This window comes from Mya arenaria, chromosome 14 (assembly GCF_026914265.1).
Source record: "Mya arenaria isolate MELC-2E11 chromosome 14, ASM2691426v1".
NCBI classification, from domain to species: Eukaryota; Metazoa; Mollusca; class Bivalvia; order Myida; family Myidae; genus Mya; species Mya arenaria.
Genome location: NC_069135.1, coordinates 62404120 through 62526015, shown reverse-complemented (window position 1 = coordinate 62526015; position 121896 = coordinate 62404120). Strand labels below are relative to the sequence as shown.

At 36.6% G+C, this 121896-nt stretch overlaps 7 protein-coding genes and 1 long non-coding RNA gene across 8 annotated transcripts; 4 read left to right on the top strand and 4 right to left on the bottom strand.

Moving 5' to 3' along the window:
* The first annotated feature begins 843 nt into the window (after positions 1–843).
* On the top strand, positions 844–3128 carry LOC128217806 (uncharacterized). Its single transcript, XM_052925201.1, has 4 exons — positions 844–1320; positions 1652–1879; positions 2067–2517; positions 2793–3128. The coding sequence occupies exons 1-4, from the start codon at positions 1029–1031 to the stop codon at positions 2794–2796; spliced, it is 975 nt and encodes a 324-aa protein (XP_052781161.1). The 5' UTR covers positions 844–1028; the 3' UTR covers positions 2797–3128.
* Positions 3129–14362: 11234 nt separating this feature from the next.
* On the bottom strand, positions 14363–43361 carry LOC128218168 (kinesin-related protein 4-like). Its single transcript, XM_052925741.1, has 10 exons — positions 43081–43361; positions 38126–38220; positions 29736–29904; positions 26196–26307; positions 25529–25671; positions 24148–24286; positions 21898–22039; positions 21262–21367; positions 17784–17885; positions 14363–17302 (listed from the first exon to the last, which is right to left on the bottom strand). Exons 1-10 carry the CDS (start codon positions 43262–43264, stop codon positions 14733–14735), a joined length of 3762 nt encoding a protein of 1253 aa, XP_052781701.1. The 5' UTR covers positions 43265–43361; the 3' UTR covers positions 14363–14732.
* Positions 43362–43756: 395 nt separating this feature from the next.
* LOC128218169 (heat shock protein 70 B2-like) lies at positions 43757–46137 on the top strand. Its single transcript, XM_052925742.1, has one exon. It carries the CDS (start codon positions 43887–43889, stop codon positions 45816–45818), a length of 1932 nt encoding a protein of 643 aa, XP_052781702.1. The 5' UTR covers positions 43757–43886; the 3' UTR covers positions 45819–46137.
* A 3017-nt stretch (positions 46138–49154) lies between these two features.
* LOC128218340 (uncharacterized) lies at positions 49155–58399 on the bottom strand. The gene is made up of 2 exons (XR_008258356.1): positions 58131–58399; positions 49155–52378 (listed from the first exon to the last, which is right to left on the bottom strand). It is a non-coding gene; the product is annotated as an uncharacterized LOC128218340 (long non-coding RNA).
* Positions 58400–58752: 353 nt separating this feature from the next.
* On the top strand, positions 58753–61167 carry LOC128217039 (heat shock protein 70 B2-like). The gene has a single exon (XM_052923857.1). It carries the CDS (start codon positions 58895–58897, stop codon positions 60824–60826), a length of 1932 nt encoding a protein of 643 aa, XP_052779817.1. The 5' UTR covers positions 58753–58894; the 3' UTR covers positions 60827–61167.
* Positions 61168–63949: 2782 nt separating this feature from the next.
* On the bottom strand, positions 63950–94903 carry LOC128217911 (F-box DNA helicase 1-like). Its single transcript, XM_052925367.1, has 19 exons — positions 93445–94903; positions 92934–93061; positions 91820–91943; positions 91016–91209; positions 89630–89752; positions 89113–89210; positions 87783–87861; positions 87457–87546; positions 86003–86222; positions 83680–83845; positions 82667–82803; positions 80518–80617; positions 74288–74412; positions 73818–73893; positions 72793–72981; positions 69680–69880; positions 69250–69359; positions 68123–68248; positions 63950–66761 (listed from the first exon to the last, which is right to left on the bottom strand). The coding sequence occupies exons 1-19, from the start codon at positions 94720–94722 to the stop codon at positions 66627–66629; spliced, it is 3699 nt and encodes a 1232-aa protein (XP_052781327.1). The 5' UTR covers positions 94723–94903; the 3' UTR covers positions 63950–66626.
* Positions 94904–95097: 194 nt separating this feature from the next.
* LOC128217927 (zinc finger protein 771-like) lies at positions 95098–105156 on the top strand. The gene is made up of 7 exons (XM_052925389.1): positions 95098–95226; positions 97006–97335; positions 98013–98301; positions 99441–99648; positions 100534–100646; positions 101808–101897; positions 102588–105156. The coding sequence occupies exons 1-7, from the start codon at positions 95140–95142 to the stop codon at positions 103076–103078; spliced, it is 1608 nt and encodes a 535-aa protein (XP_052781349.1). The 5' UTR covers positions 95098–95139; the 3' UTR covers positions 103079–105156.
* Positions 105157–112808: 7652 nt separating this feature from the next.
* LOC128216369 (uncharacterized) lies at positions 112809–114413 on the bottom strand. The gene has a single exon (XM_052922929.1). The coding sequence runs from the start codon at positions 114411–114413 to the stop codon at positions 112809–112811; it is 1605 nt and encodes a 534-aa protein (XP_052778889.1).
* Positions 114414–121896: the final 7483 nt, after the last annotated feature.

The window sequence follows — 121896 nt, the reverse complement described above, 5'->3', positions numbered from 1 at the left end:
TTCAATGTTCATCCCCCAGTGCACGGTGTTCCCGTTCACAATGCCTGGTGTGTGTTACTGTATTATGTTTTAATGTTCATCCCCCAGTGTACGGTGTTCCCGTTCACAATGCCTGATGTGTGTTACTGTATTAGGTATTAATGTTCGTTCCCCAGTGTACGGTGTTCCCGTTCACAATGCCTGTTACTGTATTATGTTTTAATGTTCGCCCCCCAGTGTATGGTGTTCCCGTTCACAATGCCTGGTGTGTGTTACTGTATTATGTTTTAATGTTCGTCCCCGAGTGTACGTTGTTCCCGCTCACGCCGCCAATGCGGAATAATTACTTAACATTGCTGATTATAAAGCATCACAAAGAAATGAAACAAATTCAGCAGGGGAATTTTGAAATATGATAGCTCGAATATTTTTGGAACAATCAGTAAGATTGATGTTTGTTTTAATCAGAAAAAAAATTGGTTACTCATTGTATATAACAGTATATACACTATGCGGGATAAAGGTTGACATTACAGCAGATTCAATTAGTATCAAATTATCACCAAGCTTCCTTAAAAGGCATAATGTAGAAAATACAAAACCATCTTACAACGTTTCGTATTTTATAACAGATAATACGAGTAAAGTGGTTAAATTTAAATTTAATTATCCTTATATGCACCTAAACATATCCGGAAAACGTCTTAATTAAGAAACTTTATTAAAATATGCATTACTTAAACATATGCCATTAACATGGGTTAATGCATTTTCATTTTTAAAACCAAGAGCAAATATTAATAATTGCTACAAAGACCCGCCTACATGCGGTTTACGCACAACTATATATATTCGCATCCTACAACTTGAAACTATTCTCAGATTGAAGATTGAGAAGTATCATAGCAAAGCTAGGCTTACTTTATCGAGGACTGTATTTTTCGGAAAAGCATTAAATTACATGCTTTACAATATTAAAAGCATTTATATTTTCCGGTATAATTCATAAACTGTAATATACTAAACAAAACGTTATTGATAGCGAAACAATGATTGGATGCATCACAGCGTTGTATGCTTTGGCCGCCGCAACATTAATCGCTGCTGGCCAAAACGAACTCGTGCAATGCACTCCGGGTGAATATAAGATCATCGGAAAGGCCGACTGTACCGGCTACTACTTGTGTGTGTTCGGGAATCCCGTGGAGATGCCACCTTGTGCTCCAGGTTCTGTGTTCAGCTCCAGCTCGAACGTTTGTGTTCCTAAAGGTTCTATTTACGATGACTGCAAGAAAACAACAGATGGAAGCGGCAGCCACATAACCGAATCGCCAGATCAAGGTGAGCTCTAACGATGTTGTTATCCTCAATTTTGTTTTTTCTTGTTTTCTGTTGATCCCTTATTAGAGAATTTAATTCGAACATAAGTCAACAGAGTCATCAAATTAGGAGATTGTTATCAGAGTCATAAAACTCATTTACACATAAGTCATTATTTGTTTCGAATATTTTACATCAATATAAAGTAATTAATTCACACATGGAAAATCCAATTCCATTGTAATACATATTCATTTTGCTGTGGCTGCAACCCACAGAAGGCATTAAAGGCATAAAATATATAGTAGACAAAGGTATGAGTCAGTTGAGACAAATTATATTTGCTTTTTAGGGCCTCTTAGCCCAGAGGAACGATGTAACTTATATGGTGGCGTGTTCCCCCACCCCACGGAATGTCAAGCCTTTTACAATTGTAGTGTTCGTTACACATGGATACCCCGATTCTTTGAACAGCACCTTGTTGAATGCCGTTACCCCCAGCTGTTTAACACAGAGACCAAACAGTGTGACAATTTTGAGAATGTCAAATGTGGAACCAGGACGGAATTCAAGGATGGCTGTAAGTTGGCATCTGTTTATGTATTCGTGGTAAGAAATAAAACAATAGTATATTTAACATTCTAGTTCGAATAAAGGCTCTACTTGGTATATCTTTAAATTACTTGGATTATTTTGTTTATAATTACGAACTTATTTCATTGGGTTTATAACTGAAACAAATGATAATATGATTCTGTCTTCCTCAGGTCAATACAAAAGCTATTTGTGCGGCAGTTCCCATTGTATCCCTTGTTACGTCCGATTACCAAGCTGTGTAGGTAAACGTGATGGAATGAACGTTCACCCAGGCAAACTATGGACCCCGTTCTACGCCGTTTGTTACAAGGAGCGCACAGTCAAGCAGGACCAATGCAAACCTGACGTAGACGGCACACAGTTCTTCCATCCGGAAAAGAACGAATGCGTTTCATTGGATATGATTCCTCGAGAACACGGGGGAATGATGCCCGAGTGCGGTACGAAAGTAGACGGGTTTTATCTGGACGATTTCGGACGATGTGATCGTTACGTTCATTGCCAGGGAGGAAACTACATTGGCACGATCAAATGTGCTGTTGGAGAAGTGTTCGATAATACGAAAGGCGGATGCGTTCCGGAAGAAAAAGCGTGTGGACCCTGTGGGAAACTCGACCATTGGTAAATATGCTTATATAGTGTTTCCCTTTAGTAGAACATACAACAGTATGCGTTTCATAACTATATAAAGGTACAAGCTTATTTTATGGTTAATTGGACAAGGTGATAACTGACATTACACTAAAAAGCAGATAAAACATCCATGTTCTTACCCATCTATAGTGGTTTTCAAATGTAGTTTTTAAAGCAATAGTGCTATTCAGATCAATTATTGCAATATACTTATAAACTATGCCATAACGTAATGATGATTAAATCTGTTTGACGCATTCCAGCTAAACAAGTTGCTTGCATGATGGTCGTGGTGAAAAGAAGGACGAAGTCAGGAATCGACAAGACCATCATAAGCTGTGATTTTCATAAAGGACGTAATCACATCACGTAAGGTCTCGTGATAACATTTGCTAAATTGAACGTGATATTATAAACAGATTGTTCCAATGAGCCTTGTAAAATTCTGTATGTTTTGATACGATGCATAATAAAATCATGAAATATGAAACATTATTTGAAAATAGATTGTGTAAAATTGTTATACTATCAATGAGTTTTGCCATGTGCAGTGGATATGAAATCCATGTATTTTATTTTTAATAAAACTGCGATACTCGTTTCATTTTATTATCTTTCTTCGTGCAGTCATTTAATCCATCGCCACTATTTCACGCTGTGGTTTATTTACCGACCGGATTTGCTGTAACGCAAACGGACATACAAAATTGAAAATTTAGATTTACAACCATGTTTATGAAACATAAATAATAGCATATCTTATAGTGCTTGTTATCACTTTACAAGTTTGTTTCATCATCCTACTCTCGCTTCAACTGTTTCCATTTAAAACATATATATTTTACTCAGGGCTTTGATCTATGGAAACACTCCATTCAGCACTCATCAATGATTTGTCTCTTCTATTTAAATCTACTTCATCAGTAAATTGAAAAAGAGTGTTGAATAAATGAGTAATGTTAACATTTTTTAGATTGATTAAGACTTTCATTGACATAAATATTAGGCTCACTGCTCACGCCCCCATGAGTAACAGCTAACAGGAAGAGTTTCATGCACATACATGTTTACTATTATTTAGGATAATCGAGTGTGAAAAGCATTGCATAAAAGTTAGAACACGGAAGTACACATTTTCATTCCTTTTATAGAATTCCATTCACTTTCAGCTATACAAAATATTTAGTGCAGAAATAAATAAAACCATTAGTATTTGTTCAGGTACTCGGAACAAATAAATTCATATAATATTATCCATAACAAAGATCTAAAAATTTATCAACAAAACCATGTACGTACAATAGCTCTCCTTTTTGCGAATATGTTATTTTAATCATTAAGCTTCAACAACGTCCGTACAGGGTTACCGACGCCAAGCAAATAGGCGATGACCATGTCTTTTATAATTCGCGACGACTGGAAGAACTTTGACAAAGGTTAAAAAATAGAGCATTGCTGTGAAATGTTTCGAATTCGGCCATCCGTTTTTACAGTATAAATATCAACAATTCCTTATGTCTTTCTGCCGGTCATTTCTTTCATAACATGTTGACGGCCTGAACAACAAGAAATATTTTTGTGAATGAATTTTAAAATCAGGACATCAGTTTTAGCTATTCAGTTCAGACTTTTAAGAATCTTTGCGACTTGAAAAATTGGGATTTTTTAATATAAACCACGCCGTTTCTTACGAGATAGTTTTGTATTTTTTTATTGTTGCTTCAAAAAGGGGGTATGTACAGAAACAACTATTTTTTGAACAACTTTAAAAGATCATTTCCTTGCGGGCTGATTAACCACAAGCGGTTTATGGAATGTCATTTGAACGATGAATGGTCATAAAAGTGAATCCATTGCTTCGTACAAATAAATGAACACTATTTATTTAGAACAAGTGTTATGATATATATGTACTTGATCAAATTGTTAATAACCAGGATGTACATCGATTAAGCGAATTGATTATTTATATCCACTTCAAACAAAAGTTTAAGCAAACATAATATTATCACGTTGTCTACGAAAATGAGTTCTGCAGAGGTGACTTTCTTCATGGAATGTTCATTTTTGCCAAGTATTGTACTTAATAAGATGGCAATCAGTGCTAATTTGATTATTGTTTAATCATTTTTTATAAGTATCTCTTATTCAAACTTAAAGGGGCTGTACTCCGTATGATGAAATAGCGAAAAATAAATTGTCGAAAACTGACATAAACTTGGTATCGATGTGTACACTGCATTGAAACTTACTAACTGAAGTACCACATACTTTACAATTTATTTATTTTTTGCAGTTTTTTCGTATTTTTACATTAAAAAAGATTACTAGGTATTTCTACCTAGTAGAATTCATTCCTTATGCGTGATTGGCTAGTCGATGTTATCACGTGAAATTACCAAGCTTAAAGCTTAAATATTCCAACCGTGTAGTTATTAATAAGCCTTCGTAGCACAGTGGATACAATACCTGATTGCAATTTTGGCGACACCGGTTCGAACCCCGTCTCCGACTCGATTTTTTTTTACATTTTGGTATATTTTTTAACAATTAGTATATAAAAGAGTAAAAAAAAAAATTAAATAATTTCATGAGATTCGTTACAGAAAAAAAACTGTTTTAGGTGCCAATCTGGTGTACAGTCCCTTTAAAACATTGTTTAAAGTTTTATTCTATTGTCAAATGACTTGTTTAAATTTGATTTTTGGCAACAACGTCGTAAACATATCAAAGTTCTGAACAATTGTTTACACCTGTAACGTCTACGGAAAGCTAAGCGTCTCCTAACACGGTTTTAAACTAAATTTAATAAGCGCCTCGTGATTGCGTCCATGCGCTAAAAAAGCAAGAAATCTATTTTTAGACTGAACGCTAGGGTAGTACTAAAATTATTACGTGATATATTACAGAATAACTAATGATGACTATAGGTAATTTTATAAAGGCAAAGTCACGTGAGTTATGATTATTACAGTTCATACATGATTTTTGATTGGCTCAGTATTGGATATATATTGACCAATCAATTTAAAGAAACATATTGGCAAATGCTATCCTTACAATCGACTTAAACAGTTGAATATTCGTATAACTCATCTCTCAGGTGCATAATATTTGCAAATTGCTTTGCCCAATAACATTCCTTCTTTCAACTTCAACAATCCCAAATGCAATCCAAGCTTAAATGAATTAGCCATTTTCAATAATGTAATTGTTTTTATAACAAAGGCATCGTTTTCATACGAGTTTCTAATATAGTTTAATTTAACAGACCATTTGATAACAATAAAATTATTGACCACTGAAAAATACATTTCGCGTTTTATTAAATACTGTGTATGAATGTGATTTACGCAATGAACACCGCAACATGTTCATTAATTCAAACTTTACGAAAGGAAACTTATACCTTTACGTGTGAAATATATTTTTTAGGTTTACATAATCCAGGTATGTGTACTTCGGCAGCCAATTGTATAAACCTGGTTATCTGTTGGGTTTGGTCAAGTTTACCCAAACTTGTTAATGAATGGTCAATATTTATGAAAGAATTAGTATTAACCAATAAAATCATTTAAATGTAAGTGCTTGAAAGAATAACTTGCGGATAACATACCAAATTTTATACAATAGGCTGCGGAACTATAAAGCGTGTCCAGGTCACGTGTAGAAATGTTATCTACGTCATACATGAAGGAGAAGGCTTGTGCAATGTAATCGGTAATGACACCTTAAAGCTGCACTCTCACAGCTTTTTTACAAAAAAAAATATTTTTTGTCTTGGGAAGAGCAAATTTATGCGTAAATATCTGCAAACCAATGATATATGATTGCTGACAAAAAATCAGATCGTAGATTTTCATATTTCCGTTCGAAAGTTAGTGTTCGATGGCTTAAACCGTTACTAACGGTTTAAGAAAAATGCATAAAACATCATTTTTGAACTGAAATATAAAAATCTGCGATCTAATTTTTTGTCAGCAATCTTATATAACTGGTTTTTATGGATTTTCGTTAAAATTGGCTCGTTCCAAGACAAAAAATAAAATAGTTGTCAAAACGTTCAATCTGTGAGAGTGCAGCTTCAATAATCACAAATTAACCATTTTTTGCGAGAGGAGTATCCTAAAGGTACAAGTTCTTCGAAACAATATGATTATGCTGATGTCTTTAAGCATATCAGTATTGTAGGGGAGTGTTTTCATGGACTGTTTTAAACGTATTCATGATCATTCGGAACTCCTCGGCCATTTTTGTCAAAAACAACCTCGGATGTATGCAGGTACATCAGTTGAAGAAGTTCGTAAAAATTTGAATTATATCATTAATTAAATGTAGTGTTTTAGAGTTGTATTTATTGATCTAAGTTTAAATTGATTGCCATTGAATTGTATTATTGCAAACTTATTTAAGAATCCAAGAGTAATGTCACAAAGTTTAACTGCTAAATAAAATTACTACGCGATCTACTTGCAGCTGACTTAAACGTACCACTTTTTGAGTATGTAAACCGTCCAAATACATCCGAGGTTGTTTTCGATAAAATGGCCGAGGAGCTCCGAAAGATTCATGATTACGAGATTTTCCTCGCCAAATCGCCCACAGTATACAGCGAAGCATAGCGCAGTAGAGTATCGGGGGTTTCCGACAACGGTTTTTTAAGTGAATGTATTAAAGAAAGTAAATTTCTCAAAAAGTCTCTGAATAAGTTAAAAGTACGTACTTATGACAGGGAGTCCAATCAGTTCATGTTTTACAGATAGCCTGGAAACATGCATGCATATGTATATTTTGATAAAAGGTAGAATATTTCTCTTTCAAGAGTCTCGGCATTGGAACAATTATTGTAACAGCTACAAATGATTGGCGTTCATTAATAACATTTAACCTGTACGAACAAAATGCCCTGGGTGTAGGTCTAGAACCATCGTTCGCCGGATTATTAGCAAGAAGCGCTACCAACTGAACTATTGCTTCGACTTATTAATCTCATCGAAAACTACAAACCTTAAACTTTACCTTGCCATTTCAATCATTAGGATTAAAAGAAGTATGATGCTTCTAGATGCATCTAGAAGCATGCGATTTTATAAACGATGATCAATTTCTGAGTATCAAGTTACCTCAAAAGGAGGATGCAACACACATGCGTGACTGTTGGTTCATAGACACAATGTCATTGCTCTGTTTGTGGAGTGTTTGGACTGGCATTGTCCATGTATATTTAAATGTATTATAATCTTAAAAATCAAAGTGGTATTAAACAATTAACCAACTGAGTATGTACCTTGTTCTTCATAAGTACAACAAAATAGAGTCAATGATCATAAATTTGTTTTCGCGGATGCCGTTTTCAATGTTTATGATAATTTTATTCAGGAAGTCATAACATCAGTTATTAACTTCTTGGTTTCATTTAAATCATAGTTTATTTTTCTCAGACACTCCATAACAATTGTCGCTTGCTTAACATAACCTCAAAATTTTTTAATACATTTGAGATTTTATTTCATTTAATATTCTCCTGCCTTCAATAACGATTGAATGAAAATATGCAAATGTTCAAATACCATATCTCCATATCCTATATATCTAGCCTTTCGCGTCTGAAATTACATCTTAGCAAAAGATAAAGATCTTATCTTAAATCATTTTTGAGAAATATACCATGTACCTTCTTCATACGTTCAAACTAAAAAATGAATGATATCGCTTCCTGCTTTGTAACTTATGCTGAGTGTGTTCACGGCACATTTACTTTTCTACCTTTGAACTTGTTGATATAAATCTATGGATTTACACATGCTATAAACCATGCAGTCGCCTACCCACCAGTAAGCAAGTAAGCTGATAGATATATTGTCAATCAAGTAAAATGTTGATGCCTAGTATACGTTTGGTATCATTTGACAGGGTGTTGCTTGCCGAGTCATAACATGTAAAACAAATGAGGAAAAGTATCATTATTATTATTATTATTAAGTTCATCGACCGTCACGCATGATTTTAATAGCCATGTTGGTATCGGATCCAGTTCACAAGATTTATTTGAAGATGTATTGATTATTACATTATAAATACTAATATTGGGTTAATTTAAGCTAAATTCGGTCAAGGAATAACCTATTTTGGTTATTTTTTTGTTTCGTTTTCATACATTTATATTACATTTTATATTCCGGAACATTATTTAACCTTTAACATGAATAATGCAGCAATTTTCAACATTTGCTTGCGAATCAGGGAGTCACCTCCGTGCGATATAGTGAGTAGTTTTCCGTAGTTTTTTTTTACATAGATATTAATATGCAAAACAAAAGACAAAAATTACATTATACATACAATTTTTAGGTTGAATTTAAACTAAAATTAGTCGGGGAAAAACCTATGTTGATTTCTTTCGAGATTTTAAAAGCTATTTTTTGTTTCATTTTCTTACATATTTTAAACTCCATAACATTATATAACTTATATCAGGATGCAGCAATTTTCAACATTTCCTCGTGAATCGCGTAGTCACCTCCATGCGATCTTCAATTGTTCAGTATTAAAATATAACCACATTTATATGTTATAAATATTTGAGTACATTTGAACTTAAACTGTGCATAAACGTACTTCATAGGCAACGAAAATAGCTTAAAACAGTATGCCAATTAATTTAAAAAACAAACATCCGAAGAAAAGAATATTGCTCATAACATTTGTAAATTTCTCCACAACCTAGATACACAAGAGTTTATATTAAAATTACACTCAGTGTTAAACCTTTCTTTAATTACTCAAATGTGCACAAAACAAATAAAGTGTTCATGTCCACTTTTGTTGCCATTTCAACATTATTTCAACATGCTTTTTTCTATAAGATATACAACACAGCGCCCTATGATGTATTATTTAAAAGTTTGCAAGGAACAGCTAGAAATGCGTAGCTACTGTGTCAAAACACAGCATTCTAGTTATTATGTTATAGAAAACGAGAGCTATCACAGATGTGATAAGTACCCCCAGACGCCGATTGAATAATTGTCACAGCGAGTGAAATGTCGCACAAATTGCAAATGTACATTTTCCTAATGCTGACCAACACTAAAACGAGCTATTAACGAAGTGATAAATATCCCCAGACGCGACTTGAGCACTTGTTGAGCAAGTGAAATGTCACATAAAAATGCAGATGTACAGTTTCCTATGCTGACCAACATTACATTGAGCTATCAAAGATGTGATAAATACCTTAAGGTGTCACTTGAAAACTTGTTGAGCGAGTGAAATGTCACATTAATTGAGGATGTACCATTTTCTATGCTAACAACATTACATTGAGATATTAAAGATGTGATAAATATCCACTGACGCCCATTGAATACTTGTTAAAGCGAGTGAAATGTCACATAAATTGCAGACGAACGTTTTGTATTGCTGATCAACATTCCTATGAAGTTACATGAACAGAACAGAACAGAAGTTTATTTCGACTTATGCAACAAAGCATCTCATCAAACAAATATATACAATTATACAAAATATTCATATGTGTGATCATCGTTACAAGGTAGCCAATAACAATAACAATTCAAGAATAGCTCAAGAAATATGGAGAATGTTCACGTATAACAATATTGTGAATAATAATAGATATATATAGATATACATGAGAATGGGTGCAATATTCATGCTTACCACATGGATATGTTTCAGGAGTTGGACGCGACAAAGTGACACGACGTGACGGACGCAACACTCTATACAGATAGCGTACTCTATGTATATTTATATAACCGTCTTAGTTTACAACAACAACAAATAAAAAGTCAATTTAAACAATGCCCTTTCTCTTTGTCAATTAAAGCACATTTGAAAGGTAGCTATGACAATGAAGGGTGTGCACTATAACGCACCGTTTCTTATTTATTACTCAGTCACCTATAAGAATGCAACAACGCCACTTGATCTCATTAAGGCTCACCTGGCAGCATGACAGGCTTCTTTGATGCATTAGACTGAGTTCTGACAGGTTTCTTTGATGATCAAAATTGAATAAAAGCGCATGTGTTGTAATTACCATATGAACCACAGCGAAATAAATGATTGATTGTTGGTTCCTCAAAAACAAAATATGAGTCAGACGTTCGATAATGAATCCTGCAGCAATATATCATACAACAATCAAAGCGCTTAAAGCGTTGAATGACTTTCGGCCTGCAACGTTATGTGAGTGTAGTCATGATATTGTAAAACATAATTATTAACATAAACATCTATAAAGATAGTATATACTCGCCCATAACTTCTTTCGCGAAAACTTTTAGAGTTTAATGTTGATTCTCAATGAGATCATAAAGAGGAATAAGTCACTTAAAATGTGGAATACGCCAAATGGTTACTTATAAGGTATGGGGTAATTCTCAATATCATATAAAACTATCTGGAGCTTCGGTGTCATAAACAATGCTCTGCCACGGATAAAGCATTAAGGATTTTTTAGTAAAATCTACTTTACACTTCAAACTTGACGTAGGCGTATTTAATTTACTACCAGGGTATGCCAGCTAAACCAAATGCATCCCAACAAAATGCATTAAACATATTAATTAGGTTTATGTTATGTCAATCTGCCGATGTGATTTCCGAGATACGGTTATAAAAATATGCAGGCCTAGCGGCCTACAGCCTAAAAACAATGCACGACTAATTAAACGAATTTGATACGATTTTTTTATCAATTGCTCGGCCGTCTATGTCCAACCACAAAAAGGGTTTTACGCCAGATTGAAACGCTTAAGTCGGTTAAATAATTAATGTGAACATTATTCAATGAAGCTACTTTTACACGAATAAGAATCAACAAATTCGATTGCTTATTGCTTAACTGGGTTGCAAACTAGCAACAACTTTTCAACAACGATGTCACTGTTGTTTATGGGTGAAATACATTCTTCATGATACATATATACGGTGAAGAAGTGGCAGTGCCCAAATACGTGTGGTGCGCAAATATTTTCCTTGATGTTATGTCATATATATGTAGTGTGTTTCAAATTATACACGGTTGGCTTCGGAACGTTTGAGTGAACAGATCAAAATTCATAAAATAATTTTATAAATAATAAAATTATAGTAATTCGAAATTGGTAGATGGTTTGGGTCGGCATTTAGCATTATTTAAGATGCTGGTTTTGTAAATAAGTGCTATTTAGTGTAAGCAAATTTTATTTGCTTCCTAAATTGATAATATCAATGAATACGATTTCTGGAAGAACACTAGACTAGTATTAACTCAAATAATTATTTGATATGAATTTTGAATGTTATATATGATCAAAAGTATTGTATATTCACATGTATGTATAAGTCAACATCAGAGTGCTATTAGGTACTCAAGTCAACGAATGGATTACAAGTGTGTTTGTCAATAAAGAGACATCGAGTCCTTAACGGACATTATTTTCAAACACGTAATAGATGATATATGCGATGAATGTAAATTCCACGCCATAATGTCAAAACAATCATTTCATGGAACATGTTCAAATCAATTTAACATTTTCCTGATCACTTAATTCTTCGAACAAAGAAAAAACATTCTTGAAATGCTGGCGACGTTAGAGACGTCTTTATTATGGGTTTATGAAAGTAAAAACAAAAAAGGAAACGTTTGTAAGCATCAAAATAATGATTTAACCACATCGATATCATACAATACCTAATCAATCTAATTAACTTCACTTTAATTGACTTATAATTATCTGTCAATTAAACTGATTCTCAGCAAAGACATTTGTCAAATTTAACATGCATTAAATTGAACACTAAAACAGAAATAAACTGTCAGTTAACTGTCTTCTAAATTACAAGCGGTGTGCGAATGTCGCACACGATAAAATATTTATCATATTACTCATTTTAGTTGTCACGTTGCATTTGAAAGGCTTGTACATTTAATCAATGTGTGGCTGACTTTATTAGTCAAGTCCTTCAGTTATTGGGGCCTAATTACTTCATTTTGATATTTAAATATCAGCAGGCAGAATTGAGCACAGCCTTGTCATTTTCTTGAATGGTTTGTTTCATAAGTAGCAGGCTAGATAGGGTTCTTTGCGTGAGATGTCTCATTGTGACGGATGTCTCACGGTTTAAGCCATGATTTCTTTGGTTTAAACACATTTTATTGAGCAAAAATAAACAACATTTCACTATAAATACGAATTCAAAACTCAGGATAAGAACGGTGAAAATACTCATCAAGTTCCTTTCCCTGCTATGATACATTATAAATGGCATTTAAGACAGGTTTAACTAATGAACTTACTATCATGTTAAACTATGTTTTAAACACAGACACTTGAATGTGATTGTAAATTACCTATAACTTAGAATCAAATGTTTATTTAGGAATTGCTTAAAGATGCACTCTTACTCCCAAATAAGATTAACCACAATTAATGCAATTGTTTTAATATACCAAAATGGACGAATAAATGTCGGAAACAATGGTTCTTATGAAGGATACCGAGTTTAATTTGAAAGAAAAATGCAGAAAACACGGTATTTCTACCTTATGAGACGATGGTCGATCGCACTAATTCTTTGAGCACTCACCAACCATTTAACATTTGTGCGTTTTCAGCTATTAATATTTTACATAAATGCATTATTTAGTAAGTAGTTACAGGTTTATCACTCAAAATTTGTGTTTGTTTGCTATGTGTATGTATAGATATTGAATAGGAGTGTCAATTTAATCGTATTAAATTTTAATACGATTAAAGTGACATCCCTATTCAAAATCGCATCGTTTATGTCTTTAATCTTGTTCTTCCTGTTTTCTCATACTGTATTATATTTTAAAAATATAATACAGTATGAGAAAACAGGAAGAATAAGATGTGTTGTGAATGTGGGTGGGTCTAGTCGATCACTGGCTTCCAATATCTTTTGACATGTAAATAAAACGATGACTTCACCTTATAAAACATGAACGGAGGGTTACCTCAGTCAGAGAATGAACAGTTATGCGCATATGATGCCTTTGCTCAGCAGAGAGAGGACAAAAGAGGAAAAAGTGGTGCATAGTCTCCCGATTTCCACACCTACTCAGATCTACCTAAAAGTGACGGGAAAATATTTCTTTAATCAGATGATGATCATGGGAACTACAATCGTTGCGGAGGCGGTTTAGGAGTTTTGGGCTTATCCGAATAGTGGTTCTAATCTTGGAGGCAAGTCAATGCTGGTATTGTAGAAGGAAGGAATTCATTAAAATACATGGATGGCCGGGTTCGGAAACTGGATATGGTGGATTTCTAAGAGATCCTGTTGAAGCTTGTCCTACTGTCTGGGTAACCTAACCCGACAGATAATCTGGCGTATAACCATTTTTCATTTTAAAGAAGAGAAGAAGCTTGAGTTTTTCTCGTCTAGTATTTAAACTTTCCCTTGAAGCAATCGTAGAGAAATCAGACGACTACAACCAGGAAGTATACGGGCACAATATTTTTTGTCCAGGTCGACTTTTTAATATTGTGTAAATTATCACAGATAGCATCTTCATACACCTAAGATTGGCCTAATAATTGAGAAAAACTACCAGGGTCCGCCTATCAAGACGGTAACAAATACGTTTCATTATATTAACTATGGGCCATGCCTTATCTTTGATGTAGTTAATAACACAACGCCAACTGCAATCATCAGAGAAAAAATACCTAATGTTTGTGAGATTCAACAGAAGGTATAGCTGTGTTGAACATGTACACTGGTGGTTGAATGAGTTTATTTCTGAACTGGATTTGTTTTGTAATAACAATGGCATTGAAAGACGAAAACGTGATTCGATTTCAACCTCATTTTATTGATATCATAAAATATAAAACATTGCATGACAAAAGCAAAATTTAGGTATATGATATCAGACATTTTTTAGGGTTAATGGAATTCATTTACATTAAATTAACGTTGCATCCCATTCATTGCTATTTGATATTCCTGCCACCCATAAAATTGCTAAAATATAATGATGTTATCTATGAATAGCAGCAACAGTTTTCATTTAAATGTAACGAAGATGTTTAGCAAAAAATCAAAACATTTCTGGGACAAATACCCCAATAAGAACCCACTTTGTAAAATGTCCATTCTTGTTTCTCTTCAAATTACATGTGCATATCAGTATTCTCATAGAAATCTTCTTAATAATATTTTCACATTTCTTTCTTTTTCTTGACCACAGGCTTGGGTTGTCTACACATTTGCTTTATATACTGATTCTGATCATTGAAACTTGCACCTTTCCAGTTATCTGACTGATGGTGAAATGCACCTCCACCACGACCACTCTGATATGGGCTATAAAACTGCATCTGGGGATTATAGAATTGATGGTGATGATGTTGATAATAGTATGGATTTTGTCTGTAATCAAAATGAGAATGACTTCTGGCTGTGATGTTCGGGTCAGGTGTTTGATACAACTTTTGCCACTCTTGAAATTGCGTATACCAAGTTTCCATTTTCTCCTGATAAGAATCCCTTGTTGTTTCTCTTTTTGCCCTGCATAAATAATTACCACCATTTGTGAGATGGTTTCCAATTTGACTTTCCTTAGGCTGAGTTTTCTTGTTTTCTTTTGTTAGTACAAATGACTTACCATTAACAGATACTTTTGAATAACACTTGTCATCATGCTGGCTGTTGTCCGTGTATGATTGAGACTTTCTTGAGGTGCTGTTTTGTCTCTTGGACATTAATGATTTGATTTCATTTCTGTATTCCCTTTCAGAATCAGATTCATCACTTGAAGACATTGAATCGTCACTTGAATCATCACTTGAATCATCAGAGCTAGTACATAAATCATCATCGTTGAGCTTGAAAACATCATTTGTTTCGTCATTAGGCTCTTTAGAGCTAGTTAACAAATCATCATCTTTTTGGTGAAAGCAACCCTTTGTTTCAGCAACTAGCTCAGTACTCTTCAAGTCTTGGATACCTTTAACTTCATCCAGACTTTGTTTAAAGCTTGACAGAGTTTCTGCAAATTCATTTCTTTTTAATGGACAAATTTCTTTCTCAGGTGATAAATCTGGTGTTATATCTTCAACTATTCTAGTATGCTTATCTATTAAATTTGCTGCTGACCCTGTACTACCTGAGCCTTTAGAACCACCTTCTATATTTTCTTCAGAATCTTTAAGTGTCTCATCAGCACTTACTTCATCTTCAACATCGTCCTTCTCTTCCATTGTTTGCTGTTGAAGCAGATAACCGATGGCAAATTTGTTATGGTAGCCTTGCTTTTGTCTCCTTGGCTTCTGTTCTTTTTTCTGCATTCCATTAGAACGCAGTCTGTTTTCCTTTGACATAAAATTCTTTGTTGAAGATATTTCAGGACCTATTTCTTGTTTGGTTTCTAGCAAATGTACTTTTTTCTTGTAACATTCTTCTACTGTCAATTCCCGAAATTTACCAGTGCTAACAATATTATATATCATCACATTTTCTTTACTAGCTTTTTCCAAACTTTGCTGTGTTTTTTCAACATGTCTCTCATTCTGGGTTTGGTTCGAATCATTCTCTTCAATGCCTATCCTAGATTTTTGACAACTGTTCTTTGTTATCTCTATTTGCTCCTCCACTGCAACCTTCATTTGGTTGGGTCCATCAAAGTGAGTAGCGCCTGAGTCTTCACCCTCTTTTATATCATTGTTCTTAGCAAGGAGTCTCACAGTTTCTGACCTGCTACCTGAAAATCCATCATTTAATGTATCTTGTATTTCAGTAATGTTTTCTTTCAGCTTTGCCAACTCTGGGTGGGTTTCTTTACATCTCGGAATGATACAGGAATCCGCTTTTGCAACAGCTGAACTCACTCCAGACACGTCATTTCTAAATGCTAACAAAGATTCTATTGCAGATGAATAAGTATGCGACTTTCTAAGTGATTTAAAACCTATATTTGACTTATATATATCTGTCAATCTAACCTTTTCCATAGAAGAACATGTGTTGTTCAGTCTCTCTCTAACCACAGATGTTAATGAATGGTTCTGAAAGGAGACTGTTTTGTTTTCAACAGAGACTGTTTGTTCTTTTGTTCCAGTAGAACTACTAGCCCCATCATTTTTTTGTCTATTAACACCACTTAGCACTGGCGTTTCTATAAGACATTCAGTTTCTTTGATGTCAGAGATCAATTCTCTTTCTGGGTCATTTGCCATTCCCTTTGTATCATTAGTTTCATTCTTTCCTGCATCTTCTTTATGTCTTAAAGTTGAGCTTTTATCTGATCTATCACCCGCAATCTCAAAATGTAACTTAATGTCAGTTTCAGCATTTAAAATCTCGTCATTTTCATCTTCAACATAAGGTTCACATATGTCTCCATTAGTTGTAATAAAACCATTTTCATAAGTTCCATCTTTTTCAAACTCATTCACATCATTTTTATCATCATCATCATCATCATCATCATCATCATCATCATCACCATCCAATTCTTCTTCAGTTTCCCCCTCATTTCCATTTTGGCTTTGCTTATCAGGTCTACCACTCACATGTTTCTCAGGGCTAGCTAGAACCATGCTAAGTTCAGTAACATTTAGCTTCCTAGGGCTGGCCGATTTCATGCTATGTGTTGTATCAGTAACATTAAATTTCCCAGAAGAGGTCTGAATCTTGTAATTTGTAAGGTCAGTGTTGATGATTTCAGCAGAGACAACGTCATCCAGATACACAGGGCCATCAGGGTGAGCAAGATCACTTGGCAAGGGATCTGTAATTAACAAAATAGTGATATTAAGTTCAAAATTCAAGAACTTCTTTCAGCCAATTTACTGTTGACTAATGACCCATTCAATAGTTTTAATTAGTGAACAATTTAATAGTGAACATCTTACCATATAAATATTTATGGGGAAACAATGACTGTGAATTCAATGCATTGAAAATGTATGAGCAGAGCAGAGCAAACCCCAACATTGATATTTTGTTTTTCATTATAATAGATTATTCAGCAATAACTACAGTCAAAGTTATGGGCCTTGTTTTGCATGTGCATATTGTATCTGGCAACAGGTGTATCAAGTTTCCTTTAAATATCTCGAAAGTTATGGCCAAGGTTCATGTTTTTCAACATCAAGGCAATAAACAATATTGATGACAACAACACCAAGGCTATGACAATACCTTAACATTGTCATGAGATAAAGGGAGTTAAATCATCAATGCAATTTACAGTAAATCTGATGGCATACCTGGTAAGGTGTTAATCTGGGTGTTACAGCGTTTCTGTATGGAGTCCAAGTTCAGTTTTTCCTGGCCGTCACTGATAAGGCTGACAGCAATACCAAACGAACCTACGAGATGAACATTTTACTATTTAGTTTTTATTGAAACAAAGGATAGATACTCTTAAAAAATGTTGCAGTATATTTGTGTGGAGTCTAATGTCAAACTTGCCTGACCTTCATTGACAAAACTAAAAACAATGTCAAATTATCCTATAAAATAATCAGAACTTGTTTTCATTATTTCATTGCTTATAATAATAAAGGGGCCCTATTTACAAAGCATCTTAAGGAAATTTTAAAATATTACTCAACATCAGTGTAAATATTTGAAAATTTCTTTAAAACGGTGTCTTTATTTTTAAAAACTCATGTTTCATAATAAATATTCACATATTTTAATTGTAGAATATATTTTAAGATTTAAACACTCTTCCTTTTGGTATAAAACAGTTAAGGAAGTGGTTCTATTTAAGGAAATTGTATGTAATTTAAAGTTATAATATGACACTTCTTTTATACAGCCCCAAGAGTTTTATCATCATTTTCAGTTGTCTTACAACATAAACCAAATGAACAATGATATGTAAAAATTTACACTTAAAAACATATATAAATTATACATGTTCTATGACAAAACCTTGCTCAAAATAAAAGAAGACTGCACATCAGGAAAAATTTGATAAAAGAAACATGAAAAGATGGAAGAACAATATGTAAACAAAAAACATATAGAGGATAATAGTTTGTTTCAGCATAAGATTGTAATATATTTTAACAAGTGAGCACCAAAATATACATGAAATATTCACTTTTGGTGTTCACGAAGTGAAGTATTTTGCAATGTTACCCTGAAACAAACAATTTTTCTTTTCATTATATTCCTATAATTCGAGTTAAAAGTCATTTAAATACACTTTATTAGAAAATCTTGCTAATTTGTATGCACACTACCTTCATTTTGGAAATGACGTCGTTGAATTTTGTCCCAGCCCTGTGCACATGTTTGATTTTAATTTGAGATTGGGCCAAGATTTCAAAACAATGAAAAATATCAATTTAATATTTTCACTCTTTCAAACAGTGAAACATTGATTTCATTTCATTGACAAAACACTTTAAACCACTGGAAAGCATATGATAACTAGAAGCGCCGCAATGCGACGAAACCAGGTTTTTGTTATGGGCAATCAGAAATTATAGCCAATTAATTTGTTGTATGAGCAAGTTCAATCTGCAGCTTCATATAAGCTATATTCACACTAATATTCATCACTATCCATCAATTCTAACTAAGTTGTTGGGCAGAAAAACATTTTTCTATTTTAAGGAAAAGTGACCTTGACCCCACCTCCCAAGCTAGCTCTTCACATAAGCTACCTTCGCTCTAAGTTTCATCAATATCTATCAATGCTAACTAAAGTTATTGGGCAGAAACCATTTTTCTATTTTTAGTAACAGTGACCTTGACCCCACCCCCCCTCAAAAGAAATTCCAAGCTTGCTCTTCACATAAGCTACTAGTACCTACACACAAAATTTCGTCAATATATATCAATCCTAACTAAAGTTATTGGGCAGAAACCATTTTTCTATTTTAAGTAACAGTGACCTTGACCTTAGCACCACCCCCCTCAAAAGGAATCCCAAGCTAGCTCTGTACATAAGCTACCTACACACCAAGTTTTATCAATATCTATCAATGCTAACTAAAGTTATTGGGCGGACACCATTTTTAAATTTTTAGTAACAGTGGCCTTGACCTTAGCCCCACCTCCCTCAAAAGCAATCCCAAGTTAGCTCTTTACATAAGCTACCCACACACCAAGTTTAATCAGTATCTATCAATGCTATCAAAAGTTATTTGGCAAAAAACATTTTTCTATTTCAAGTAACAGTGACATTGACCGTAGCCCCTCCCCACTCAAAAGCAATCCTAAGCTAGCTCTTCATATGATACCTACACACCAAGTTTCATCAATATCTGTCAAACCTAACTAAAGCTATTGGGCGGAAACTATTTTTCTATTTTAAGTAATAGTGACCTTGACCTTAGTCCCTCCCCACTCAAAAGCAATTCCAAGCTAGCTCTTCACATAAGCTACCTACACACCAATTTTCATCAATATCTATCAATGCTAACCTATGTTATTGGGCAGAAACCATTTTTCTATTTTTAGTAACAGGCGACCTTGACCTTAGCCTCACCCCCCTCAAAAGCACTCCCAAGCTAGCTCTGTACATAAGCTACATACACACCAAGTTTCATCAATATCAGTCAGTGCTAACTAAAGTAATTGGGCAGAAACCATTTTACTATTTTAAGTAACAGTGACCTTGACCATTTTTCTATTTTAAGTAATAGTGACCTTGACCTTAGCCCCTCCCCACTCAAAAGCAATCCAAAGCTAGCTCTTCACATAAGCAACTTACACACCAAGTTTCATCAATATCGGTCAATGCTAACTAAAGTTATTGGGCAGAAACCATTTTTCTATTTTTAGTAACAGTGACCTTGACCTTAGCCCCACCCCCCTCAATAGCAATCCAAAGCTAGCTCTTCACATAAGCTACCTACACACCAACTTTTGTCAATATCTATCAATGCTAACTAAAGTTATTGGGCAGAAACCATTTTTCTATTTTAAGTAACAGTGACCTTGACCATTTTTCTATTTTAAGTAATAGTGACCTTGACCTTAGCCCCTCCCCACTCAAATGCAATCCCAAGCTAGCTCTTCACATAAGCAACTTACACACCAAGTTTCATCAATATCGGTCAATGCTAACTAAAGTTATTGGGCAGAAACCATTTTTCTATTTTTAGTAACAGTGACCTTGACCTTAGCCCCTCCCCCCTCAATAGCAATCCAAAGCTAGCTCTTCACATAAGCTACCTACACACCAACTTTTGTCAATATCTATCAATGCTAACTAAAGTTATTGGGCAGAAACCATTTTTCTATTTTAAGTAACAGTGACCTTGACCATTTTTCTATTTTAAGTAATAGTGACCTTGACCTTAGCCCCTCCCCACTCAAAAGCAATCCCAAGCTAGCTCTTCACATAAGCAACTTACACATCAAGTTTCGTCAATATCTATCAATGCTTACTAAGTTATTGGGCAGAAACCATTTTTCTATTTTTAGTAACAGTGACCTTGACCTTAGCCCCACCCCCCTCAAAAGCAATCCCAAGCTAGCTCTTCCCATAAGCTACCTACACACCAAGTTTCATCAATATCTATCAATGCTAATAAAAGTTATTGAACAGAAACCAATGTTTGACGCCCGCCCGCCCGCCCGCCCGCCCCGCCCGACGACAACCTCATTCTAATAACCCGGTTTTCGTTGAAAACCTGGTTAAAAAACTTATACACATGTACAATGACAAAACGTTGCTCAAAATAAAAGACTGCACAAAAGGAAAACTTCAGAGTTTGGTACCAAATCGCCCCGCTCGTCCAATCCTGTGAAGGTAGGTCTCATGGTCCTTAGGGACGTCTAGGTTGATCACCATGTTCACTTTGTCTGCGTCTATACCCCGAGATGTCTGTAACAAACACGATAACAATGGTTAAGATCTTAGCGGCATTATACAGACGCAAGTAAGAGTCAGTTGGTACATTAAAATGATGGCACTTAAAAATATTATAGTAAAATCGTGATGAATTTATTAGTGTCAATTAAATGACTGTACTGATTGATATTATATGTTTGCAATCTATATTTTTTCTTACAATTACATTGTTACACAAAATTACAGCGACCTTCAAGTTTGGCCTTTAAATTTACCCGTATTCAGTGAAGACATTCTGAATAAGAGCAGTGATCCTATGAATATTAAGAATTAATGTGATAGATGGATGTAAGATACCATTTCGTTTTACTTACCTCAAAATCAATAGGGGTCATCTACTAGTTATGACCAACTGGCATACCAAGTATGAAGTTCCTAAGTCCCAGGGTTCTTTAGATATTGAGCGCAAATAAACTGTGACATATTGACTGATGGACAGGGCAAAATAAAATATGTCTACCCATGAATGAAGGAGAGACATAATTATGGTAAAACCAAATTACAAGATCAGTTGAGATGAGGATCCTACACTTGTATGTCTTGAGTCTGGCCATTGCCTCGTTCCGGTCCTTCTGATCCAAGCAGCCAGCTATACACGCTGTGGGCCAACCCTTACTGTTTAACACATCAGCTAACGTCTGCGCCCTTGTAAAGGAAATAAAACAATTCTATAACATTAATAACATTTGAGCTACAGTATGTTATAAGCCACGGCCTGATTTCGATCAACCAGCTATACACGCTGTGGGTCAGCCATTACTGTTTAACACATCAGCTAACGTCTGCGCTCTAAAATTGGAATTAAACAAGAGATGTTTGTCAAACATTATGCCCCCCTGAGCGCCATGTTGTCAGGATCATATGGACAATTGAATGAAATATGCATGGACCGAAATGACAGCTGGTTTGTTGAGGCAGTTTTAAGATTATGACCATTCAAAGTGTGAGGAAAGAGTGTGTTATGACCATGACCTTTGACCTCAAAATCCATAGGAGTCATCAGTTGGTCACAAAAAATCTAAATGTCAAGTTTGAGGGCCATGAATACAGGCATTGATAAGTTATCACACAGACAATATTTTTTCATTCAAGGTCACTGTGATCTTGATATTTGACCACATCATCCCTAAAATCATAAGGGGTCATCTACAGATCAGACGCAACATCAAATCAAGTTTGAGAGCCATGGGTGCAGGCATTGTCGAGTTATCACTCGAAACATTTTCGCATTCAAGGTCACTGTAAACTTGACCTTTGACACGATGATTCCTAAAATCAAAAAGGGTCATCTTATGGTCAGGCCCATGTCAAGTTTGATGATCATAGGTCTAGGCATTGTTGAGATATCACAGGGAGAAGATTTGTTCACTTTTTTGCGTTAAATATAACTGTGACCTTAACCTTGGCCTGATGACCCCCAAAATCAAGAGGGGTCATCTACTGGTCAGACCAATCCTTCATGTCAAGTTTGATGACCATAGGTCCAGGAATTGTTGACTTTGCTTTCAAGGTCACTGTGACCTTGACCTTTGACCCCTAAAATCAATAGGGTCTTCTACTGGTCAGGCTCAACTTCCAAGTCAAGTTTGAGGGCCATGGGCAGGTTTCTCAATAGGAACCGGCCGACGGCTTAAAAGGCCGCTTCAAAATCGGCAAATTCTTAAAAATGATATCGAAGAAATTTTGTAAACATCCTGCCGGAAACCGGAAATCTAAATTATGTGACATTGACCTTAAGCCCGATGACCCCCCCAAAAAAATAAAGGTCATCTACTGGTCAGGCCCAACTTCCATATCAAGTTTGATGACCATAGGTCTAGGCATTGCTGAGTTATCACTCGGACCAGCTTTAAAATTATTTACCATTAAAGGTCACTGTGACCTTGACCTTTGACCTGATGAGCCCTTAAATCAATAGGGGTCATCTACTGGTCAGGCCCAACCTTCATGTCAAGTTTGATGACCATACGTCCAGGAATTGTTGAGTTATCACTCGGACAAGCTTTGGTCTACCGACGGACGGACCGACCGACCGACATACCGACATGCCTGTGCAAAGCAATATACCCCTCTTCTTCGAAGGGGGGCATAATTATGATATTCTGTGGGTGGTGGTGGGGTTCTGTTCAAAATAGCCTCAGAGACACTGTTGGCAAGCTGCTATTGTTTAATGAGATCTGTTCAGTATTTAAGTTATTACAAGTATATCAGAACATTCATTATTTTTTTTTACTTCCCTCATTTTTTCACCAATGCAATATCAAATTGTAACCCAAAGCATTTGACTGCGAGCATCTATTGATATAAGTGAAACTATGAATTAACAATACAACACAAATCAGGGCTTCCGTTAAAAGAAGTTTGGAAGTATATTACTCCCTAGAAATGGGTTAAAACTTCCAAAATTGATTCCTTGAAAGTACAAAAACTTCAATAGTTTTGAAGAAAACTTTCAAAGTTGAAAGCTTGGAAGTTCAAAATATCAAAACCTGGTGTCAATATTACTTGAATGGTCCCAATTTCAATCAGTCTTTGAGTTAATTGAATTATCATAAGTCTGTGAATTTGGCAAGTTTAAGGTGCCAATTCAATTTTAACATACAATTCAAAATACAGTTCAAAATAAGTGGAAAAACATTGTATTCGGGAGACTTAGCCTTCCACATTTCAGTGAAAAACTTCCATAATTGATGGACAGGAAGTTCAAACTTCCAGTTTCAAATTCTTAATGGTAGCCCTCCACTAATCATTACCTGGTCTGAAGGTTAGAGAAGACTAAACACTGTTGGAAGCTCACTGATGACAGAAGATGGATGAGAACTTTGGTTTTCTCCTCAAACACGGCATGAGGCACGGGGTGGTAGGGCACGGTGGTATAGAACTGGCGTATTCCTGGAAATTGATTAATAAGAAGTTCGGTCTTTTCTCTGATTGAGGGAAAAATTAGTTCAGAACATTGTTAAAGTACTGGATCGTTGTAAACTTTTAAATCTTTAAAGTTTCATGAACATACACGTAATCTGCAATATTTTTAAATATATATAAACCACTGATTGAGCTGTGTTTGTTTATCTTAATATTTATCAGCACATAACGAAAATATTTCACCTTAAAATGTTAACAATGATGCAGTGAACAAGGTTGTTAACTTTAATAAAGTTCTGAACAATCGACCCATGGTGTATAACTGACAGATATAGATCTGTCAAGAAGGCGATGTTATGAAACTAAAGGGGCACCAGAGCTGAAGTCGGTAGAGTAGCCGTAAAAACACACACAATCCCATCTGTTTCAGTAAAATTTCTGGCTACAATTTACATGGACATGAACATAGTTTACAACCTTAAATTTAACTTATTAACATCAATTTTTATATGCTTGGATAAAATTAATGTCTTAATACCCTGAGTTTGAAAGGCACTTTTTACAAGAGAAAAAGCTTATAATAAAATGAAGTGTGGCAAATCATAAGGAGTGTTCAAACTACATGAAAGACACTGTTGCCTGGAACCCTTCAACAAATGTTGATATATGCTCAAATATATCCTTTGAAGTCAACAAGAGTTAGCAATGCAATTTAGAAAAAGGCTGTAGCATGATTGGTTGATTGACATTATCATGTGATGCAACTTATGTATTACATAAAGGTTAAAATATCAGTCAGCTTCAGATGCATAACCCTGAAAATTCATTTTTGGTGCCAAAAAAAACATGAGTGAGACTCTTTAAATATTAGTTTAATAATAAAAATGTTAAGAGATATCTGCTATTCTCACAGTCAAATGAGTGTTTATAATGTTTATACTAGCAACCCATCTGAAGACGATATTCATTTGGAACATATTAAGCATAAATATCAGTAGATGTGTCAAGCAGATACTGGGTAAATTGTAAATATGATGAAGCAGCAGATATGATATCATAGTTTCCTTTGACTGAAGACAGAATGACTGTGTCTTTTGCTTGAAATATTGAATAAACCATGGATACTAAAATATATTTCACAAGACAAAAACTGCCAATTTCGAAATTTAAGAAGGGTAACTTTTTCAGCATGTTTTGGTTCAAAGACTCTGATGGTTCTAAAAAAGTAGCTATTCTAAAGTAAATCAGGTGTTCTGCAGAAAAAAGTACCGAGTAAGGCAGGGTCAGTGATGTTCAGCCGAAGAAATGTGGGGTTTCTCATGTATGCTGTCAGATGATTGGCCAGATATTCCGGATAGGTGGCAGACAGGGCTAGCATCTGCTTGTTCTCTGGTAGGGTGGAATAGATCCAACTGAAATGGTGATTTTTTTTATTAAATTTGATGTGCTGCTAACATATTTTAGAGCAAAAACAAAACATGTCGGCATCGTTTTATAATGAGTTGAGTTTCGCGAAAATCAGACTCCATTATAACAGAGTTGCAACTTAGAGCAGAAAAGTCATTAAAACAAAACCATTACCAGATACAAATAAAAGTTGTGGTTGCTATCTTGGGCCATATCCATTAAGATATAAGTTGAGTCAGATTAGAAAATACCAGGGTTAATTTAAATCTTATTTTAAAGAAACCTAACCTAACAGTCAAAAATTCAGAAAGCACACACAAGTCCACAAGCCCTCTACTGGTATAATGCTTTCCAGTATTGCTCAAATTCTTGATTTTAAATAGCAGGGCTTGTTCAAATTAGTCAATGGCAAGCAAGAGTATCAGGCTTTAGACTTGTTCATCCAAAAGTCTAATTTCAATAACTGAGTAAGCACTACGCAACATAACATGATTGTACTTGAATGCAGTTGTGCATTTCAGGACCTTACTTGATTTGTTCCTGGAAGCTCTCTTCCAGCAGTTTGTCAGCCTCATCAAGAACAAACAGACGAATACTGTCTGTCCGTAGTACTCCCCCTTCAATCAACTGCTTTACACGACCTGGATACAAATAAAATCAGTTTAATCATTTTATTACAATATTTCCTTATAAAAAACAGAACACAGCCAAATACTGTATATTATTTTTTAAAGGGGCTAGACACTGCATGGTCCCAAAATTGACAAATACAGTAGTTCCTCAAAATAAGCCTAGAATTATCGATATACAGTTTTATATACAGTTTTATTTCATAATACAATAGACAATATGTCCATGAGTATACATATTATAAAACGTACATTAATTGCAAAATAAGTCATAGGTCGTAAGACATGATGTATTAACAGCGAAGAGGATATGTTTTTTACTTATAATACATATGAAACGTCTTTCGTAATTCAAACGCTTTATACAAATACATCGCTAAATTTCTATTCACAAATTTCATATATGAGCTCATATGAGGCCAATAATACATCATTTTACATGATTAAGAGAAAATTTTGTTGCTGTCTCAGCTGAGTTAACCTATTTAAAAATAGCGCATATAATGTTTTCCCAGTTTATAGTGTGTATATTAAGCAGGTGAAAGTCACATCATTAGTACAGATACATATATATCAATGCTATTTTTAAATTTACTTGGATTGATGTGGTAGAAAAACCCAGTGAATTTCCAAATTGGAATAATATAAAAAAAATGCAGAGGATACATGTGTCGTAAGCGATGTGATACATCAATAAGTATGATTTAATGTGTTTCACCCAACATTATCAATTTATTTAAAATTTGAACAATTTTCTCTTTTTCTTGCAATGGTATCATCTGGTGTCTAGTCCCTTTAACAAAACCCTGGCAACTTCTTAACAGTACTGGAACTTATTTGTTGAGAACTAATTATAAATCACAAGTCACTTTAAATTTCAATTACACCAACCTAAAGTAAGAATATATCAATTGCTATTTTGCACAATAAATAATCAGTTCCAGTACATTGGGCCTCCGTTTACACAAATTGTATGTTTGCACATTTTATGTAAAAGAAAATTCACAAAGCAGTATATATTTATGCCAAACTGACACTTTTAGTATACATTATCAGGTGATGTTTAAAGAGATCTCTGATCTTAGGAGGGTGGTATGCAGCACATGGAAACTCAAAATTTGGCATCATTCTGTATAATTAATATATAAACAAGAGCTGTCACAGAGACAGCGCGCTCGACTATTCCGCCGCTTTTCAGTGTAAGGATTGAAAAGTTTTGGCGATTCATGCATGGATCACTGTTAGATTAGATTTCAATGCAAAATATGATGTGCTGAGATATTAACATAAATGTGGTTACATGCAAAATTTTAACCAGAATTTTTAAGTCTAATAATAAAGGGCCATTATTTGCAAAATACAGTTATCTAACTTGGTCATTCAATAAGGTTAGGTGGCTGAATACCATTGTACAGTCTCAATGCAATACATTAAGTAATTGCTGAGATATTATCCTATGTGTGCTAACATGCAAGACCGTAACCAGAATTTCTAAGTCGCATAATAAAGGGGCAAAAATTATATAATATGAAAGACAGAGTTATCTTACTTGATTAAATAAGAAGTTTAAATGGTTGGGAGCCTGTGTGTAAAGTTTCAATGCAAAACATGATGTATTCGCTGAGGTATTGACTTAAAAGTGGTTACATGCAAAACCTTAACCAGAATTTCTATGTTGAATAAAAAATGGGCCATTATTTGAATTTAATGCAAACTAGAGTTATCTTACTTGGTTATTTAAGTAGATTGGATGGTTGAATACCATTGTATAAAGTCGCAATGCAATACATCAAGTAGTTGCTGAGATATTATCCTATGTGTGTTTACATGCAAAACCTTAACCATAATTAAGTCAATTCATAAAGGCCCATAATTTGCACTATATTCAAAAGAGTGTTATCTTACTTCATTAATTTAGTAGGTTAGATAGTTGGGAATACATATCTAAAGTTTCAATGCAATACATGATATATTTGCTGAGATATTGACTTAAATGTGGTTACATGCAAAACCTTAACCAGAATTTCTAAGTCGAAAAATAAAGGGCAATTATTTCGCATTAAATGCAAACTAGAGTTATCTAACTTAATAAAGTTTAATAAAGTAGGTTGGATGGTTGAGTACGATTGTATCAAGTTTCAATGCAATACCTCAAGTAGTTACTGAGATATTAATCTATGTGTGCTTGCACGCAAAACCAGAATTTCTAAGTCAAATAATAAAGGCCTATTATTCGCATTATAAATGCAAACTAGAGTTATCTCACTTGGTTAATTAAGTAGGTTGGATGGTTGAGTACTATTGTATAAAGTCTCAATGCAATACTTCAAGAAGTTGCTGAGATATTAACCAACATGCAAAACCTTAACCAAAATTTCTAAGTCAGATAATAAAGGCCTATTATTTGCATTAAATGCAAACTAGAGTTATCTCACTTGATTAATTAAATAGGTTGGATGGTTGAGTACCATTGTATAAAGTCTCAATGCAATACCTCAAGTAGCTGCTGAGGTATTAACCTATGTGTGCTTGCACGCAAAACCTTAACCAAGGTGTGACGCCAACGCCGACACCGACGCTTGGGTGAGTAGTATAGCTCTCCTTATTCTTCGAGTAGTCGAGCTAAAAATCACACAAACAAGTAATGCTTTAAAAAAGAACTTTATATCTTGTTTTTATGTATATCGATTTATTGATATTATTGATATTTTATTGCATTATTCTGTACAAAGACTCTCAAAATAGTTCTATATGATCTGTTACACAGGATTTGGGTAGAAAATAAACAAGTATTCGCACACAAGGTGGGAAGGGGTTAGTTTATACCAATTTATTTTAGCTTGATTGAAAGGTAACAGATATTTTTAAGACTCTCTTGAGTCCGCTTTCTAGGTCAAACTAACCAGTACTCAAGACACATTAGGCTGAGTAATAGTTCTTGCATCAAACTGAATACCGGTATTAGACGTTCAGTTGATATATTGTATTTAACAGTCGCGTATCGGTCGAAATATTGATCAAATAAAAGCTTGAACAACATTTGTTTTCTCAATTTTTTTGATATTCTTATTCATCCATGCATGCCGCCATATTGTTTTTTTCAAAATATTGTGCCCTACCGATGCAGTCTAGTATGGTAGTGCTGGCGGTTTCGTCACACAACAGGTTTGTGTATATAATTGAAAGTGTATAATGTGCGTCAATTTCTGAACTTTATACAAAACATTCTTGAAACTACAACACTATTGCATTTGAAACTCATTTCATTTGATACTCAACCCTAACGTCCATGTGAGAGGCCACAATCAAGTTCCCAGACTGGGCATCGAACCCTGGACCTCTTGGTCGGGAGGCAGACACTCTCCCTCTGAGCCATTCCAACCTAAGGAAGGGGAAGGAGGTTACACCCTCACATAACACATAAACAAAAAGTCACGTACCAGGTGTACCCACAGCTATGTGGCATTTCTTCAGCTTGATCCTGTCTTCTTGCAGAGGCAGCCCACCGATGAATGTATGGCACAACAGACCTGAAGTTGCACTCCCAATGCTGTTGATAACCTCCCAAATCTGAACGGCTATCTCTCGAGTTGGGGCTAGCACCAGTACCTGGGTGTAGATGTTTCAATGACATACATAAACTATGATCTGCATCCAACTGTATAAAACTGGTTATCCATAGGTTATTTATAGGCTAGTTTGAACCAATTTCATTGAACAATAGTAATTATTGGGTAAATATTGACCAATAACTAAATGCTTGGCCTTACTCAGTGTGTGTTTACCACGTGATAAATTGGGTCATAAATTCTATGTCAGAAGGCAATTTGATTTGCTTTGAATGAAGACTTTAAACAAAGATTACTTCACTTTTTCTTCACCATTTTAAATGAAACAAAGTGCAGTCTACGCCGCTTATCAAGCCCCACATTGGGTATTTTACCAGAGTTTGATTGAGCGTTTAGTTTCTTAAAACACTTGGACAAACCATTTCACAATTCGGCTGTCTGACGGAGGACTGTCAAAACATTATTTTGGAAACAGCTTTGATGAAATTAATCACCTTATCAAACTTAGGTAATAAAATTAAGGCGGGGCTCTTTAAGCAGCATAGACTGCCCTTTGTTTTATTTTAATTGGTGTATTAAAAGAAAAGGTATGTTTGATTTAAATCTACATTTTAAGCAAAATGTTGCCTTCCGACGTAGTATATATGATGTACTATATCATCTGGTATACACACACTGTTACTTAACCTTAACAAATAATATTTCTTTAACCATTTTATACAACTGGCTGCGAATGAATTGTAGGACTTATTAATATATATATATATGGGTCCTTCTGAGCTATTGAGTAATATTTTATTTTTTTTATAAAAATGCTTGTAAAATTGCAATTATACTTGGAATATAAATAAATAACATTTGTATTTTCAAAACTTATATCAAGGATATAGAAAACGATAACTAAAATGTCCTGTTTATTAGGAATAATTTTTAAACTTTAAATATTTGTTAAAAAACGACGATTTTGGGGACGTTATTTGTGACATTTTCGAGTGCTATCATGCAAACTGTAAAAAAAAAGTAAATATTGCTTCATAATTACGGCAATTAGAAACAAACAATACAACAATAAAGTATGTATATAAATACGCAAATAGTTTGATTAAATCAGTTTGTTTTCTTGTATTTCTGTCCCGATAAACAAGTGCATTAGGACGTTACTATGTCGGTCCATTTTTTTGCATGAAAACATTGGAATCTCGATACGTCCATGCATATAATGTTGTGTGATGTGAGCGGTCTTTTACAAGAAGAAACACTGGTTTCGCGATATTTATGCGTTGCACCTGAATCTGATGATCAGAAACGCCACTATAAACTTTTATTCACAAAGTTTAATGTGTCGGTCCAACCTATAACGTCCGGTTATTTATCATTAAATACAAAACTACGTAATTTTATAAACATGTTATACTTCGGAAACGCAGTGTTGTGTACTACGTCATCAATTGTGGGCCCCGGTGTACACAACGAAAATTAGGGGTCACGGACACTACGGACCATGGACATTACGGACCAGACATTACGGACCAGATTTAGGGACATTACGGACCATCTTCAGAAACATACGGACCATCATTTATAATGTTTTTAAACATGTGTTTTTTTCAATTTATTCACTCATTGGTCTTAAATGTGTTAATAAATACTTGAATATTAGTGCTCAGTATGACAATTATCTTTAATGTAACTGAAAAATCCCATGAAATTCCAATGTTAAACATCAAAGTATTTTTAATAAAGTATTATAATAATTTGAATAATAATGAACAAAATATGTGTTTATCTTATAATTGTAAACGTGAATATTAATGTTTTCATATGTGATCAATTGCTTTCTGAAATAAACTTGGCCAGTCGCTTCGTGGTCCGTCTTCGGCCACTCTATCCATACCAACAACGATGTCGAGGGTTGGCACGCGAGGCTCAATCGACGGGCAAAAAAGGAAACTTGCCTTTCTACCTGCTGGTTGAACTCTTGTACAGAGAGGCGCATGAAATACCATCATGTGCAAGTTGGTTAAGGAAAGGAAACTGTGCCGCTACCAACGAAAGGCTTCAACATTGACACAAGGCCGGCTCATGAAGCTTTGGGCGGAGTATTCTGCCAACGAGTTGACTACAAGCAGTCTGCTCAAAGCATGTGCGAGACTTTATGGGCCTGTTAAAATATGAATGGTGGCTTAACACTGATATGTTCTTATATGTGCTCGATTTATTTTGATAAATAAACTGTTTTGGAACATATATCTTCTGTTGCTTTTAATTGATTTAACTGCCGATCTTTCAAATTTCGTTCATTATTTTCACATAACTGTTATAAATGCATAGGTCTTTAACACCTTTTGGAATTTCACAAGATTTTATATTGAACCATTGATCTATTCGAACTTCACGGGATTTTTCAGTTTTATGGAAGATATAACGTCATACTGAGCACTCATATTCAAGTATTTATTAACAAATTAAAAACTAATAAGTGAATAATTAAAAAAAATATGTTTAAATCATGGTCCGTAAGTCTCCGAAGATGGTCCGTAATGTCCCTAAATCTGGTCCGTAATGTCCCTAAATCTGGTCCGTTATGTCTGGTCCGTAATGTCCATGGTCCGTAGTGTCCGTAATTCAAAATTAGCATGGATGCAAATGAGGTAAGTTGGTGTCGGTCCATCATGTTCTTAAGCGCATAACGGGCATAGTACAAACCGAAAATGATTGTCATATTGTGTTTCTACTGTATTCATGTATTGGGGTGATTTATTAACCTCCTTATACATGACAAATGACAATGTGTTGGATTTTCGATGTTTTCACTCGGCATACTGGGGGCCTCCCGATAGTTATCATCTGTATTGAGCATGCTCGTTACGTTTGGACCATTATTTTGGTTTTCCCGTTACACGTGGACAACGCTATGCATTGAGTCTACACTGCCAACGTAACGTCCACATACTATATTATCATTCTTGCATTGTATTATAGTTTACAATCACCATCTTATTGGTAAAAAACACTTCATGTTTCACATAATGTATCTGTACAGACAGTGTATTGAGAGAATGTCGTTGAAGTACATGAAACACTTGAATATCACAGACGTTATTTTGGACAATGACTTTTTGTTTTTTTGTTACGTCAACCCATAACATCTGTACATACAGATCTACATTCCAAATGTATCTGATAGAATATTGTTTCATTACTTGCAAGATGTGTTACATTTGATTTGATGATCAAGTAAATGAGACAAACCAGATCCGAAGTAATATTATAGAGGAATAAAACTGTTTTCATGTATGGACGTTACTTCTACACCTAAACTGTATGTCAATGTGTTCTACATAACGTCCAAATAGATTTTGATTATATCTATAAACAATCTTGTGCTAAAACTTGTATGAATGAATAATACGTATGTTTATTTAAGAAATATGATTGCACATGAAATATTTAAGTTGAATAAAACAGAATTCATATCAATAACAACATTTGTGTACGGACGTTAAATTTGACATGATATTAGTGTCGTAAGCTTATTGACGACTGATCCGTGTTGACATGACGTCGAAAAACGCTGTCTCATATTGTCTCATTCAATTGTCTCAGTCTGTCCATATTATAAATAATTATATATATATACAGGTTGAATTTCAACTTGGGTGGATTCGTGGAAGTTGCCTTGCCATGCAGTAAAAACAGAAAACTGTTTGTAGCAGAGGTATACACTTAAAACAAAGTTGTCTCTTGCTTTGAACGAATTCTTTATTTTGTTCTTGTTATTAGTTATTGTTCACATTATATGTTTGTGTTTGAAACATTGTTATGTTACAGAACTTTCCATTTATTCTTGGATTCACAAACATTGATAGGAAGCGGTAGGTCCCGTGTTCGATCCGGCAGGAGGGCGGGCTCTATTAGTTTCCGAACACCGCTTCATTGGACAGGATGTAATTCATGTTGATTTTCATGATAATCATACTCATCGGCCCTATATGACCTACAATGTCCAGTGTTTTTCCTGCCTATCAACTCCATTCTGAAGTAAATTTTGTTTTAACCCACCAAAACTCTTTTCCAATCATAAGATGAATTTATTGTATAAGATGAATTTATTGTATAAAACACCTAAATCCAGACATAGTCGTATGATGTACATGTAACATACCTTTTATAGTAAATAAAGGGATATATGTAGTTATACTTAGCTCTAACAATCCATGATGATGATGATGATGATGATCTACCTACTCATGGTGATGATGATATCATGGTGACTGCCTTTTTCATTCAGCAATAGTATGATGATGTCAACAAACAAACCAGAATGCTACAAATGCTGTTACAATACTAACAGACAGGTGCATCACCCTTAGTTGAATACCATTTGTTGCTTTTCTGATGCTGATGATGATGATGATGATGATGATGATGATGATGATGATGATGATGATTGGTATAATGTCCAATAAAGGCATGCAGGTGCAACACTCATATCATGAGTGTTGCTTTACAATTGATGATGATGATGAAATCAGAAGCTGATGATGAATGACTGCCTTCTTCCATTCAGCTATTTTATATTGTTGTCAACAAACACCAGAATGCTACAACTGCTGTAACAGTACTAAAAGACATGTGCAGGAGCTGTATTCACACAAAATCTTAAACTTAAGTCAAAATTTCAAATGCAGACTTCTCTATTACTAACTATACGACTTCAATGAAACTTTTTATGACAAGTTTCATTGAAGTATATCTGAAAATGAATTAGAAATCTGCATTTGAAATTTTCACTTATGTCCAATGTCTTTCCTAAATAGCTTTGTGAATACAGCCCCTGCACTCTAGTGCCTTTTATTACTTTTACATCTATAGATAATGATGATGATGATAAAAATGAGCATCAAGTACACTATATTACTGATTTGTAATGATTGAATGTGTCAATCTGACTAATTATTCATCCAATGTCTTCATCTGACTTCAGGTTATTGATGTCCAGGAGGATGAAGTGTTGTTTCGTTACATGGAAGCTGCCAGAGGTGGATTTAAATGGCCAACAGTTGAAGATGTCAGCTGGGAGCATCATTCATCAGTTACTCGCCACCTTGATAACCCTGTTCTTGACATTTAGAAGAGTTCAAACCATGTTCAGATTTTTAAGTTAAATTAGACTTTGACTTTATCACAGGGGAGAACCCTGTTCTTGACATCCAGAAGAGTTCAAACCGTGTTCAGATTTTTAAGTTAAATTAGACTTTGACTTTATCACAGGGGAGTACCCTGTTCTTGACATCCAGAAGAGTTCAAACCGTGTTCAGATTTTTAAGTTAAATTAGACTTTGACTTTATCACATGTATGGGAGAAACCTGTTCTTGACATCCAGAAGAGTTCAAACCGTGTTCAGATTTTTAAGTTAAATTAGACTTTGACTTTATCACAGGGGAGAACCAATCATTTGTTGTGGTATTTTTTCTATTATAATTTAGGCGATTTCAGTTAAACAAATAAAGTTATGGGAATACTTCAGTATCGTTTATAACGTTGGGGCCAGGTCCGTGTGCAGGGTCCATCCTAGAGGGTAATAGTCGATTTGCCAGATAGAGATCACTGAGCAACTTGTCCGGGGTGAGCAATGATGTGTAACAATGAAAATGATGTCATCACAGATAAAGTTGCACAATAATCTCTATCTGGCAAATCGACTATTAGGGAGAAATACTTGTTAGCCTAGAGCTATAGATTACCAAACTTCTCCAATGCCGAACTCAAGAAGTGTTTTTATATATATAACGTTGCGGCACACCAATTCGCCCACCAAAAGAATATATTTAAACGGTGAGGGAAAAATAATAAAGTTATGAAGCTTTTATTTTGTGTCCACCCCAGAGAACATGTGACCTTGATAATTGTCATAACATGTTTCCAACCGGGTTCATATAAAGGTCAGTAGTACCGTCGTCAGGTGTCTCTCTCTCTCTCTCTCTCTCTCTCTCTCTCTCCTCTCTCTCTCTCTCTCTCTCTCATGCATTTTAGGTACATCTTACCCATAGGGCATGTAATTTGTTGGTTTTTAATATAATATGGTGCTTTAATCCAATGCCCTATGTCAATAGTAACGTCCAAACAGAATTTTGGTCAAACTGTCAACAGTAACATCCGAACATTATTTTGTCCAGAATTGTTTCCTACCTTCAAATAAACATTTACAAAGTACATACATTATAGTCTACGTTGTAATGAAGAGATTACAAAGCTAATATAAGTTTAGAAGTCAAATCTGATATGTAGAAACAAATGTAAAGTCCAAAAATTTGGGTAACGTCCGTAACACTTACAATTTAATGTTTTATTCTTTTTTACATTACAATGTTTGAGAAATGATCACTATGGGCATGTACACTGTGCATCCAACTTGTTGTAAATTAACATTCATCTCCAATTTAGCACTTTATTTTTATGTCAAACCAATGTCAAAGCATGTTGAGTAACGTCCGTAACTTTCAATGTAGCTCATAAAAAAACTTAATTTGTATATATTATGCATTCTGAACTATCTTCTAACGTACCATTTATAAATGGTGAATAAATCTGCCATAACTAGAACCTATGCATTACAGGATAGACTCAATTCTATTTATTCAGGTGTTGTCAAAAAAATATTACCCAATAGCTCAGAAGGACCCATATAACATAATACCATTTCACCACACATGACATATATCTAGAAGGCTTGCAACAGCGACACGTTATATTTCCAGAATATTGAGCCACACATGTAGCCACTAACCTGTGTAGATGATGTATCAACCCTGACACTCTCCAGGGCTATAACCGAGAACACACACGTAGCCACTAACCTGTGTAGATGATGTATCAACCCTGACACTCTCCAGGGCTATAACCGAGAACACACATGTAGCCACTAACCTGTGTAGATGATGTATCAACCCTGACACTCTCCAGGGCTATAACCGAGAACACACATGTAGCCACTTACCTGTGTAGACGATGTATCAACCCTGACACTCTCCAGGGCTATAACCGAGAACACACAGGTAGCCACTAACCTGTGTAGACGACGTATCAACCCTGACACTCTCCAGGGCTATAACCGAGAACACACACGTAGCCACTAACCTGTGTAGATGATGTATCAACCCTGACACTCTCCAGGGCTATAACAGAGAACACACACGTAGCCACTTACCTGTGTAGATGATGTATCAACCCTGACACTCTCCAGGGCTATAACCGAGAACACACACGTAGCCACTAACCTGTGTAGATGATGTATCAACCCTGACACTCTCCAGGGCTATAACCGAGAACACACACGTAGCCACTAACCTGTGTAGACGACGTATCAACCCTGACACTCTCCAGGGCTATAACCGAGAACACACACGTAGCCACTAACCTGTGTAGATGCTGTATCAACCCTGACACTCTGCAGGGCTATAACCGAGAACACACAGGTAGCCACTAACCTGTGTAGATGATGTATCAACCCTGACACTCTCCAGGGCTATAACCGAGAACACACACGTAGCCACTAACCTGTGTAGATGATGTATCAACCCTGACACTCTCCAGGGCTATAACCGAGAACACACACGTAGCCACTTACCTGTGTAGATGATGTATCAACCCTGGCACTCTCCAGGTCTATAACCGAGAACACACACGTAGCCACTTACCTGTGTAGATGATGTATCAACCCTGACACTCTCCAGGGCTATAACCGAGAACACACATGTAGCCACTTACCTGTGTAGATGATGTATCAACCCTGACACTCTCCAGGGCTATAACCGAGAACACACACGTAGCCACTAACCTGTGTAGATGATGTATCAACCCTGACACTCTCAAGGTCTATAACCGAGAACACACATGTAGCCACTTACCTGTGTAGATGATGTATCAACCCTGACACTCTCAAGGTCTATAACAGAGAACACACACGTAGCCACTTACCTATGTAGACGATGTATTAACCCTGACACTCTCAAGGTCTATAACAGAGAACACACACGTAGCCACTTACCTGTGTAGATGACGTATCAACCCTGACACTCTCAAGGTCTATAACAGAGAACACACACGTAGCCACTAACCTGTGTAGATGACGTATCAACCCTGACACTCTCAAGGTCTATAACAGAGAACACACACGTAGCCACTTACCTGTGTAGATGATGTATCAACCCTGACACTCTCAAGGTCTATAACAGAGAACACACACGTAGCCACTTACCTGTGTAGATGATGTATCAACCCTGACACTCTCCAGGGCTATAACCGAGAACACACACGTCTTCCCAGTCCCTGATTTGGCTTGAACAATCAGGTCTGAAATTACAAGTTAATGTTATAAATGCTTTAGAATACTGTAATAATGTTTTTGCAACAAATTGTCAACACAGAATGCAGGTGTTTTTCTACTCATTTTGGGAAAAAGGCCCTACTCGTTTTGGGAAAAAGACCCTAGACATTTTGGGAAAATATGTATCAGGAATTATGCGCTTATAAAGACCTGAAATGGCTGAAATATCAATCCTTGGGGTGTAAATATCTATTGCAATAAATCATGACAGTCAATATTGCATACTGATCTCTGAAGGTGATGAAAAACTTAACATCACACAATTCATAAAGGATGTTGAATGAGCCATTAGAAAAATAACGGCAAAATAAACACTACATTAGTGAGGTCAAATGTAGGTCACAGGGATAATTCTATGTCAGATTTTTAATGAGAGAATTGCTCCCATTTGTCCAAAATTTGTGAGAGAATTTTAATTCCAGTGAGATTTTTATAATACATGGATAACGCATTGATAAAACAATGCATAACAGTAACTTGTTTCATGAATGTCAATTTATATTAACAAATTTACAACATATAGATATATAGGTATAGTATATACACTTGTTTGACTAGAAGAAAACACTTGTTAACAGTTCAGATAGCATGAACATTCATACTCATTATACTTGAGTTGAGCAAAAACTAGGATTTAGCCATTTTTGCTGAAAGGTGCATTGACTTTTTTGGGGAGATGAAGGCTTTCCATTGTTGTTTTTCATCTGAACCTGGTTTTTTATTATGGTCCAGAGGCTTTTTTCAAGAAATGCATTTTCTGATTAGACATTTTGACGCTTCTGATATTGTAGACGCATTTAAAATGCAGTGCAACCCGCGTAAACAAAATTATTCGGAGTCACAAAAACGCTTGAAAACAAGACTTAGTGCGTGGACGATATCGATTAAAACATTCGATAAGACAAATTAATTCAATGTAGGGGAGGCAATTCGTGAGTAATTCAATAAATATAAACAAGAAGCTATCTGTGACTACGATGCTTTATTATGTAAAACAACAAAAGGGAAAAGGCACAAAATACACAAACTGCGATCAAGCGCGAGAATATCTCGCATTTATGTGATTTGGATGCGCTTTGAGCGATCTTTATGCGAGAAATCGTGGAAATCGCTTACTAGAATTATCCCTTATTATTTTCTTAAAATCTTGTTATCACGTGATTAAATTTGAACACAACTATTTCCTAGTTAAGGAATGTTTATAATAGAATTTCTTATTATAAGGATAAAACAACTATCTATAAAGGAATGTTTATAATAGAATTTATTATTTTAAGGATAAAACAACTATCTATAAAGCGTTTTTTCGTTATGAAAATGTGTTTGTGAACTACATTTAACTTCATTTACCTGAGTAAATAGTTTTATGTCTGTACAATGTATACAAGTGAAATAACAGCGTGACATAAAAATGTCACAAATTCTTGTACGGTTTGAATACAGCATTCCTTTACAGTGAACACGTCCCAAAAGGTAATATATAACGTGTTCGCTGAAGTTCTTTAGCTACTCCAAATACAATTTCTATATTTTACAAAATCCCCCGGTTTTTGCACCAACCTATTTAGACATTAGGGATTTGAAGAATCCTGTATCACACATGAATTATTTTAGACTACCTATACATCAGGGATGATAACAGGGCCAAGTTGCCAATCCTGAAAATGTCTGCGTGGGGTTCAGGGGGCCGCTAAAGGCCCCCGATGGGTCCAGGGCAAAGCCCTGGTGGGGGGACAAGGGGGGCGAAGCCCCCCGAAGCGTTCAGTATTTCAGGGTTTCTAATACCCTTTTTTGCCTTAGAATAGTGTTCAAGGAGTACACCTTTCGGTTTGGTAGATATAATTATATCCAACAGGAGACTTCCGCAATCAGAACAATTATCAGGAATCTGAGCAGTAAAGTTTAACATTTTTGTCTTTGAACAAAGTTAAATTTACTTTTTTACCTGAAGTCACAGGCATAAGACATTTTGGTTCAGTTGTCCACTTCCCATAAAACTCAACTGGCTATGATCAAATGCATGTGTATGAATAGTGTACACTGTGGGATATTTGATAAATAATAATGAACAACATATCAATTATCAAGCTTGCAAATGTTTATTGTAAAAGTGTTATGTATTCAATTTTTATATATCATAAGAGTATTTATTCCATTATCTGCACATTTGATGAAAATAAAATATTATAATTAATTATTATATATACTATTCCAAGTAATATCCAAATGGGACTGTAAATGCTTTGGCAGGGTAACCGTTGTGGACATGGTGGGCTGTGTCACCATCAAAGTCTATGAGGTGAGGGACAAGTTGACGTATTCTGGTCTCCAAGCCAGATTTTTCCCCTCATGTTGTTACAGGTGTCCAGTAGCACACAAACTAGTTTGTTCCACAGCATTTTAAGTCTCTCAAACAGGCTTTCAAATTCCTTGAAAATTGATTCAGAATCAGCCCTTGTGATTTTTAAGGAGGACAAATGTCTCAACACTATTTCTTTCTCTATAGCACAAAAATAGCTGCAGCAGTTTTCTCATTGTTTGTGTTTGTTGACTCGTCTAAGTTCAAACAAAACTGAGTTTCACATAACTCCTCCACAAGTTCATCATTGAAATGGCTTGCCACTCCGTAAGTCATCTTATATAAAGCTGTACACCTTTGAAGTTTTAATTCGCTGAGAGCTTTTGTATAGATCTTTGGCAAGTGTCTTAAGTAAGACTCACTACATGTGGTGCCAGCGAGTATGGGAGGTCATGTTTAGCCATAAATCCAAGAATCATGGCTTCTGCATTGAATTGTCGGTCGTTGACAGGAACAACCGGATGCACTGGCTGAGGTGTCTGTTCATCCCTGACTTTTGGAACCATCAGCATACCTGGAAATACAAATTACAACTATAGAAATTAAATCTCACTCAAACTGGGTCCTCTTACTTTTACTTGGTCTTACTTGGTCTGTAAGGGCAATTTTATAGCCCCGAAGGCTAAATAGATACCCTTGCATCTTCTTTAGTAAACTGTCTCCACTTCCGGGTTTGTATCTCAGTAACTTTGTCTTAGTATATTGATGATATGTCAAAGCGGTTGGGTCGCCAAAGCTTATCGAGATTTGTTTTAAATGTAAGCAATGTTGTGCTGTTAACCAGTTCTCCTGGTAAATTATTCCAAGTAGAAACTGTTCTTATTCCAAATGCATTCATTCTTCTTCCTTTCTTGGCTTGTCTCTGATTCAGTTCCTCAAGAAGATTTGTTGAACTGTCTCAAATAGAAAATAAACTGACTGCTCCTACTTAATATATATTACTACTACAAAATATTAATTCATATTTTCTTTAAATTTTAACCAACCCAATTTTAATGTGTACCTTCCATTATGGTCAACAGTCACTTCTTATTGGAACAATGCTTTAAACATTATGAGAACTATAAAGAAATGGTTTAAATCGTAAACTTCAATCGGCCAAATAAAATTTGTTAAATAAAAATCGTTTATTTTAACAAAATCCGAATCGGGATGTCCGAAATATTGCTACTTGCGCAAACGACATTTTCAGTTTTAACACATTCTATTAACTTTAAAAGAAACGTTTCGGGAATTTCTCTTAAAAATAAATAGCAAATATACCTTTAAATCGACGAATCGATGTTTTTAGAAATTGGTGGTGGTCGTGTTTTTCCAATACTGGTTTATTCGTCTTCGTCGTCTGTCATATCCGGATACGTACCATCCGGATACTGTCTTCTAGTCCGATCAGTAATTTCCGTAATCACCCGATGCTATCTTAACCAATCATATAGCTCGATTGGCAAGACGTAAATAGGTTCGCTAATTTCCGGCTTTACACTTCCGGAAAACTCACCTTTCGTACCCATATTGTTCGAACTGAGCTCGAATCGCTCCCTGTACCCCTCCCTCCCTAGAAAAAAACTCAACGGATTTACATATATCTCAAAATCGATCCGTGAGGCCTTAAATCCGGAATTCCGGATTAATCCGGAATTTTATCATCCCTGATACATTCAGTTCAACATTAGAAAGTCCAAATAATTGTACGTTGACGGATTTTTTTTAGATTTTTGATATGGCAAATCCTTCACGTACAAACTGTTTAGTATCAAAAGTGGGTAGTTGTTCCGATCAGGATTCCGGGTTAAAGCATATAGCGTCTATAAAATATCATAAAAACAAGAAATATTACCAGATAATGTTATTTTATATTAGTTTCGTACACAAAAAATAAATATCCAACTTATAATAATGAGTTTGACGGCTTTTTTTCATTTCATTCTGTCAAAACATAACGATATATACATGAAGGGCACCTGCAAGGCTTTAGGGCACAGTTTTAAATCGCTCGAAACATTTCGGCCATGGCCGAGTTGTTACGATTGTATAACGAGGTCTATCTCGAAGCTTTGTCGGAGGAGGCCGAGCTATTACGATTGTATCGAGTTGTTCCCCTTCGCATAATTGTTGTCTGTGTCAGTCAACTTTCGTTTCATTGGAAAGGTAAACAACTTGTTTTAATGCACTAAATGCTTGTTTAGTGCAAAATAACATTTCACTTACATGGTAAAATATGAATATAACTCTTTATGATCAATTTCAACCATAAAATACTTCACTTAAAACAATTTCAATATTTTTAAAACACCCCCGGTTTTTTGCACATTCCCGTTTAGACGTTAGGGATTGGAAGAATCCCGTATAACACGTCTATTATTTTAGACTATAGAAAGGCTATACAATCATTTAATCATCACCAACTTGTCTCAATAGCAACAAAGGATTTCTTACAAAATTAACTGGTCAGATTATTAAATCTTACCTAGGCCACATCTTCCAAGAGGAATTGCTTTCAACTGGATTGGTGAGGGACGTTCAAAACCAGAATTTTTCAATCCATTCAGCACTTGTTTAGACAATAATAAACCATCAAATGTTACTGCTTCTGACAATATAACATCACCAGTTCTAGCCTTTTCCTGGAATTTGTGAGCAACACTTGCCATTTTTGCTTATTATTGTGACTGCCACCTAAAGTCGCGAGAACAATTTAGCTACAAAGACATTTTCACATGGGGAAACTCTGTTTGTCCTCCATTTTGATTCGTCTGCCAAACGTATACTTGTAACAACGAGTTTGATTGGCTTTTATAAAAGAAGCTACCGTAATGATTTAATAAGGTTTTGCTGAATTATATTGATATATCGATGTATATTTGTCTTTATGGTATGTGTTTTGTAATAAATAGCTGATGAACTAGAAAGTATTTTAATTTTGTATTAATTATTTCCAGAATCATTCCTTTGATGGGTCAGCTCAATTGATCTCCCTTTAATTCATAGGAACAAATGCTGTCACAGTTACCTCCCTTTGATCTAGAATATTCTTAAATGTGCGAGACGATGTACTATTTTTAGAACGAATTTTCCTGAAAGGCGCAGAAACTTCTTATTCGACTATATAAGCCCGCGCGAATCCGAGGCTCGGCATAAATACAAATTCAAGAGAATAAGAAAGACGAAATAGAAGTATACAAGGAAACTTATGAACATTACTTATATACTTATACAAAAGTTACTGACTATTTTATCGAATATACATCGACAAAAAAACAAACAAGAGGAAAAATGAGTGCAAGTGGTCAAGCTATCGGAATTGACTTGGGCACGACTTACTCGTGCGTTGGTGTGTTCCAGCACGGGAAAGTGGAAATCATCGCGAACGATCAGGGTAATCGGACGACGCCCAGCTATGTTGCATTCACGGACTCCGAGCGGCTGATCGGGGACGCCGCCCAAAATCAGGCGGCCATGAACCCGCAGAACACGATCTTCGATGCAAAGCGCTTGATTGGCCGGGATTTCACCGACTCTAGTGTTCAAAGTGACATGAAGCACTGGCCATTCAAAGTCATCAACGCTGGAGGCAAACCAAAAATACAGGCGGAGTTTAAAGGGGAGACGAAAACGTTCGCGCCGGAAGAAATTAGCTCGATGGTGCTTACTAAGATGAGGGAGACTGCGGAAGCGTACCTTGGTAAAAAGGTGACGAACGCCGTCGTCACAGTTCCAGCGTATTTCAACGATGCACAAAGACGAGCCACCAAAGACGCAGGCGCAATTGCGGGACTTAACGTAATGAGAATTATCAATGAGCCTACAGCCGCAGCTCTTGCGTACGGACTTGATAAAAACTTGGGCGGCGAAAAGAACGTGCTAATCTTTGACCTCGGTGGTGGCACGTTTGACGTCTCCATTCTTACCATCGACGAGGGTTCATTGTTCGAGGTTCGATCAACGGCCGGCGACACACATCTGGGAGGCGAGGACTTCGATAACAGGATGGTGAACCACTTCATACAAGAGTTCAAGCGGAAAAACGGCAAAGACATCAGCAAGAATAACAGAAGCATCCGCCGTCTGAGAACCGCCTGTGAACGCGCTAAGAGGACACTTTCCAGCAGTACAGAAGCCAGTATCGAGATTGACTCCCTGTTTGACGGGGCTGACTTCTACACCAAAATTTCACGCGCGCGGTTTGAGGAGCTGTGTGCCGACCTGTTCCGTTCAACAATGGAACCGGTGGAGAAGGCGCTCCGAGACGCCAAGCTCGACAAATCCAAAATTCACGAGGTGGTGCTCGTCGGCGGGTCTACGCGCATCCCCAGGATACAGAAGCTGCTGCAAGACTTCATGAACGGCAAGGAGTTGAACAAATCCATTAACCCAGACGAAGCAGTCGCGTATGGTGCCGCCGTCCAAGCTGCAATCTTGTCCGGGGACAAGTCAGACGCTATCAAGGACGTGCTTCTTGTGGACGTGACACCACTCTCCCTTGGTATCGAAACGGCCGGCGGCGTCATGACAAAAATAATCGAGCGGAACACCAAGATTCCGACTAAAGCAACACAAACGTTCACAACGTACTCCGACAACCAGCCAGCGGTAACCATCCAGGTTTACGAAGGCGAGCGGGCCATGACGAAAGACAACAACCTCCTCGGACGCTTTGACCTTACTGGTATCCCGCCCGCGCCAAGGGGCGTCCCACAAATTGAAGTGACATTCGACATCGACGCTAACGGCATTATGAACGTTTCAGCTGAAGACAAAAGCACCAAAAAACGTAACAACATTACAATCACCAACGACAGCGGTCGCCTCTCCAAAGCTGATATCGAAAGAATGGTAAATGACGCTGAAAAATACAGAGAAGAAGATGAAAAGCAGCGTCAGAGAATTGAGACTCGCAATAAACTGGAAAACTACATGTTCAGTGTGAAACAGGCAGTATCAGAAGCGGACGAGAGTAAGGTGTCAGCTGAGGACAAGGCCAAGGTCACCGGGCTGTGTGACGAGTGTATGAAATGGATGGACAGTAACTCACTCGCGGACAAGGAAGAGTTTGAACACAGATTGGACGAGTTACAGAAACAGTGCTCCCCTGTAATGGTAAAACTCCATGGCGGCCAACAGCCAGGACCGTCCGGAAGTGGCCCTACCCCCGGAAGTCAACCAGCTGGCGGATACCAGGGACCTACTGTGGAAGAGATGGACTAGATATAAAAATGAACTGAAAGACTGCGAGCTACATGCATGTTGATAACTTAAATTAAGCTACAACACATTACACTAGTTTTGTGAGAATGTTCATATAAGTTTGTTAGTCGATTAAAAAACAATTTTATTTGTTGAACATTGTCATATCAGTATAACTTGCTTAAATGTAAATTGATTTGTAAACATTGCTTTGCTAATTTAATTGTAAATGGTTGTGTTAAAATTGTACATAGTGTATCATATCTTGTTATTTTTATAGAAATCCAATGTGTTCATATTAATAATTGTTAAAATAGTTGGAAATAAATCGTGAACATTATATATTTTGCTTGTGTGAATCTTCTAAATGAGTTATTGAAACGTGTTATTGGTACACGCCCAGGGTCTCGATTCAATAAGATATCTTAGTCGTAAGCCAGACACACTCATTAACGGTTTGCCCATGTTTTGGTAAAATGCACTTTTCGATGACGAAGTAAAGTGTGGCAATTCATTTTGTAGTGTTAAAACATAAACTGGAAACCTTCAGCAAATGTTCATTTTGCTCAAGTAGCGTTTGTGAAGACCACAACTTGCATTGGCGTTGACAACGCAATTGGTCACTTAATTACGGCTTCTTCGTACCGTAATTGGCATTATCACGGGATGTTAACAATGCATTTTTAGTTTTATTCGGTATACTTTATTTCTCTACACATTAAATACACCCTTAGATACAACATATTAGCGATATTTTGGCGCTTTCTGAACCTGGGCGTTTGTGACTACGTTGCTATTAATCGGAAAACCCCATTTATAAAGGCTTATATTTTTAAAGCATTATAGTTCATTAATAAATAAATGCATCTATCTATTGATTACCTATAATGTGCCCCTTTTAAAGGCAAAACATGTCGCGAATAGATGTTACAGTATATTTGGAAGGTACCTTCGTAAAAGGTAGAAACTGCTAATACGTATTTAGCAAGAATCGCCTTTACAAGTCACGTGCTTCATTGTGCGAAAACAATAAATACCATAAGGAATACGAACTTGACCAGCCCTACGGTAAGACGACATGGGTAAGTTTGTTTTTACTTATAAACTTAATTAAACACACGAGGAAATCATTCTTAAAATCAAAATAAGCGAAAAAACATATTAAATACGCTTTGATTTTTAAAAAGGCAAAATACAGGTTATTTGTTATTACAGACTCGGATATACCAGGGAATACCAGTAACATACGCTCAACAAGCAATGATAAAGACGTTATTCCGACTCAGAGGCCATCGACGCTGACGTCCTATTTCCCATGAGCGGACGCCATCAGATGGCGTTACTGATAATATGCACACTGCTACTGGTCGTGCTCGTCATGGCGTTATGCGCGTTACGATTCTCCAGCAAACTTCCGGAACCGTTTAAGATACTCGCCTGGGTGCTCTTAGGGATTGATGTCGCGGTCGTGGCTGGAAGCGGGTTCGAGCCGTGGCTGCTGGCTACGGAAAACGGCTACTTCAGGGATGTCGGCGATCTTGAGCTACTTCTCATCAACACAGTCACATTACTGATGGCCTTCGAGCGCCTGATCGCTCTCAAGCTTCCGCTCAAGTACATTGCCTGTAGCAACAAGGGGAATATCACCGCTGGTGCGACTATGGGAATTCTTATAACAGAAGTGATGATATTCGTCATGTTCCGGTTCGTAGTTTGCCTGAAGACAGGTATTTATGACGCATGATTCATAAATAAAACCCTGCTGATTCTCGGCGCTCAGATCGCAATTTGCTCATCTGCAACTGCGTGCTTTGTACAGGTCGTGTATGAACTGATTAACAACAAATGCAAACATATTCGTAGAATAACTCGTATGGGACTTCCCCAGACATACGCGAATGACGTCATGGATACGCGCGTATCGGCGACCCTGTTTTTGTTCTACCCCGCGCTGCTCATGGGAGCCCTATTTTCTGTCCTCTCCACGCACTAGGGACTGTTCAGTGACGCGGCGTTTCTCGCAACGTGCGCTTTGTGCTCTCGTCTACTAGTCGTTGCCGGTGTTCGCCTTCTGGTTTGAGGAAACCGTCAATCGTGGCGCCATGCAGCCCCATGCTCCGCTCGCGCGCTGATGAGATGCGGATTGAAGTGCACAACATCGTGTTGTCTCAGGCAAGTAAAGGTCGCGCACGCCAGTCACGTACTTCCGATTTATCGAGGACATCGAGGGGAAGCAAGCGTCTGAGCAGCCTGGCGCTTTCCTCTCGCGCGATCTCGACCACGATACTTCCGACCTTCAGCATTCAACTTTATTATTGTCAATTCTACATACATGCATGTACATGGATGTTATGTTGAGTCCATGTTACTTTGGGGGCAAAATTGTACTAAGCAAAAGATGTTTGTCAAACATTATTCCCCGCCCCTTTCGTGCCATGTTATCAGGATTATTTGGACAACTAAATGAAATTTGCATGGAACGAAATGACAGCTGATTTGTAATTGACATTAGATGCCTTTGAGGCAGTTTTAAGATTATGACCATTCAAAGTGTCAGGATATTAGGTACATTTTTTTTTATCATGTGCAGATGGAGACTGATATTTGCAGATAAAAATGTACCCTCTGTTCAGCAGGTAAAAAGTAAATATGACGTAAATTTTGATGAAGAATTTGAGTTTTGACCTTGACTTGTGACTCTATGACCTCAAAATCCATATGGGTCATCAACCGGTCATCCCAACCTAAATGTCAAGGTTGAGGGCCATTGGTTCAGGCATTGTCGAGTTATCACACAGACAACATTTTTTGAGATCGAGGTCACTGTGACCATGACCTTTGACCCGATGACCCCTAAAATCAAAAGGGGTCATCTACTGGTCAGGCCCAATCCCCAAGTCAAGTTTTAGGGCCATGGGTGCAGGCATTGTCGAGTTATCACTCGGACAACCCTTAGCATTCAAGGTCACTATGACCTTATCCTTTGACCCTTAAAATCAAAAGGAGTCATCTACTGGTCAGGTCCAGCCTCCATTTCAAGTTTGATGACCATAGGTTTAGGTACTGTTGAGTTATCACTTGGACAAGCTTTGACAACCTTTTACCATTTAAGGTCAATGTGACCTTGACCTTGACTTGATGAGCCCCAAAATCAATAGGGGTCATCTACTGGTCAGGTCAACCCTTCATGTCAAGTTTGATGCCCATGCGTCCAGGAATTGACGAGTTATCACTCGGACAAGCTTTGGTATACCGACGGACCGACCGACCAACATGTGCAAAGCAATATTTCACCCCTTTTTTCGAATGGGGGCATAATTAAAATTTCACTACAATGTTCAATAAATCATATCGAAATGTTTGTTTTCCTTTATTTACTTTTTTATGGGCATTAAGAATATTTACATAACAAAACAGCGTGGCATGTAAAGAAATTAAAAAAGCTTGAAATGGAAGCATTATTTACTGTTATGATAGTATTTTAAGTTTTTAACATATAACTTCGCATTGTTATACATGCTATCACCGACAACTTACACTTGTACATGTATCTGTGACAATGGGTATACCTGCCAACAGTAAAACATCTTATGCCAATTTCTAAATATTTATTTCTTAAGTTGTGTATTTCACCGCTCTGTTTCTAGTCTCGATGGCCTTGAAAAGTAACTTATTTTCTGTCAGTGACATATGATCCGCATACGAAGTTTGAAGGCTCAACGCCAAGTAGTTTAAAAGCTGTTGACCGGAAACGAAAACGCTCGTTACTTCATGTCACAATGGCCTTGATCTTTGACCCCAAAATCAATAAAGGTCATTCACTGACCATGTCTAATGTGCATACCAAGTTTGAGAACCACAAGTCATTCAACAGTATCAACAGTAATTAATCTAGCACGAAAGAGTGACCACGCAGAGACCGATGCAATGAACCCTGACCACACCGAACAAGTCACCCCTCTAGGTCTGCCATGCTTCGCAGTTGACACAAAAAAAAACGAAAACTAAAGTATTGGCAAAACAAAATAAGACCAAGGCTTAAGAGTTACAAGACATACTAGTAAGTGAACAAGAAATGTTTGTCAAACATTATGCCCCCCTCCCTGAGCACCATGTTGTCAGGATTATACGGACAATTGAATGAAATATGCATGGACCGAAATGACAGCTGATTTGTCAGTGACATTGGATGCCGTTGAGGCAGTTTTAAGATTATGACCATTCAAAGTTTGAGGATAGAGTGTGTTATGACCAAGACCTTTGACTCTATGACCTCAAAATCCATAGGAGTCATCAGCTGGTCACCAAAAATCTAAATGTCAAGTTTGAGGGCCTCGAGTGCAGGCATTTACAAGTTATCACACAGACAAGCTTTTTTCGTTCAAGGTCACTGTAACCTTGACCTTTGACCCCTAAAATCATAAGGGTCATCTACAGGTCAGACACAACTCCAAGTCAAGTTTGAAGGCCATGGGTGCAGGCATTGTCGAATTATCACTTGAAACATTTTCGCATTCAAGGTCACTGTTAACTTGAACAATTGACCCAATGACTCCTTAAATTAATAAGGGTCATCTCCTGGTCAGGCCCAACTTCCATGTCAAGTTTGATGATCATAGGTTCAGGCATTGTTGAGATATCACTGGGAGAAGATTTGTTAACTTTTTTGCGTTAAAGGTTACTGTGACCTTGACCTTGGCCCGATGACCCCCAAAGTCAAGAGAGTTCATCTACTGGTCAGGCCCAACCTTCATGTCAAGTTTGATGACCATAGATCCAGGAATTGTCGAGTTTGCTTTCAAGTTCACTGTGACCTTAAACTTTGACCCCTAAAATCAATAGGGGTCATCTACTGGTCAGGCCCAACCTCCAAGTCAAGTTTGCGGGCCATGGGTGCAGGCATTGTCGAGTTATCACTCAGACAACCTATTACCATTCAAGGTCACTGTGAACTTGACCTTTGGCCCAATGACCCCCAAAAACAATAGGGGTCATCTACTGGTCAGGCACAATCTCGATGTCAAGTGTGAGGGCCATGGGTGCAGGCAATGTCGCGTTATCACATGGTCAACCTTTTACCATTCAAGGTCACTTTGACCTTGACCTTTTGCCCGATGACTCCCCAAAACATTAGGGGTCATCTACTTGTCAGGCCCAACTTCCATCAAGTTTGATGACAATAGGTCTAGGCATTGTTGAGTTATCACTCGGACAAGCTTTAAAATTAGTTTACCATTAAAGGTAACTGTGACTTTGACCTTTGACCCGATGAGCCCTCAAATCAATAGGGGTCATCTACTGGTCAGGCCCAACCTTCATGTCAAGTTTGATTACCATACGTCCAGGAATTGTTGAGTTATCACTCGGACAAGCTTTGGTCTACCTACGGACCGACCGACATGTGCAAAGCAATATACCCCTCTTCTTCGAAGGGGGGCATAAAAACTGATTATACTAACACTGCAAAACATGGTGATAATGAAAAAGCTCTGATTTGCACAAACAATCTTTTATAGGTGAACAACATATAGTCTACACGAAGTCTGGGAGTTTGATTATCGGTCCATGTGATTATTGGTCCAATATGTAGTTTACATACAGAAACTTATTATGAGTTATTCCCATTCAGAGCTTATTGACATGTATTTTAACCATTACACTATCAAAATTATAACCTGCATTTCCGGCCTATGAAATCACCTATAAGTCTATAGCCGTTGGCTCGAACTGGCTTGGCTCGAACTGAGTGTAAAGAACCGATTTCTTTATGAGAAGGTAAGCATTTTCGCTTTGCAAGAATTTTCTGAGGTTCGAGGCATTTTCGCCAGTCAATGGGAATTCGAGCAAACGGGGTTCGACTGTACAAGTTCCACGCTAAATCGTTAGGATAAAAACTTAAAAGCCATGAGGTTTGATTTTAAATCAGTTGAACATACCAGTCGGTCTTTAAACATTAAAATTTTCAAATGATCCACCATGCCGCTTGGCATATAAATAACACCAAACCACAGAGAATGACAGATAATAGTTACACATGTACATGCACTGAATTAGGAACTCTCGTTAGGAACGAACTTTCATATTATAAATGACAGTGAACATGTACCAGCACAGTCTTTGATGTCAACTACACTAATAACACTTAGAAAGTCATTAACCAGTCCCACTCCATCTTTGTTTTGATTTCAGCTGAACAGCCATGTTGATGATTATCATTTCTCTTCCAGTTTTTGCTTATCCTTTATCTTCTGGCGAAAGACCCAACAATTCTGCCATGTAATGATGTTGGTCTTGGTCCAAAACGAAATTATCTTCTTTGTTATATGTAAAATTACTCCATTTAACAACTCTATTATGAACTTGCAGAAAAGATTTCAGCTCTGATACTATTTATCCACAAATTATGAACACTTTGACAAGTTTGTCTGTTGATTTAACACCAGAAAACCATATCAAGATTTGTTTGTCTTTCTGTTATCATCATTTCTTTACAGTCATTATCTAAAACGTCCATGTGACAGTCATGGCCCCATCTCTGAGTATGGGGTCATCTCTGAATCCATCCATCCAGGAAAGAGGTTCTGCAAAATATCATTCAATACCACATTAGTCGTCAAATTTAATATAAATCATGTGTAAACTTGAAAGTACATTCAATGTACACATCATCAAACGCTATGCAAGTTGAGAGTTCTAAACATTTTTTAAGAACTACAACGGAGGGATACAACGCCACGGAAGCATTTCGTTGTTGGCTGACTACTGTCTGTGACTAACTTTATTCAGCAGGATGGGGCTATAAACCGCACCATCTCTGATCATCACATCTGTATGAAAAAAAAAACAGATTAAAAGCTTAAACATCACAATTTCGAATCAATTGATGGTTATGCCTTAATCACTCGGGGAGAGAGATCAATACATTTGACTGTGCCCCGTCTCTCTTCTGTGAGCATGGTGGGGCAATAAAACCTTCCTTTATCACAATCCCATCTGCCTGAAAAACAATGTAAAAAGGTTAAACAGCACTAGTTCACATCATATTTTGGTATATTTTTTTCTTCGCTAAAGTAGGATGGACCCATAATGATGACTATGCTGTATCTGTCTTCTGTCAGTAATAAAACTCTTCTTCCTCACCATTCCATCTTCCTGAACAACATTGTAAAAAGGTTAAACATCACTATTTCTCATCATATTTGGGTCGAAATTTTTTCACTTTAAGTAGAATGACCCATTATGATGACTATGCTGTATCTGTCTTCTGTAAGTATTAAAATTCTTTCTCACCATCCCATCTACCTGAAAAACATTGTGAAAAGGTTAAAAATCACTATTTCTCATCATTTTTGTGCAATTTTTAACACTGAATAGAAAGAACTTTTATTATGACTATGCTATATGGCTGTCATCTATGAGCAGGTTGGGGCAACAAACCCCTCAATCTAGAATGCAAAAGAATGTAGAAAGGTTAATCATCACTATTTCTCATCTGTGTGTGAATTTTTTTACACTCAAGTACAGCCAAACCCAGGTAAAATCCTGGCACTGCTTCAACAAACTGCTGGTAAAATGCCAGCCAAAGGCATGTGCATCCGGGGGTCATCCTGTTATTTGAAACTGACTTTTTCGAACTGGGAGAAAATCAGGATGAGGCGCCAACTTTTTCAAATATCTCGAGAGACCTCAACTTCTGAAAAAGCTTGGCTAAAACTCGAACAAATGCTGTTAGTAGAACGGACATTTCCCAGCACAAAAACACGGCCAATTCCCCGCTATTTTTGGCATGAAAACAAAGTACCTCTTTTGCACAGAACTTCAGGCGCCATCTGGAAGGTAAAACACGTTTAATTTTCCCCACCATCCCCCCGGACCTTGGGGTGGGGGAGAGGGGGGGAGGGAGGGTTGTGCATTATTGGTGGATAAATTTGATTTGAAACAATGATAATTTTTGAAACAATTATAATATGTTGTATTAAGTGTAGAAAAGTCATGTTATTTTATGGCAACCAAGTAAAAACTAAAATAAAAATAAACAGTTTGCAGTTTCTGTAAATATTTCGAATTTCTGGGTTCATACAACAGAGAACATTACAAACAAGAGCTGTCAAAGTGACAGCGCGCTCGACTGTTCTGCCGCTTTTTAGTGTAAGGATTGAAAAGTTTTGGCAAAACATGCATGGATCACTGTTAGATAAGATTTCAATGCAACACATGATGTGCTGAGATATTAACCTATGTGTGCTTGCACGCAAAACCTTAACCAGAATTTCTAAGTCGAATAATATAAAGTGCAATTATTTTGCATTAAATGCAAACTAGATTTATCTAACTTGGTTAATTTAATTAGGTTGGATGGTTGAGTACCATTGTATGAAGTCTCAATGCAATACATCAAGTAGTTGCTGAGATATTAACCTACATGCATGTGTGCTTGCACGCAAAACCTTAACCAGAATTTCTAAGTCAAATAAAAAAGGCCTATAATTTGCATTAAATGCAAACTAGAGTTATCTCACTTGGTTAATTAAGTAGGTTAGATGGTTGAGTACCATTGTTTAAAGTATCAATGCAATACCTCAAGTAGTTGCTGAGATATTTACCTATGTGTGTTTGCACACAAAACCTTAACCAAGGTGGGACGCCAACGCGGACGCTTGGGTGAGTAGTATAGCTCTCCGTATTCTTCGAATAGTCGAGCTAAAAATCAATATTTTCTCATTTGACATTGGGTTTAAAGCACCTCATTCACGTTTTAGAGGGCTGGACAATAAATAATTGTGAACAAAATTCTTGTATTAATAATAAAACATCATCAAAAGTTTTAATTAGAGCTCCATTGTAAATTAGTTCTTAAACTTGTGAAAGACAATTTTGCCAAATAGCGTTTAAAACTCAATTGAAATTTGATTTTAAGCTTATAAGATCATACAAAATTCTGACAAAATAAGTATCAGCATATTAGTGTCTGTTTATATGCAAGTTAAGTACATCAGAGTTACAGACAAGGTGCGTATTTGCATAAATAAGTGAGTGATTAAAATCATAGAAACGCAATTGTTTTAAAAATCGATGAGTAACAAAATGCCTTTCCAATAAAACGAAAGTTGACTGACACAGACAACAACTATGCCAAGCGGAACAACTCGACCTAGTCTAAAACAAGAGATGTTTGTCAAACATTATGCCCCCCCTGAGCGCCATGTTGTCAGGATTAAATGGACAATTGAATGAAATATGCATGGACCGAAATGACAGCTGATTTGTTGCTGTTTATAGATTATGACCATTAAAGTGTGAGGATAAAGTGTGTTATGACCGTCATGACCTTTGACTCTATGAACTCAAAATCCAGAGTCATCAGCTGGTCACCAGAAACCTAAATGTCAAGTTTGAGGGCCATGGGTGCAGGCATTGTCAAGTTATCACAAGACAAGTTTTTTTCGTTCAAGGTCACTGTGACCTTGACCTTTGACCTGATGACCCCTTGAATCATAAGGGGTCATCTACAAGTCAGATGCAACTCCAAGTCAAGTTTGAAGGCCATGGGTTCAGGCATTGTTGAGTTATCACTCTGACAACCTTTTACCATTCAAAATCACTGTGACCTTGACCTTTGGCTCTATGAATCCTAAAATCAATAAGGGTGATCTACTGGTCAGGCTTAACATCCATGTCAAGTTTAATGATCATAGGTTCAGGCATTGTTGAGAAATCAGTGGGGGAAGATTTGTTAACTTTTTTGCGTTAAAGGTTACTGTGACATTGACCTTGGCCTGATGACCCCCGAAGTCGATAGGGGTCATCTACTGGGCAGGCCCAACCTTCATGTCAAGTTTGATGACCATAGGTCCAAGAATTGTCGAGTTTGCTTTCAAGGTCACTGTGACCTTGACCTTTGACCCCTAAAATCAATAGGGGTCATCTACTGGTCAGGCCCAACCTCCATGTCAAGTTTGAGGGCCATGGGTGCAGGCATTGTTGAGTTATCACTTGGACAACCTTTTATCATTCAAGGTCACTGTGACCTTGACCTTTGGCCCAATGACCACTAAAATTAATAGGGACAATCTTCTGGCCAGGCTCAATCTCCAAATCAAGTTTGAGGGCCATGGGTGCAGGCATTGTTGAGTTATCACTCGGACAACCTTTTACCATTCCAGGTCACTGTGACCTTGACCTTTGGCCAGATGACCCCCAAAAACCATAGGGGTCATCTCCTGGTCAGGCCAATTCTCCAAATCAAATTTGAGGGCCATGGGTGCAGGCATTGTTGAGTTATCAATCGGACAACCTTTTACCATTCAAGGTCACTGTGACCTTGACCTTTGGCCAAATGACCCCCAAAAACAATAGGGGTCATCTACTGGTCAGGCCCAACCTCCAAGTCAAGTTTGAGGGCCATGGGTGCAGGCATTGTTGAGTTATCACATGAACAACCTTTTACCATTAAAGGTCACTGTGACCTTGACCTTTGACCCATTGAGCCCAAAAAGCAATAGGGGTCAGCTACTGGTCAGGCCCAACCTCCAAGTCAAGTTTGAGGGCCATGGGTGCAGGCATTGTCACGTTATCACTCGGACAACCTTTTACCATTCAAGGTCACTGTGACCTTGATCTTTGGCCTAATGACCCCCAAAAACAATAGGGGTCAACTACTGGTCAGGCCCAACCTCCAAGTCAAGTTTGAGGGCCATGGGTGCAGGCATTGTCACGTTATCACTCGGACAACCTTTTACCATTCAAGGTCACTGTGACCTTGGCCTTTGGCCTGATGACCCCCAAAAACAATAGGGGTCAACTACTTGTCTGGCCCAACCTCCATGTCAAGTTTGAGGGCCATGGGTGCAGGCATTGTCACGTTATCACATGAACAACCTTTTACCATTCAAGGTCACTGTGACCTTGACCTTTGGCCTGATGACCCCCAAAAACAATAGGGGTCAACTACTGGTCAGGCCCAACCTCCATGTCAAGTTTGAGGGCCATGGGTGCAGGCATTGTTGAGTTATCACTCGGACAAGCTTTAAAATTTTTTTACCATTAAAGGTCACTGTGACCTTGACCTTTGACCTGATGACCCCCAAAATCAATAGGGGTCATCTACTGGTCAGCCCCAACCTTCATGTGAAGTTTGATGACCATATGTCCAGGGATTGTTGAGTTTTCACTCAGACAAGCTTTGGTCTACCGACGGACCGACCGACCGACCGACATACCGACATGCCTGTGCAAAGCAATATACCCCTCTTCTTCGAAGGGGGGCATAATTATAGACGTGTTATAAGGGATTCTTCCAATCCCAAACATCTAAGCGGGTTTGTGCAAAACCCGGGGGTGTTTTGAAAAATATTGAAATTGTATTAAGTGAAGTATTTTATGGTTTAAATTGATCATAAAGGTTTATATTCATAATTTACCATGTAAGTGAAAAGTTATTTTGCACAAAACAAGCATAAAACACATTATTTACCTTTCCAATAAAACAAAAGTTGACTGACACAGACAACAACTATGCCAAGCGGAACAACTCGACCTAGTCTAAAATTATAGACGTGTTATACGGGATTCTTCCAATCCCAAACGTCTAAGCGGGTTTGTGCAAAACCCGGGGGTGTTTTGAAAAATATTGAAATTGTTTTAAGTGAAGTATTTTATGGTTTAAATTGATCATAAAGGTTTATATTCATATTTTACCATGTAAGTGAAAAGTTATTTTGCACAAACCAAGCATAAAACACATTATTTACCTTTCCAATAAAACGAAAGTTGACTGACACAGACAACAATTATGCCAAGCGGAACAACTCGACCCAATCGTAATAACCCGGCCACCGGGAGCTTCGAGATACACCTCGTAAATACAATCGTAACAACTCGGCCATGGCCGAAATATTCCGATTGTTTAAAAATTGTGCCCTGAAGCCTTGCAGGTGCCCTTCATGTATATATCGCTATGTTTTGACAGCAAGAAATGAAAAAAAAACACGTCAAACTCATAATTATTCGTAGGATATGACATTTTTATGGATGGAAGGTATATAATATAACATAATCTGGTAATATCTCGTTTTTATGATAATTTTTAGATATTAAATGTTTTAACCCGATATCTGATCGGAATAACTACCCACTTTTGATACTAAACAATTTGTATGTGAAGGATTTGCCATATCAAAAAAAGTAAAAAAATCCGTAAACGTACAATTATTTGGACTACTGAAGGATTTGCTATATCAAAAAGCGTAAAAAAAAATCGGTCAACATACATGATACAATTATTTGGACTAGGGATTTCTTATAAACTTAACTAGTCTTTTAATTTAATCTTACCTATCCCCTGTCATTCAACTGGATCGGTGCATACGTTTTCAATCCATTCAGAACTTGTTTTCTAGACAAAAATGAACCATCAAATGTTAGTGCTTCTGACAATATAACATCACCAGTTCTGCCTTTTTCCTGAAATTTATGAGCAGCATTTGCCATTATTGCTTATTATTGTGACTGCCACTTGATGTCGCGAGAACAATTAAGCTACAAAGACATTTCACATGGGGGATCTCTTTTTGTCCTCCATTTTGATTCATGTGCCAAACGTATATTTGTAACAACGAGTTTGATTGGCTTTTATATAACAAGCTACCGTAGTGATAAAATAGTATTGCTGAATTATATTGATATACTGATCTATATTTGTCTTTATTGTATGTGTTTTGTAATAAACAAAGAAATACTATAATTTTGTATTAATTATTTCCAGAAATATTCACTCAAAGGATCAGTTCAATTGATCTCAATTGAATTTATAGCAGCAATTGCTGTCACAGTTACCTCCCTTTGATCTAGAATATTCCTACATGTGCGAGAAGGAGTGTTATTTTTAGAACGAACTTTCCTGAAAAGCGCAGAAACTTCTTATTCGACTATATAAGCCCGCGCGACTCCGAAGCTCGGCATAAATACAAATTTAAGAGAGTACGAAAGACGAAATAGAATAAAACCAGGAAACTTCTAATCGTTACTTATATACTTTTAAAAAAGTTACTGACTATTTTATCAAATACATATCGACAAAAAACTAAACAAGAGGAAAAATGAGTGCAAATGGTCAAGCAATCGGAATTGACTTGGGCACGACTTACTCGTGCGTTGGTGTGTTCCAGCACGGGAAAGTGGAGATCATCGCCAACGATCAGGGTAATCGGACGACGCCCAGCTATGTTGCATTTACGGACTCCGAGCGGCTGATCGGGGACGCCGCCAAAAACCAGGCGGCCATGAACCCGCAGAACACGATCTTCGATGCAAAGCGCTTGATCGGCCGGGATTTCACCGACTCATGTGTGCAAAGTGACATGAAGCACTGGCCGTTCAAAGTCATCAACGCTGGAGGCAAACCAAAAATCCAGGCCGAGTTTAAAGGGGAGCAGAAAACGTTCGCGCCTGAAGAAATTAGCTCGATGGTGCTTACTAAGATGAGGGAGACTGCGGAAGCATACCTTGGTAAAAAGGTGACGAACGCCGTCGTCACAGTTCCAGCGTATTTCAACGATGCACAAAGACGAGCCACTAAAGACGCAGGTGCAATTGCGGGACTCAACGTAATGAGAATTATCAATGAGCCTACAGCCGCCGCTCTTGCGTACGGACTTGATAAAAACTTGGGCGGCGAAAAGAACGTGCTAATCTTTGACCTCGGTGGTGGCACGTTTGACGTCTCCATTCTTACCATCGACGAGGGTTCACTGTTCGAGGTTCGATCAACGGCCGGCGATACACATCTGGGAGGCGAGGACTTCGATAACAGGATGGTGAACCACTTCATACAAGAGTTCAAGCGGAAAAACGGCAAGGACATTAGCAAGAATAACAGAAGCATCCGCCGTCTGAGAACCGCCTGTGAACGCGCTAAGAGGACACTTTCCAGCAGTACAGAAGCCAGCATCGAGATTGACTCCCTGTTTGATGGGGTTGACTTCTACACCAAAATTTCACGTGCGCGGTTTGAGGAGCTGTGTGCCGACCTGTTCCGTTCAACAATGGAACCGGTGGAGAAGGCGCTCCGAGACGCCAAGCTCGACAAATCCAAGATTCACGAGGTGGTGCTTGTCGGCGGGTCTACGCGCATCCCCAGGATACAGAAGCTGCTGCAAGACTTTATGAACGGCAAGGAGTTGAACAAATCCATTAACCCAGACGAAGCAGTCGCGTATGGTGCCGCCGTCCAAGCTGCAATCTTGTCCGGGGACAAGTCAGACGCTATCAAGGACGTGCTTCTTGTGGACGTGACACCACTCTCCCTTGGTATCGAAACGGCCGGCGGCGTCATGACGAAAATAATCGAGCGGAACACCAAGATTCCGACTAAAGCAACACAAACGTTCACGACGTACTCCGACAATCAGCCGGCGGTAACCATCCAGGTTTACGAAGGAGAGCGAGCCATGACGAAAGACAACAACCTCCTCGGACGCTTTGACCTTACTGGTATCCCGCCCGCGCCAAGGGGCGTCCCACAAATTGAAGTGACGTTCGACATCGACGCTAACGGCATTATGAACGTTTCAGCTGAAGACAAAAGCACCAAGAAACGTAACAACATTACAATCACCAACGACAGCGGTCGCCTCTCCAAAGCTGATATCGAACGAATGGTAAATGACGCTGAAAAATACAGAGAAGAAGATGAAAAACAGCGCCAGAGAATTGAGGCTCGCAATAAACTGGAAAACTACATGTTCAGTGTAAAACAGGCAGTTTCAGAAGCGGACGAGAGTAAGGTGTCAGCTGAGGACAAGACCAAGGTCACCGGGCTGTGTGACGAGTGTATGAAATGGATGGACAGTAACTCACTCGCGGACAAGGAAGAGTTTGAACACAGATTGGACGAGTTACAGAAACAGTGCTCCCCTGTAATGGTGAAACTCTATGGCGGCCAAAAGCCAAGACCGTCCGGAAGTGGTCCTACCCCCGGAAGTCAACCAGCCGGCGGATACCAGGGACCTACTGTGGAAGAGATGGACTAGATATTAAACAAGCTGAAAGACTGCAACTTACGTGTATGCTGATTGCTTACATTAAGCCATAGTACAGTATACGAAATGTAAACAAGTATAAAGTATTTTTTGTGAGAATGTTTCATTAAAGGTTGTTCATCGAAAGTGATAATAAAAACAATTGTATTCGTTGAAAAAGTCATATCAGTATTACTTGCTCATATTTTAATTGATTTTGCAAACATTGCTTGTAAAAAGTTTTGTTAATACTGTACATAGAATATCATGTATTGTTATTTTTTTATGGAAATCCAATGTGTTCATTTTTATATAATTGTTAAAATTGTTGGAAATAAATCCTGAAAATTATATATTTTTCTTATGTGAATCTTCTAGATAAGTTATTGAAACATGTAATTGGTACAAGCCCAGGACTTCGATTCAATAACCTACCTTAGTCGTAAACCAGACACACGCAATTAAGGTTTGTCCATGTTTTGGCAAAATGCACTTTTTGATGACGAAGTTAAGTGAGGCAATTCATTTTGGAGTGTTAAAACTAAAATTCCATAAATTAGAACCCTTCAGTAAATGTTCATTTTTGCTCAAATAGCGTTTTTGAAGACCACAACTTGCATTGGCGTTAACAATGCAGTTGGTCACTTAATTACGGCTTCTTCGTAACGTAATTGGCATTATCACGGGATGTTTACAATGCGTTTTTAAGATGTCAAAATGCCATCACATAAGTGAAAGTCCAGGTGACCTTGTTAATCAACTGATCTTGCTTTTTTTATCCGAAAACGAGTTAGTGCGAAGTCTTGTCACCCATACTACTTTCGTTTCGTTTAAAAAGATAATTTTTCCCAATTACAAACAAATCGAATAAAAGACCAAAAATCCACTTTAGATATTAGTTATTGTTATTGGAAGTTTAGTTGTTTTTTTAACCAATTTCGGACGTAAACTTCAAAAAATGCCGTCTTTTAAGGCAAGTTAGCTTTTTCGTTAAATTCTATTCGGTATAAAGTTCACTCTCATTAAACCCTTTGTATAGATAAGAATAAACATATAAGCGATATTTTGGCGCTTTCTGAACTGGGGTATTTGTGACCACGTTGCTATTAATTGGAAAAACCCATTTACATAGGCTTATATTTTTGAAGCATTATAATGCATTAAAAATACATTTATCTATTGATTACCTATAATGTGCCCTTTTTAAAAACAAAAAGGTCGCGAATAGCTGTAACAGTATATTTAGAACGTATCTACGTAAAAGGTGGAAACTGCTAATACGTATTTAGCAAGAATCGCCTGTACAAGCCACGTGCTTCATTGTGCGAAAATAATATATAAAACAAGGAATACGAGCTTGACCAGCGGTGCGGTTAGACGACATGGGTAAGAATGTATTTACTTATATACTGAATTTAACGCGCGATGAAATCATTCTTCAAATCAAAATGACCGAAAAAAACATACGTGATACGCTTTGAGTGTTATACATGTAATTGCAAAACTTCTGTTAATTTTCAATTACAGCTTCGGATACACCAGGGAATACCAGTAACATAAGCTCGACAAGCAATGGACAACACGTTATCCCGACGTATGAAGACTCAGGGGTCGTCGACGCTGAAGTCCTATTTCCCATGAGCGGAAGCCACCAGATGGTGTTACTGATAATATGCGCACTGTTATTGGTCGTGCTCGTCATGGCATTATGTGCATTACGATTCTCCAGCAAACTTCCGGAACCGTTTAAGATACTTGCCTGGGTGCTCTTAGGGATTGATGTCGCGGTCGTCGCTGGAAGCGGCTTGGAGCCGTGGCTGCTGGCGTCGGAAAACGGCTACTTCAGGGATGTCGGCGGTCTTGGGCTACTTTTCGTGAACACAGTCACGTTACTGATAGCCTTCGAGCGTTTGATCGCCCTCAAGCTTCCGCTAAAATACATTGCCTGTAGCAACAAGGGTAATATCACCGCTGGTGCGACTGTAGGAATTCTTATAACGGAAGTAATGATATACGCCATGTTCCGGTTCGTTGTTTGCCTGAAGACAGGTATTTATGACGCATGCTTCGTAAACAAAACCTTGCTGGTTCTGGGCGCTCATATCGCAATTTGCTCGTCTGCCACTGCGTGCTTTGTACAGGTCGTGTATGAACTGATTAACAACAAATGCAAACATATTCGTAGAATAACTCGTATGGGACTTCCCCAGACATACGCGAATGACGTCATGGATACGCGCGTATCGGCGACCCTGTTTTTGTTCTACCCCACACTGCTCATGGGAGCCCTGTTTTCTGTCCTCTCCACGCACTGGGGACTGTTCAGTGACAGGGCGTTTCTCGCAACGTGCGCTTTGTGTTCTCGTCTGCTAGTCGTTGCCGTCCACGGCGCGGTGTTCGCCTTCTGGTTTGAAGAGAGTCGTCTGTGCCTCCTGTCAATCGTGGCGCCATGCAGCCCCGCGCTCCGCTCACGCGCTGATGAGATGAGGATTGAAGTGTACAACATCGTGGTGTCTCAGGCACATGAAGGTCGCGCACGCCAGTCACGTACTTCCGAATTATCGAGGACATCAAGGAGAAGCAAGCGTCTGAGCAGCCTGGCGCTTTCCTCTCGTGCGATCTCGACCACGATAATTGGTCATGGACGGCAACCGGCGGCTCAACGTATCCAAGAATGAAGAAACACGCCAAAGCATGTGCGGCGATGACTCACGAGACTGACCAATGAACGAAGAACACTTCAAAAGATCATTTTGTAATCATCCATGTCTTACTATGCGTTTACCAATACATTTGTATTAATCAATTAAATAACGTTGATCAGAAGCTACTTCCGACCTTCAGCATCCGCCAACGGCAGAAGCTTTTTCCGGCCTTTAGAATCCGCCTACCTCTTAAAAGACGTTATATCATAAATATATGCAAATTTCCAAGTTACTGTATAATCCCGTCAGTAAACTCTTCACATACGTGTTATGTTGTGTCACTGTTACATCTAGGTCAAAATTTAACTAATAGATACACACTACAATGTTCAATAAATGTTTTAAATGTTTATTTTCCTGAATTTTCTTTTCCTATTTTATGCGCATTGTGTACATTATACATATTTACATAACAAAATAGCGAGGCATGCAAACGAATAAAAGAGCTTGGAAATGGAAGCATTATTAACAGTTCTATCTATAACAATGTTTTACAACTTACTTACAATGATAAGTAATATTATTTTCTTCAAAGAAAATATTGTGTGCCTTCTCCTAAACATGTATGTGTATGTACCATTGTAAATATTCGTAAATACATGTGTTGTGTTTGTCCTCATGGCTTATTGGATGTGAAAGAAACCTTCTTCTTCATAACCTTCTAAGTTATGTATTTCACCGGTCATATGATATTATATATCAATCTTATGTTATGTACATACTTTTATGATATTGCCTGTAGTATTTTTTTTTAAATTTACAAAAATATATTTGGAAAAATGACTAATTAAAAGTTATGACTTTAGATACTTTATGAATAACCTTGCCACTAACGTTTGCGACTTCGTTTCCGACATGCGGTGAAGTATGCGCTTCGATGCAACATAACAAGGATACTGATCAAAACAGTTTGATTTTGTTACCTAACATGGGCGACTGTTAACTTTACTGAACTCTTGGCCGGTATTCATAAAACATTTTACTTAACCGACGACGCCGAACAAGTCCCCCCTCTGTGTCTACCATGCTTAAAAAACGAAGACTAAAATATTTATTCGCAAAACATAATAAGACCATGGCTTAGGAGTTACAAGACATGTTGATGAACACCTGATAATACTAACACTGCAATATGGTGATAATGAAAAAGCTCCAAATCGCGCAAACAAGCTTTGATACGTGAACAACATGTTGTCTTCGTGAAGTCTGGGAGCTTGATTATTGGTCCCAGATTGAGTTTACATAAGGCAACTTGTTGGCATTAAAAGCCTATACACGTGTAGGTTAACCATTACAGTATCACAACTTAAAATCTGAGTTTCTGGCCTATGAAATCGACCTTCAATTAGTACAAGTCACATTCTTTATCGTTAAGAATTGAATATGAAAGACTTAACAACGATGAGATTTGGTTTGAAGTCAGTTGGAGCATATTCTCTAAAATCTTATTGACTTGGAATGGGCTCACTCACCCAGCCCTTCTTATTAGTTTAAAATTTCCATAACAAGTTTAAATTATTACATAGTTTTCTTTGTATTTTTATTTATTTCGCAAGATGCCAATACTGCCCATTCAAGAAATTTAAAAGGACTAGACACCGGATGGTCCCAAAATCGGAAAATATAGTACATCTTCAAAACAAGCTTAGATTGATCAATACGAACTAGAATGAAGCCAATAATACATCATTTTACATGATTAAACGACTATTTATTGTTTATAGAGTGTAAATTTAGCATGTTAAAGTCACGCGATTAGTACAGACACATATACCGGCGCTATTTTTAAAATGACTAGGATTTACGTAGTAGACAAACCCTTGTAAGTTTCGAATTGGAAAAACTGCGAAGGATACATGCGTCGTTGCGATGTGAAACATCAGTAAGTAAGTAATAGTAACGCGCACAACGATATTAATTTTATGTAAGTTGTTGACAATTTTTATTCTTGCAATGGTATAATCTGGTGTCTTGTCCCTTTAACTATAAGACCAATATCACACATGTACGGCAGCGAGCTGGTTAGGTGCATGTGAAAAAATAAACATTTAAGATGGTTATGAAATACATTTTTTAAAACTGCGTGCTGTTATACATGTACTGTACAAGACAATTAAAGACAATTCCCTCCGTCAGGTAGAACCAAATCCTACCATACGATATAAAATCTTGCCTGTTGTACTCTAGGATAATACTCTAGGAATACCCCTCTTGTTTTATAAACTTACAAATCATTTTTTTCGTTAATAAATAAATGAAAATTTGGTTGAACAGACCGGTCGGTCTTTAAACATTGAATTCAAATGACCCACCATGTCACTTTTACATACTAACGCTAAAACACAGAAATTGATAATAGTCATAATAGTAACACATGAACGTGCACTGAATTAGGCACTCTCGTGTAAAACGAGTTTATAGTGTGTATATTTAGCTTGTGAAAGTCACGTGATTTGTACAGATACATATATCGACACATTTTATTTAAAATTTACTGGGATTTTAAGTAAAAAAATTTTCCATGGTATCATCTGGTGACTAGTCTAGCGAGCTGGTAAGATGCATGTGAAAAGTAAGTATTTAAGCGTTTTTTGGTATAAAATTCTCTTAAACTGTGTGCTGTTATACTGTACAAGACAACTAAAGACAATCCCTTATTTATTATTCAGTCAAGTAGAACCAACTACTAGCATACAATATAAGATATTGCCAATAATACACCAAGTAAATACTGGAGGAACACCCCACTTGGTTTTAAACCTACAATAATTATATTTTCATTTAATATTTTCATTAATAAATAAATACAAATGTAGATTGTAAACACAATTTCTTTAAACATCGAAATATTCAAATGAAACACCACATACCACTATACTGTCATAATAGTAGCACCAAAAACACAGAAAATGACAGATAAAAGTAACACATGAGCATGCACTGAATTTGGTACTCTCTGTAAAACGAATTGTTTCATAATGACAGTGAGAATATAGCGGTACAGTCTTTGATGTCAACTTCAACTACATGTATAACACATCACAAATTTAAACAAGTCCCACTCCATGTTTGTTTTGATTTCAGCTGGACACCTTAGCATGGTGGGATCATAATTTCTCCTCCAGTTTTTGCTTTTCCTTAATCTCCTGTGGAGAAAGCCCCAACAGTTCCGCCATGCTGTGACTGTCCTCCGTCAGCAGGGCGGGGCTATAAACCCCTCCTTCTCTGACTGTCCCATCAGCCTAAAAAACAACAGGTTAAAAGGTTAAACGTCACTATTTCTAATCAATTGATAGTTTTGCCTAAATCACTCTGGAAGAGAGATCTATAAGTATGACTTTGCCATGTCTGACTTCTGTGAGCTGGGCGGGGCTTTAAATCACCCCTTCCTCACTACCCACGCTGCCTGAAAAACTATGTTAAAAGATTAAACGTCAATATTTCTCATCTTTCTTTATGTGTTTTTAAACACTTGAGTAGAAAGACTCATCATTATGACTTTGCCGTATCAGTCATCTGTGAGCAGAGTGGGGCTTTGAATCCCTCATTAATCAACATCCCATCTGTCTGGAAAAAAAACAATGCGAAAAGGTTAATAAACATCACTTTTTATCTTTTTGTGTTTTTTTTTAACACTAGAAAGATGCACAATAATGACTACATGTATGCTGAAATCTGTCTCCTGTGAGCAGGGCGGGGTAATAAACTTAATAACCATCCCATCTGCCTGAAAAACTATGCAAAAAGGTTAAACATCACTATTTCTCATCTTTTGTGTGTGTTTGTAAACATTCAAATAGAAAGGCTCATAATTATAACTAAGCTGTATCTGTGGGTAAGGTGGGCTATACAGCTCTACTTCCTCACCATCGCATCAGCTAGGAAAACACTTTAAAAAGCGTTAAAAGGTTAAACATCACTATTTCTCATCTTTTCTTTATTTTTTTTCTTATTAATCATGTAAGGATAAAGACTAATTATATCCATCATCTCCCAGCAGGGCAGGACTATAATGTATAGTTGTATTATATAATTTATTAGAATTTATTGGTGGATAAATTTTATTTGAAATAATGATATTTTTTATACAAATATATGTTGTGTTAATTGAAGAAATCTTATGTCATTTTGGTGCAACCAAGAAAAATAAAATGAGAGTTAACAGTTGAAAGTTCCTGCTAATGTTTCTAAGTTCTAGGTTTATAAAGCAGTGAACATTATAAATATATATATATACATAATTTCTAATATGACATGGTGTTGAAAGGGACTTGTTCACGTTTTTTAGGTTTGGACAAAAATATCATGTAAAATGTGAACAAAATGGTTGTATTAATAATGAAACAAATCAAAAGATTGAATTAGAACTGCACTGTTAAGTATATGTAAACTTCTGACAAATACTTTATTTTGCCAAAAAAACATTTACAACACTATTGAAATTTGAATCATTCAAAGCTTGGATTTACAGTAACAAGATTTGGTCCAAATGAATATTGTCAGTTGCTTTTCGGTCTGTTAATAAAAGTGAGTAAAATAATTCAATTTAAGCAAAGATTAAAAACATTGATGCCGACATATACCCATCTTTTAAATAATTTACCAAGGTAATTTTCTGCTTCTCCAGGGTCACACAATGGGGTTTGAACTCTGCATTCGTCTCCAGACACCTAAACGGCACAACTCGCTCTGCAAGCTTTGCACTCGATACTGGGTATGTGAACCGAATCTGGATATAAAAACATTTACATGGATTTAAAGTGACACTATTGAAAATCAATACATACATATGTAAAACAAACACAAACTTTTAGTGATAAATCCTCAACTTCTTACTAAATAATGCATTTATGGAAAAATATATATCACTATTAAAACTATTATAACTGTGTATTTAATAGCTGAAAACACAAACAATTTAAATGATTCGTGAATGCTAAAAGAATTACTGCGATTTGCTATGGTCTCATAAGGTAGAAATACCATGGCTTCTGCATATTTCTTTTAAAAAATCCGTATCCTTCATAAGAACCATTGTTTTCTACATTTAATCATTCTTTTGGGCTCTATACATTAAAACAATTGTATTAAATATGTTAAATCTTAATTGGAAGTAATAGTGCATCTTTAAATCATGCCTAAGTGAATTTTAAATTGTAAATGCCTTTTTGATTGTGAATAAAATAAAATTGCATTATAAAAACTCCAATAACACACATTTCTTTTTGACAAAACACTGTAGCTACATTATATAAAAAATTGTAACCAAAATTTATAATGTTCTTCTTGAGTCTACGCATGGAGATATTTCTCTTCTATTTCTTAGTTTAAACATTTTTAATGGGGAGGAGGGGAGGGGGGGGGATGTTCGTTGACTTTTTGGTTGATATTAATATTTTTACAATAAAGGTTCCTGATTTTCATCCTGATCATTAACAAATGAGGAAGGGGGCAAATGGTGGGTCTTTTCAACGTCAGTGCTGCCTTTTGTTCAGAGTTGTGGGGTTAAGGGAACCATAAGACTGTAGAAGATATTCCCTCATGGCCCTTTAGTTTTGCTAGCCAAACATTATTCTGTGTTTACATAAAAGCTTTTTGCATACAGACAAAAAAACGCTGATGCGGTCATTATGTATATGATAACAAAACTTCATACCACTGTAGCATTATTTTTATTAAAAAACACAGAACAAATATAAGGATTGAACAAATACATGTTCTCATACTCACCCCAGCTCTTTTTAAAATGGTTAGAAGGGTAGGTGACATTTGGAGGGCATTCTTGGCACGGGTGACTGCCACGTACAGTAGATTATGCTCATCCTCCTTACACTCACTGCCTAAAATAGATTATCAATTAATCAGTTAATCTCATAAAGGCATAGTCAGTTGCACCACAAAGAGGCCATCAATATTTATTCTCTATTTCTCACTTTATTACAGGGAATATGAAGGGGTTCTAACAGCTAATAATTATCAAACCTCAATAAATTGGTTCTAACAGCTAATAATTATCAAACCTCAATAAATTGGTTCTAACAGCTAATAATTATCAGACCTCAAAAATTGGTTCTAACAGCAAATAATAATGAAAACTCAATAAATTAGTTCTAACAGCTGATAATTATCAAACCTCAAAGATATAAACATGGCCACCTACTGGGTCTGACGGCGATATAGTTCAGGTCCTCCTCCCGATCATTCTCTTCCCCGCCCCACCCACGTGCAAGGTCAGCGAGCCCTGCCACTGGGTTCGGCATCACGATGATTGCCCGGGAAATGTCACCCGCAAAGTCGTCGGTCACCCGCACTGTGCTGAACTCAAGACCTTTGGCCTTGTGGGCGGTACTGAACACATAGTCTGGGGGTAGAAAAAATGATATATTAGGAGGAATGTTAATGACAATGCAGCTGAAGGGATGTATCATTTTGGCGATTGGTTTGTCGGCATTTAGGCCCCCAATGTAGGTCAAAAGGAGCAGAAGGAAGATCTTCTTACTTCAAATTTGATTCAAATGTCAAATCAGTACTAAAACAAATAAAAGAGCAACCAGCTACCGGTAACTTTTCACAATCAGATAAAAAAGGTCCCTGGACAAATGACATCCCTAAATACATCATAAATGACTATGCAATAATGCATTAATATCAATTTATATCTTTAATGTGATTGTTTTACACATTGCCATTAGAATTTTGTTATTACATGTTCATTTTATATAAATTGTACTGATGAACAATAGAGTCCCATATTTAAACTTTAAAGAAAAACAAAATGTATAAATAGAATATCAGATAGGTGGTAAGGAGAGTAAAATGTTTTCGTCAACATAAGTTGTAAGTTGTACTCTCACTGATTGACAGTTTTGACATTTTTCAAATTTTTGTCTCAGAATCAGCTTATTTTGGCATCACCACCTTATTTCAGTCAAATAAGATAACTCAAAATAGAATAGATCTCAATTGTTAAAACAAGAGGGCCATATTGGCCCTAAATCGCTCACCCGAGTAAAAGAGTTTAACCTTTGTAATAAATATAGTTTGATATTTGTTCTCAAAGAAATTGAAAAACATACTGATCAAACATGTTGCCTGGATAATCAATGACAGGACTTGTCACAGTTGCCTGCACACTGACAGGACTTGTCACAGTTTTCTGCACACTGACAGGACTTGTTGATTGACTGCACACTGACAGGATTTCGTTCAGTTGCCTGCACACTGCCAGGACTTTTTTCAGTTGTCTGCACACTTACAGGACCTTTTTTAATTGCCTGCACACACACAGGAATTCGTTCAATTGCCTGCACACTGACAAAACTATGTTAAATTGCTTGCACACTGAAAGAACTTTTAGTATAGATACACAAACAACAAACAGTGCACCATCCAATAAAATCAATAAACTGCCTTAAGCTCTAATAGACAATTATCAGAACACATTCAGCACCTTCCACTAATATCATAGATTCTTCCATCAATGTCAACATTACCTTCCTTCACATGTTCAGTTTGTTTGTTTATTTGAGTTAATAAAGGTCTGCCCGAACATTGGCTGCATTATGGCTTGACCCCGCCGTGACGCCATCACAACTTAAATTGTGTTTAAATGCCATAAGTGACATGAGATAGAAGTGACAGCAATTGGCAGTCAAATCCAGACATTGGAAGACTTGAAGAAACAGAGTGAGATACAAGAGATCCGGGTGCTATACCCTAGCTCTTCTTAAAGCACCGATACACGGGATACAACTTTCCTGGGTTGAACCAGTACTGAGTACACCACTTTTCCAAGCACTACCCTTTAAATGCCGAGCGCCAGGCAAGGGAGCTACTTGTACCAGCTTTTAACGTCATTCGGTATGACGCGGCCCGGGATCGAACCCACGACCTCCCGCTCCGTAGGCGGACGCCTTAACCACAAGGCCACGGAGACAGTTTCACATGTTCATAAACATTTTTTTTCTTTCTTCAAATCCATAAAGGCTTATTCACTTTCACTTAGAATAATCTACATGAAGTTCAATGTTAAAGTCTGATTATTAAATTCATTATTAAGTAAAAATGAAATTTCTTCTAAAGAATATAGTGTATAATAATTATTTGAATCTATGAACCCAAAAAATGAACAAAAATTACCTTTAAGTGACTATGTTGAAGACTTAATAAAATTTAAAATCTATTCCCTTGTTACTAAAAATAGATGTAGTGGAATCTCCAACAAAAAGGGAGACCATATAGCAAGACTTTATGCCCTTGCTTCCAGAGTAAACTTTACATAACTATCTTACCCAGGTAAGCTTTCTGTAAAGTATAGTTGAATTTGGACTGGTAGTTTTAGTGGAGATGTTTTTTTAAAGCAAAATAGGAAGATGGCCATTTTGTTGTTGTTGTTTGATGTTGATCAATCGTGACCCCTTGTTGTATTTTTGTGGAAGGCCATCCAAGGAAGCTTACTGTAAAGTTTCATTGAATTTGGAGCGGTAGTTTTAGAGGAGATGTTTTTTAAAGCAAAACAGGAAGACAACCATTTTGTTGTTGTTGCTGTTGTTGTTGTTGTTGATCAATCGTGACTCCGTGTTGTATTTTTGTAGATGATCACCCAAGGAAGCTTCCTTTAAAGTTTCATTGAAATTGGACGGGTAGTTTCAGAGGAGATGTTTTTTTAAAGCAAAACAGAACAGGAAGTCGGCCATTTTGTTGTTGTTGATCAATCGTGATCCCTTGTTGTAATTTTGTAGATGGTCACCCAAGAAAGCTTCCTGTGAAGTTTCATTGAATTTGGCCTAGTAGTTTCAGAGGAGAAGTTTTTAAGCAATTGTTGATGGACGGACGGACGGACAGATACCGGACAAAGACCGATCACAATAGCTCACCTTGAGCGCTTCGTGCTCTGGTGAGCTAAAAACAGCCGGTATTTGAATATGCCTAAACACTAAGTAACACTTTTAGCCATAAAACATTAATGGTCAACCATAAATATGAAAACTGTGTCTAATCTTTAGTCAATCTTTTTATATCACTAGTTCCCAGTCATTCAAACATTTCTATATTTAACCTTTATTGATCAACCATTATATTACTTTTGCATGAATTACATTTTTGCATAACACCATAATGACACTGAACTATTATGATATGAGATATGAGATATTAAAAAGCAGTTATATTTTCTTTTTTTTTCTATGATTATATAGATATTTATTTATTAAATGACATAAAAAAAGCTCCCTGTAATGATTGAGGCATGACCTTGTATCAACTTCCACATACCTGCTTGCCTTTCATCCCGCACACATTTGCTCTGTATCTTGTTTATAAACACGGGCAGATTGTGGTGGTACGTCTTCACGATCTTAATCTTTCCCTGAAGCTCCACGTCCAGGGATTTTGTCGCAAACTTTTCCAGATCGCCAAGTGTTTTGAACATGGCAACAAACTTGTTCTTTACTACATGACCCTCTGTTGAATGAAAGACAATTGAATGAAAACCTGCGACAAATAAAATTGAACATTTAACGCTCCATTAAATGATACACATAAAATGAAACATGTAACGCTCCGTCCATTGACGCAAATAAAATGAAACATGTAACGCTCTGTTGAATGATGCAAACCAAATGAAACATGTAACCGCTCTGTTGAATGATACACATAAAATGAAACAACTAACCGCTCTGTTGAATGATACAAAAAATAACATAAATATTTCACGCTCTGTTGAATGATACAAACAAAATGAAACATGTAACGCTCTGTTGAATGATGTAAAACAAATGAAACATGTAACCGCTCTGTTGAATGATACACATAAAATGAAACATCTAACCGCTCTGTTGAATGATACAGAAAATAACATAAATATTTCCCGCTCTGTTGAATGATACAAACAAAATGAAACATGGCCTTCTCAATATTGAATGACATACATCAAACTAGTTGAAGTGTTGAGTTGAAGACAGAGACTTTATATTGATGTATAAACTTAACAACATACATGTTTTCTATTATTTTTATCTATTATACATGAATTCCCATATCAGAACGTTAACCATGTAGGTGGCGCTTAACCATGCAATAAGTATTGTGCTGATAAATAACAACACTTATGCATAGGCTACTTATTATTTAAATATCTTTAGCAATATGGCACGAACACAATTCTTCTTACTAGTGATTGAAATTATACAAGTTGCGCTTCACCCTCGGGTAGAGTTTTAAAAACTGTGGTAGTGGGGGCAGAAACTATAGCATATTCAAGCCTTAGCCAAATAAGAATTGCCCAACCAATGCATTACCTTTCTCTCTTTCATTCTGAGGCAGCGTAAGACTGTACATGTCCATGAGCATCGGAAAGCCAAAATTGTCTGTGCCCTGTATATATAAGAATGGTTAACTCCGGGTTATTTTTCTAGAATTTAAAGCGAAGAGCTGTTCTGACCAATATATTTTGTCATTATCATTGGTCAAGCAAAATTCTGCGTGTACTTTCAATAAATAGAGGATAATTGTTTGTTTCAGTGTAAGATCGTTACATATTTCACCGATCAAGCACCAAAAGTCATTTTTTTTCCTTTATTATATGCCTAAAATTGTAGTAAAGTCATTTAATTACACTTGTAGAAAAACGCGCCAATTTGTATGCAAACATAAGAAATAGTTTTTGCATGCTGCTGCAAACAACGCCAATAAGTAGTATTTTCTTTCAAACACAGACAAGCTAAAAGGCATTGAAATAAATGTTCTTTAAAATAACTATACAACTTACGCCAATAAATGCAACCCTGCATTCCTCATTCGAGTAGCAACACTTTTTCACGGCTTCGCTGAACACAGTAAAGTTACACCGGCAGATGATGGCTAACTGACCAACTCTGTCCCCGTTGATTTGACCTTGTGAGAGAGTAAAAAAGTTAAGTAAATTTATCACCATTATTTTGTGTACGGTACATGGTAAAGTTGCGTCAACAAATAATGGCTTACCCTATCTAATTTTCTTTTCTATTTTGCTTCTTTCTTACAATTTCTTTGAAACAATTCAGTACCTATAAAGATTGCTTATAATCTAAATCTATTTATTTCAGATTGATAAGTTCATAAAGACAGTTATAAGCTGGTATGACTTTGAGTGGAAAGTAAAACAAGAGGGCCATGATGGCCCTGTATCGCTCACCTGTAGCTTTGCTAAATAAAGTGAACATTCTGACCTATTATCATAAAGATCCAATGAAAAGTATGGCCCCTAGAGGCCACTCTTTTATTTGTCCCACTGACCTAGTTTTTTACCCCACATGACCCTATCAGTAGGCAATGCTTCAAACCAAATATTTAAGACCTAGTCCTTGTGGCTTCAGACAAGAAAATTTTAAAGTTTTTTCCTATATAAGCCTATGTAAAACTTGTGACACCCAGGGTGAGGCCTCTTTTCACCACAGGTGCACAAATTGAACAATCTTGGTAGCGGGCCACTAGGTTATGCCACATATAAAATGCCAATGTCTTGTTGGTTTAGACAAGAAGTTTTTTGTTCTATATAAGCCTATGCAAAACTTGTGACTCCCCCCAGGATAGGGCCTCTTCTCCCCAGGGGCATAAATTGAACAATCTTGGTAGAGGACCACTTGGTTATGATACATACCAAATATTGAATGCGTAGGCCTTGCATTTTCAGACAAGAAGATTTTTAAACACTTTCCTTATATAAGCCTATGTAAAACTTGTGACCCCCTAGGTGGGGCCTCTTATCACTTCAGGGGCATAATTTGAATAATCTCGGTAGAGAACCACAAGGTAAAGCTACATACCATATATCAAATGCCTAGGCCTTGTGGTTTTAGACAAGATTTTAAGTTTTCACTAAATAAGCCTATGTAAAACTTGCGACCCCCGGGCAGGGCCTCTTATCACTCCAGAGGCATAATTAGAACAATCTTGGTAGATGTCCATAAAGTAATTATACATGCCAAATATCAAAGCCCTAGGACTTCTAGTTTTGGAGAAGATTTGTTAAGTTTTCCATATCTAAGTCTATGTAAACCACGTGACCCGGGGCGGGGTCATTTTTGACCCCAGGGGCATAATTTGAACAATCTTGGTAGAGGTCCATTAGGTGATGCTACATATCAAATATCAAAGCTCTAGGCCTTGTGGTTTTGGAGGAGAATTTTTTTTAAGTTTTTCTTATCGGTTACCATGGCAACCAGAGTTTCGCATGGAATCCATGTCTTTGAACAACTTTGGTAGAGCTTCATGCAAGGAACATCCCTGCCAAGTTTCATCATGATTGGCCAAGGGGTTAAGGAGATGTTGTTCGAAGCAAAATGTTGACGAACGACGTACATCAAGCGGTCACAAAAGCTCATTATGTCACTGCGTGACAGGTGAGCTAACCATAGGGCCATGGTGGCCCTGTATCGCTTACCTGCCATCGATCCATACTATTGGGACTTTCAGGATTGCAATGCATCAATATTTTGAGTTACTGGTTCTTCCTTAATTGTTAGTAATTAATGGATGCCACCAGGCGACAAGTTTACTTTGTTGTTAACAATCATGAATGAATGGAAGTTGTCATAGTATATTAATGAGCAAACAAAATACAAACAACATCTTCAAAGGGTTTTATTAATGTGTTTATTAAACATTTACTTGTGCCAAATTTTCTATAAAAACAAACATCTTCAAAATCAACAGAATGCATCAAAAAGTTGTGGGAACAAACCTTGAAAAGTATGATGGAAAAGATGGGTTCAAGGGAATGATATGAAGAAATGTTTTGTTGAATAGGGATTGGTATTAGCTGCAAATACTGAGGGCATTAACAGTTCTAACACTGGACTTTTAACGTCAAGGTAACATGAAGGTGATGGTCACAATTGTAAGTGAATGGGAACTACATCAATAATGACAATGATAACATCAATGCAGACACAATGTAGTTGGTGACAACATTTTTACTTTTTCCAGGAAACAACTGAGCTCTAAGTTCTTTGGTTTTTGAATGTTTTAAATGTGTCAGTAATAGTATTCTTGTGCCAAGGTAACTATGACAGACAGATAGGCTAACAAAAATGTACAAATATGTACACTATTATTTGTGTAGACTGCACATACTGTTGAGTACAAATGTGAAACGTTCAATAGTAGTCAGCCAATTGCAAATGAGAACATGAAATTATATTGAATAGTAGCACATTGGTGCCATATTTTTAAGATTTTTGCAAACAAGAGGCACATCAGTGTCTGTGCTGCACTGGCCTACAGGCTCAAGCAAAGGCCACCTAACAAACATTTTCGCCAAGTTAAATAGAAATACAATCATCGGTTTCTGAAGAAAAGTCATTTAAAGATTTTTCTATTTTTAGCTCTGATGGCCATGTTGTGCAGCGGACCAGAACGGTTTGGGCAATTTGAGTTAACAAGGACCACCAAAGGAACATTTCTGTCAAGTTTACTGAGATAAGATTATTGGTTTTTGATGAAGTTGTTTAAAGGTTTTTCCATTTTTTAGTCTTGGCGGCCATGTTGTGCAGCGGAATGGACCCATTTGATAGATTTTGGTTAAGGACCACCCAAGGAACATTTATGTTAAGTCTAATCAAAATCTGATCATCGATTTCTGAAAAGATGTCGTTTAAAACTTTTTCTATTTTTAGCTGCGCCGCCATGTTATGCAGTGGACCAGAAACATTTAGGCAATTTCGGTCAAGGACCACCCCAGCAACATTTCTGTCAAGTTTTTGTTAAAATCTGCCTATCTGTTTCAGAAATGTCGTTTAAAGATTTTGCTATTTTACTTCTGGCCGCCATGTTGTGCAGCGGACTGGAACCATTTGGGGAATTTTGGTTAAGAACTGCCCAAGGAACATTTCTGTCAAGTTTCATCAAAATCTGATCATTGGTTTATGAGGAGAAGTCATTTAAGGTTTTTCTATTTTTAGTTCTGGCGGCTATGTTGTGCAGCCTACTGGAACCATTCGGGCAATTTTGGTATAGGACCATTCAAGGAACATTTCTGCCAAGTTTCATAAAAATATGATCATCGGTTTCTGACCAGAAGTCGTTAAAGGGTTTCTATTTTTAGTTTTGGCAGGCATGTTGTACAGCTGACCAGAACCATTTGAGCAATTTTGGTCAGGGACCACCCAAGGAACATTTCTGCAAAGTTTCATCAAAATCTGATAATCGGTTTCTGAAAACAAGTCGTTTAAAGATTTTTCTATTTCTGGCGGCCATGTTGTGCAGTGGACTGGAACCATATGGGCAATTTGAGTTAAGGATTACTAAATGAACATTTCTGTCAGGTTTCATCAAAATATGATCATTGGTTTCTGACGAGAAGTCAAACTAGAGATGATCATTCTGACCAAGTTGAATTGAGTTAAGCCTAAAATTGTGACCTCTATTGTGTTCACAAGGTTTTTCTACAAATTGACCTAGTGACCTAGTTTTTGACCTGGGTTGACCCAATATGGAACTTGACCTAGCTTATGTTAAGATGATCATTCTGACCAAGTTTCATTAAGATAAGGCTAAAATTGTGACCTCTATTTTGTTCACAAGGTTTTTCTAATAATTGACCTAGTGACCTAGTTATTGACTGCGTATGACCCAATATCGAACTTGACCCAGATTTTATAGAGATGATCATTCTGACCAAGTTGCATTAAGATTAGCCTAAAATTGTGACCTCTATTGTGTTCACAAGGTTTTTGTACTAATTGACCTAGTGACCTAGTTATTGACCGCAGATGACCCAATATCGAACTTGACCTAGATTTTATAGAGATGATCATTCTGACCAAGTTGCATTGAGATTAGGCTAAAATTGTGACCTCTATTGTGTTCACAAGGTTTTTGTACTAATTGACCTAGTGACCTAGTTATTGACCGTGAATGACCCAATATCAAACTTGACCTACATTTTACAGCGATGATGATTCTGACCAAGTTGCATTGAGATTAGGCTAAAATTGTGACCTCTATTGTGTTCACAAGGTTTTTCTACTAATTGACCTAGTGACCTAGTTATTGACCGCGGATGACCCAATATCGAACTTGACCTAAAATTTATAGAGATGATCATTCTGACCAAGTTGCATTGAGATTAGGCTAAAATTGTGACCTCTAATGTGTTCACAAGGTATTTCTACTAATTGACCTACTGACCTAGTTTTTGACCCCAGATGACCCAATATCAAACTTGACCTAGATTTCATAGAGATGATCAGTCTGACCAAGTTTCATAAAGATTAGGTCAAAATTGTGACCTCTGTTGTGTTCACAAGGTTTTTCTAATAATTGACCTAGTGACCTAGTTATTGACTGCGGACGACCCAATATCGAACTTGACCTAGATTTTATATGATTATTCTGACCAACTTGCATTGAGATTAGGCTAAAATTGTGACCTCTATTGTGTTCACAAGGTTTTTGTACTAATTGACCAAGTGACCTAGTTGTTGACTGCGGATGACCCAATATCGAACTTGACCTACATTTTATAGAGATGATCATTCTGACCAAGTTGCATTGAGATTAGGCTAAAATTGTGACCTCTATTGTGTTCACAAGGTTTTTCTACTAATTGACCTAGTGACCTAGTTTTTGACCTGGGTTGACCCAATATGGAACTTGACCTAGCTTATGTTAAGATGATCATTCTGACCAAGTTTCATTAAGATAAGGCTCAAATTGTGACCTCTATTTTGTTCACAAGGTTTTTCTAATAATTGACCTAGTGACCTAGTTATTGACTGCGTATGACCCAATATCGAACTTGACCCAGATTTTATAGAGATGATCATTCTGACCAAGTTGCATTAAGATTAGCCTAAAATTGTGACCTCTATTGTGTTCACAAGGTTTTTGTACTAATTGACCTAGTGACCTAGTTATTGACCGCGGATGACCCAATATCGAACTTGACCTAGATTTTATAGAGATGATCATTCTGACCAAGTTTCATTGAGATTAGGCTAAAATTGTGACCTCTATTGTGTTCACAAGGTTTTTCTACTAATTGACCTAGTGACCTAATTATTGACCGCGGATGACCCAATATCGAACTTGACCTAGATTTTATAGAGATGACCATTCTGACCAAGTTGCATTGAGATTAGGCTAAAATTGTGACCTCTATTGTGTTCACAAGGTTTTTCTACTAATTGACCTAGTGACCTAGTTTTTGACCCCAGATGACCCAATATCGAACTTGACCTAGATTTTATAGAGATGATCAGTCTGACCAAGTTTCATAAAGATTAGGTCAAAATTGTGACCTCTATTGTGTTCACAAGCAATTGTGAACGGACGGACGGACGGACGACGGACGAAGAGTGATCACAAAAGCTCACCTTGTCACTACGTGACAGGTGAGCTAAAAATAAACAGGGGCTGTTTAATGAAGTAGCGTTCTGAAAAGTTTCAACTTTTTGAGTTTTTGATGATTATTTAAAACGCCCTCTACTGGGTACTTTTCATAACATTTGGTTATATGCATTTAATATTTAAACAATTTTCTAAGTACAATCATTGTAATTTTTTAAGTTCTCTTTTAAGCCTACTGAGGAAAGGGGCAATTTTCCCAGTCCTGGTGTCAAACCCCTGGTGGCATCCAACCACAGGGCCACCATTACCCATATGTACTGTTAGAACAAAGGCAGTGTTTATTTCCCACCTTTTTGTGAAAAGGGCCGGGGCCCTCAGAATTGTGAATTAGTGACAAAATGACTAAAATTATGAATCTACCATAGTATATATTAAACAAAGAAAAGGCACATTTAAAATCATGAATTTGAAGAATTTTAAGAAAATGGGACTGCATTTAAACATATATATATGTACTAGATTTACTTGTTTAGTGTTTTAAAAAAAAAAATCTGTATTTAGGATTGTGAATTTTAAGTCATATTATGAAAAAGTAGACTTTTTGGGATTTTTAGGCCAAATTTTGGCCCCTTTTTCGGTTGAAAAAATAGACTGTGAAAGTGTACTTACATTTTTTCCCACTGCCTACGAGAGTTTTCTTAGTCTCCCCTTTCAACACCTCCAAACAACTCATGGCCACATGGGCAATCTCGGGGCCAAACCGGAAAGACTGAAAAAACATTCAGAAATTAAATTTATTGTACTTTTTTTTCCTGTACATAATTCCTGCACTGGTTGAGTAGGACAAACAAACATATCAATAATTCCTTAAGCTCTTTTCAAATAAATCCAAACAAAAATCAAAAGCAATTGGATGAAAACACATTGTTTTCATCAAAAAGGGGCATAACTCCATTATAACATTCAGAGTTATTGCCCTTGCTACATGTTGCTTACCAGGTTTTCTTGTGACAACATAAGCATTTCATTGATTGAGAATATCTTACTTATAGATGCTAAAAAAAATTCGAAAGCAGAGGCCAACACTAAGGCTATTGCAATATTTCATTTTTTTTTTGTAAAAGCTAAAAACTCATACTTTAAAAAAATAATAATTGCATGTCCAGACGAACAATGCCTACATGTAGCTACACCAGTGCAAAAACAATCACCCGTGCAGGGGTCGACACTAACCATTTTCCCAAGGGATCCCGAAGGGACACCAACATCTGAAATCAGGTGTCCCTTCCATTTTTTACATTTTTTTTTCATTAATGAGCCTGTTTTAATATTAAATTGAACAAACAAATCCAGTGCCTTTTACTTTTAAAGTAGACACCATATTATACATGTTTTCAACAGCATGCAATGACAAGTTAGTTATAGCACAATGTCACCCATGTGAACCTCTGGCGATGGCAGAGAGGAAGATATGGGTCTTAAGTTGGTAGATTGGGTTCAAAAGTGGTAGTCACACAATGGGTACAATGTAAACAAAAACTTGATGTTGTTACTATTTTTAGATTTTCGGAAAATACGCATAAAAAATGCCATGGTTCAGGGTCTTGTCAGATGTCATTGCTTTTGATTGAAAAACAGTAGAAATATTACATCTGGCTTGTGAATCAATCAGACTGCCCAACAAGTGTAGTGCATACTGGAAGAGCAGACAACTGGAAAATAGTGTATGTTTATTTTCGCGCCAAAATGTCATAATTTTTTTATCTATTGATTGAAGATAAATAATAGAACTTTGGGAATTTTATTTCTATAATGTTTTGATCAAGGCATAAAACAAAGAATGCTGAATAGTAGGATGGCTTCCCAGTAAACTAGTTCCGTAGGATGCCAGTCTTTTGTGCTGTAAATGTTACTGTAACAACTCGATGGTCGCATCATTAAGGCATCAAAGTCAGCAGTTTTGGCATCTTTTTGGGCGGTTCTGACACATGAGCAAACTAGTTCACCATAATTATTGTACCAATTATAACAGTCCGTCACCTCTGACACCATAATTATTGTACCGATTATTAAAGTCCGTCACCTCTGACCTTGTTGATAATGTAAACAACAAAGCGGAAGCGTTAACCCGCATGCGCACTGTGAAATGACCTGTTTATTTATAGATTCATGACGTGATTGTGAAAAGGTCAGCCATACTTTCGCTTTAGCCTTTAGTGTGTGCGACGTATTAATATTAATATCTTTTTTACATGCACTGTCAAGAAAGTTAGGGGGACCCAAATTTAGGTAATTAATTCATGAAACGCTATTTATTTATTGATATTTAGCTTTTATCGGTCAAAATTTAAGTGTCCCGACGGAATACCGGACTTTGAAATTCAGGTGTTCCTCCCGAAAAAATGGTGTCCTCGGGATCCCGGGACCCCGTTAGTGTCGAACACTGCCCGTGTGAGTGTTGACGGCCCCTCAGAAACTGTGAATCTGCAAAAGTGATCTTAATAGAAATAAAGCCCTGTTTTAACCATGGACACCTTACCTGAGTGAGATAGAAGACATTGTCTGCCAGGATAAAGCTCAGGGAATCAACGCCCCTTAGAAACTGTACATCTGTTGATAAGGTTCACTAAAGGGATCTTACTCTGTTATAACCATGGAACAGCTTACCTGAGTGAGATAGAAGACAGTGTCGGCTGGGATAAGTTCCATGGCATTGACTGCCCCTCAGGCACTGTAGATTTTTTGATGAGGTTCCTTTAAGAGATCTATGAGGTTCCTTTAAGAGATCTAACTCTGATTTAGCAAAGGAACAGCTTACCTGAGTGAGATAGAAGACTGTGTCAGCTGGGATAAGTTCCATGGCATTGACCGCCCCTCGGAAACTGTATATTTGTTGATGGGGGTCCCCAACAAGGATTTTACCCTGTGGCTGCCGTAACAAGATGTCTGTGATGGCTGTAAGTACATGAAAGGGAATAAAGGTCCGTGCTAGGAGATGTGCATAGTGATGTTTATTTCACAACAAGACCAGCAGAAAAATATGTACAATACTTTTAGAGTGACGTGTAAAAAGCATAAAAAATATGTATATTTTTTCACAAAGAGTACATATCAATACATGCAAATTAAATTATGAACAAAAGCAGAATAACATTTCTATGCTTTTTATGTTTTAGCACACACACACAAACACATACGCACACATAAACAACCACACACGCTCTAAGACACACACATGCACATATTCTGTCGATCTCCAAAGCCTGATGCTCCCTAATGGATTTTCTAAGCTAAATATTGTAGAAACTGAGTGATAATGTGTGGTTCAAGAATGTATAATACATAACATGTATGGTAGAATGCCAAAATTACTGTGATTTCTTCAAATTATGAGTTTTGGGCACCATGGTATGAATGTGAAGAATCTGGCAGCTGAAGGGCTGAAAGATTTTGTCAATAGGTTTGGGCAGCTCTTTAGGCTCCCAATTGTGATCAAAGGAGGTGATCCACAACACCACAGAACCAAAACCGGCTTTTCAGAAACCCTTTTGAGGGCTCATCAGACGTTAAGTTTGATGCAAACTGCCATGCGTACAGTAAACATGTTTTCGGCAAACGTATGCTGTTTGGTGCCCTGCAGTGTTTGCACTGCGTTGCAACAGGGATACAAAACAAAATGTTCGGTAGCATTTTGATAACATTGCCTTACTGAACGCACTGCTGGTGTGTCAAAACAAACAAACAATTAAAGTGACGTTTTTGGTCCCTGTAGCCAATTAGATCAGCGGAATCCGCGGACAAATCATATCTCTGTTCATAGTAATACATTACCAGGTGTGAGATCCTGTGCCTCATCTATGAGAATACAGTTGTATCTGTCGAGACGCGGGCGAGAAAGCTGGTACAGTTTCAAGTAGCCGTCATGGGTCATGACAACCTTCTTTTCGTTGTATTCCTGCATCTTGTGCCAGATAGACTGAGCATCCATTGCCAGGGCCTTTAAAAGCAAGGCATTTAACATTGAAAATATCAGAAATACAGATTTTACATTGTTTTTAGTTTGTGTCTCAGAATCAGCCGATTAGGGTATCAATGCCTTCAATATACTGTAGTCATATAAGATAACTAGCGATGTAAAAAGATCTCAATCATTTGAAAAACTGTAAATAGAATTTACCTTCAAATGTTAGTAACGCTTTAGCGATAAAACATAAATTTTCGAATGTAAATAAGTGAAATAGCGATCTGATCTTTTGATATTAGCCTTGTATCACTGGTTTCCAGACATAAATGCATAAATTGGCTTATTCCACTTCGATTTTTTGTCACAGAAAATAAGCCATAATGATTATTCAGGATAATCTGCACATATAGGATAAGTTGAGTTGAGTTGGGTTTTACGGCATCGCAAGACTGTATAGGTTATATGGCGCCATTCAGGCAGGAAAAAACTTGTTGGATCCACATTGGACACATACTTTTCAAGAATTAGATTGGAAACATATATTTTTGAAGTATTTTTGGCAAAAAAGGGCCGTAACTCCTAAATGACTAAAGCGATTTCCATGACTATCGAACTTGATCAAGATATTATGGTCACAAACATGTGTTTAAAGTTTGGTGAGGATTGGACAAACAGTTTTCAAGAATTAGATTGGAAACATATATTTTTGAAGTATTTTGGGCAAAAAAGGGCCGTAACTCCTAAATGACTAAAGCGATTTCCATGACTATCGAACTTGATCAAGATATTATGGTCACAAACATGTGTTTAAAGTTTGGTGAGGATTGGACAAACGGTTTTCAAGAATTAGATCGGAAACAATCTTCGGGACGTACGTACGTACAGACAGACAGACGTACGTACGGACAAGGGCAACCCTATATGCCGCCACTTTGTGGGGGCATAAAAATGAAAGACTGATATCAAAGCGGTCAATCTGCTTTAAAGTCAGGAGAACATTATCATTATTTTTTTTTTATATCAGAACAACAGGTTAATGTGGAAAACGCATAAAGCTGGATTTTTAAATTTGACAAAAAATATTTTGCAGACGGAAGAATGCATATAGAGGAAACAGTAATGCTGCTGACCCATATTCACAAGTTGGTCCAAGTGTCTGACCTAGTTTTTGGCTGGTTAGCGCAGTGGTTAGTGCACTCGCTTCTCACCTAGGCGACCCAGGTTCGATTCCCGGCTTGGGCGCATGTGAGTTTGGTTTGTGGGTCATCAAGCCGAACAAGTGGGTTTTCTCCAGGTTCTCCGGTTTCCCCCACAACACAAGACCACACTCTCGCGTAAAATCGTGCCAACAAGAGTGATTTATATAATGTTGTAATAACTTGTTTCACAATCGTTGTAAAATAAATATGTTTAAAAATAGAAGAAAAGTTTTTGGCTCAAGATGACCAATATTCACACTAGTCTGACCTAGTTTTTGACTCAAGATGACCCATATTCACACTAGTCTGACCTAGTTTTTGACTCAAGATGACCTATATTCACACTAGTCTGACCTAGTCTTTGAATCAAGATGACCTATATTTCTCTCTAGTCTGACGTAGTTTTTGACTTAAGATGACCCATATTCACACTAGTCTGCCCTAGTTTTTGACTCAAGATGACCCGTATTCACACTAGTTTGTCCTAGTTTTTGACTCAAGATGAACTGTATTCACACTAGTCTGTCCTAGTTTTTGACTCAAGATGACCCATATTCACACAAGTCTGACCGAGTTTTTGACTCAAGATGACCCATATTTACACTAGTCTGACCTAGTTTTTGACTCAAGATGACCTATATTCACACTAGACTGACCTAGTTTTTGACTCAAGATGACCTATATTCACATTATAATTTATGAAAGGAATAATAAACTTAAACACAATATTGTTTTAATATTTGACCTAATGACCTTGTTTTTGACCAGATATGACCCATATTCACAAATATATTCTGACAAAGATTCATGAAGATCGCCAAAAAAACTGTAATATTTATAGTGCTTTTTGAGTAAGGCATACAACCCAACACAGGAAGGAAAAATGTGCAAACTCTATTATATTTTTTTTATTATTAAAGGATGACATTTTTATGTGAATTGTGAATTGAACTTCTGAAGAAAGATGGACAATTGTTTAAATGGTCCTTACCCGTTTTTCACCGAGGGCAATCGCTGTCTTCAGTCCAGTTTTCTCATCCATCTGTTCGCTCGGCACGTGTTCCATGGATATTGCTTCGTCAGCTGATGCAAAATAATTCTCGAGGGTCGTCATGACGAACTTAGCCTGTAGGTAGAGGTTGATTCCCTTGCGAGCTTGGAGAGCCTGCGTCAGTGTGTAAACCTTGAGATTTCCCAGCTTGTGCGCAAATCTGGAAAAAGTTTTATGAATGAATGCATTTAAAGGTCTACAAGAAAATGCTTGTGTAATTTCAAACAAGGTACATGTGAATATTCATGTTATTTCTTAGTGTTTATTATTTCAATTGCTGGCATTTCTCATTATAAGTTTATAAATCATGTAAAACTAATGTTGCATAGATGTTACAGTAGCAGTTTAACCGAAATAGCCCATAACATTTTCTTTGCTTGAGGTTGAAAATCAGTGCCGAGTTCATTTAAAGGTGTTTTTAAGTTGGTTTCCGCTTTTAGTGTATAATGTCAATATAAACAATAGCTTAAAGGGACCAGATAATACATGATACAAGTTCATGAAAATAAACAAATTGACAAAAACTTAGTACATAAAACTGATATGGATGTGAAAGCACATTGAATCTTATTTACTGATGTATCACATCGTTTACGACAGCTTCCGATCTTTTGCAGTATTTGCGTATTTTTCCAATTCAAAATTTACTGGGTTTGTCCACCATGTGAAAACCAGTAAATTTAGAAATAGTGTTGGTATATTAATCTATTCCAGTCATGTGACTTCAACATGCTAAATATACATACTATAAATTAGGAAACCATTATGCAATATTTTTAACAGGAAAACTCAACTGAGACAGTCCCAAAATATTATTTTTATCATGCAACATGATGTATTATCTGTCTCATTGGACCAGGTATTCTAGTCTCATTTTGATGAATACTGTATTTGCCAATTTTTGGAACATCTGGTGTCTAGTCCCTAACACTTACATGCCATATCATTTCCATTAAAATTCACTAGTTTTGTTTGCATACACATGTAAAAAAAATGCCCTTCCACTAAAACATGTATAATTAATATGATACACTCTCTATACACACATTGCAGGATATGATAATGCAATCAACTGAGTTGAGTTGAGTTCCAGGTCAATTGTACAAAAACGTTCATGATAAGAAAGAAGAAGTTTTTTTTAGATCATCTTACACAAGGATAATTAGGGATATTCCATAAAAACATAAAACCCATGGAGAGAAGGCATTTTAAAATTATACCACCCCCCTACAGAAGCAAATTGACCCTTTTGGGGTCCAAATTGGTGAAAAAAACAACCACCCATATCCTATGAAAATAATTGCCTTCCCACTATGGGTTTTACTGGAATAGCCCTTAGTAAACAATTCAATTTATCATTTCTATTTTTGGAAAATTCCATTCTTCCAACTAACCGTCTTCCAAACACTCCAAATGCCAATGAATGTCCAGTGCGGCACTCAACATTATGTGGAAATTTGGTTTTTGCATAGTCACGTACAGACCTGAAAAAAACATATAAGTAATTCATCACCTGCCTAATATTGAAGGTACAGAGGTGGTTTCATTAAGAATCCTTGGAAGACTTCGAATAAGAAATGACTTAAGATGTTTTATGAATACCAGCACAGAGACCTATTTCATAAAGAATTCTATGCGTATCTTCAAAAATCTTAAGTCTATATAAAAGTCACAAATGGCAATATTTTTTTTCAAAATAAATGCAAGGTTTATAACTCACTTGTTGTAAACAACCAGCAGAAACTTCTTGTCAGGGCGAAACTGCGTGTAGCGTACAAGTGTGGTTGTCTTTCCCGTACCTAAAAAAAATATGATTATTTTGCATGAAACAAGATTTTTGTTTGATAATTCAACATTCTCTGATTGGTATTAATTACAACAAGGTCTAGATGGTAGATTTTAGACACCACGAAAATAGAAGATTTCACAGGACCTTTGGTACAGATCACGTGAGTTTAACAAAAATGGCAGATGGAGTTGAATATAGATAAAAGTCACATATAGAAATGCAACCTTTAATTTTTTTAAAAACAATATGCCTGATTAAATTGAATAAACATTTACTTTTTACACTTTATGGATGGAACATGAAGCTAAACAAGTTTGGTGAAATTCGGATAAAAACTGTTCAAGTTTGAGAGTAGACAAAGCTAAAATGGCCAATTTTGATAAATTCAGGGGGCCATAACTCTGGAGTGCCTAAAGCGATTAGGCTGGTTATCGAACTTGACCTAGATATTTCACCAACAAACACTTTCATGAAGTTTGGTGGAAATTGGATGAGAAATGTTCAAGTTAGAGAGCGGACAAAGCTAAAATGGACAACTTTGACAAATTCAGGGGGCCATAACTCTAAAGTGCCTAAAGCGATTTGGCTGGTTATTGAACTTGACCGAGATATTTCACCAACAAACACTTTCATGACGTTTGGTGGAAATTGGATGAGAAATGATCAAGTTAGAGAGCGGACAAAGCTAAAATGGCCAATTTTGACAAATTCAGGGGGCCATAACTCTGGAGTGCCTAAAGTGATTTGGCTGGTTATCGTACTTGACCTAGATATTTCACCAACAAACACTTTCATGAAGTTTGGTGGAAATTGGATGAGAAATGTTCAAGTTAGAGAGCGGACAACATTGTGGAGCCGCCCGCCCGCCCGCCATGGGTGTTCCCATAATACGGCCATCGTAAGATGGGCGTATAAAAATTACAACCTATATGCTTTTGGATATTATTTTGCTCATTAAAGAGACTAGACACAAGATGGTACCAAAATTATCAAATACCGTATTTCCTTAAAACAAACATAGAATTGCCAATACGAGCTAGAAAATTGCCGATAATACATCTTGCCAATAATACATATTGTCAATAATGCATTTTGCCGATAATACATCTTGCCGATAATACATAATTTTACATGATTTAAAGAATAAACCCAACAGTCATGTTATTAGACGGAAACCGATATTTTTTCACGTCTGCCTGCTCGTCTGACCACACACCTGCCCTGCATCCTCACTCGTAAAACCCGGTTTTCAGGACTTTACCTGCGAATGCGACAATTTTAATGACTTCATGTGGCCCTGCCTGGTGTTTCACAATCCGCAGTTGTTCATGGGTCAACCGTACACTATCCTGAGCAGCACTGAATAAAAAGGAAGTTGTTAAATGAGAAATATTATTACAGTCCAAACCTGTTATATCGAAGGGACCAGCCAGAATTCTTTCTAAATCTCATATTTGAAAGCCGTTAAAGGGGCACTGCTCTACAATTATTAAAGTCAGGTATATGGTATTATATATGTGTGTATTGTCACTAACCCTTCTCCTAACAGTGTGTACCTAACCATTTTAAACTTTTTAGTTTTGGCACAACATTGATGACAACAAGACTATGACCATACTGACTTCTATTTCAAATACAAACTGTAAACACTAATAAGAAAGGACACATAACTTCAATCTTAATTGTTACTTACTAATCTTTATTTAAGGTACTTATCAATTTAAAAGCTTTGAACTGCTCCATCAGAAAAAAGCAGCAAACAACAGTTTCTGGCCTACCTGTATTTATACAGTGACTGCTGCCCTGCTTTGCTGTCTGCCATGATGGTTTTGAGATCGCCAGCGGAAGAAGATGAAGCATTTTCAAACAGATATAGTGCGTAGAATAGACGATAGTGCATCCTGCAAGAGAAATATAATGGTGTAAACAAGGTGGGTGCAAGACATTCCTGCATACTGGACTTGTGTTTCCGGTCATGTAACCAGTGCTGGAAAAACCCATCTTACACCCCCATGTAAGATGAGTCACAGGCAACAACGCGCCACTTTACTTTATGAAGTTTATTATGGAATTTCAGTGAAGAGCAATCAAACATTATAAGTATGCAATCTTGACTAAAATTAAAAATTAAAAATAAATAATCGTAAAAACGTGATTTTTAGATGAACTATTTGACATCAATTGTGGTTTAAAATTTAACTGAGCTTTATGATATCAGTAAACAACATTGCACATGTTTTTTGGTGAAATGATCAAAAGTGTGTTTTCTACGTCCATTTTTCCACAAATTCGAATTTTTAGATATGCAAGAAAAAATATCAATCATGTTTTTCCGGTCCAGATAAAAAAAACTGACTCTCGGGCATAGCAAGCCTTGTTACCTGCTTACGTGCGTACCCTCCGGTCGGATTTTTCTATCCGTACCGGAAACATATGATGGATACTTCAAAGGTGTAACAACCAAAAGTCTAGATTTGGAGAAGTGACGTCCCATGTGTATTCATTGTTCAGATGCTAAGTGTCAGCTTAAGGTTATCTGGTTAGCGCTGTGGTTAGCGAACTCGCTTCTCACCAAGGCAACCCGAGTTCGATTCCCGGCCTGGGTGCAAGTGAGTTTGGTTTGTGGTCACCAAGCCGGACAAGTGTGTATCCTTCGGGTACCCACATTACAAGACCACACTCTCACATAACACCCTGCCAATGACAGTGATTAATCAAAGTTTGTAACAGCTTGTTTCACAATCGTTATAAAATAAATAAGTTTAAACTATAAGTGTCAGCACTAATATGCGACAACTTCTCCAAACATGGTACCACTTCTTAGTGGTATGACTTCAACTTTAAGTTGATACAATTTTTCTTGTAATTAATAAGATCTATACAACAACGGCCTTTTCTGTGCATAGATGAGAAAACAATCATTTTTCTTGGTGAATCAACGGGTAAAGCAAACCTTCTATGGTAACTCATTAAATCAAATAGTAATTTTTGGCTGTACACGCAAAATAGATATTTACATCAATCTTAAAATTTGTAAATCTTTTACAGATTACTCATGTGTTATAGAATAAGCACATGCTTATGAAATCTTATAAATACCATAACATGGTTCATTACTTAAAATTCTGATTTAATTTAGTTAGTGACATAAAAGCAAGTCTTACCCGTTCCAAACATCTGCCCGTTTAGCCAGCTTGAACGCAAACAGGAAGCAGGCAATACAGTAGAGGCACTCAATGATTTCCATGGCTGTACACTGGGACGTGGGGATGGACAGGCAGCTCATGATCTCCTGGATCTCGTACACGTCAGGGGCCAATATCACCAACAGGGCGATCACGCTCCAAGGGTTGGGGATCTGTCATATACACATATATAAATTGTTCATTTCTAAATTGTTTAGCACGTAAAACAGTGTGACAGAATATTGAGAGTTAAATTTATCAATATTATATTTCATTGTATTTTCTCTACCCATATAGGATCATTTCAAAAATAACAGCCTCCATTACAGTACTCTGTTTGATGCAGTTCATTCTTTTTTTTTATTTGACAAAAAGATTTGAAAGCCAGTGATCGACTAAAACCACCAACACTCATACATCTTTTACTTTGCCTCTCTTTCTTTTTCTTCTTCCTTCTTTTCTCATACTTTATTTTTTTCTACTTTAATACAGTTGATTAATTTAGAATATTTATATTTTTTTAATATAGGTTATTGCATTTAAAGTCTCTCATTCAATCACCTGTATTTAAAACATTATTTAATATGAGCTTGTATATAAATATTACTAATATCTGCCTCAAATGCCAATGGTAATTTATCATAACAGGGAAAGGAACTCAATCAGTTTAATTCTACTGTTCCAATCCTGAAATTTGATTAAGCTATTTGTACTGAAATGTTGATTAATTTTGCTCAACAAGTTATGTTTAAAATTTATAAAAGATAAAGGGTATTGTTTAACCTTATGTATGACACAGTCCGGCAGCCTCTCCTCCAAGAGTTGAGAAGCCAGCTTGTATTTACTATGACGACTCAGACACTCTCTCATGTTTCCTGCTGTTACTGGCTTGAAATCACGCATGTACCTGGGAATGGAAAGTTTTAAACTGATTTATTTTGCAACGATTGTGAAACAAATTGCTACAAAATTATATTAATCACTCTCATTGGCATGATGTTACGCAAGAGTGTGGTCTTGTGTTGTGGGGGGAAACCAGAGAACCCGGAGAAAACCCATTTGTCCGGCTTGATGACCACAAACCAAACTCACATGCGCACAGAATGAATAGAAAATGAGCTGTAAAGAACAAAAAATACAGAGGATATTTGTTGAATACCTGAGTGTAAGATCAAAATTTATTCAATCATTTATCACAGAAAGCAATATGTAGTATTTTCTGTGATCACAAGAGAAATAAATTTTAATTTTATTACAATTTTTTTTTAATTTTTACAAATTTCTGTTTCTTTAATTCTAAAATTATTAAAAAAGGTCAACTGAATTGCAATCCTATTGGAAAAATTGCAAGCTATAAATTATAAACAACACTGTTTTGTCATTTTGGTGACATCATTTTGCTGATACAATTTAAACATTTTCATCCAGTCATTTAAAACACTTTTAACCTGGCAAAGTGAACGCTACTTTACTTTTGTTAATCAAAACGGAAACATAATATATGAAATGGGTGAAAATATCAAATTGATAAAATAATAGCAGTGAAAATAACATGCTGTTTCTCGGAAGGCATTAAAGAAACATCTTTACTATTCATACAGATAAACTTGAATATCCTTAGTTATAAATTATAATTGATTCAAATATTTTTATAAGTTGCAGGACTAGCCAAGAGGACGTGGTGAATTTAGATTAAAAAAATATGTATTTATTTCATATTTTGCAATGGTATTTCACATCAGTTCTTAACAAATGGTTGAGGCATGCTATTTGCTGCTTAAGAACAGTATAAAACTTTAAAACCATATATTTGGATTCTGATAAATAACTTATTGTAAATATTTAACAAAAATCATTGAAAGATCTCAAAAGATTAAATAATGATAAAATTTTATGCCTGACAAGTGCAGCCAGATACTTGGACGGGAATGTCATGTGGTGTTTAGACATGATTTGCTGTAGCCGTTGACGACTGTCGCCATGATTACGCTTCAGTTGGCTGTAGAGCTTCTTCCAGGGAACAAACTAAAAACATAAATCATGAAGTGATTAAAACAGCACAGAGAAAATCAACATTATTTTTGCTCAATTATAAAGAGAGCTAAAAGCTAATCATATGAATCTGACTCATGAGTCAGAAAAAGGTACTGTGTCCTTTTTAAAAAGAGAAAGTATCTCTGGCGGGGTTTGAACCCACAACCTCTTGGAAGAGAGGCGGACAACTATACATTTGTACCACTAGACAACTCTCACACTCAAGTTTATTTACAAGGCCAAAGTGTCAAGTTCCTTGAGTCTTGCACAATAATTCAAACTGTTTTGTTTTATTTCAATGAAACTTTGTTAAGATATTTTACTCATTTATTTCATTTATCTTTTATCTTTATTATTTATAAAGTTATAAATACCTTTTCATTGCCAATTATTGAGTTCCACTGAGAACAGACGCGGTTACTGTTGAGGGACAAGTCTAGCATTGGCAACTGACAAAATATGTTCTCCAGCACTTCTGGTGGAAGACGTTCAAAGTAATTGACTTTCTCAGAGTTCTCTCTTGGATATGAGCCTGTTCCTAAAAGACCGTACTTGTCTGATTTAGTTGCTTTAGAAACTGGAATTGGTGGCTTTGGACTGTCAGCAAAATCCTCCATATCGGAGTTAAACACAGCATTCATATCAAAACTGTCATTTTCAAAATACTTTGCAGCTTCAGTTTTAAGATTGCTTAATTCATTCTTTGAAATGAATGGCAATGTGCTGGGTTTCTGACTTATACTTTTCCGCTTCATAGGTCCTTTTTGGGGTACATTTTTATCAACAGTCTTTTGGGCTTCAAACAGTCTTTTAACAACTACATTGTTTGCAACTGTGGACCTCTGACTGTTGGTCCGTGAGCCTTGCGAAGAAGCTGGACTGCTGGAAGGGCTACTGTCGCTGATGTAGATACATGCAGTAGAGTCATCATCTGAACCCTGCTTCTTAATTGGCGAAAACATCACAGATCTCCCCGTGTATAAAGCACTGATGTCATCATCATCATCATCATCATCTTTTTGTTCAGCAGTAGTAGCAGATACCTTCTCATTTTTAGTGTCTAATTCAACTTTTTCTTCTTTGATACCATTGCTTCTGTGAGTCTTATCTGGTGTACTAGGTTTTAAAGAAATAAAATTCATAATACTTCCCTGATTTAGAATCTGCTTTATTTTCTTTTGTGGTTTTCGAGGTGAACTGGAATTTGAATGAGATGTATTTGCTGGTGAAGCATTGTTCTGTCTGGAATAATTGTCAATTCTATACATGTTACTGGCAGAAACAAAACCATGGGCTTGTGAGGCCGGCATAAATCCTGGACATGCAGCATTATGATTTAATTGTACATCATCATTCCCAGTGTCTATTTTCCTTCTCTTGTTTCTTACAACTGGATAAAGCCCTCTGTTAACATCTGTTCTCTCTGTATTTCTTGTAAGGTCCTGCGGCTCAGCAAGGGATGCATTTCCAACCTCATCACACGTAACGATGCCCATATGCAAACGCTTTCTCCTTTGATTTAGGCTTACTTCAACATTATTGCAAACAATGTTTGATTGACTTTCTTTGTTTTGATCAGAAGATGCAACTTCCACCTCACATTTCACCTGTATTTGATTACATTGAACATCCTGGTTAAATTTGTCGCACATTTTCGCGACACCTTTTAGAAAAAAGCTTTCGCAGAATCAAATACAAGTTTGGGTCTCATATGTACCCAACAGGACATGTCAGAAGCTATCTCAAAACTGGATTTCCGACTAATTTTCAATGTAATCGTGGAGCAAAGCGCTACTGAAATCTACTTTCCTTTCCCGTAGAAAATTGTAAACACAGCCGCTTACAATGCTGCGAGGTAAATATTAATACAATATTGATCACGTAACAATAATTTGCAGAAATGGAAGCGTTTACTCTGTTGCTATTTCTGATTCATTGTTTGAAAATTTTAACGCAGATTAGTTTGGCTTGTTACAATTAAATATTGCTGTTTTTATTTTTTTGTTCTCTAAAGACGGTAGCGGCCCAAAATGAAATTCTGAAAACATAACGTTTACTAGATTTGTAAAATGAGCTCTAAAGGTCATTTCTTGACCGTTTCTGAAATTGCAGAGGGTAGCAAACTTACATCAGTCTTGACTGAATTTCAATTGCAGGTCAGTTAAACTACAATATTGCCAGTGGGTGTCAAAAAGAAATTTTAATTTTTGTACAGAAATACTGTAATAACAGGCTCAGTTATGCACCAGTCAATTGTAACCACGCCCCCCCCCCCCCCCCCCAGGTCCGGGGGGATATACTGGAGATAGCTGGGGAAACGGGCAGTGTAGAATGCGGTGGTTTTGTCTTTGCTTTAAATATAGGGGGGAATGGGCCTTACCTAGGGTGCGGGGGGATTTGGCAGTGATTTTACCATCTGTTCGTTCCCGCAGGGTGAGGATTTTAGCTGGGGTTGGCTCGACCGAAAGTCAAAGTCCCTGCTGTTCCCCGGACCTTGGGTGGGGGGGGAGGGGCGTGGTTACAATTGACTAGTGCATTAGCCTTACCAAAATTATGCACGTTTATTGAACATTTCAACATTCAGCCATTAGTATGCTCCAGTTCCCAATAATCTGTCTATATAAATATAAAGGGGTGTTGGCTTATTTATTCATGCACTCGGCCAAGGTCCATTCAAACTGTGCTCCGATAAGATTGTGAGTCATTTTAGGTTTTAGAGCATAGTGCACTGACATCATGTAACCCTTGTTAGAGCTATCCTTGTTCATTAAGTGTTTAGCATCGTCAAACAGGACCCTCAAGTAATGTCCCTCCTGGAAGACAATTGGTATTTTTCTTAGTGGTGTGGCCGGAAATCGAACCTCAGCAGCAACCACCTGGATTGACAGTCTGTGTGTTATCACTAGCTCTCGGATCTGCCACAAAACTTTAAAGATGCTTGCTTTTTATATGAACTAATCTAAAGGCAGCTTAGTCTCATATTTAAAAAAAAAATGTTCAAACCTCAGACTCAGTAATACAAATTCAGGATTAGGCTGATTAAATGACTCAGCTCAGACCGGTTACGTGTCAAATACTTCAATCAGTTAGAATATACATCTTTAAATAGAGGAGGTACAATGTAGATTACATGAGGTAGGCACTCGTGAGTGGGTGTTATAATTTTCAACCAGGGTAAAGGCGTGCCATATAAGCAGTTGGCTTTCTCCTCAACCCTTTATTTGTATATATGGATGTTTGTTTATACATGTATAGTATGTGTTACAAAATAAATACAGTTTAAACAAATCTTTCACCATTCTATCAGTGAATGCATGGTAATACTGGACAAGTACCTGTGTCTGCGAAAAAAAAGTGTTTAAACAAATCCTTCACCTTTGAGTCAGGTAATTTGACTGTGACTTGGCATATATCGATGTAAAAAAATCCCCTTTAATAAAAAAAATCAGAAATGACTGCTTTGGTATGTTCCCTTGGGAGTTCTGATTCATTGTTTGAATATATATATATGTTAACAGCAATTAGTTTGGCTAACAACCCAATATTGTTGTTTTTATATTTTTTGCTATCTTAATGCAGTGCTAAAAAATAAATTCTGAAAAAATACTACCGCAAATGTAAAATAAGCTCCAAAGGACATTTCTACATTTTTGTAAAAAAATTGTTTGTTGGTAGTCTGACATACTTATGTGCAAAAACTGTTTGTGTCTATCGCTGGGTACATGTCACATTGTGATTTCACAACAAACAGTACCTAAGTCCTATTTTTTGAGTATTACAATCAAAGTAAACAATTGTTTTTTTTCTTTCCCAAGTTTTGAATAATTAGACAAACTTGCCAGTTTAACTGAAAACATTGATAAACTGCAGAGAGCAAAAGAAATTCTTGAAAATACTAACCAGAGAAATATTGATTTTTTTTCTTTTCTTTCCAGGTTTTGAGTTTAGAGGAACTTGCTGGTCGGATTGCAGACATTGATAAACGGAGAGCAAGAGAAATTCTTGAAAATGCTGTTCAAAGAATTATTGAATTGTTGACAGTTGAGAAACCATTTGCTGTGAGTGAAAAAGCAAGTATTGGACAGATTGATTCAATCGTAGAGTTGGCAAATGAAAACACTGAGACAGACAGTCCAATTATTCTAGTCAATGAACTGGAAACTAGTGAATCAACTGCTTCAAACCAAGAAGATATTGTGGCATGGGAAGAACCTCTAACACAGGATCAGGACAAAATAGTATCTGTTAACCCAGAACAGAACAGTGTGAGAGATTCTTAATCAATCTTAAATCAACTAAAATCATGATTAATAAGTTACTCATAGTTACTTAAAGTTTTCAAATTCAAAACTTGACTACCAGTAGTTTAATTTTTTTTTTAATTCATAAACAGATTAGGTGTTTTTTAAAAAATAGTTTAATATTGTAGTTATTTTATTATTTTACATATTTTAATACAGTTGAACCCTATTGGCTCGAACTCCCTTGGCTCAAATTCCTCATTGCTCGAACTAGATTTAAAGGACAATTTCCTTTTCCTTTATCCAGCTTGGCTCGAGCTTTCTGAGGCTCGAGGTATTTTTGTCGGTCCCTGGTCGTTCGAGCCAACGGGGTTTGACTGTTTTTAAAAAATAAACAATTTTTGGGTCATATTTTTTTTTTATTTCAACTGTATCAGTCATTGAAAATAGACTTTTGGATAAAGAACCCGAATTCTTATACTATTGCTTGACATCAACTTTTTTTAGTATTCCCTGCTGTATACAATTCTGAATTTTAGATAGCCCATATGACATTTTACCAGTATTATAAGGGCTTGCAGGCTTGTGTTAATTTCGACCACTGCTGTAATGCAACTTGTAAAACACATTTTTTTGCTGTAACATTTTTTGCAATAGCTTTTTTTCTAAGTCAATCAGTAATAAATTCTATAATGTTTCAGGCCGCTATCTCTGACGTAGCATTCAGCACAACCCCAAACCTGAGAACTGCAAAACCGCATGGCCTTGTCTTCACCATGGTAACCAGAGGTTCCAAACAGCCTAAACAAAAGACAGGGAACCAATCAGACGAAAACATGGAACCAACTATTCTTGGCCCAGTGAGGAAAAGGGGGCGTGGCAGACCTACAAAGGGAACAATTCCGCCCCCTGTGGTCAATGATCAGGGACAGAATGTATATCGATGTGAAACATGTAAGGCAGAGGTCAAGACATACCATGCTTTACTTGGTGAGTAGTGTTTGAGGGCTGTTTCAAATTTGAACCCTTACCTTTAAAGATACACCTTTTTACTCCACTATTCACAGTCTCATAGATACGCCTTTTTACTCCTCTATTCACAGTCTCATAGATACGCCTTTTACTCCTCTATTGAAATTCATAGCCTCATAGATACGCCTTTTACTTCTCTATTCATAACCTCATAGATACGCCTTTTTACTCCTCTATTCATAGTCTCATAGATACGCTTTTGTACTTCTCTATTCACAGTCTCATAGATACGCCTTTTTACTCCTCTATTCATAGCCTCATAGATACGCCTTTTTACTTCTCTATTCATAGCCTCATAGATACACCTTTTTGCTTCTCTATTCATAGCCTCATAGATACACCTTTTTAGTCCTCTATTCATAGCCTCATAGATTCACCTTTTTGCTTCTCTATTCATAGCCTCATAGATACACCTTTTTAGTCCTCTATTCATAGCCTCATAGATACACCTTTTTAGTCCTCTATTCACAGTCTCATAGATACGCCTTTTACTCCTCTATTGAAATTCATAGCCTCATAGATATGCCTTTTACTTCTCTATTCATAACCTCATAGATACGCCTTTTTACTCCTCTATTCATAGTCTCATAGATACGCTTTTGTACTTCTCTATTCACAGTCTCATAGATACGCCTTTTTACTCCTCTACTCATAGCCTCATAGATATGCCTTTTTACTTCTCTATTCATAGCCTCATAGATACACCTTTTTGCTTCTCTATTCATAGCCTCATAGATACACCTTTTTAGTCCTCTATTCATAGCCTCATAGATACACCTTTTTACTTCTCTATTCATAGCCTCATAGATACACCTTTTTAGTCCTCTATTCATAGCCTCATAGATACACCTTTTTAGTCGTCTATTCATAGCCTCATAGATACACCTTTTTAGTCCTCTATTCATAGCCTCATAGATACACCTTTTTAGTCCTCTATTCATAGCCTTATAGATACTTTATTCAACATTTTTGACCAAATTGATGAATGAAGTTTGGATAATGACCAAATTTGATACTTAGTTTAGAATCACATATTTGTATACAGTAAATGATTTCTTATTTTGTTCTTTTCACTATAATTGCTATCATTATTAAAGTACACATGCGACGTCATTCCGGACAGCGGCCATTTACGTGTGATATTTGTGGGAAAGCATTCACAACCAAGGGAAACATGCAGGCCCACGTTGCATGTGCTCACACAGACGAGAAACCGTGGACGTGCCCAACGTGCGGGAAGGCTTTTAAGGAGAAAAAGAGTCTAAAGATACATGAGAGAATTCACACTGGGGAAAAGCCATACAGGTGAGTTCAGTGTCAATTTTTACCATGTCTGCTTTTTGAAGAAAATCAGTTAAGGTATTGTGATAGCTTTGGTGTTGCCACTGTCGCCTTTGTGTGAAAACACGAACATTGACCATAACTCAGAAAAAGTTATATGTATAGCAAGTCTCATAACTCTGACTTAAGTTATCAGTGAATTATGTCCCTTTTTAAAAAAGAAAGAGCAAAAATTTACCTTTGGCCATATATCTAAGCATGCTCAAGATTTTCATATGAAACTTATGCATATTTATACAAGTAACAAACTGTAATACTTGTTATACCACCTTTTTAAAAAACAACAACAACAACTGACAAGTGTTTGGTGCAGGGCTCTTGTTTAAGTTTGCTACAAATTTGTATAACTGTTTGAATTTATATAATCCAGACAAATGTGATTGTTTTTATGCCATTTTGTGAAGCAATTTTACCAGCCATGTTGGTTAGACATAATGGACATTTCATTGCTATTTTCTTCCCTTTTTTATGTACATGTACTGACATTGTTCAAAGGTCAATGTCACATTTGGGGGGCATTCGTCACATACTGCGGTAGCTCTTGTTTCTTGCTGTTTTTGAAAAAAGGTCATAACCACTGTTAAACTCGCAAACATAATCATATGAAATTTGGTACTTACTGTTTACAACAACAGTGTTCCTATATATATATATATATATATATATATATATTATAAATATATATTTATATATTATACTACCCTATAGCATGTAGGTAATATAACTCTGGCAAAAGTATGTAATCAGTTATGCGCCTTGTTTAACTGAGAAAAACAGTTGGTATCTTTCTGTTTCCTGCTTATTCCTGTGGTTCAGCCTTGTTGTAATTATGTATTTATTGTTTTTCAGCTGCTCCGAGTGTCACCAGGCTTTCACCCAGCTGGGGGCTCTAAAGGAACACATGTTGATCCACGCTGGCCTCAAGCCCCACCTTTGTGACCTATGTGGCCAGGAATTCAGGTGTAAGTAATCAGGCCCGATTTCTTTAAAGTTCATTAGCATAACAAACTTAAGTAGCTCATTTCATGAAGCCAAATGTCTTTCTTAATCTTAATCTTACTAAATAATCCTGATTATCATGAATATAATTTTCTTTTAAAATGAAAAAAAAAATCAGAATGTATATATAACACCAAAATAAAAATAGTGAGCTTAGCCTTATTCTGTTATTAGGGACTTAAGATATTTTAATAACAGGTAGTTTATTCAATGTTGTTATGTGTCCAGTTGCATGAACCTGTCCAGTTAACGCTACATTTCTTTTATTGAGCAATACAGAAACCAAAATCTAAAAAAAATAAGATCAGGAAAGCAGTAAAGATATCAAATTGGTATTTTCACTGCAGTGAAAATAACAGTAGTGAAAAAAACAGGATATTTTACTAAAAGGCATAATAAAGTGTAATTTTAAGAGAATTATTATTTGTTTCAGTGTAAGATCACAATATATTTTCTTGTGTTCATCAAATGCTATATTTCACGAGTGGCACAGGCACAAGTGCAATATTTACTGATGGCTTTCATGAGGTAAAATATATTGCTATCTTACACTGAAGCGAACAATTTTTAAGGATATTAAATGACAGTTTAATGTGTGTGTATTTTTGGAAAAGCACACTCAACTGTGTGAAAATGTAACGTCATTTTGGAAATGACGTCATTGAATTTGTGTCCTACATGTAGCCCTGCCCACACTGATGTTTGATTTGGTATTGTGAGAGTGTGCTTAATGCACCAGTCAATGGTAACCACGGTAACCTTCCAGGTAGCCCCGCAGTGCCGGGTGAATGCTGTGGTTTTGTCTTCGCGCCATACATAGCGGGGAATGGGCCTTACATAGAGTCCCTCGGGTGCGGGGGCATTTGGCAGGGTTTTTACCAGCAGTTCATCCCCACAGGGCGGGGATTTTGCCCAGGTTTGGCTAGAACGAAAGTCAAAGTCCCTGTTATTCTCCGGACGTGGGGAGGGGGGGGGGCTTGGTTACAATTGACTGGTGCATAAGTTTGAAAACAGTGAAATATACCAAAATGAAATAGTGGAATATCATTTTTATTTCATTGATAAATCTCTGTAAAGCACCGAAAAACATATACTAAATTAAGTATGTCTATTTGTCTTTACAGCTCGAACCAATCTCAATGAACACAAAAAGCGACATCTCACTCAAAAACTACTTCACTGTCGATCTTGTGACAACACCTTTTATAACAGAGGTAAGTACATTCACGCAACAGCCTTGTGCTAAATTGTGTTAGCAACGGTTTTAGAAATCGTACAAAAGTACAAAAACAATATTTGAACATATATCAACATTTGTTAAAAGATTCCAGATGTTAGTATCTTAGTTTAACACTCCTGATGATTTCACACACTTAATATCGTAAATACCCCATATATTAAACATAAACCAAGGTTGGACAACTCCGACTGTTTAAGACAATTGATACATGGAATTTAGAAATGCTTCTGTGTTCTGGGGGCATATATTGATGGGTTAAAACGGAGCAATTTCATGTGTAGTTAACGCTTGATAATTACCATAGAACAAAAGTGTTCGAGTGACCCAAATAGTGTAGTTTCAAAACATTATTAATTGATAAAGTTTTAATATCTCAAATGGACATCTCAACAGCCTCATTGGTGTTGTTAGTGAAGACTATACAAAGCACAAAGATTCGAATCCTTACAAGTTTTTAATTCATTCTGAAAAAAATGTTTGGACTTTCTGAGCCAGATTTGATTTATGCATTATGGAGTTGATAAGTTCTTAGAATGTCTATTTCTCAATACTTTTATACAAAGTATACTTATTTTTTAACAGAAAAAAGAAAGAAAGCAACTGTTCATTTAAATATATTGTGGGTATTCATCCATAACTATTTGAACTTTTTTATATCCTTCAGCTTCCCTCCAGAGACATGAAGCAATGCACATCAAGGCCGAATACTCTTGTGACCTGTGCGGAGATGCATTTACACAGCCTGATGATCTTCAAAACCACTTGTTAACTGTTCACACAACCGTAGCCCAACCCCTAGTGTGCGAAAACTGTAACTTTGTGTTCGAGGACCAATCAGAATGGGCAGAGCATAGACAATTGCACGAAAATGACTCAGGGGCACTGGGAGGGACCCCGGTCCAGGTTGAGGGTGGGGATACAGTGTACCTCACCTCGGGAGAGGGGCTGCATACTTCTGGGGGTGGTGATCAGGTCTTGCTTGTTGAGGAGGGGGTTGGGATAGGAGGCGGGGGTTATGATGCCCTTCACTCAGTTCTGGTATCAGCTGCCATGAGTGTTGACACGCTGGGGGAAGGTGGTACACAGTTTGTTCATGTGCTTTGTGTGGACCCAGAAACTGCACAAATCTCTAACACTGATCAGACACTTATTTAAAACTAAACAATTCTGGTGCAAATTTGTACATTTATTTGGTCAATACAGTTTGTCCATATATTTTGAAAACTGCACGGAGCAATAACACAGACCCTAATAAATGATCAAACTTGCCATAAATATATTGGCAAGCTAGTATAAAATTGTTGGTTATTTAGACGAAGATACTTCACAGATCTTAAGAACATACATATTTGACCCTAAAATATGTTTAAGGCTAGAATGGGTCTTAGTTGTTAGTTTGAAACAAGATATTGCACAGATCTCAAACACAGACTGGACACTTAATTCATAACTTGCTAGGGGTGAATATCTCAAAATATCTTAAATACAAAGGGTTTAAACCTTCAATGCAATTAAGCTGAAAAATCTTATTAAAACCCGAATTCACAGATCGGAATGAAAATGACTGCGAATATAGTTTTTATTTTGCTAAAAAAGTGCAATACTGCCAATAGTGGGAGTAGGCTTAAAGTAATCGTGTAACTAGTTGCTGGGAGCATGATGTTTGTTGGTCCCCGCTGAAAATATTAGCAGCTTTAGAGAGTTTAAGACTGTTAAAGAAATCTGACCCATATATGTGGCCGTCTTAGCACAGGACACGGTTGGTTGTAGTCTTCACAACGTGTAGACCACTAGCACAGCTTACATGTAGCTGTATCAGCCATAAATTAGGGCGATGTCATCGGCGTTGGGCAAACACATTAATATTGGCCTTGACTCAAAACAAGATCAATATATGCAAACCGAATATAGTAGATGTGTTGCCAAAAACTTATTTATATTATTACCATAGCAACTCATACTTCTGGCTTTAATACAAGTTTATTGAGACATGTCCCTTCTTCGACTTCGTGGTTACCAGCGTTGGTGTTCACTTCGTGCTGCTCTTGTCCTTTTTTAGCTCGACTATTCGAAGAATAAGGAGGGCTATACTGCTTGCCCCAGCGTTGGCGTCTAGTTAAAGTTTTAGGGAAAGTTGGGATTTTTACTTTTAAGTCCAATACCATTCATTCAATTGACTTAATACTTCACAGGGCCATCACATAATGAGGTAAGATAACTCCATATAATCCTTTATACAAATTATGGCCCGATTGACCATGGAACTTAGGTTGAAGTTTAAGGGGAGGTTGGGATATTTATTAATAACTTCTATACCCTTCTTTCAATTGACTTAATACTTCACACAGTTGTTCAGGACCATCACCCAATGAGGTAACATAACTCCATATTATCCTAATACAAGTTATGGCCCCTGATTGACGTAGGTTAAAGTTTTAGGGCAAGTTGGGATTTTAATAAAAAACTTCTATACCCTTCATTCCATGCACTTATTATCTTGAATGATTATTTTTTATTTTGATTATTTTTGAAAGGCACATTTTTATATTCTTAACCACATTTTCATAAAGGGAATACAAGTTATTTGAATGACTTGCGTCATTGCTCCGTCAGGCTGGTGATAGGGCAGCGTCAAAGTCACATTATGTATGAATAATTTTAGCTAGGTTTGACATAAAGAGACCAAACTTGGTATATACGAAGCAGTTATGGAGATCTTTTATGGGAATGCGTTTTATGCCCCTAGCTAGGATCAAGGTCAAGGTTACTATTGACAGAAAAAGGGTTGGTATTGAATAACTTAAGTAAGGGTATACATATTGTGACCAAACTTGGTATATAGGAAGAGTTTAAATATACCTTTCCTAAGATTGTGTTTTTGGCCCCGAGAGTTATGGTCTAAGTGAAAGTCACTGTTGCTAAAAACAGAATTATGGTTAGTACTGAATAACTCAAGTTAGGGTTGACATAGTGAGACTAAACTTGGTATATAGGACAAGTTTATGCAGAGCTTTCATGGATTACCTTTTGGCCCCCTAGGGTCAAGGTCACTGTTACTAAAACTGAATCTCTTCTGCTAATCATTAAAAGCCTGGTTTTGTCACATCGCGATTCTTGGTCACTTTTTAGATAGATTATTGTACTGCTTTTGACAGGCACATATTACATCGTTATTGTATTCACTTCTAAGTCTAAGCGGCGTAGTCGAGCGCGCTCTCTTACGACAGCTCTTGTTAACTGGTATACTCTTTTATCAACAGGCATTTTCATATTGTTTCATAATGTTGAATGCAACGTTTATCATTATGCAATAAAGTTTCATTTTAAAACCGTGGTCAACTGTATAATCATTTTACGCCACAGAATTAACACATCATATATTATAAATGAAGTCTGAGTAAACATTTTATTAATGCTATACAACAAGCAGCAGGTGACAAGGCTGACATAAAGCGTTAAAAAAGTATCAAACATGAGATGGTATTGCTGTAATGATTGAGTACCTGGTACTAAAATTGTACGATGGTAACCGCTAAACGAATGTAAGCACTGTTAGTGTTGAAGGGCTTGAGCGACGAATCCTTCTGTTGGTTACTCGCTTTCCTGCAAAACTCACTCACTCACTCGCTCACCCATTTACTCACTCGCTCACCATTAAGCTTATTTTACTGCTAGAGCAGTACAGAAGACCTGCCAGGAGTTTTTCAGTTTATAGCAGTTTTTCATTTCATATCCGTGTTTTATAAGTGTGTTAACTGTTAATACACGCAAAATATTACGCACTCTTACTTCTATCTAAACATGAACTGTTTATGTAAATCAAACATCATTCCAGGTATGTTTCATAAACTGATTTTCATTGAAATTTGGAACATTGTATTATAAATTTCAACTCCACATGGACTCAGTTGAATTTTTGTGGTCTGTTACAAGAGTCTTGTGCATTTACATACAGCTTTTACGGTCATGGATAAAGACCTACTAAATCAAATCACTTTTAGCTTGTCAATTTTAACATGTAAACCATTAACGATCTAACTATGTTAAATGAACTGGTACAGTGCACTTGTACGGTAATGTGCATCGCATTTTTATAGATAAAAGTGTATTCATTAAGAAGATCACTTTCAAACATGTATTTTACGCTCCACACTGCATGTACGTAATGATAAAAACAGTAAATCAATAAATCGTATACTGAGTTAATAACACTTTACTAAATGTGTCATTTATGACATGCTTATCATTTTTCAACATCTATTTTCGAGTAATGTTGGTACACTAGTCTGAACGGCAGTCTGTTATGAAGAAAAGTCTTGTAATGTTTCAACAGACGCACTAATTGAAATGTTCATGTATATTTTAGCCTTAATATAATTAGGTCAGATTTACAGCATCCGGAGACAAATTCTATTATATTATGATTAACGAAGTTTAGAGTTGGAACTCAAAAAGTTTATCAGAATCTCCACCGATAAACACTCGCTTTGTACGTTTATCAAGACCTACTGCCCTAGGGGAAAAGTCCAGACGTTGTGGTAAAACACTCTGGATGTCCCCGTTTTTCTTCACCCTAAACACATCCTTGCTTACAGAGCTACAGACGAGGACTGAACCATCAGTGTCCATACATAGACCCCATGGATAATTCAGCTTGTCTGACTTCACAAGTAACTTTACATCGCCGTTACTTTTGATTTCTGTTATTGAATGTTTGTTATTGCATGAAACGTACATCGAACCAGTTTCGGGATCTTGAGTTGACCACTGTGGATTTGTAACAAACTGTTCTCCATTCTCTGTGGTTTCCTTACTCAAGTCATTGTTGATAACCCTGGTTTGTTTTCCATCTTCATCTACTTCGATAGTTTTGGCAGGAGAGACACACTGCACTTTCAATGTTTTATTGAAACATTCTACGGCTCTACATGTGCCGTCTACGTTTATCTCCCGGAACGTGGTGAGGTCTGTCGCGGGAGACTTCAGGTGGAGAATTTTAGGTTGGCCATAATATGCCACGTATGCTTCACCGTGCTCTGTAACTGATATCTGCCATGGCCCATGTTGTAATTTGACGTTTGAAACAAGGGTAGAATTGCCAATATCGAGTATCTTTAGTTTTAAATTATTGTAGTCCGTTAATAAGACCAAGTTTTCTCCTAACAACGCTATGTCTCTGATTTGACATTGCTTTTCGTCACTTTCATCCTTTACAGTAATCGTCTGAACAAGAAAGGGTGCTTTGACTAGACGTAGCAGTGATGTTTCATCTGGCACGAAGCCATACCTGACAATACCATCGTCGGTACATAACTTTTCAATGTTATCTTTAATCGTATCCACATCTCGTATTGACCTCAAAAACAGGATGGCGAGTTCATTATCCTGTTTGTTGTTTTTATACGTGTCAATACTTTCGAACCAGGAACCAAGCTGACCAAGAACACTGTCATATGTAGAGACAACCGCCTTTAACGTTCTTATATCTGATATCTTTATTTTTTCAAGCTCTACTTTGAACGTCTCCATTGCCTTGTGATAATAACGATCAACTTCCTCAAGATTCATGTTTGCCTCTTTCTTCTTCGCGGTGTATGCTGATTGTAAACCCTTAAGCATCTGAAAAGCCGTTTTATAGTCTTCGCTGTTTACGAATTCCTGGGAATAATCGTCGATGGCCTTAACATCAGTGCAAACCTTATGCCCCAGAACCACACACTGGTCACAACCTAATTGCATGTGCGATTTACAGAACGATGTTATTTTACTGTCAGTGTGTACATGACAGTTGCTATCAGCGGGATACGGAGCTTGTTTAATTGGCTTCTTTCTTGGTATGTCTTCTCCTCTTTTAATATGATGAGTTTTCAATACACGTATTTTTCTGCGCGCATCTAGACATGAATGACACAGATATTCATTGCACTCTATGCAAAAACCTTCAACATTCCGTCGTTGTCCATCATTTAAACATGGTTCACAAAGTAGGTCGTCGTCCTTCTTTGGTAAAATATCACCTAAGCCATCCGCGGTTGCCATGTTATTCTTCTAGCCAGCCCTAAGCTATAACGTTGGCCTGTCGTATTTTTATGAACGTTTATTTCACACTTTTGGAACGTTTTTGTTGTTATCACATACTAAATTCAAACATTTGTAAATGTTCTCTTTAAGATTTGGAGAACTGTCCATGCATAATGTTCAGCACAATTGTGAAAATGATAACGTTAACACTCTTGTATTAACTCCAATATTTTACTATTTGATCTACTTTTGTATAAACCATCCCATCGAAAACAATTTTCTGTATTGTCATTTAAATTTTCTGAAATTGGAGATGATACTTTACTTCCGTGTTGAATATTTTATACAGCCAGCATAAATATCGTATGGTTAATACACCGTATAACCCAATGTAAAGCAATTTTCAGCAAATTGATTTCGTATTCGCTGAAAACTCATTGACCTAGTCGCGATAAACAACGTTAAACCTTCGAGGTCAAAATCACAGCAATCTTATGAACTATGTGTTTTTTTGTCGATCCATCCCGTTTTGGTCCGGTCCATATCTTTTTCATTCATGATAGGATTTTAAATTCATTCATGTGTGCTACATTGAAAAGACTGCATGTAGCAAGGTCATTGTCCTAACCCCTATGAACAATTTACAATCATAAGAAGTGTTGCTGAATTTCATTTTCTTTTTATCTTTTTAAATCCCCGAGGACTGTGAGGGCGTGAAAAAATTCAACATTATTTTTCACACATCACTCAATTCGTTAACAATATTTAGATTATCACAAGAGTTAAGGCAACTATTATGATGCTAATGCGCTAAATCTATTTTAAAATTGGCATTATACAACATACATGTACTACACAGATTATCATAAGATTTTACACAGTATTCATGCACGTATCAGATACCCATAGGAGTTTAACAATATACATGCACCACTCAGAATATCTTAAACGTTTACACAATACACTAATTATTTAATCAGAGTATCATGAGCAAAATGCGTTACTTCGATAATAATAAGCAATTGCCAAAGTCAATGGAATCAAAACACACCTATCAAGTGTTTAGGTTGATAAAAACCTATTTTTAACGTATTTATAGTTACAGATAAATGTGTCAGTGCCTTAAAGGGACTCTCTCATGTGATTGCAGCAAAAATAGTTATTTTGGTAATGCATCTCAAAACAACTATTCTATAATTGGTTTACTCTTTGAAAGCGAAATTGCAGAAAAGTTACAATTAAAGTATGACAGGAAAATCTGGTTTTAGTCGGGAGCGAACCCACACTGTTACAGCCAAGAAAAGGATAGAAAGCCGATAGCTAAACCACTCGGCTTATATCAATTAACCAATCATGCTACAGCATATTGCTGAAATGTGTTAGCAACGGTTTTGCAAATCGTTGACTTCAAAGACAATATTTAAGCTGATGCAACATTTGTTAAAGGGTTTTAGCTGTCAGTACTTTCGTTTTACCACTCCTGCTAATTTGACACACTTATTTTTTTTATTAAAAAACCCCGTTAAAAGTGTATTTCACAAACCATGAATGAGTCCTTTTAAATATAAACTAAAGTTAGACAACTCCGACTTGTTACAAGGAATATAGAAATTCTTTTGCGTACAGAGGATATATATTATTGGGTTTATACAAGGCAATTTGACCCTTAAATATGTTTAATGCTAGAATAGGTCTTAGTTGTTGATTTGAAACAAGATATTGCACGGATATCGAACATAGACTGGACACTTAATTCATAACTTGCCAGGGGTGAATTTCTCAAAATATCTTAAATACAAAGGATTTAAACCATTATCGTAATTAAGCTAAAAATATTACTAAATCTCGATTTCACAGATCTATAGAAATGAAGTAGACTGCGACTATATTTTCGGTTATTTTGATCAAAAGGCGCAATTTTTATAATAGTGGAAGTAGGCATAATCCTGTTATTTAAAACTGGGTGTATGATGTGTATTGGTCCCAGCTTAAACGATTAGCAGCTTTAGCGAGTTAAAGATTGTACGATAAATCAGACCCAGAATTGTGACCGTCTTAACACTGGACACAGTTGGTTGTAGCCTTCACAACGTGCAGACCACTCGTACAGCTTATGTGTAGCTGTATCAGCAATAAATTAGGGCGATGTTATCGGCGTTGAGCAAACACATTAATCTGGCCTTAACTCAAAACACGTTCAATATATGCAAACTGAATATGGTAGATGTGTTGCCAAAATCTTATTTATATTATGCCCATAGCAACACATGACTCTGGCTTAAATACAAGTTTATTGATACATGTTCCTTGTTCGATCTAAAAAAAGCTAGCGTTGGTGTTCACTAAGTGATGTCCTCGTCCTTTATTACTGGTATAACATGATTTTTCATATTGTTTCATATTGCTGAATAATACGTAAATGCAATATAGGTTCATTTAAACACCCGTGTATTAACCGCGGGTAACTTACATTCATTTTACGCCGCAGAATAAACACAACATATACTATAAACCAAGCTGAGTAAACATTTTATTTATTGTCTTCAACAAGCAGCAGGCAACAAGGCTGACATAAAACATTGAAAACGTTCCAAACATGAGATGGTATAGCTGTATTGATCTAGTTACTGGTACTCAAATTGTACGCTAGGTACCCACTAAACGAAAATATAAACATTTGTGTAAGTAAGGATTTTTGTAAATGAGTGAGAAAGTTAGTAAATAAGTAAGGTAGTACACACTAAGTCAGTTGTTTAATATTGTGACATGTGCAATTTAAACAAAACACAATAACAACATATTTATCAAAGGGTGCACCGACCCGATGGGTTTATAAGTCACATTAGCTGAGAATATTTCGTATATACAATATATTCATATCTAACGTCGCACTATATATAAGTACATGGACATGTGTGTTTTACTTATGTGTAACTTATTACGGTAACTGATGTACAATGATGTCAATATTGTTGAATGGTGGCTCAATATTATTTTGGTATCGTTTGAAAGGCTTTCATGTGTAAAAGATGAATATATATGTTTATTATATCTCACTTTAGTCTACAATGGTAAAATCCCATTACCCGAAAAAGAGATATTTTGACTGTCAAAAACATTTTCAACCTTTTTGACAGGTGACCAAGCGAAAATTCACCGTCAGGTCATGTGACCGCAGTAACATTTTGAATGTCATATAAGGGCAAATAACTGCCTCAATATTTTAGATAAAACATGACGTGATTGCCTCCCTTATACACATACAGCAGTGACGTCACTTTTCAATGTGTACACAAAAACACCAGACGACAGGAACTGTCAGTTTTTGAAGGAATTTTAGCACAATTAACGGTGGAATTTTGTCTAGATATAATTATTTTATTATGTTATATTTTGTTAACCTTGTTAAACTTGTTTAATTAAATGAATTAAAAACATTTTAAAGCTTTTTATAAACTTAATTTTGTTCGGTATAATAAAATAAATATCATATGGCAGCATGTGTGACATTGATATTGTCAATATATATATGCAAAAAGCTATATATGCATAGAATCTATATAGCTTACGCCTCGGGTGACATTCTGCTCTCGGGTTGACAATATCAATGTCACACATGCTGCCCTATGATATTTATATAATAGTTCACGCATAGAAAATATTGCAAACACGCTGAATTTAAATATTGGTCAATTCACTTTCGATTTAAGTTGAAGTAAAGAACAGAAATAAAAACTGCCATCACTTTATCTGTAATGTATATTCGGTGATTTATTTAAGATACATCTATAATTAATCAGTAAGTAAAACCCTTGTATATGATACCAAAACTAGACAGGGTCACCAGGAATCAAAATTTAACATTAATGCCAGTGACTCAATAAAAAGAAGCTTATTGATTTTGTACATCAGATACGTTAAGTTGTACATACTTGTACATACACTTACATACAGCGTTTACGGTCATGGATTAAAGATGCACTATTTCTTCAAAATAAGACTTACCAGAATTGAAACCATTGTTCTAATATACCAGAAAGGATGAATAAATGTCAAAAACAATGTTTCTTATGAAGGTTAACGAGTATAATTTGAAAGGAATGTGCAGAAAACACGGTATTTCTACTTTATAGTAGATCACAGTAAATATTTTAGCATTCACCAACCATTTAATATGTTTTCGTTTTCAGCTATTAAATACACGGTTACAATCTTGTTATCAGTGATAAGTATTTTCCATAAATGCACTATTAGGTAAGTTGTTAAAGGTTTATCACTTTAAATTTATTTTTGCTATACATGTGTATGCATTGATTTTAAATAAGTGTGTCACTTTTAGACCTGCTAAATTGAATCACTTATAGCTTGTCAATTTTAACAGGTAAATCGTTAACGATCTAACTATGTTATATTAACTGGTAAAGGACACTAGTACAGTGATGTGCATCGCAATGTTTATAGATGACAGTGTATTCAATAAGAAGGTCACTTTCAAAACGTGTATTTTACGTTCTACACTATATGTACGTAATGATACAAATAATGTATTAATAAATCATATACTGAATTAAAAACACTTTACTTCATATATTATTTTTAAGATGCTTTTAATTTATCAACAACTAATTAATAATGATGTAGGTACACCAGTCTCAACAGTTGTCAGCTATGAAGAAAAGTCCTGTAAAGTTATAACAAACGCACTAATTGAAATGTTCATGGCTAAATTAGCCTACATACAATTCAAAATAAGTCAACTGTCAACTTTACATCAAATTAAAACTCACTATTGTTGGGTTTGGTAAGACAATGTCGGATTTACAGCATCCGGAGACAAACTCTTTTGTATCATGATTAGCGAAATTTAGATTTGGAACTCAAAAAGTTTATCAGAATTTCCACCGATATACAATCGCTTTGTACGTTTATCAAGAGCCACTGCCTTAGGGTTAAAGTCCAGAGGTTGGGGTAAAACACTCTGGATGTCTCCATTCCTCTTCACCCTAAAAACATCATTGCTACCGTAGCTACACACGATGATTGAACCATCAATATCCATGCACAGGTCATGAGGATAATTCAGCTTGTCTGACTTCACAAGTAACTTAACATTACCGTCACTTTTGATTTCTGTTATTGAATCTTTGCTACTACATGAAACGTACATCGACCCAGTTGCTGGATCTTGTGTTGACCATTGTGGGAATGAAACAAACTGTTCTCCATTTTCTGTGGTTTCCTTACTTAAGTCATTTCTGATAACCCTGGTTTGTTTTCCATCTTCGTCTACTTCAATAGTTTTGGCCGGGTTCAAACACTGGACTTTCAGGGTTTTGTTAAAACATTCAACGGCGTAACATTTCCCGTCTACGTTTATCTCCCGAAAAGTGGTGAGGTCTGTCGCTGGAGACTTCAGGTGGAGAAGTTTAGGTTGGCCATTATATGTCACGAATGCTTCACCGTGCTCTGTTACTGAGATCCGCCTTGGGTTATTTTGTAATTTGACATTTGAAACAAGAGTAGAATTACCAGTATCGAATAACTTTAGTTTTAAATTATCGAAGTCCGCAAATAAGACCAGGTAATCTCGTAACAACGCAATGTCTGTGATGTTACATGTGTTTTCGTCATTTTCAAGTTTGATAGTAATCGTCCGAACAAGAAAGGGCGCTTTGACTAGACGAAGCAGTGATGTTTTATCTGGCACGAAGCCATATCTGACAATACTGCCGTCGCTACATAACTTTTGAATATTATCTTTGATCGTATCTACATCTCTTATGGACCGCAACACCAAGATGGCGAGTTCATTGTCCTGATTTTTGTTTTTATACGTGTCGATACTTTCGGACCAGGAACCAAGCTGACCAAGAACACTGTCATATGTAGAGACCACAGCCTTTAAAGTTCTTATATCTGACATCTTGATTTTGTCAAGTTCTACTTTGAACGTCTCCATTGCATTATGGTAATAAAGGTCAACTTCCTCAAGATTCATGTTTGCCTCTTTCTTTTTCGCGGTGTATGCTGATTGTAAATTCTTAAGCATCTGAACAGCCGTTTTATAGTCTTCGCTGTTCACGAATTCTTTGGAATAATCGCCGATTGACTTTACATCAGTGCAAACTTTATGCCCCAGAATCACACACTGGTCACAACATAATTGCTTGTGCGATTTACAGAACGACGTTATTTTACTGTCAGTGTGTACATGACAGCTGCTTTCAGCGGGATACCGAGCTAGTTTATTTGGCTTCTTTCTTGGTATGTCTTCTCCTCTTTTAACATGGTGGGGTTTTGTCACACGTAGTATCCTGTGCGTATCCAGACATGACTGACACAGATATTCATCACACTCCATGCAGAAACCTTCAACAGTTCGTGTCCGTCCATCACTTAAGCACGGTTCACAATTTAGGTCGCCGTCTTTGTTTGACAAAATATCATCTGAGCCATCCGCGGTCGCCATGTTTATCATTCACCCAGTCCTTAATTGGCACGTCGTATCTAGCTGTGACTTTGTATTCCAAACCATATAAAAGTTTTATTGTTATCCCCTTCTAAATATTTATATTTTCTTATGTTGTGTTTCAATTTGGTGAAATGTCCATGCATAGATTTAAACACGTATACAACCTTTAATCAGGCTTAGAACTAAAAGTTTATATAGTAGATAACATAGATAAAGACACGAATCGATTTGACCTATATATCGTTGTTTAACATCCCTTTGTATAAACCACTCGATCAAAAACCATTTTCAGTAAATGATTGTTCAATTTTCTGAAAACGGAGAGATGATATTTACTCCCGTGTTGTCCCCTATTATCAATACTCCATTGACCTGGATTTGTAAAGGTTGATACACCGTTTAACCTAATGTGCAATAAAATTCGCATTTTCTGATAATGCTGTGAACTCGCCGCGATAAACACAAGTGAAGTGGAGGTTTATGCATACATGTACACTATTCTCGTCATAAGAATATTTGGTGGAGTTCATATCCTTTTTATCTTTTTGAAGCTCCGATGTGTATGAGGTCGAGAAATTACAACATGTATATACAATAGTGACATACAATACACATAAACACTACTCAGATTATCGCAACCTGTGAAACAATATACATTCGCTACTAAGATTATCGTAAGCTTTTAAACAATATACATGCGCCAGGCGCGTAGCTGCCTATACGTGAGTTCGAGGCTGAATTCGCATGATTCTATCAAAAAATAAAACAGTTCAGCCAACGTTACAGAATCACTATTCTTACTTGACTTCATGATGTACCAGACATATGGACATTGTCATTTAAAATGTAATTATACAGTACAATGGCAAAAAGGACAGAAAATAAGACTTGTAAGACAATCTGATTGTATGTCGGACCTTATTTGTTTGCTATTTTAGAGAAAAAATCAGCCGAGTAAATGGTAAATTTGTTGATGTATTATCCTAAAACTGTCCATTTTCCAGTGCTAAATAAATGATGTCAGAACGCCCAGAATGCACCAGAATACTCCATTGTTTTCAAAATTCTAATACCCCCGGCACAATTCTGAATCCACATGAATAGAGACATAGCTGCGCCCCTGAGTACAACACAATTAATCATAAGCGTTTATACAATGTACATACACTTCTAATATTATCATTAGCGTTTATACAATAAACTATTCAGATAAGCATTTGTACAAAAACACACACAATAAACACGCAGGTATTAGATGATCACGAGCTTTCATAAAATATGTATAAACTAATCAGATGATAATCATCGCTTATACAATATACATGCATTACAAAGATTATCATAATAGTTTATGCATTTTATATGCACTATTTAGATTATCATTAGTATTTATACAATAAATATACACAAACCAGATCATCATAAATGTTTATACAATATACATGCATTACTAAGCTTATCATTAGCGTTTAAATACATTATGCATGCATAACTGAAATTATCATAAGTGTTTTTATAATAAACATGCACTACTCAGGTTATGATAAGTGTAATTATCATGTACATGCATTTTTACAAAGATTATCATCCGCATGCATAAATTAAGTTAGTCGTAATCATTAATATAATTTACATACACTTCCGAAATTTTGATAAACGTTGCTCATTTCCTGTTTGCGATGATAACACATTCAAAAAATATCAGCACCTGGCAGCATATTAAGGTTTGTTAATTAATGGAACCCAGTATATAACGGAGGTTTATTTAGTGTGGTGCGGAGTGGAATGTGGTGAAGTAAGTCCTTGTGTGTGTACATTTATTTAAATTCGCACTCGGGCCTTGCCCATTCAGCGAGTGCCCCAATAGAATTGTTAGTCATTTTAGGTTTTTGGAGAATAGTACACAGACAGAATGTAACCCTCGTTAGTGATACCCTGGTTCTTTTACGTGCAACAGAGTATAGCACTGTCACTCGGGACCACCATTTAACGCCCCTACCGGAAGACGATTAGTATTTGTTTAGTGGTGTGGCAGGGAATCGAACCAACGATCCCCGGATTTTTAGTTTAGTGAGTTACCACTAAACCACGGATCCGCCACTAGACCCATGTTTGTTTAAGTTGGATTTTTAAGTCTGCAACCAAAGACAGTGAGGAAAAAAACACACAAAAAACACAACAACGTGATTTTGACATATGTCGCCTTGTAGGTATTATTAAGGAAACATGTATTTTAAATGATCACACTTTCGCCTCTACTGACTTAAAGCTTCCTTCTATGTTGGAACTATAACTTTATGACTTAAGTTAACTTATCATTTACAGGGTTTTCAAAGAATTATACAACCGATTGTTTTTTAAGTATTCAATAAACTTGACATGCCCATTGTGATTATATTCCTAGATTTTGATAAGAACCGGGTAACAATCCTACTAAGTTTAACATCGAAGCATTTAACCAAGTGACATCTCGTTTAACCCGACGTATCATATAATTAAACGTTAGATAAACTTTCGAAACGTTTTGACCAAAGTTTAAGATTTGGAAGAATATCTTTCAATTATCCATGACAAGAGACCTATTTTGAGTAATAATTTATCATTGTTCCAAGCTTTTTGATCACTTTTCACACATAATTACTTTCAGTTTTATTAAGATCAACATTTCCCTTAAATTTTGTTTTAAATATTAGAAAAGTAATTACTGAGTCATGTGTTTGCAATCCAGTGTAATATTGAGTATAACTTAGCTTTTTCTCCCATTTAGTACTTTGACAATCACTTCTAAAAAGATTAAGTAGCTTGGTAGACTTCACAATTTTCTTATGTTTTATCCCCATGCATGACTTTGAAGATTTGCCAATACAGAATTAAATAAACCTCCATCTTAAAAATACTAAATGTCCCAGTCTTAAATACTTCATTCACAATAAGAGAACTTAAGCATTAATATTACTGTATTAGTCAGCGTTATGGACCTTTCCATGCACATTTCTTTGTCTTAATATATTAGACATAAATATAGACTTGTTTCTTGTTTGTGATTTTTTTTTTTTTTTTTTTTTGTCTTCTATGTTTTGGCGTTTACCCTGTGCCATTAAACAGGGTTTATGTATAACGGTTTTGCTACTGAGCTTGTGTCTGTAGTTTTCCACATAAATACTGAGCTATTTGCTGAAACAAAGGGTAGCTTTCACCCAAAATATGATGATTTGTTAACTAGCTCTAAAGAGCCTAATGACGCAACAAAACGTAACTACGAGCCCATCAATGATGATTTATTTACTAGCTCTGACGATACAAGTGACGATTCAATGTCTTCAAGTGATGAATCTGAATCTTAAAGGGAACACGGAAATAAATTGAAATCCTTAATGTCCAAGAGATAAAAACAGCACCACAAGAAAGTCCCGAACATACGCTTACAACAGTCAGGATGACAAGTGTTATTAAAAGTTATCGGTTAATAGTAAGTCACTTTCACAAACTAATGCAAACAATAGAACTCAGCCTAAGGAAAATCAAAATGGGATCCATCTCACAAATGGTGATAATAATTCAAGCAGGGCGAACAGAGAAACAAGGGACTCTTATCAGGCAAAAATGGAAACTTGGTATACGCAATTTCAAGAGTTACAAAAGTTGTAATATACACCAGACCCAAACGTCATAACCAGAATTCCTTCCCATTAAGATCACTGACACAATCGTTACCATTATCAGCATCATCGTCAGTACTGTAATCCCCAGTTGCAGTTTGATAGCCCATATCAGGGGGACTTGGTGTAGGTGCATTTCCCTATCAGTCAGATAACCGTAAAAGGTGCAAGTGTCCATGAACAGAATCAGTACATAAAGCAGATGTGTAGACAACCAAAGCCTGTATTCAAGAAATAGAAGGAAATGTAAAAAGATGATTAAAAAGATTTCTATAAAAAGATTGATATGTACATTTTATTTGAAAAGCAACAAGAATGGGCAGTTTATAATGTGGGTTTTATAGGGGTATTTGTAACAGAAATGAATTGATCTAATGTAAAACCTCTTTGTTACATTTAAATGAACACTTTTGCTTCTATTCAAGGCGTTTTGGCAAACATGTAACAACTTAAACATGTGGTCATTTCTTGTTTTTCGCTTCGTGTATTCGATTTTTACTCGGACCATCTACCACATTGTGTTCAAAATGCCAAACAGAAGACGTTTAACTCCTGATGAAATGCATGTTGGTATTGGAATGCTGGAGGCAGGGTTGTCTCAGAGGACTGTGGCAGAAACCTGAATTTGTCACAAGGTGTAGTTTGCAGGATGTGGAATCGTTATCAAACGAATAGAAATGCTCAAAATTGACATGGTGGTGGTTGTGCAAAGGCTACATCTGACATTCAGGATCGTTACATTGCGGTTTTAGCCAGACGAAACAGCTTTCGTAACGCCACTTCGTTACGTAATGACTTCCAGAACGCCACAAACATAAGAGTTTAAACGCAAACCATCAGAAATCGTTTGCATAGTGCTGGCTTGATGGACGACGACCGGCAATTCGCATCCCATTGACCCGATACCATATCCAGGAGCGTGAGGACTGGGCACGTCAACACGATGGATGGGCGTTAAACAAATGGACCACAGTGCTTTTTACAGACGAGTCAAAGTTTTGTATTGACTTTACAGATCGACGTTCCAGAGTGTGGAGGGGACGTAATGAACGTTTTGCTCCAGTTTGTGTCGCCGAACATGACCGTTATGGCAAGGGCTAAGTTATGGTATTGGCCGGAACAAGCATGCACGGGAAAACAGTCTTGCACGTAATTGAAAACGTAACGTTGACGGCTGTTCGTTATTGTAACGAGATCCTGGACGTTCATATTCGACCATATGCAGGTGCAATCGGTCCTGATTTCATGTTCATGGATGATAATGCGCGCCCACACAGAACAAACATCACAAACCAATTTCTGGAAAATGCTACCATCGAGAGAATGGACTGGCCAGCTCGTTCCCCCGACATGAACCCGATCGAGCATGCCTGGGACATGCTTCAGAAAGCTGTTTCTGCTCGTCCGGTCCAGCCAACAATGGTTCCTCAGCTCAGAACAGCGCTTCAGGAGGAATGGATCAGACTCCCTCAGCAACAGCTGACATCACACACGCTACTAACATTGGTTTTAGAAAAGTTCAAAAATATTCTGTTGACTTTCCAAATTTGTTGACAACCTGATATACGCCTGCTTTTGACCCCTATCATTTTTAGGAGTCCGTTACACTTGAACGGAATTGGTTTGGTACTGATATCTTATGACATTTGAAACCTGAAACAATGCTATTTGATAACATTTAGTGTTGATATATCGTTTTCTTGAAATACGTATGTACTTTATATTAAAAAACATGATCCCTATCAAGTTTTGAGTAGTATATATCAAATATCAATGAATGTGATGCAATGCAAATTAAATGTTAATGATTTCTATTCACCAAAACAATTGTTTGGTATCATTGACCTTAATTTTGCTTTTGTCTTGCGGAGATTAACATTTTATTATATCAATATACATCAGTGTGTGCTTAACCTTTTTTTCTGAATCTCATCTAGGCACTTTTCTGTCTGATTATTGCCGTTGCCGTTGACTAATTAAGTTTATAAAAGATTAAGCCTGACCCATAGGTAATACAATGAAACATATTTGTTATCGGCTTGATGGTCGGTCTTTTGAGGTATTATTGTTCTCTGATTTATTTGGCCAGTCTTAGGAGTATGCATGAGAGAGAAACACAAACATCATCTCTTATCTAAAATGAAAAATGGTTAAACAACAGATTATCTGTCGGTTTTGGTTCCCAGACAGTAGGACAAGATTCAACAAGATTTCTTAGAAATTCATCCAACATATCCAGTACCCGAATTCGGACAGCTTTGTTCTTTAGTTAAGTCCTTTCTTATTAAATTGAATTGTCTCCAAAATGATGCAAATACTGTAAACACTGTTGCTGGTTTTTAATCGTACCTACAGCCAAAATCTCCTATACTGTTATATTATGGGAAATACCGGCTGCAGGCCCTGTACACTCACCTCCGCAAAGATTGTTGTTCCTCGAACCATCATCCTTATGTTTGAATTTGTTTTCCCTCACCATCAGATGGGTGTGGAAATCAGGAGACTACACACCGCTTTCTCCTCATTTTTCCTCTCTTCACTGAACAAAGGCAACCTAATATTATGCTCTTTACTGTACAATCTCTGACTGAGGTAACCCTCCGTTCTTTTATATGGTGATGACACCCTCACCGAACAACCAATATTACTCTGCTCGAGGCAGTTCATCGCTCAATACAATGTGTTTAACCAAAGAAAGCATGGCTTAAACCGTGAGACCGTCGACACGATGGGATATCTTACGCAAAGAGCCCCATCTAGCCTTCTACAATGAATACAACCATATAAGAAAAATGACATGGCTATGTTCAATTCTGCCTGCTGTTAGTATCGAAATGAAGTTATAAGGCCCCAATAACTGAAGGACTGGAAGTATAAGACAGACACACATTTATGTACAAGCCTTATAAATGCAACGTGACAACAAAAATGAACAGTATGATGAATATTATATCGTGTGCGAAAGTCATATGCCGCTTGTAATTAAGAAGACAGTTAACTGACAGTTTATTTCTTTTTTAATGTTCAATTGTGTGAATGTTCAATGCTGAGAATCAGTTTAATTGACAGATAATTATATGTCAATTAAAATGAAGTGAATTAGATTGATTAGGTATTGTATCATATCGATGTGGTTAGATCATGCTATGCTTGCAAACGTTTCCTTTGTAGTTTTTACTTTTATACACCAAAAATAAAGACGTCTCCATCGTCGCCAGCATTTCAAGTATCCGAGACGGGTTTTTTCTTTGTTTGAAGAATAATGTAATTAAGAAAAAAAATGATTTGAACATGTTCCATATAATATTATTTTTTTAAACTATGGCGCGGAATTAGCATTCACTGCATATATATTAACTATTGCGTCTTTGAAAATAATATCCGTTAAAGACTCCATGTATCTAAAAAGACAAGCACACTTGTAATTCATTCATTGACCTAGGCATATAATAGCACTCGGACGTTGACCTATACATACATGTGCATATACAATACTTCCGAAAATCGTATTCTGTGATATAGTCAATTTAGAAAGCAAATAAAATTTGCCTACACTAAAACACATACACAAACACACACAGACACACGCACGCACGCACGCACGCACGCACGCACGCACACACACACACACACACACACAATAAAAACAATCATTCTAAATAATGCTAAATGGTCATTGAAACAACGTACCATATTCAAATTATTCGATCTGTTCACTCAAATGTTCCGAAACTGAATTACTATTTACCGCCTAAAACCCCTTGTGTAGAACTTATAACACACTTTCTGGGCATAACATCAAGGAAAATATTTGCGCACCA

What these genes read in the sequence shown, in the direction of transcription:
- LOC128217806 (XM_052925201.1), top strand. Translation starts at nt 1,029, where the DNA reads ATGATTGGATGCATCACAGCGTTGTATGCTTTGGCCGCCGCAACATTA. An exon ending in AACCGAATCGCCAGATCAAG is followed by an intron (nt 1,321 to 1,651) that starts GTGAGCTCTAAC and finishes TTTGCTTTTTAG; the next exon opens with GGCCTCTTAGCCCAGAGGAA. An exon ending in GACGGAATTCAAGGATGGCT is followed by an intron (nt 1,880 to 2,066) that starts GTAAGTTGGCAT and finishes TGTCTTCCTCAG; the next exon opens with GTCAATACAAAAGCTATTTG.
- LOC128218168 (XM_052925741.1), bottom strand. Translation starts at nt 43,264, where the DNA reads ATGGCAAGTGTTGCTCACAAATTCCAGGAAAAGGCTAGAACTGGTGAT. An exon ending in AGCTTCCAGGAACAAATCAA is followed by an intron (nt 25,672 to 26,195) that starts GTAAGGTCCTGA and finishes TCACCATTTCAG; the next exon opens with TTGGATCTATTCCACCCTAC. An exon ending in TCCTCATCTCAACTGATCTT is followed by an intron (nt 21,368 to 21,897) that starts GTAATTTGGTTT and finishes TGTTTGTTACAG; the next exon opens with ACATCTCGGGGTATAGACGC.
- LOC128218169 (XM_052925742.1), top strand. Translation starts at nt 43,887, where the DNA reads ATGAGTGCAAGTGGTCAAGCTATCGGAATTGACTTGGGCACGACTTAC.
- LOC128217039 (XM_052923857.1), top strand. Translation starts at nt 58,895, where the DNA reads ATGAGTGCAAATGGTCAAGCAATCGGAATTGACTTGGGCACGACTTAC.
- LOC128217911 (XM_052925367.1), bottom strand. Translation starts at nt 94,722, where the DNA reads ATGTGCGACAAATTTAACCAGGATGTTCAATGTAATCAAATACAGGTG. An exon ending in TCAGAATGAAAGAGAGAAAG is followed by an intron (nt 72,982 to 73,817) that starts GTAATGCATTGG and finishes TTCATTCAACAG; the next exon opens with AGGGTCATGTAGTAAAGAAC. An exon ending in CTATATCGCCGTCAGACCCA is followed by an intron (nt 69,360 to 69,679) that starts GTAGGTGGCCAT and finishes AATCTATTTTAG; the next exon opens with GCAGTGAGTGTAAGGAGGAT.
- LOC128217927 (XM_052925389.1), top strand. Translation starts at nt 95,140, where the DNA reads ATGAGCTCTAAAGGTCATTTCTTGACCGTTTCTGAAATTGCAGAGGGT. An exon ending in GACATACCATGCTTTACTTG is followed by an intron (nt 98,302 to 99,440) that starts GTGAGTAGTGTT and finishes TCATTATTAAAG; the next exon opens with TACACATGCGACGTCATTCC. An exon ending in CAACACCTTTTATAACAGAG is followed by an intron (nt 101,898 to 102,587) that starts GTAAGTACATTC and finishes TATATCCTTCAG; the next exon opens with CTTCCCTCCAGAGACATGAA.
- LOC128216369 (XM_052922929.1), bottom strand. Translation starts at nt 114,413, where the DNA reads ATGGCGACCGCGGATGGCTCAGATGATATTTTGTCAAACAAAGACGGC.